We start from the raw sequence: 144,179 nt of genomic DNA, 5'->3' as shown, positions 1-144,179 counted from the left end.
TGTCCCAACCGTATAACAGCAGACACATAGCGCGCATAAAAATGATAGAAAAAGTTATAATTGTTATTGATTTATTATATGTAAAATAATTATATAATAAAGATAAAGGCGTAAATATTCATATTTGAATGACGCGCCTCAAATACAAAAACAACAAAACAACAACAAACAACATTCGACTCGGTTACAAGAATAAGGCGTCCCCCCCCCCCCCCCCACCGTCGCCCATTGTAGCAACAGAAATCTATATGTTCCATAAAATTGATTAAAAAGTGTTCATAAAATATTTCTCATTTCAATATGAACTTTCTTACATTTATAGGTCCAATGTACTCTTCATTAAAGCCTCAATTAACTTTCAATGTTGTGTGCATGGTATGGGGAGAGCGGGGTGAGTTGGGACGCGGGTCAAGTGGGACACGTTCTCTGAATCAAAAACTGTTCAACCAATCAGCGATTGGCTTATATCTACAATAAGCCCCTAGCAACCATACATCACACTAAGAAAGCCATGCAGCTCGGCAAATTCTAAGTATGTATAAATTGCTATTGAAAATTTTCCCCAAAATATGACATTTTTTTGAAATCAGGCTAATTAACCTGTTGTCTTTGTATTCATGATTTCAAGGACACAATTGAAGCTGGTGGTGAGCCTTATTGATATGCAACTAATATAACTTGTTTTTGACAAATGCCTGCGTGGTTACTGAGCAGTCGTACATATTCATGTATATGCCATGTGAGGGACAGTTGGGACAACGTGTCCCATTTGTCCCTAATAATAGTATTACATGTAAAACAGTTCAGATTTTCAAACATGTTGTTCAAACTTGTTTTGTTAAAATAAAGATCATTTTAAAGCATGTTTGACTGTTTTCATTACCAATGTTTCATTACGCCTTCCAACTTTGGCATTTCCGACATTTCTATAGGATGTCACACTTTACAAACAACGTCCCATTTCTCCCTTGCCGTTGTCCCACTTGACCCACGGGTGGGTCAACTTCTCCCCCAAAATAAGGTTTTTTCTTTTTATTAACTGCAGAAAATTGAAAACAGTGCCACCCCCAGTTTATAGCTCTTTATGTTACCTACCATATGAACCTTCATGCAAGCCCGAAAGGAAGTGTAATCATCTCTTCTATAAAAAGATATAAGAAGAAAATCGGCGAACTTGAAATAATGTCCCACTTCTCCCCGCTCTCCCCTATCATTGTACGTACTAAAACATATACGCCTTGTACGGTACTTGTGTAGGTTATCTTTCTCTCCCTCTCGATCTCCTTTGCTTGCTCTCACTCCCCCATCCTACTCCCCCCCCCCCCCCCCCCCCTCCCCTTCTCAAGCTCTCTTCCATGCATACAAATGCCATACAGGTTTTGGCAGCTCTGTCTTCTAGCTCCAACAGTTAGGAAGGCACAAAACCCAAAAAGGTACACAGCAAAAAGGATTGCTTAAATTATCATCCAATTTATTGTTTCGATCAACAATGATGAACACTGGCTTTGACTCACATGATCAACAATGGAAGGCAGACATGCCCATATGAAACAAAAATCATGCATCGATATCATTAAAAACAAAATCACATAATTGTGAAAATAATGGTTACATCACCGCAACATATACCACCGATAACAAGCCAACATCCACTGCTCTTAGGAGCTGTTTTCATTGGGCAGGCGAATGATTTCAAAGGACGCGATAATGTTGAAAAAAAAAAAATGGCAGAGTCCTACATTTGGAGAAGTTTTCCTCCAACTCTGTCCAGAAATTTTGTGAAATTCCCATCAAACTTAGAATGACACCCACAAACAATTGATACGCTTCCGAACTCCTGCGACGGTTTGGCAATCTTTTGCAGACTAAAATGCGAATGTTGGACTTTGACTGGATTTTTTGGGATTTTTTTGACATTCGCATCCTTTCATAAATTGTTCGCGTGCTCCATGAAAATGGCCCTTTAGATGAGGCTTACAAACCATCAAATGCAAAACTGCTACAAACTCTTGGATATTTTTTTTTACTCAAATCACAGCAAAATTGGCCACAGTGACTACTACTATCTTATCACCATTCATGCATATTCTTTCATTTCACATCCATGATTTCCTATTCACTCTATTTTGAGTAATACACATACCTTGCTGCTTTTTGTTGTCAGTTTGCAGTAGACTTCATGTACAACTGATGCGCACAAAAGCAGTTAAGAACATATCTTTATATTCAACTTAGACAAAATGGCAAGCATGTATCTTGTGAAGCCCCGTGTAGAGACGTATATCCACCACAAATGGCATGATTTGTTGTGATTTATATGCAGCCCAACTACACACATGGCATAATTTGTTTTTTGTTTTTTTTATTCAGGGATCAAACGTGGACCCAGTTTCTGCGTAAAAAAATACACACACAAAGGGGAAAAAGGGAGAGAGAATATGCAATGATGAACATAATACATAAACTGGCTGATCCACAACTTTTTGAAAGTTTGATGAATGAACCTATTTCCATATCAATGGAGCTGTGATCATCTTATCGCACTGAAACGAAAAAAAATGACACAATAGAGTTCGAATGTTTCATGTTTCTAAGGGTCTCCACAGAACTTGAGAAGTGACATAAAAAACTGTAATCGAGGATGAAATCTGCAAGTGGTGATTGCATATCCACTGCAAATTTGCTTCTGGGTGAATGAATGGTGAGAAGTACACCTCTTTGAGAGCTAATGTCCAGCACATAACGTAAGACATCTGTGTAAAATTGATGCTTAACTGTGTTAAGCACGACAAACAGTCCAGTACGATAGACAGCAGGTGTTTTCACTTTAACAGTATGTTGAGTTGAGCAGAAACATATGTGACACTACCTGCCAATTGTAAGTGACATCATTGTAATTACAAATAAAATATTTAAATGAGATGTTCTAAATGATGTTACTTTCATGAAATACCACAACTCATACAGTACTAGAAAGTGCAACTCTTCTAGCCTGCATACCAATGTGCATTCATTTGCACACGTAATGTCACATTTCACATTTTATACTGTTACACAATCTCTAATTAAATGAGTACGGCATAGGTGCAGTAAATATACCAACAGGAAATTAAAAAAAAGTTTCATTGGAAGACATGGCATTGGACAACTTTGCATGCTGGATGCTACAACTCTCGTAACAGAGCAAAATAGAGTTTTATCATTCCTACATCTCGTCTTCATCACCACGCAGGGTACAACCAGCACTATCATAGTCAACTGCATCTACAATATGATATTACAATTGTACAAACTTCATTGAAATATTGGTAAATTACAACATATCACATCTCTTCATTCAATCATTGATTGCACAATCAACATTCCAGTTATTGTAACATACGCTTACGTCAATACAAATCTATACATTACGTTTAGCAGTCCATTTCATTCACAATCAACAATAACAACAACAAAAGGATAAAGAAATGAATAAAGCTATAACATACAGCTCTACATGTAATAATCTTAGAAATAACAATACCATGGTCATAATTGCCCAAGATCAGGGGCCACTGAACATGTTTGGTGTTGGTGGTAACGTGGGGGGGGGGGGGGGGGGGGGGCAGTCATACTGCTCCTAGTGGGCAACAGGGTCCCCCCCCCCCCCTTTTATGTTTCTAATCTTTCTTTTTTTTTTTTTTTTACAGAGAATTCCCCCTAAATAAATTGTCAAGGGCCTAGAACTCAAGACTCTCAACTGAGAAGGGGTCATTGAACTATCCAACCTTTTTTCTCACTTGCAAATGACTGTACCACCCACATCAATTCCTGGAAATCAGAAATGCAAACACCTCACGGCAAATCAAGAATTTACTTTTAAAAGCCAATGGGGGAAACTGCACATCTTCTTCAGATCACTGCCATGTACACTTGTACTTCGCATCTGATCTCAGTAGAGTCTTGAAGTGAAATACAGACAAATATGATAAACAAACAAAAATATACTACCAAATGCCCATGAGGCCTACTCCATTTGCATATATCTTCAGTAGCACAATATGGAGCACGTGGATAGAATTTAATCACACATAAACAATGCAAGGGTCATCATAAATAAATCAGATGTTGCATAAGAGATAACATTACAGAAAACAGAAATATACAGCAGGTTTCGCAAAACAGTCTCAAACTGTAAGAAATACATGCTGGTAATTTCTAGCTCATCAGCCAAGAGTTTACAGTACAATCAACAGTTTTACCTCAAAGCAAGTTTTGTTCATTTAACAGTTGATAAATTCATTCAAAAGTCCTTCATCTCCCATTTTGTCTCAAGACTGTAAAGCAAGAAAATTTTGCAGCATGAAATTTTTGCGAATTGGAGCCGCCAGCCTTTTTCACAGCATGGAATTTTTGCAAATTGCTGCTGACATTCAATGCATACAGTGTAGACAAGAACTTTCACATGCACCTTTATTTCACGAATCTTGGCTCTCACGAAATTCACAAATCTAAAATGCACATGAAAATTTCTGGTTGTACAGGAGTTAACAATGGTATCACTTTGAGAGACAAGCAGTACTGAGTAGGTTTGACACCAAGAATCTTGCTCCGACATGAACATCACTTGAGCTTCCTGATGATGTAATGAAGTAAACGCACGCACACACACAGACACTCAGGAAATAGATGAAGAAATGTGCAACGAAAGGGTACAGAGCAAAATTGCTGAAGGTGGGCATCAAAGAAAGAAAAAGAGATAATTTCAGCACGACACTAAAAAGTGAAAGTGACAGAAAGACTACGAGAGACCAATATCACGATATAGCATGGTAATACAGCAGGGCTCGATACTAACTTTTTACTCAACTGGTCCGTTCACGCCACTGAAATCTTTAGATTTGAAATTTTGGTGGCCTGGAATAGAAATGTATTGGTCAGAAATAAAATGGAAAAATAAAATTTCACTTTGAATCTTAGTTGCCCCATTGGGCAACCAAAAGATAACCTTTATGAAAATTTGGTGGCCCGACATCAATTTCTAGTGGACCCGGGCCAACGGGCCATCGGGCCACTGGGCCACCTCTAATGTAGAGCCCTGAATACAGGACACGTTTAATGGAGAGGCCAAGAGAAGAGATATAATGGAATAAGACTGACAGAGGGAGAGAGAATGAAAAATGAAAATAGAAAATTATCTATATAATGAATATGAGACACATATATCAATAAATAAAAAGTAATGGTAGATTGGAGCAATCTACATTTGCAAATATTTCCTATATTGATCAAGTCATATGACTTATGACTTCCAAAAGTATCATATCGCAGGAACTGAAAAGACAAATGACCTTGCTTGCTCATAGTCAAGCTCTCACAGAATCCAGTCGGCCACGAGGAGAAAAAACAATCAAATCATCTGCTTCTGAAGGTTATACATGATGATATATCACTGAGTATCTTAAAAGCAATAGGAAATTTACACAAAACACATGAGTAACACCACAGTAAGGGTTATTCAAAAGCTCTAGTTCCTTTTTCCTTTCCCGATGGAAAAATGTTCTAGCTACACCAATTTTCATAGATGTGACTTGGTATGTGGTCATGACATAATACTGTAAAAGCTGTTATTTTCACAAAATTCGCAAATCACTGTTGGGTAGCGAATTTAACAGCATGCTACGGCATTAGTGCACATACAATACTTTTGGCATCAAATCGCGAATGTCTGTGACCTCCACATTCGCGAAAATTTCTGTATGCGAAAATAACAGCTTTTAGAGTAAGCTAGTATACGAATAATTTATGAGTTGTGAGTGCATAGGGCACGAATATCGCACGAGGCGCGAGATAAGCCACTGGTCTATTCAACAAGGCGCGTAGCGCCGCGTTGAATAGACCAGTGGCGAATCTCACGCCGAGTGCAGTATTACGTGCCCCAATGCACGAACAAAATCATAAATTATTCGTTTTATACAACACCTTGTCCACAATCACAATACTAAATTAGTGACCGCCAACTCAGGAAGGCCCAAAAATAAATGTAACAATTAGGCAGAGAATTGTAAACCACCCTGTGTACTGCTTTCAAACACTCGTCATGATTCGACCACACAGTCACAGGAATCACAAACTCCGCAGGGTCTATACCCATTCTACGCTAACGTTAGATCGAGTTAGGCCTGACTGTTAGGCCGATCTGAGATGTCGGTAGATCTATAGTAGGTCTAGACTTTGTCTATTTCCGAAAATGATTTTGTATAAAAACACAGAAAAATAATCAAATTACGGTTTCTCAACTTGAAATGAAGTCTTGATTTTGGGATCACTGTGGTCCACGTAGCAGATCAGAGTCAAAAGTAAAAACACAGCTTAGCAGTAGGTATAAAAGGCCGCGCAATACATGCAACTAGCTAGGTAAAGTAGCTGCGCGTACACACGTACACGTTAACGTTGCAGTACTCCGCCGCGCCTGGTCTGTGAGACTTACCGGCAGCGCAGCGCAGCCGGCCAGCACGTACAATGTAGTTTGCTGGGGCTTTGCTACGGGTGTGAGCCACAGAACTCTAGCTGTGAGCGGCCATGCATTAGTAGCCCCCCGCGAAGCCGTGCTATAGTACCTTCGAGCCGTGCAATAGGCCCATGCCAGGGGCCTATTGTATGGCTGTCACTCTCAATGAGTTTGATAGGTATTTTCTATTGAATGTCATGTGACATGTTCTTGGCCAATCACAATTCGACATCATTCTGAGGTGTTGTATAATATCCAATGGTGAAGGACATTTATTACTTCTACAAATTCTATTGATTTAAATACATATTCTTATTAGAAAAACACCTTAATAATTTGCCATTGAGAGCAACTCTCATTACATGGATAAATCAAGCATTTACACCGAATAGTGTTAGTCAGGAATCACAGAATGCAACATACATTTATAACATACAAAACACCTCCAAATGTATCCTGGTGGATATACCCTGTCAGATAGTATCAGAGTCAAGTACGCACAGGTCATGAATCAACAATACCAAGTTCAAGAAGATTTTCAAACTTCTTGTAAATATACACACACATCACTACAAAAAGACACAGAGACAGATATATGTGTACGTGCTGAAAAAATGACGCATCTGCCAAACAGTCAGTACAAATATTATTTCTGCATCAGGTTTTCTTCTGAATTTTGCTCTGTTGGACAGAAAATGTGCCACTTAATTTAGTAAATTGATTTCCGAACAAAGAACCAAAATAAGCTTGCTATGAAGACTCCTTCACCATACAATGAAACAGGTACATGTATATATCTAGCAAATAACTCCTGCTTGCAAATACACACAGTCACATCGTCACATGCTACTAATGCACACACATTGGTTTCCTGGCACATGAAAATACCTGCATTTGCTTTAGTGAAGTTAAGTGGCTCAGTGGGGGATGACATGCATAGGTTTCAAGAAGATTGAAAACATATATAAATTCAATCTCACACCATGCTCTAAGTACCATAGGATGGCAAGCAGAATCAATCAGAAACATATTGCTTGTTATCACTGGGTTTTGTCAATCTACATTATTCTGTAAAGCTCGTATAGGCCAAATCATTGTTCAGTACATAATGCATAAAGTGAAGTACACTGTATAAAAAACATTTCTCAACAAAATTTAAACCTTTCAGTACATTCTTGGTATGTACAGAGGTAAAATATAATTTGGTTAAATACAGATCTTTGAAAATTAGTGATGAGTGAATCATTGAAAAAACTCCTTTTTGGCCTTGAATGAAGAAACATGCACGTTCCTCAAAAGAATCAGCAAACTCTTATCCTATTTCCCATGAAACCCAAAAATGAATAAGATATCAAATTGTTTGGAAGACACACGAAGGACTACTAAATAATCTCATCTCAATGCATCACAGGTTAACTCATTCAAACCCGCTGTAGAGTATTCAATTTTGCACTAACACACAGTCTCCACTGACCTCAACCAGAGAGTGCTTGTTGCCAGCTGTTATGGGGTTAAAGACAGACACAAGAATCCTCATCTGGACATAATAAGACAGCAGTTAGCTCAGTCGGTAGCGCGTCTGCATCATGATCCAAAGGACCCCGGTTCGATTCCTGAGTCCCATTGAGCAATGTTGCGTGTAATCATGCCGTCCCCTCTGGTAAGAGGCAAAACACTCTGTCCCTAACATAAAATGGAGGTCCCATGTGTGAGAGATTCAAATCCCATGCACGTAAAAGATCCCGTTCATTCATTCATCGCAAAGCGCAGGGTGTTAATAACATGGTGAAGTGGTCCCGCCTAACATCCAACTGGACCCCATCATGGAAGACCAGCTATTGCAGCTGAATATGGGCTATCCAGCCATCTTCTCAAATGGAAATGAAGTAAACAAACACACAGAAACCCCACAAAGAGTTATCAAAGCATAATTTCAACTCAGGATCTTGTAAATCAAGTGCTACTAACACTGCTATTTCGCGGCAGTTAAACGCAGCTGCATGAACAAAATGATGACACAATCAATTCTGCAATCAAAGTAATCAGAGTTTCAGCTAACATCAACTGCTATATCCACAACAGGATGCAAATTTATCATTCATCTATGGCTGCAGCAATCACGCAGCAAAACTGATGGCAAGTAATATCACAGGATAGCATTGTCAAATATCACACAGGTAGCTCACAATAATCAAGAAACTACAACAACAAAAACCATTGTTGTGTTAACATTCACCATCACACACATAAACTAAAAGCTTGTCTGTGCAGTGAGAGTTACATGTACTTGCGATGCCTTGAATCAAACAGAGTACAGGCTTGAAAACTATACCAGTAGTGTATGCTTGTATCCCTTGTCTGGTACATTTGGCAAACATGGGTGATTTATAAAGGAGGCTTGGCCAAACAGTTATCTTGGCATCCCTAGGGTGTAATATGCAAATCATTTGCTTGGAAGAGCAATGAAATAGCACAAAATAATTTGAGTGGGAAGACGTTGTCAAGTGCAGGCAAGAATGCACCCCTTCATAATTGGTATTATCGCTTAAAAGAATAACTAATTAAGCACGTACAAATTAACATAAACAACAAATTATCAAGACAACTCAATTCAACCCACTAGCGTTTTTATCACAAGTGTTATGTTTCTACAATAACATTTTTCATACAATGCTTCAATTCATATGATAGTAATTCAAAAATGAATTTCCCATCAAAACATCACATACACCTGTGTGAGTGCCACGAGTGTGAAAATCCTGAAAAACTTACGAAAAGCATGATAAACGGTATGAATTACCATATAGCGAGTTGTTGCAGAGATCAAAACTGACCAAACCATTCAGTATATTGCAAGAAAACTCTTTTTGTCGTTGTTGTAAGCAGTTAACACAGACAGCTGTCACATACAGCTATGCGAGTTAACTTTTGCACAGCACATATCTCAAAGTAGTACACCAATCTATTGCACTGTGAACTTGCATACGTGCACGTTGCTTGATGATTCGACAAAATCTGCGCAGTGTTCCCAAAATCGTGGGTCAGACACTTAACAGCGGTAGTTACTGCACATCTGCGATAGAGTTTGCGGAAATTGCTGAATAAAATGTACACCTCCGCATCAGATATAATTCATTCATAGATCAGTGAACATCGGCGAAAAAAACGAAAGAAGAAGCTAAATATTGATATAACAGGAAGATAAGCATGCAGGTAGTGAACATACTGTATTGCAAATGTGACAAAAAATATGTCTTATTACACAACACAGCGAGGTATATGCAATCAAAAAGGTTGCCTAGCTTTGGGCTTAAACGGGTTAAGGTCACAAGAATTAAGACTGACCATACTAATGAATGAAACTAAGATGGTTCCAGAAAACCATGGAAAATGAAATTTTAGTTTCACATGCATAAAATAATACAGTTTACAGAGTTTATAAGCAAATATAAACAGCAGCAGCAGTAGCAAATCCCAATCAGATTAAAATAAATATAATTTCTTGGCCCCAAATAATACAGATGTAATAATTTGTAATGATGACTTTGATTGTATCAGTCAATGTATACCTGACTGCATATGACATAATTTCAAACTTCCTGTCACCTTCTATATATGTATGATACTAGGTCCAATATTGCAGTGACTGCAATATTCTCAACATTTGAGGCAAATGCCTAAAATGATAGAACGTTGTGATGTTTTCTCGAAGTATTTCAGAGCTTAAAAGAAAGAAAAGAAATGAATTTAAACCAACAGATTCTGAGTAGTATGGATATGGTGGGCATAGTTGCAGAAGTTTTGCAAATAACAAGAGAATTACACACAAATAAGCAGCTGCAAAGAACAAAGGAGCATGCGGTGTCCTGTACAAACTTAAACCACACACACTCACGAGCCACACACGTCCATAGTACCGATACAAGATCAACTCCTTTGGGAGGGCACACAAAACACACAGCGACAAACTTGTCGTGTACAGGGAAAAAGGTTTTACATTGTCTCAAAGAGCAGACATCTTGTCCTTGATGGATGAGAGATGAGCACATTATACATTATACACTACTTTATTCAGACACAAAACTCTTCCACTTGTTACCTACAATGTATGTACTGCATCATTTCTAATTCCTATACCAATGCTCTGTGTAGAAGGCCCGTCTCCTAGATAACATTAACTTCTGCCCCAAATCTTTGTAGTGTGAATGCAGGACTCCTGTCTCATGGTCATTAGATGGGATTCTTCGAAGCAGATGACAAAGTCCTGGACGAGACAGTCCATCCTTTCAGTTTCCACCGAGCAAGTTGACCAATCGATACAGACATGGCTGACCATCTCATTCTCAATATCACCTTCTTTAGAATAGTAATGTCACGCTTTGATTCCAAAACCCTTTCACTTTGCAGCATGCTAAACATTGACAGGCTGAGGTCCATGTCCACTCGCGGATTAGCCAATGTGATACACATTACCACTTGTAGTCCTACGGGGAGAGTTTTTACATCTGGAAGTCTGCAAAAAAAGGTCTCTAGGCCAGGGTCACCTTCTGAGAGGTCTTCAGGGACTGGTTCTGAGGGAAGTCCCCTCCCCTTGACTTCACAAAGGATTCATATCTGTAGATAGGATGTGAAAATGCACGGTATCACAATACGAAACATTACACATGACAGTACCAAAGAACAAAACTTGACTGAAGAGTGTGATATCCTACAGTGTTCCTCATGCAAGAGTATATTCTGGGTATTTTTTGACAACTATTATGATGGCAGCTCAAAGATAAACAGGGCAACTTTTTAGCCAACAAAGCAAAGAGTACCTGTCATTTATTAATGGCTAGCCATGGACAGCTTGCTCTTTATGAACTATGAGTGAACATCTTTGCAGAATAAGATTTGTGAAATACTAGAGATAATCAAATACTGAGAATCCATGTTACCACTTCATAAAACAAATGATAGTTACCATGCAATGAGATGGCTGTGCAATTTGTCAGAGGTATTCCCTACTAAGATTTTTAAGATACCATGGAAACATGCCTGAAAGTTATGCCTTGAAAGAACCTAGTTTAAAGAGACAAAATATTTACACACTCTTTAACAAACAAAATTATCTCCTTTTGCCCTAGCAAAGTATTTGTTTATAGTTATTGTTGTTAAAGTATAAATCCTATAATCATTTTGACAAAAAAATGCCTTATTATCTGCATCAATTGCCATCATTCTTTTCATTAATCAAACTTAGTGTAAAACTCACTACCATCTGGATCATTGTCACTGCCTGTGTCAAAATCATCACCATCATCGTCACCATCATCACCATCATCACCACCACCACCACTATCACCACCAGTGCCGTATATTAAGAGAGTCTGGCCAACTCGGTTTTTGCCTAACGTGTTTTGAAGCCTGTGATTGGTCAGAAGCTGGTCCCGTGATCTACAGGCGCCATGTCGTTACTGAAGTGCGCTCATACGCAATGCCCATTGTTAACTGCCCCTTATTTGGCTTGGTTATTTTGTTACGTCTGAGCGTACACGCTAATCCTGTGACGCGTAATACGCGCGGTAACGACATGGCGTCCAAATTAGCAGTTGGCCAGACTCTCTTAATATACGGCACTGATCACCACCAACACCACCACCACCACAATCACCACCATCATGGCCATCATCACTATCATTATTTCTATCATCATCACCATCATCACCACCACCACCACCACTATCACCACCATCACCATCACCATCACCATCACCATCACCATCACCATCACCATCACCATCACCATCACCATCACCATCACCATCACCATCACCATCACCATCACCATCACCATCACCATCACCATCACCATCACCATCACCATCACCATCACCATCACCATCACCATCACCATCACCATCACCATCACCATCATCATCATCATCTCTAATCATCATCTTACATGGACTGGTATCTCTGCCTCTCTGATGCAGTGACTGATGGCCTCATGCCCTGGGCTGCTCGCAGCAGGTGGGCCTGACTGACCCGGATGACCGACGTCTCATCATTAACTCCTCCGTCTAACTGACCGCCCTGAGTGGGAGAAAAATACCAGACACTACACAAGCTGCATTTCTGAAATATGCAAGTGGTCAGAGTCTCTTCTTCACAACTAGTACACTGGACAAAGATTACACAAATTTTTGGAATGATGTTTGGAATTAATATCCCTCAGTGCTTTGGCCTAATTTATCAGCCCAACTCACAGCATTTAACATTAATGTTTCTTTATTCAAATAACACTGGATGACATTGAATGAATTATAAAGTATGTATGTATGCCATGTAGTCAGTCTAGGCATATTAAAGGAAACCAAAACCCCAATATAAATTTGGATTGAGTGAAAGCAGCAATATCAGTAGAACGCATCCATGAAAGCTGGAGGAAATGCAACAGTTAATTCAAAAGTAATTAATTTTTTCAATGCGGTAATCGCTTGATAAGGAGACTATTAAGTACAGTTCAAGACATCACTGTCATAGATGTCAAGTTCAAAACATTTCTATGAGTGAGATTTTCATGACTCAGCATCTCGGCGCGCGCGCATGTGCGTGAGCAGGGGAGCGAAGCGACTAAGCGATGGGAGGGTGTGGGAGGGGGTGTCCGCCCTCCCATGTTAGGGAGCCTTTTTATTTTTTAGCTCTTAATGGTGCATAATTAAGTGACTATTTTTCACTTATTTTGAAAGACAAAAGGGAAATATGCCTTCAATTGCAACTCTCCCTTTAATCCTTTAAGCTATGCTCCCAATGCGTGAGAAAAATGGGTGTCATGCGTGAGATCGTGAGACAGACCCTAAATGCTTGAGTCTCACTCACAATGCGTGAGACTTGGTAGCTCTGCACTGTCGACAACATTATACAGAAAAAAACGAAGAAAATTCAACATATTGTCACTTTTCTAGCACAATGAAGAGCACTTGTAGGTGAATTGAATTGATTTGACTCAGCAGTTGTCCCTGAATCAAACAGCCAAACATGGCAGGCAAGAAAAGAAATAACAAAAACAACATTCTCAAACTTACCGTGTGATCACCATTCAACTTCCTCAGGTAATTCTCCACAATGACCTCAACCTAGATAAAACGAAAACAATTAGAAACAATTTGTAACAATATATCTACAACCTTCAAGTAGTTTTCACCAATACATAAACATACCTAGTATTTAAATTCGAACAAAATGTCAATCATCATATCAGTGATATATTATATGATCTTACCTCACCCCCCCCCCCCCAAAAAAAAAATGAAAACACAAATTTAACAATGATTCAAAAAATATTCAGAGCTTGATGACCAACAATAAGAAAAAAAATCAAAAACAACTAGAAATGTCGCTATGGCGACTGTTATGCCTCCGCCATAATGCATGATTCTCCTAATAGGTCTAGATAGTACATGTGGACAATGTGTGATTACATTTTCACAAAACTGGCAAAATATTGAAATGACAAGTTTGTCACAAATGTGTTGAATGTTCACCTTCCTTGACCTTGGTTTAATTGGATGAATAGGAGAGCATGTATTTGGGGATTTAAGGACTTTAACTTGACTTTGACCCATTCATACATTTATGCATTGAGTAATTTTCATGGTACCGGTATGGAGAAAAAGTGCCATTTCTGTACTGAATAGTAAATTGTTACCATGTTCATCTCGCCTTTGACCCTAAAATTCATAAGATAATCACTTTCAGGTAGAACATGCATAGATATGCAGTAAGTTTCATGATAAATTGAGCCACTTCCGAGATATGGAGGAAAAAGTTAGTTCAGCACTTTCACTTGATCTTTGACCTTTTGACCTTTGAGGCAATAAAAAAGAAAAAGAAAAAAAACTCTCCAGAGAATTTCTATGAGGTTACACATGCATACACCAAGTGTAAAAAAAAAAAATACTAATCCTGCTGGCATTGCATGAACATGAGGGAAATAGTAAAATTTTGAAGTGTTGCACTTGACCTTTGACCCCTGACCTTTGACCCCATGAACCCTACATTCTCTAGATAATCACTGCCAGTCAGTACATGTATATATACTATGTTCCATGAAGATACCTTGAACAATTTTCCAATTTACAGAGAAAAAAAAATTTTAATACTTTTACTTGACCTTTTGACCTTTGACCTTTGACCTCATGACCCAAACTTTCACCAGAGAATCTAAATTGGGTAATACATGCATACACTAAGTTTCAAGAAAATATCTTCAGGCATTGCATAGATATGGTGGAAATAGTGAAATTTTATGTATTTGACCTTGACCTTTTGACCTTTGACCTTGAGCGCGTGCACCCAAAAGTTGATAGGCACAACTTCACTCCCTAATACACATACATGCCAAGTTTCATTAGGATACCTCAACAGCTTTTGATAGTTACCTTGTCCACAAAATTCATTACGGACGGACGGACGGACGGACAACCCGAAAACATAATGCCTCCGGCACCACTTCGTGGCGGAGGCATAAAAACAGTATATTGACAATTTATGATACAAGAATTCTTGAGGGAAAAAAAAACCTAGAAAATAATTTACATTATATAACAATACTACCAGATCCTTTGGAGCCACACAGTCGTATTATCAAACATTAACATAATATGATAAGTATCTCATAAATTTAGTGTGCATGGTTTAATATAGAGTATATTCCAATGTATATATCATCTACAGTAATGAGGGTACTAACTTCATTCACATTGCAAAGTTTAAATCATTAACATATTTGTGGTTCTCCTGTCCTGTGCATTTTTAGCAACAACAACAAAAAAATGTAGCAAAACAAAAGCATTGAGTTCACAATTATTACCTCGCTGCCAATCATTTCTTTAGTCTCGGGGGTGGGGTCCACTACCCCGTCCCTCAGGCTTGGCATGAAGACGACACGCTGTTGAGTTGGGGGGATCGGTGGAGAGGGGAGCTGGGGCTGAGGGGTGGGATGGGAGCGCCCGGTTGGCTGAGATGGGGTTTGGCCGGCCGGAGGCATGCTGGCATCCCCCATGGCGCTACCCTCGGGTGGGGATGGCGTTTCGTTTTCAGTCGACTCTGAGTCTGTAAGAACAGAACAACACACACATTGTAAAGACATATGAAATGGACAAGTTAGTTGAAAGATGTGTTTGCAGTCCAATGGCAAACACAAATGCACACACTACTTTACAGATCTTTTTTTATTAATAAAAAGGTTAATCAACTGATTCATGTACTTACTTCATGAATTTTTGCACATGTCATATATTTTGGGAGTCTGATTTTTTGCGAATGAGGACTTCCCAACATAATTTCGCGAGTGGTTTAATTCGCAATCTTCAAGTATAAAGTAATGAACATTCATGTCTGGATCAGAGTTAAAGTTTTCCTGTGTTTTCAAATTTGCAAATAGCACCCACCCCCAAAAAGTTTGTGAAAAGAAAAACTTTGTGAAATATACCGCATTTACAGTAGCTCTCTAAGAAACACTTGTATAATGGCTTGAACATACAAGTAAAAGCGTAAAAGGTTAAGGTTATTGGTAATCACAATGTCATTCCATGACCAATCTGAATCTCTATGCACAGTCCACAATTAGTAACTCTTCCTGTTTCAGGGCATTTTTTTCGAGAGCTATTTCAAAACTACGTTTAAACTTCAAGAACCATATTTCCAACGAGACGGGCAGGGCACATCCATTCTTCCATCAGTATTTCACATCACTTGCCTTCTCGCATGAGTTCGGTCAGTAGAAGTCTGGACATGGCCCCTGCTGATGCCGGATTCCCATTGAGGTCTGAGTTGGTCAGGCCCCTGGGCAGGTCCAATCTGAGGTGGGACGGGTCCATGTACCTCCAGACCACGCCATCGTCGCGGTCAGTCCCGCCGTTTTCGATGTCGTCCTCATCAATGAGGTCATCCTCGACGGCCGTCAGCTTCATGGAGGTGGCCAGGGCTCGCTCGGCCTCGGACAGACTGGCCAGTCGCTGGTTGATGTTGCTCTCCTCCAAGTACTGGCCGTACTCGCTCTCGGACACCGACTCCAGGAAGGTAAGCTTCCACTCGTTCGCGTCCATGCTCCGCCTCTTGAGGGCGCTAAGCTGGGGCAGGCCCTCCGTGGAGTCGCGCCGCTCGCTCTGCATCAGCGTGCCGTGGATGGCCTCCAGCTGGGCGTTGTAGAGCAGGGCCTTCAGGTCGGCCCCGGTGAAGTGGTCCAGGCGCTGGGCCACCTGGACCAGGTCCACGTCACCGCCGAGGGTCATCTTTCGGGCCAGGGCCTGCAGAATCTCCACTCTCTCATTCTGTGCCAAACAAATGATGATCGACAGTAGAAACTAAAACTCTACTCAAAAAATCTGATGACGACATTTTGCGGTGATGTCATCACATGTCATACTTGTTTCACGCAAATTAGAACCGTTTCATCTTTCTTCTCTAATGTACACAACCAATGATAGCACATAAGATTTTCATAAACTTCTGTAACAACCCTTGGAAGTAACAAGTTGAATTTATCACTCAAAAACATGTGCAGCATTCATCTCGATGATCATTACTTGCGTCACATCTGGCTTTGATTTGATCATATGATCTTTGACTCTATGATCCCAAATCTTCAGTTTGATCTTTGTACGCACATACATATGTTTCTGAGTTTCCAAGAAGAGCTTCATCCTCATTTTCTAATTCTTTGCCTAACATGTTTAGTTATGTGAGACAATGATGCACAGACAAAAAAAAAAGACTGTCATCATCATATCACTGACACTATTCATGGCTACAGCAAAATGTAGTAATAAACTTTGATAAAAAAATTTGACAATGCCCAAGAATGAACATATACAACTAAAATGGTCAATGGCAGGACTGTGATCGACTTACAGCTGTTGGGATAGGGCAGTAAAGGCACTTGTCCAGTCGTCCAGGCCGGAGGAGGGCGGGGTCGATCATGTCCGGACGGCTGGTGGCACCGATCACATACACTCCTGGAAGAATTACGTATGATCAGTTGCAACATTGTCACAAGACAGTCCACATTTTTACCCAAACAGTTTAAGGAGAAACAGTCTCAAGGAGAGTATTGCCACAAAAAAAAACCAAAAACATCAAAGTCACAGAAATGGACCCCCCCCCCAAAAAAAAAAAAAAAAAAAAAAATCGTACTAATACCAGGGTTTATGAAATGTACAGTAGCATGGCAATGAGAACTCTCTATTCAACCCATGAAAAGTAACTTCATGAACATTTTGAAAGCTCACAATTGAGAACAGCTCATTATGTCTGATTTTATCCACAGCACAAGCGATCGATTGCTGTAAGTATTTCTGTAAGATATCTCTTCCTTGGTTGCATACTCCTTAAGAGTCTTATACCATAAACTGGGCTGACAATTCCGAGCATGATTTGACACTGAATACTTTCATCACACGTGCTATGTGCCAAACTGATGCGGCTAGAGCGCAAAGCAGCACGGCAGATGATACTGAGCCATGGCTTTGACTTCAGGGAAATCCACACTCATCACAAAAATAAAAGAGAAGGGAAACTCATATTTTGTGAGGCACTCCAAAACAGCAAATGACCTATATTTGTGATTTGACAGTTTTTACTCACCATTTACCGGCAAAAAAAATATGCTTCTGAAAATCTTCTGTTATCCCCCTCCCCCCCCCCCCCCCCAAAAAAAAAAAAAAAAAAAAATTCTTCTCTTTTTTTCTTTTTTTTTCCAACATCATTTGTCAGTCACCCTCTGAATGTTTTCTGCCCTTCAAAATCATATCTGGGTCCCTTTTCTTGATAAAGGTATACAATTATCGCTGGTTACAACAATCACAGTGAATCATGACTAGTTCTCTAACTACTGACATAGCTACAGTACTACAGATATTGTACAATGTCGATTGCAATTGCTATAAAAAGCTGTTTAATGAAATGACGTTATGGCTCTGCAGATTGAACGCACAAGTGTAATCGTAAGAGATTATAAGCAGCACTGAAAACAAAGAAAAGCTGGGGCTAGCCAATCAACACAATGTCGTCCCCAAATATGGCATGTGGACACAGTGTCCTTATTCTCACCGTCCAGCCCCTCCACACCGTCGAGCTGGGTCAGGAGTTGATTGACCACTCTGTCAGTAACCCCTGTGCTGTCATGACCTCTCCTGTGGGAAGAAATTGGATCAAAATATACAAATAAAACATAAAAATCTACTTGTAACACACTTATAACACAGCAATGTAATTTGGGAGGAGGCAGGGAAGACATAGAAAGACATAGTTTCTATGATTCACAACTCAGTCAAAACTGAACAAAAACAATTAAAAATGAACTAAAATAAAAGGTCAATAAAATTTTGCACTTCATGAATCTATTGTCTCATCAAAAGCAAAATAACAAAACAGAAAGAATGAATCACAACAGGAAGACATGTTGGATGACATGAGAAATTAATTCCTGTGTCAAGTTCAATCAATTTAGTGTGCAGTCAAAGTAACATGAAGGGGAAATTATTGTGTAATCCATCCGGATTTTTCTTCCCCTCAATCCCATCACCACAACTACCACTATCACCACCACCATCACTACCATCATCATATCAGCAAGCTCATTCTTACATTCATCCCATCATCACAACCATCACTACTACCATCATTACCACTATCACCACCACAACTACCATCATCATATCAGCAAGCTCATTCTTACATCCACCCCCCCCCCCCACCATCACAACCACCATCACTTGTCCACTTCCCTTCTCCCCAAAATCAACATCATCACCACCACCGCCATCACCAACATCCTCATCGTAACCACCATAAAAATCCTGTGCACCATCACCATCATAAGTCTCATCACATGCTAATCACTATCACTTCCACATAAAAGAACATCTAATCATCACATTCAGAGCTCAGAGGAAAGACCTCTCCTCTTTGATACTCACCTTGGTGCCAGGGAGTCGAATTCATCAAAAAACAGGATGCATGGCTTGGCACTCACTGCTCTCGTGAAGAGATCCCGCACGGCCTGCTCGCTGGCACCGATGTACTTACTCAGCAGCTCCGGTCCCTGCGAGACAGACATACAAATGATGCATTCCACATTAAAAATAATAATGAATAAAAAATCCTGTCCCTAGCGACAAAGAGGAGCGGGAAGACAACATGCATTTACATGAACAGTCTTGTATTTGCATCTGTTCCCTTTTGCCATTAACAACAGAGTACATAGCTTGACTGTAAAGTTGGCAGAGAGAGGGATCTCCTCATTTTACGTAAGAAGAAACACTAAACTGTTTCCTCTACAAAGATCTCTTGTGAATTCCTCTGTGCCGTATACAATTAAAAAATAAAATTGTATTTGCTTACTTTTCTATTTATCGAAATACAAAGTTGATATTACTATAATTGTATACGTTTTGTTGAAACTTGTGTGATTCAAAATTCCTTAAAATATTCTGTACTCATGTAAGTGTTATTAATATTACTTTGTATTACTTTATATAGAAATAAATAAAAAAATATTATATATATTTAAACTAATTTCACCAGTGAGTATACTTTCAATAAAAGAGCATATTAGTACCATGTACATATGCCTGAGTTAGGAAACACATTATACACTCGGAAGTTCATGAAACCACCAATCTTCCTATCATAAGATCTTAAAAAAAAAATTAAGCAAGAAAGGGATGCTTTATAATTAACTTCCCACACTCTACAAGTTACAGGAGTAGAAGGGAGAGCTATGACTAACTCACCTTGATGCTGATGAAGTTCAGACCACACTCTTTGGCTACAACGCTGCCCAAGAGGGTCTTGCCGGTGCCAGGGGGCCCGTAGAGGAGGAGGCCTGAGCGTAGACGCAGAGGGCAATTGGCAAACAGTTCAGGGTACTGTATGAGAGAGGGAAAAAAAAGCATACATACAAGGATGAAATATATATGTTTCAATTGCATCCAGACATTCTGTAGATATTTTGGTGCAAAGTAATCTCTACAGATACAGGGAGACGGCTTGCCAACACTCTGGGGACAAATCAACAAATATATTGTAAAACCAGAAACATTTGCGGGATGAAACTTTCGAGAATTGCTGCTGACGGCCTTTTTTGCCCCATGAAACTTTCATGAAATGCCACTGGAATTTAAAAGCATTGTGTGGACACAAAAAAAACTTTCAAGTGCATTTTACTTTTGTGTATCTTCGCTCCTCGCGAAATTTGTGAAAGTTTCACGCACACAAAAATTTCTGGTTGTACAGTACACTCATTTCAAACATTCACAGATGAATGGTTGACATCTTGGAATATATGGACTGATGGAGCATGGGAACACAATTTTCATCAGAACTGATGGCCTTATTCTTTAGAGGGGAATGAAAATTGGCAGAAAAGTTGACTTTGCATATTGCACTGCAGTAACAAAGACTTCGAAAAAAACAAAAAATAAGCACAAATTTGTGTACACTTGGACAATTATGTGGCTAATCATAACAGCTTGAATGTTGCAAGTCATCAAGGGCAAAGTTACCTTGAAATTAATTCCCTTTGTCATCTGACTCTGACCACGACATGTGCAATGATTCCAAGTTGTTTATCGCACGGAATTCATATTTCAGTTTCGTATTCAGTTTCATATTGCCTCAAGATTCGACCATTCCTACACTTTGCGCAGGAAGTATCCCGGAGATTACATCACCACACATCCTTGAAGACACAGGAAGTACACTTTACCACATCATGCCAATAGAAACCATATTAACAGTCTCTTGTGTACAACATTCTCACGTAAGGATTTATACACTGCCAAGCGAAGTCTCTGTTATATGTCCAATATATTTCCCACTTGCCTTGAAACATTTACCACAATAGCATTCCCGATGTGTGTCTTACTTCCCTCAAACAAACATTTGCTTATCTGATTTCTTTGATTTCCCAGATTTCATCTGAAACCACTTTCCCTTTGAGACGGATGTGGTTAACAATGTTGTTGTTCAGAATAGCTAGTCTTATGATCGGATGTATGATTCAGCTGACTATAAAAGCTGATGACACTGGTCAAAGTTGCAGTGATGCAATAGCCATACTTGTGTCTTTCATCAAATATTAATCGCATTCATTTCAGCCTAACAGAATCAACTGCACATACACATTTTTATTCTTGTTACAGTTTTAACCCTAACTTGGCCGCGCTATTTAGGTAGATCATAGAGCCGGGGGGGCCTCCCAGGCCCCCCCTCCAGATCTCGGCCGTCGACCGCGCGATCGCGACAAAAATTGGCACACACGTTGCCAATGATGTAATCTAAAGTACCACGAAGCTAAATTTTAAAAAAATTATCATTTATGCTAATTTATGCATAATGATGCATGAAATCAGACAATTTGGCATAAATCACTAAATAAAGCTCAAAATGGGCACATTTTTTGTATAAATATTCTTTTTAGTGTCCTGATCAAATATAAGACAAAAAAATTGTGCCATCAGAAAAAATTTCTTACATATTTTATTGTTTTTTGAATTTCTTATGTATTTCTTTGTTTTTCGACTTTATGTTTTTCATTGTTTTTTCAATGAAACTTGTCCGCGACATTGTTCCAAACAAGAAGATATATCATTCATTGATTTCAATTGATAAAACCCCAAAATAATCATGCTTTTATGAATTTGCCTGTAAGCACAGTTTGCATTGAAATTGTACACGAATTCACGTTTTTGAGCAACTTTTGGTCTGACATGCACGTACATATTTATGCGCAACTTCGGAAACCGCGCGCCCGGGCATCGCAAATTTGGTGTCAAAAGATGCGGGAGACTTGAAAGAAAAAAGTCATGAAATGTCGCGGTGATAGCTTTTCGCGTTAGCGATACATCGCGCGCAACGTCGAGGGGGGTCCCTCGGAGGCCCCCCCCCGGCCTAGTGAGGGTTAAAGGTATTCTTTGTTCATTGCAATTTGACAAGGCACTGCAGGATCCTGATGTGGTCTAAATCAAAGTCAATTCCAAAACATCACAGACACACGCACAAACAAACACTCATTCAAAACTTCAAACACACACACACACTTTTAGTTTTTGTCAATCTTTCATTTTTCTTTCTTTTTCACATAAACAATATAACAATTAGTTTATTACAAAATAATACAAGTTACAAAACGATACAAATAATACTACACACACACACACACACACATACACACCACATGCATTCATGTATGATGCAAGCCAAAAGAATTCACACTGCCAAATACACTCAGTCCTAGTATGGTTAATATGGAAGATGTTTGAAAATGCATCTTTTCAAATACACACACACACACACACACACACACACACATACCCACACAGACAAACACAGTTACTCCTAGTACATTTCAAATGAAAACTATTTGTACATACACACGCATACATACACAAGAATACCAAAACAGGCATTCCTAATAGGTGCTTTTAAAGGGGACCTCCGGATGATCTTCAAACTTTTACATTTAAACAACTATAAATCTGCTAAACTGAGTACAGAGTTTCAGAATTTATAGTGATTGGGATGAGGAATGAGAATGTTTTCAAAATTAATAACAAATTGCAATGAACAAAGATGATGACATGGCAGCCTCACCATAAGAATGCACAAGTTGGGGCTCACGGGAGCAGAACAAAAGAAGAAGGCATGCATAGATTCTTCACAGGTGAACTTGTTGAGCAAGTGGTATTGTAATGGAATTGCACTGCTACATTTCTGAAATATATGAGGCTCTGATGTCATCAACACTGTTCAGTGTAATTTGTTTAAGATTTTCAGTTTATTCGTTTCTCTGCTCAAGGACCACAACAAATTCCACGAATCTATACATGGAACTGTTGATTTATGTACTACATGATGTGAAATTATGAAAATCGTCCGGAATGTCCCTTTAATCAATGGCATACACACAACTAGAGAAGCACTCTGAATGCACAGACCTCTGCCAAGCAGCTCATTTCCACCACTGATCTCGTTCTTCCATAGAGATCAGTGATTTCCACCCATACATATGCATGCTGAAAATCGCCCGATTTCCCAATATAGAAGCCTTTGTTACATCATGAACCCTCAGCTGCAAGGCGCGCCTCGCCCTAGCAGAAACTAGAGTACGCACTTTAGTGCGCGTGTGAAAACCTCAACAAATGCACACCTCAAACTCCTAAGTTCATTGACCCCACCTGCCAAAACATCGAAAATCCTTCATAAAATCTATAAGAATTCCCAGATTGCTACCAAAATTTAATCATCTGTTCCTTGTGTCATCCTCAACCTTTCCCGTAAGTTTCATCCAAATCCGGTTGCAACTTTTTGAGTTATTTTGCACACAGACACACAAACAAATGCTGATGACAACATAACCTCCTCCCTTGGCAGAGGTAATAAACACACACAAATTCACACACAGATTATAAACTCACTTTGGTAGGAAGCTGCAGAGTCTCCACAAGGTCCTGCTTGACCTGCCCCAACCCTCCCACATCCTCCCATCCCAGCTCCCCCGCACTGTGCAATGGAACGTCCCTGAGGGCGGCCGGGGAGTAGTTGTTTAATGCAACCTCAAAGTCCTCTTGGCACAGGAGAATTTCCTTGGAGGGGGATTGACCATCTTGAGCTGAGGGGAATGGCAATAGTGATTTAATGAAATGGAGGTAGATGGTTCTGCACTCAACATAAATCTTCATATTTCTGCTCTTGAAATAGGAGCAGGGCTCTGTGTAACAAGGAGTATCATGTTCCTTTACTGCTTCAAATTAATGAATTCTTGTACCTTAGTAACTGGGAGTTATTGATTTTTAGTCAATCAGTAATTGTTAAAGTTTGTTTTATATTGAGGTAAGTGAATGACATACTGCCTGATATTCATCTCACAATCAACTTCATGTCTTTCCAAAGCCATTTTTTTTCTTTTTTGCAAGACACCCAAAATGAAAATGTAACAAAACTTTATAAGCTGTTTGTGACTGTTCTGTACTGGGTTGCTTGTTATTACAAATGTGTTCCTTCATAGCTGGTTAAATCCAGCTGGCTGTGAGAAAAGATAAAGCTAGTAGAGCATTCACAAATTAAGTTTTCACAGTGTAAGCTTTAAAAAACAAAACCTACACAAACAAACAAACAAAATAGAAATTTACTGCAGATGCCAGTATGTACACATGGAAAGAATTGTGTAGGACCCACACATTTACCTGCATCAGTTGTGACTGTAGTCTTTGTGAGTAAATAAAGGTTTTTTGAGTCTGTGCATGTGGGCAATATTTTAGCTCTCTTGCAAGTTCAAATGGAGATTTCATGAAGATTTCAAACACCTCACTGCTTCCACAATATCAAGATTTTGGCAGCACATACTATGGTAGAAGGTAACTGGTCCGCACCATAACAGCACATTCACTCACTCTACAGGACTAGTGAATGTCAAGAAAACTACAAACAACAAGAAAACAAAGCAAAGAGCGAACAATTTGCATGCTTTTATTGTCGCGCTGGTTTCATGTCTCGTGAAATGCACAAAAATGTCCACACCACAATTAGTTCCACTTTTACAGTAATGACAATGGCTGCGTTTATCTAACTTGAGAAAGAGAATCACGTTTCAAAACGCTTTTGAAACGGTGTTTGCAAACATGGTTTGAAACGCGATTCTCAGGGTGCCGTGTTTATCTAACCATCATACAATCGCGATTCGAGTGAAGTCATCGCACAGCTGCTTTGCGCCGTTTGACCCAGGAAGTAAAGGTCAACTGCATACCACCAAACATGCCTCATCTGTCACACACAAATAATGGGTAGAGAACATAACCTGAAACAGCTGGGATTGGACCTTGAGATACAAATGCGTTTCAAAATGGCATTGCGTTTATCTACTCACAGAACAGCGATCGTGGTCTCAAACGTGTTTCAAAACGCCCTTTGAAAGGCGTTTCAAAACGGCGTTTCCAAACGCATTTGAAAACATGGTTGCGTTTATCTAACCTCTGAAAATGCCTCAAACGCGTTTAGGATCGTGATTCTGCCTCGGAAATTTTGTAGATAAACGCAGCCTATGTCCAGTCACTTGAAAAATAATCTTAAGGTTCTGGAAGGAGACTAAAAAAATAAGGACACAAAAGAATTTTCTCAACTCACATGGTGTGACAGGCGCCGACCTCTGGCCCTGCGCGATCTCTCGTGCACTGCCCGCATGCACCGCTCGCTCTGTGATGGTCACGAGGTCGGCTGCCACGTACCCGTCCATCTGACCGGACAGCGCGTTGAGGTCAATCTGGTTCAAGGTCTGGAGGCTGACCTCCACTTTGGAGTGGATGACTGAGGACAGGATGGACACTCTGTCCATCTGGAAAACACAAACACAGAGATGCATTCCAATTTAAAATGTTCTAGTGTAATAGCCATGTCTTACAATCGACATGGCTTTTGATATGACATACCATTCCTTTGGAATCAACTCCCTGACAGTCTCAAACAATGCTCCAATCTTGATAATTTCAAGTCTAATCTTTCCACCTCACTATTTTGTAAACTTAGTGAATTTTGGTTGTTTTCCTTATGCATACTTTTTGACAGGTGTTTCAGTCTATACACTTTCTGTATTCATCAGTTTCACTTCTTTACAACACTTCCTCTCACACACAGCACTTTACATTGTATTTCTTTTGCACTTTACAGGAAAAACAAAACTGAATATTTGTGCAAGTTCGGAAATGACATGAAAACTAGTTGTGTTCAGCTGGCTTGTTACAAAGTCTGTCATGTGTGGATAATGTGCACCTAAAAGTATGCCTTATACACTCAGATACGTTGTACATAGTCAGCTCGGCCCTGTCACATAAAAAGATGCAATCAAACGTAAGTCCGAAAATAAAAAATAAGTCAGGTATCAGCCAATCAGAATAGAATATTCAGAGACCTATGTTTGATATCAGCTTTAATGCAACAGGGCCCAGAAGGTATTGGTTCAGATAAATTCATTCAGATGAATCCGTTCAAAAAAATTCTGTGCAGTGACAGGCAGCTTTCACAAATGACCACTATCACACTTTGCACAAACAAACAAATAACACAAACAAACAAACAAACAAACAAACAAACAGACAAACAAACAAACTATCAAAGCATCCTTGACTGACCTTGTCCAGCGGATTAATCTCGAGGCAGGCCTGGAAGAGATGGATGCCCCTGGAGGAGAGCAGGGACTGATGGATGGACTTCTTGGAGGAACAGGTAGCGATGACTCCGATGCGACTCTTTTCGCACACCTCGTTGGTCATCAGATCCTTCAGAACTGCAGGGGTGAAAGGTCAGGGAGAATTGTTTTCATGCACCGCATCTGACTTCATACAATGTACTGAAAAACCAGGAATGTTCGCATGCATATTAATTTTGTGATTTTTTTTCGTGAGAGCCAAGATTCGCAAAATTAAAAAGCACACAAAAATTCTTATCTACACTATATGCATTGAATTCCAGTGGCAATTCAAAAAAATTTGTGCCGCGAAAAAGGCTGTTGGCTCCAATTCGTGAAAATTTCATGCCGCAAAATTATCTTGCTTTACAGTATGCTATCCATGCACGTGCTACATAGATCACTGATCATTGCCCTTAAAGGAGACCTCCAGATGATTTTCAGATTTTTACATTTGAACAACTACAAAATTAGTTATACCAGGGAGGTGTAAGAAAAGGAGAGACAACTCCTGCTCTCCTTTGAAGGATGTGCGGCACCACCGAGAAGTTATACGCTTAACTACAGGTGGAAATCAGGTGCTTTGACAAAAGAGAGCATCAATAATTGGGACTAGTGCTCTCACATCTAGAAATACTTGCCCCTACTGCATTTCGCTCTGTCTCTTTCAATGTGATGGCAACAATGAATTTGTGTACCTTGAATTGGAGCAGCGAATCAAAATGCAGTGTAAAACTGACAATTTTAACAGCAAATAGTTTAAAAGCACGCTGGAGCACGCTTTAGTGGAGTACTTTATTTGAAAGATCAAAATATCCCAGATTAAAGGATAGAAAACTAACATGCAGAAATGTGCGCATTATAGAAAAATATTAGGTTTTTAAGAGGGCCTAATTTCTATTTCATTTCGATTTGCGCATTACAATGAAACTAGAAATACATGTTTATAATATTGAATTCTTTCCTAAACTACTTTTAATCAATTCGAGTATTTCATTTAAAATTTTACGGGGGAATAAAGCTTGTAATTCAACGAAAGGTGAAATGCGTTCTTCGTCTCCGAACTTCGTCTTGCAACTAGAGCGGTGCAGAGCATGACTTCAAAGCGTATAGTGGAATGCTAGACATACCATTGTAACGCTTTGAAACCAAACATGTATTTGCATGAATTACGAACGAGTTGTCTCTCCTTTTCTTACACCTCCCTGGTTATACTGAGGACAGAGTTTCAGAATTTATGATAATTGGGATGAAGAATAAGAATATTTTTGAAATTCATAACAAATTGCAATGAACAAGGATGATGACATGCCAGCCTCACCATAAGAATGCATGAGTTGGGGCTCAAGAACAAAAGAAGGTATGCATAGATTCCGTACAGGTGAACTTGTCAAGCAAGCGGTGTGTAATGGAATTACACTGCTACATTTCTGAAATATGTGACGATCCTACGTAATCAACACTGTTCAGTGTAATTTGTGTAAGATTTTTCAGAGCATTGGTTTCTCTGCTAAAGGACCAGAATAAACTCCAAAAATCTATACATGGAGCTGTCGATTTATGTAGTACATGATGTGAAATTATGAAATTATGAAATTATGAAATTATGAAATAATGAAAATCATCATCATCATTTGATGGGATAGTCCTAAAAATCATGCTTGGGTTATTAAAAGGGGTAGTGACTAATTAGTCTGTATGTGTCAATAGCAGTTCTATAAATGAGTAATGAAATAAGGCTGAAGCAGCACCAGTACCTTGAGCCAGGCGCTGATTGTAGACGGCTTCTGGACCCATTTCCTGCTCGGGCCCCAGTGGGGCTGCTGTCACATGATCCAAATCGTCCAATAGGACGATGGAGGGCTCCCTCCATGATGCTTCGTTAAACGCTTCCTCCCATATCTTCCGGATGGCATCAACTCCCTTTCCTGTATGCAACCAAGAGAAATGTGTAATATAAAGCATACTTTCTCGCATGCATCAAGACAGCAGTTGCTACGTCTAAAAGCAGTTGTTAAGTATAAATATAGATGACAATTTTGATATAGTTAAAGGTATTTTGCCACACACTCTAGGTACACAAGAGTTTAACACACATCTTAACTTTTATCAGACAAAGAGGGACAGAAAGCATAGCTCATAACATATGAAGGTGATATCTAGTTCACTCAATATAAGAAAGCGTTTTTCAATCAGCATCATAACATATGATTAACTATTTATGTGTTTGGAGTGCCAATTTGGTACAGAAAAACTCACAGTGTTGCACACACTGCCCAAAGTCTGCGGCACAGAATAGAAGAAGGTTTCACCTGGCTGTGGGATGACATGGAATTGCAAAAGAGGAAGAGCATTTCCAGCACCACACTAACCTTTCAGAGAATGACACTCCACGACCTTGATGAAGGCGAGCAGCGGCCACTCTGACGCCTCTTTGCAGACAGCCCTGGCCAGGGTGCTCTTCCCACTCCCCCGGGCCCCACACAGGAGCACGCCCCCGTGCCTCTGACCCGGGACTGAGGCGCACAGCTGGCGCCCCAGGGGCCGGGCGGTCAGGGAAGCTGTCAGGTGCTCCAGAGTCTCCTGACCAACTGCTGACATGATTCTTGAAATGAAAAAAAAAATAAAGAGTACAAGATTACTCAGATTGAGAAATGCATATAACAATGATATCATAAGAAATGAAAGTTTCATACTCAAAATTTTAGATTGAAGAAGTTATCATAATATGAACTAGCAGCACCCGTGGAAATCCACGGGTCTGAGGGGTTTTATTTTTTTTTTCTCATAATATGATTTTGCACATTTTTATTGAAGAAATAAAAAGAAAAGTCTTCTCATTCTTTCGTTAATTGTGCTGTCTTCTAAATGACCACCCTTCCCAGAAATTTTATAATACATTTTTGTAGTATATGACCGGCGATCCGGTCCATTGGTAGGGATCATTCCCGCCACTACTTGCTTTTATTATAGAACTCAGTTTCGAGGGGTTATTTGCACCCGTTGAAGTCCAACAGTTGTCTTGTTGCCCCTCACCCCTCCCCCCCCCCCCCCACGCACACACGCATTTCCACATCCGCAGGGCAAAAAACAAAAACATTCAGGGAAAAATTACCAAAAACGCAAATGAGATTCCCCGAAAGTTCTGCCCACAGGTTGTTCCCGTCAAAACGGGAAGATATTAACGCTATGACTTTGATTACCCCCTGCTCTTGCATCCACGCGGGCACCCGCGGGAATCCACGGCTGGTTTCAAGGCCTCGGTTTGTTTTTTTTTTTCATGTTTCTTTTCCCCACGTTATGAGAGAAAAATAAGATATTTTCGTCTTCATAATTTTGCTCCCTCCTTTTTGTTTTTAATCACCAAGACTTGGCTTGATATATCATATAGAACTACATCTGCTTAAGACTGTACATTATCATAATCAATATTAGGCCTACAATTATTGCTCCTATTATAGTTATTATTATATTATTATTATTATTATTATTATCCTTATTGTTATTATCATTATTATTGTTATTATTATTATTATCATTATTATTATTATTATTATTATTATTATTATTATCATTGTTATTATTTGGGGAGGGGGAGATCATAGTCATCAGGTTTAATAGGCACCCGTGGGAGTAGGGTCTCACGACCTCGTATTTTTTTTCTTTAATATTTTTCCCATGTTATGGAAGAAAGAAGAATATATACATCACTGCATTCGTCTTCATTTGCTCCCTCTTTTTTCTGTCACCAAAACTTGGTTTGATAGACCATAGAACCACACATTCTATTTCCACTTGCAATATATTTTAAAAATAGGCGGTCGGCAAAGCGAGGTTTTCCTCTACGTCCGCTCATCTTATGAATATGTATGATTACAGCAGCTCTGCAGTAAACGAATGGACACAGCTGCGCGTGTAATCTGATATGGAAGGGTACGATCGGCAAATATATTTAGCCGCGTCCTAAACAGTCTGCGTACAAATAATGACATCGGACTTGAGAGCAAACGGCGAGCAAACGGCGAGCAAACTAAATGACGTACCTGAGCTGCATATAGTATTCTGCAGTTGTGCAAAATACAATTATATAACAACGTTCGTTGTTTTCCTTTGGGGACGCCAATAATGGCGAACTGTACGTAAATGCCCTTGTAGTCCATATCACGCACACACAGATTCGTATAACCATCGTCAATACATTCAGTACACGTAACAGGCGGAGGCAAAGGTACATCACAGAACTATACACACAGTGTAGAGTGTGTAGAGTTCTGCGAGGTACATTGTGTGTGTGCGTGCGCGTCCGCCGGAAGATGTCAGAGATTTCGCTGCACCATCATCTTTAGTATCCCCCAGTGTCTCTGCAAGCTAAAAGATGGAAGATCGAGAAAGCAGGAGGCCAGCGCAGGTTCCGTGAATATTGAAACGCTCGGCTCTTTCGTCACGCACAAAAATGCATTATGCATGTTGCTAATTAATTTTTCTTTTTCGTCCTCGACGTCGACACGGAGGCGGAGAGGGGACGAAACCCGCGCCATTCGATGTAGGATACTCTCCTGCGGCCGACGGCACCGGTCGCAGCTGCCCGGAGCCGACGGCTCGGGAGGAGATAGACAAACCAGCAACGCCGAAATAAAACAGGAAATACATAAGGCCGCGACAACAACAACAACTTCGAGTATTATAGTATAGGAATCTTTTTTTCCCTGGTATTCATATCAAAAGTTTGCATACTTTTATCATTGTTTGTAAATGAATTTTGGAGATAGGTGCAGAAATTCCCCTGACAAAGAAAAAGAAGATCATGACTACGGAAGAATTAAATCCAAGCTCAAGACATTTTACTGATCTCAGAAACTCACCCCATCTCTCTCAATCTGTAACCCCTGACAACCGCATCCAGTTCATTCACATCCCGTGCAGGAAGTTGCCGTCTCCCATCATCGTTCGTCTTCTCCCTTTTGGGTGGTCTGGGGGTCACGTGCATCTTGGCATTCCGGATGACGAACGGGTGTAGCAGGTAGTATGGCTCAACCACAGACTCCTCCACTCCTTGATTCACGGATAGCAGGAACTCACCCGAAAATTCTGCATACCATGAGAAATCAGACACGCCACAAGAGAGGAAATCGCTTACAAATACCTGTAAGATGTGCATCACAAATATCATAGCAAGCATCGATGTAGCTAACCCAATGTCATTTCAAGAGAAAGGATGCAACTTGAAGATTCCAAAAGCCATATGTCTGATCTCTCATATCATACCAAAGATTTCAAATTATATGCTGCATTTTGATATTCTGTGTGATGGTCATGAGAGATACAGCCATTTTTGATGTCTTCACACAGAGCATTGTAAAATGGCTACCATTCACCCTACCTACACTTTACTTATACTTAAATGATTTCTTCAGCCTAGAAATCAACAAATTTCAATGTCGTCATTCAAACAAACATTCTACTTGATGCAATTCTCTTTATCTGACAAGACACTAAACTTCCAATGACATGTAAACGTTTTGTCAGCAGTATCAAAGAGCCCGATGCGAGAATGTCCTCTTTCTATCACTTCACTTCATTGCCTCCAGCACGCACGAATCCTACAATATCCACTGCCACATTAGCCACTCTGTTCATCTGTAAATAGTGCTGGGGTCAAAAGAATTTTGCTGTTGTTGTGGTGTTGGTGGTGGTGATGATTGTGGGTGTGGTGATATCGTGATGGTGATGGTGATGATGATGGAGGAGGTGATAGTGGTGTTTGTGTTGGTGGCGGTGGTGATATCGGTGGCGATGATGGTGATGATGACGATGATGGTGATGAAGGTGATGATGGCGGTGATGGCAGTGATGGTGGGGGGTAGTGGTGGTGGCAGTGACGATGGTGATGATGGTGATGATGATGGAAGTGATGATGATGGAAATGATGATGATGATGATGATGATGAAGATGATGGTGGTGATGGTGGTGATGATGGTGGTGGTAGTAGTGGCGGTGGTGATGGTGATGGTGGTGATAGTGGTGGTGACGACGGTAATGGTGATGGTGATGGTGACGGTGGTGATAGTGGTGGTGGTTGTGATGATGATGGTGATGATTGTGGTGGTGGTGGTGTTGGTGGTGATAGTGGTGGTGGTGGTGATGATGGTGATGATGGTGATGATGATGATGACGGCGATGACAGTGATGATGGTGGTGGCAGTGGTGATGGTGATGGTGGTGATAGTGGTGGTGATGATGGTAATGATGATGGTGATGATGATGGTAATAGTGGGGATAGTGGTGATGGCAGTGATGGTGGCGGTGGTGGTGGTGATAGTAGTGGAGGTGTTGGTGATGAATGTGATGACGATAATGATGATAGCGGTGGTGATGATGGTGATGATAATAATGGTGGTGATGGTGTTGGTGTTGGTGGTAGAGGAAGTATTGGTGATGGTGGTGATGACGATGGTGGTGATGATAGTGGCGGTATCTATACCACAACTCACCAGGTGTGATGGGAAAGCTGAGGAGGTTGCTGTATCGCATGATTGGTATTGGAGAAATCATGCAGCTGACACATGTCAGCCACTGAGAGAAGGCTCGGAGAATCCGTGTCTCATCCATGTTAACAGCCTGAAAGGAAATTACAATTGACATCAATTTTGAGGATATATGTATATGTCTACATGCATTTGCTCCAAGAAGAGCATTTGACATTTATAATATTAGGATATCACTGACATCAACATATCTGGCATCAACAGATTTGGCATCACAACATTAATAACACAACTACTGACCTTTAACTGCCAATTGATTTGTTCAAAAAAGGAATTACCCATCAAAATTCTGCACAACACTTCACATGAGAGCTTTACATGTAGACCTGGATAATAACTTTAGTGCTGTTCTCTTTTCCTTAAATGTGACCGAGCATCACAAAACGAACAAAAAGTCGCACGCACTGATTTTGTGTGAGGACTGAAAATAGGTGAAAAGGGTCAATTTGGTCAATCTTGACTTTTTTATAATTTCTGGAAGAGCAAGTCTTCTTCTACATTATGTAAAAACTTGGCATCATAAAATGTACAGGAAAGCGTGTTTTTTAGCAGTTTATCTATAACACTTTTTTAGAATAGTGTGATTAGGTGTGTCTTTAGAGTCCCCCTTTTATTTCTTTAAAAAACCCTTCACACACTCTTCACTTTCAACTGTAATAACTCTAGAAAGGATAATGCTACTGCTTTGGAAGTTGGAATTTATCATGGACAGAATGTGTTAATAGAACATGCTCAATTTCAGCTTAATCTGATAATCCCTTCATTGTGGTTAAACCGATTGTTTTCATCCTGTTTTTGTCCCATTCATTGCACAGTTAGCACGACTTGGTGAAGATTAAATGCTCAAATAGGCCCTGTGCTTCAGAGCCTCTTTTCTCAGTTCACACTTTTCTGAAGTGTCTGCTTTCTTTCCAATATTTAGATCCATTTGATATGAGTTATACATAATTTTAAAGCTTGAAGTCTGCTCTTTCAGAATCTGCTCTTAACTCAAAATCCATGTCTGCCGACTTTTCTGTGTTTTGTGGTGCAGGGTCACAAATATACTTTTCTCCAAAAACTTTCATGAAGTAAAGAATTTTCATGCAATCATACAATCATATGTAATCATATATTGGCAAAGTCCTTTACCATGCATTAGTAAAATCTTTGCACATTTTGTCAGTTGCCAAAGAGATTAGCTAAGTGAACATACAGCATTTATGACAATGACTGCACAGATTCCACTGATATCACAAACTAAGAGTTCCCTTTTGGAGGCTGTAGATGGCCTTACCAGGTCAAAGGCAGGAGACAAGGTCAGATCCTGGATGGGAAGGGGTGGATTGACAACCGGCTTGAGCTGGACCCGGGCGGAGAGCTCCAGTCCCATCTGTCTGCGCAAGAGGTTTGGGATCTGGATATACCACTCGGTGGGCTTCTCCTGGAAGACGGTGGAGGAGTAAGGGTTCCTGGAGTCCTTCTTGCAGTGGGACTTCAGCTCGTGGCAATGGACTATGATTCTGACGACACAAGATGTCAGTCCCTGCTGCTTCTCACTTTCTGCAGGGCTACTCGCATCACCCTCAGGGGGTTTCCCCTCGGTGTTTGCTCTGACACCAGTCCTGTTCCCGGCGCCCTGGGCAACCTCTCTCTTGGCCTCGGCCTCCTTCTTCGCCTCTTGAATCAGCTTCTTCTTGAGGTCCTCATTGATCTCTTTAGGGGATGGCTGCTTCGTCATCCTGGCAAGGAAGGTGACGTACTCCGATGAGGGTACGTTGTCATCGTCCATGTTGGCAGCGTACTGCCACAGGAACTTGGAGTCTCCCATTGAGCTGAGGTAGACAGTGGTGGGTTGCATGAGATGTGTCAACGAGTCGTCCGGGCTCATCACGGTGGAGCTATTCGAGGAGCCTCCTGCATCTCGAGGTTTTACCACGTGGGAGTTCAGGGACATCTGGCGGGTGAAGCGATTGCTGGTCTTTCGGTGCGTCGTCTCCGGAGATGCGCTCCGCTTCTGCAACATGTCGCTGGCCTCGCTGATGGAGCTGGACGACATATTGCGAGGTATTCCGGGTGCCTTCCGGCTCCTCCGGTGGTTGAACATGGGCTGGACCCGCGCCACGATGCGCACTTCCTTCCAGAACCTCGCTGCCATCTTGAGCCGGGCGTCTTCCTCGTTCGCGCAGTCCTCCCGGAGTCTCTTCACATCCTCCTCCTTGACGACAAGGGAAAGAAGCTTCCTCCACATCCTGTACGACCATGGAATGGCATCGTCCAGGACCAGGGGATCCACTTCCCAGGGCATGCTGGGAATGCTGCCGGCTTCCGCCTCACCGGTCACCTGACCCGTGTTGTGGCTCCACACGTGCTCAAAGCTGCTGGAGATGGAGTTCATCGAATCAAAGTCGCTGATGTAGCCTGACACAGAGGAGCTCCCGCTCCCGTCGGAAGATGAGCTGCAGGAACCGGAGTCTGACCGGGCTTTTGTCTGCAGCGCCCCCACACCTGGCCGGATGTCACCCCTGACGGGTGAAGCGGATCTGACTGAGGAGAGGCGATTCTTTGGTGTCACGATCATCTCTGTGTTCTGTTCCAGCCGCACACATGGTGCATCTGGTTCGATGGAAGCTGAAGGGGAATGATCATTAAAATATGATAGCATCACAGAAGAATAGCTCTTACAAGTGTACCTTATCTATGACAGTTTCCACATTTTAGGTTGTCCAACATGGTTTATTTGGCTCAAAAAAAAAATCTTCAACATAACACTTTGATTTAGGTACCAAATTTGCTGAATGTTTGATTAAAATTCAAAGTTGAAATTGAAGATTTCTTGCATATTATCCTACCTATCACTCTCAGGTACCACTGCATTTCTTATTTCACTATAATCCCCATATTTACAACACAACACTCTACCGTCTTTTACTGAAACTTGACAAAGGAAAAAATAACAACAACAAACCATTACACATGCAAATATAAAGAAAGTATGGTACATCATAATATTACCAAAGGTTAGGTATTTCTACAAAGACACATCTTCCAACAAATCTGTACCCAGCATCTGGTTAGATATGTTGCTAAATAGTGCACCACTGACTTTGGTAAGTCTTACCAACTTTGATGAATATGCACATCTTCTTGTCTATCCACACAGGAAGTACCTGCCCCGCCCACACAACTCTGACCTGATCCAATAAATGTGATTCTACATAAGAAGAATTCAGCTCCTGCAAGGAAAACAAAGGACATTCATAAACAAAATAAAATAATTCTCCTCAAAGGAAATGTATAATTCTGATGGACATGTCAAGAAAATCTATGCTGTTGTCATGACCAAAAAAAAAAAGTTTTAGTTCATGTCATCTCTCCCAAATGAAATGTGATGATTGATCCTATTTTAGTAATCACCAGACAGATGAAATCACAATGGAGAAGGCCAGGTGTTGAAAGAGAGAGGTTAGATTCAAACTGCTATTACGCTTCATGTTCAACAATAGAGTACCATGCGTTGGAAAAAACACACAAACAGAAGTTCCATTAAATTCAGACATTAAAAACTAAACAAAGTACAAAACTTTATGTTTTTGCCAAATAAATATGTTGGTCCACTGGCCTTTCCATTGTGCACCAATGAGAGAGAGTGTGACACATGTATTCTTTGGTTTCCAACAGATGAGACACCTTGCTTAGTTTGCAGCTTCTGAAGACGATGAAATCTGAATTGCTACTCATCGAGCATAAGCAGAACTTGACAGAGACACCTCAGTTTCGCAGTATAGTCACAGTTGGGTGATGATGCAAATGTATGTTTATACAAATTTCCAATCAACTGACTAAAGAAATAATTAAAATGGATATGATGATTACCTAATTGTAAACATACATCTAACAATCATACACATAAACAGACACAAAGAGTTCTCTTAGATAACACATTCATTAAGAGTTATGTGCAGCATACCAGTATTTCCCAGTCATCCACAGAGGCAGGTTCAACAGTCAACTTGTAGCAAGACCAAACTGAAGTTACAGGTTTCATCAGGACCTAACAAAAGAACAAACAAACAAACAAATTAACAAAAACAATAAACATTGGTATAATGCATATATGTGTCTGTAACCATCATGTGTGGTCTCAACCATGGACTTTACTGTGGCTTGGAGCAACACTTCTGACAACCAAATGGTTTAGAATCACAAGTAAAATGCTAAGGGTAAATTGGGGTTTGATGTAAATTCAAAATATATGTTGCAGAAATAAAAATGACAAATCTGAAAAGGTTTATTTCAGGTTCTAGGGTGTAGGTTGTTAGTATCTTTCACAATAAGCAACACGGAGGATACTATGCTAATCAAGTAAATTTGCAAATTTGTAGAGATTATATTCACTCACTCTAGCCAATGAGAGACTTTGAGTGACAGACAATGAGTGATGTAACTTAAAGGACAAGTTCACCTTCATAAACATAAGGATTGAGAGAAGGATTGAGAGAATGCAGCAATATTAGTAGAACACATCAGTGAATGTTTGAGGAAAATTGGACAATCGATGCAATAGTTATGAATTTTTAAAATTTTTGTGTTGGAACTGCTGGACGAGGAGACTACTACAGCTTGTGATGTCATATGAGTACAACAGTATAAAGAAAATGTAAAGAGAATTTAATATATTTTCATTTTTTTCGCATAATAAAAGAGCATTTGACTTGCCTCTTTTCAAAGGCAGGGGAAATAATATTACCCATAACATATGTCGGTAACGAGTCAAGGGAATGTGTACTTTTTTCAAAAGATGAAATTTTGTGAAATTCTCTTTATATTTTCCTTATATTGTTGTACGCATGTGACATCGTACACTGCAGTAGTCTTCTCATCCAGCGGTTACTGCACAAAAACTTCAAAAAATCATAACTTTTGAACGGATTGTACGATTTTCCTCAAACTTTCAATGATGTGATCTACTAATAATGCTACATTTTCTCAATCCTTATGTTTATGAAGGTGGACTTGTCCTTTAAAACACTTGTTTGGAAGACACAATGCATGTTCTCCAAAGTCCTATGCTATTCAGTTTAACATAGAAAAACCACAATAAAATCTTTACCAGTGTGCCTTATTTCAAACAGATAGACAAAAACGTTGACAAGATCAGTATCATAGACAATCAATCAGAAACTCAATATGACCAGGAGGAATCTTGTTACTTAGTCTCATTAATCATAGTAAACTCAAGATTTAAAAGAAAAAATGACAAGCCAGAATGAAAAAAATATATGTATAATTATATAATAATACTACTAATAATAAATACAGCATCTGTAATGCACCATCAATCTAGTGGCCTATTCTGAGGTGCAGAGGAACATACAGAGCAAATTATATACAGTTGTCCGTGTTAAAGTGAAAAGGAAAAGATAGAGATACGAATCGAAATATAAACAAATTTCTATGGAGTCTGCCGATCAGATCCTCGGTCGATTTGAGCATTCTAGAGAAGTGGGGTTGCAGTAATAAAAGCCTTTTCTCTGAGAGATATAGTTCTTTGGATTGTTCATTGTTCAATATTACAAGAGTGGAGATTTCTGACAGGAACATATTCGGAGACAAGGTTTTTTAAGTCCTGTGGAGCCAAACAATGTACTACTTTCCATGCATGGAGAAGAATTTCAATTTGTTTTCTATTAGATGCTGGTAGCCAGCGAAGACTCATAAGAACTGGGGTAGTGTTGGAAAAGCGAGACATTCCACTGGGGACCCATGCAGCAGAATTTCGAGGACAAAAATAAACACTAAAATTACCTCTTGTCCGTGTCTGAGACCAAGTTTGGCTCCCAGCAAGCCGTTTATCTGGATCGCGACATCGCCGTGGGATGCCCCTGGTGGGGAGCGGCTGACCTCTCCAGCCCAGCTCAGGTACCCCTTGCCGTTCTCCCCCCATTGGATCTCGAAGGTAGACACCTGTGAAGGCGGTTGATGGCAGTCACTTCGCTTTATGGTATATCTACCATTTATGAGCAACTAAACTTTACTAGTATAATTCCTAGGAAAACTGTAACATTATCAAAGTTACATCAAAATGACATTTTACCATCTCTCACTAGGAAATTGAAAAGGGCTCCTCACACTTTTTCTTCCTTTCTTTTTTGTATACTAAAATGTATAGCACATTGATTTAAAAGGAAAAGAACTTTAGGCAAGCTTCAAAAAAGAGGACAGAAAGGAACATGATTGAAAATAGACTGTCTCCAAAAAAAAAGAAAAAAAGAAAAAATGTTTCAATGTTTATACTAAAGATAATTTTATTCAATCCCTAATGCAATGATTTGATCTCTTTGCTAGGAATACATTGTTCTGCCTACCCCCTCCCCCATCAAAGCAAGAGAAAGAGAGACGGGAAGAGAGAAGACTCTAAATAAAGAAAGACTCATAATGACCAAACTATAAAAATGCACTTGCCTCTTTCCGTCTGTACTCGTGGGCCCATGAGCTGGGAAGACTCATAAAACAGTTCTTGGCAGAACCGAAGTCCACCGTTGCTATCTTCGTTGTGCCAAACATCTTTATCCCAGTCTGTCATGTACTGCATTTACACTGTCAGAGCATCATCATGTACCTACTGTAGATCATCCCTCACAGAACGGTCCCACAAGGACTGTGAGAATACATGCTCCAGTAATTGCTCTTCTCATCTCATGACGGGGTCTGGATGGTGAGGGTAACAACAGTAATGCAATGTCTTTATTATTCTTTTTTTAATTCATCAATACTTACTCTTTCTTTTGCACTTCAGTATTTTTCATAACATTACGGCTTATGGCATGCATGTGGCTGGATGGTAAAGACACACGCATGTGGCTGTATACACTGCCTAAAAACTTAAAATGATATAAACAAGTATAACAAAGTCTGACTCAATTGTTCATAATTTTGAAAGCTTTAATGAATGCCATACTATTACAAATGTTTAACAATTTTATCATAATGATATTATTATAGCACTTGCCTAGCCAAGGACAAACTAGGTCTAATGTACAAAAGGTACATTTAAAAACTAACAGTGCACTGAGTGACATTGCAGCCGATTACTATTTTTGCACGTGTCTATGGAGTATGGTAGCAGGACAAGATCTTCAGAGCTCTACCTGTCTAGACTGATAAAAATAATTTAATCTAACGTTCAACATCTCTGAAAACTCATCACAATGGCATATTTGTCATTAACCCATTGCCTTGACTGCTTACAATATCTGGCTAATGCTGTATGGGTATGGGTCCAAATCATCTTGAATGAAGCGCATTTACACAACAAAAACAACAACAACCGGTGAAAAACTCTAATACTAGAGTATATGTGTCAACACATCAACACTGCATAGAAACTGACCACCATCTATCTACGGCACTGCGCGTACAGAACGAAAATGTACGCATGGGACTATGTGCAATGGTGTTCCATTCTTCACTGGGCTACGCAACCAAGTGAAATGAGATGAAAACAAGTAAGTATTCACTCTAAATCACCTAAATTTACCTAATCGAATCACTTCTCTCGTGTATTATAACTACCTTTGCTGACTCGTTGTTAGATGTACAGTAACCTCTCGTAATAAATTTGACGGTTTTGACCGCAAAATTGTCATTACCCCGCTCTTTCATCCTTCGCCTCGTGCACACACATGACGTAATAATTTTGTTTGTCGGCCACTACAGATGTGCGGTCAAAAAAATTTCATACTAAACGAACTTGTAATGAAACTTATTTTCAAATTTTAAACAATTCAATTACCGACTCATTTAATTCATCTCAATTATGATGACAAGATTCCGAATAAAATTCAATTCAAATTCACCAAACAGTCCTTCAAAAGTAATATTGAAGGATTCAAATATATTCAAATATCATTGGGGAAAAAAATTATGGCTAGAAAATAGCAATGACAATGTCAGCTAGTTGTTGGAAAAACGCATTTACATGTGCTTTATACGTATTGTCAATAGAGGGCGAGGTGGTCGGTTTCAATGTACAGCTGTGGACAGGGCAACTGAGTGCGGAAAAAATAACACCCCACGCATTCAAAGCCGCCATCTTCACGTTACAGCAGCACATATAGTTTTTACCTCAGATCGCATTTTCAGTGCACGCTTGTGAATCCGGAGTATTTTCTCCACATGCGAGTAAATTTCAAGCAAATTGTGAGATTATTCACGTTTCTATTGATAAAAAACATTCGGGTGTCGATGTGTTGGACACCCAACCATACTAGTATTAATAGTAGTAGGTTTAGTAAAGTTGTCCAGGTCTTGTGGTTGTGCTTTTTTTTTTAAAGTTTAGTTCCTTTTAGTAACATCAACATAGAATCTACACACAACACTAACAGCAAATGAAGCATATCAGCTTACATACATCCGAGCGTGTGGGACTACACATGGAATTTCACAACATATAAAACAATCAGTGCTAGCACTAGTGTTTATCAATAAATGACCATGATAACACAAATTACCTGGATCATCTTCCAAGATCACATTTCCCAAACATATGTTTAATCTTTATAAATACTTCGATATGAAATAAAATATACAATAATACATACATTTCGGAGAAGGTGAATTTCAGTACGAGTTCTCTTGCAAAACAGTGGCATTAAACTCTATCCGGTTCAACAACCTTTTTCTTAGAGCTGGTACTAATTTTCTCGCACAGACTGTGTACGTGGTATTGGCTGCACAAAGACTGGTGAAGTGAGTTTATTCTCGCACGCGTTTCTGTACGTGACATACAATCGACATTTGACATGTCTTCCCAGAGTTCCGTACGTGCTGCCATATTGCGAGTGCACAGGTGAAACTTTGTGTTTGCAAAGTGATAAAAAGGTCCGAATCTTAAAACTTTCGTCGCAAATTCGACAATTTCAAGGTGATGCATGCCTCTCTCAAGCAAAGACAAGATTTCCTCATGCAAGACCACCCTGGAGACGAACACGCGAAAGCGTAGAGCGTCTGATAATAATCACCTTCATTCGAAGCGAGCCAGGGACGATCTGACTACCGGCGAAAACAGACAGACAGAGGGCAAAAACATGGGCGAAGCGACGCCCAAAAGACAAAACTTTTCTGCTCTAAACCCGTCAAATAACGGCTTCACAAGCAGGTCTTCTCCCCTTGTTAATAATAAACCGGGTGGTTCCAAAAAGCTTGTGATCAAGAATTTCAAAGGTATGGTTTTCCAACAATTAGTAAAAATGTTGCTATTGAAACTGCTGAGCTGTTTCATAATCACTGATAAGTGATAACTGATATTTCAATCACCCGCATGAGGCTGCTGAGGACAAGGTGCATGCTGCATGCCATGCTTACACACTCCACTCTTGATTTATCTCATGATCGTGTATGAACTGACATGCGGTTCAGCTCAGAGAGACCAAACAAATCATAGTCGAACCGGTTAATTCATTCAAAGCGCAGTAAATCTTGCAGTCGCAGTGTAATACTAATAGACTCTACAAATTAAAAATCTTACTTTCAAAGCAGTAGGGTAGGGGCCTATAAGTAGGAAGTTAATTAAGTATTTCTAGTAACGTTGTTAGGCCTAACTTAGTTAGACAGAAAAATCTGTTCGTCCAGAGGAGTCTTCTGACTCTTCTGTCATTTTTTTTACTTTATCGGCTCTCCTCCATGAAGCCAGACACAGCCTCTGCGGGACATATCCCGGACGACCAGATAGTGAGATACAGACCAATCTTTGATTCCTTGCTTTGATTCATTTTTGTCAGGACCGTTATCAGTTCACTCAATCACAGTGGGGACTTTTTAGAAGAGTGATGTCAAGCAGCAGCTTTTTTATGGATTATGACTTGCAGTAAACAGGGGTGGATCCAGGAATATAATAGATATTTTTATTAGCAGGGGTCTAAAGGGGGGTGCCTTTACAAAATTAAAGGGAGCACGGGCATCCCCCCATTTTTACTTTTTATTTCTTTTGTTTAAAAAAAAATGAAGGGGATGCACGCCAGGTGCACCCCCTCTTGGCTTCACCACTGGTAAATAAGCACAGTATTACTATTGATGTTATGTTATTGGCAATAATATTGCAGGTTTTAACTATGAAATTTAGGGTCATGAAAATATTGATAGAGATAATCTACCATTATTGGTGTATTTCTTTAGATTTTTTTTTTTTAAATTGTGATGCACTACTTTTAATCATTCTCTGTGTGTTTTTGCAGTCAAGCCAGAGCTCCCAGCCAACTACCAGCAGCAGACATGGGAGAGATTAAAGGAAGCCGTCCAAGCCATCCACAAAAGCCGCCCAATCAAATACAGCCAGGAGGAGCTCTACCAGGCCGTGGAGAACATGTGCTCGCACAAGATGTCTGCCTCCCTCTACGACCAGCTCAAAGAGGTCTGCGAGCGGCATGTAGAATCGCAAACTGGACAGTTCTCAAGATATCCTTATCATACTATCGTAGTACTACTACTAGTAGGTCGATCTGGAGGCCACAGTCTTGTGTGTTTCGATGTAGCTTTGTGTCACAGCTTCAGAGGCACTGCTGGATTGAGAATAGATGTTCAATGCCTTCCCACTTTATTTTGTGTGTCAGATGGGGTTTGTTTGTTTGTTTGTTTGTTTGTTTGTTTGTTTTTTGTTTTTTTTTGTTTTTTATGTGTGATGTCCAGACTATAAGACCCTCAGCTGTCCAAGTCAATGTTGTATACTTCTTAGCCTTCACTTGGTATCTTGTGGACTACTAAAGTTTGTGTAGACAACCAGGGTAGTCCACAAAGGATTTGAACATATAACTGCAACATGCTTGAATTCTTGTGCAACATCCTCAAAAGCTAGCAACATACCTTGCAACGTCCTCAACAATTGGCAAAATACTCGAAATGAGATGTATTCAAACATGTGAAAAAGATGTGCAAAATTTCAGAAATATCAAACTACTTTGAAAATTTGCATGCAAAACATGAGACAGAACATCAAACATACAGTAAGGAGCGCAATAAGGAATAAGTGACAAAATATTGAGGGCTACGTGTTCATGATGTGCGCTCTGTGCACATACAACTTCTGCAGTATTATCACATTCAGAGCTTGCAACATGCTCAATTTTCAAGTTGGGAACCACCCTGAGACCACATAGACCTTGTGGAAGTAAAGAGTTGAGTGAAACTGACTGGATAAACACTGTCTGACTTTGATTTTCGAAGACTGGTCTGTGTGTGTTGACATTTGAGAATTGTCTTGCAAATGAATAAAAGTGCAACCGTAACAGATGTTGATTCTTGCCTGGAGGTAGCCATTGGTCGTGATGGGTCATGATCTTTTTGACTGAGGTTGTCATGAATAGTGGCACATTGAACTTGATATTCTTGTAGCAGCTGTTGGGCTGATGGGAAAAGGAAAACTCACTTGATTTGTAGCATTGCTAGATGGCAAGCTTATAAACAATGTACCTGAGCTGCAGCTTTTTTGTGTGTTTTGGTGTTTGTAGAGCAGTGGTGTCCAGTTCTTACTTGAAGGGGAATTCCAGTCTGAAAGGAAGAGTAAAATTTTACCAGCACAAAAGTGAAAATTTGATTAAACTAAGATTAACCGTAAGGAAGTTAAGAAATCTTACAGATTTGTCAATTCTTGCCAAATTAAGAGACAGTTGATTGAATAAGCAATTGAGTGAGCAGATGATGTCATCAACTCACAATTTGTTAATACCCTGTAATTGTATACAACAAGAAAAAAAAAATGATGAAAATTAAATTCTTCTGCCATGAAAGTGTAAGATATGATGTAATTCCTGGCTGAATAACTTCAAATTTATGATCATCAGTCCTGTATATCATGATTTAACACTGGGGCATTATTGCATTTGAACAAAAAGAGTTGAAATTTTAAGTTTTTGTATAGCAGTTTTCACTGTTAGAGGGAGCCCGAAGGTGAGTAGAAGTAGTGTATGGATAGAGCTTTTCATTCATGTGTGTAGAATGATATCCACGTGTAGTTTCTTTATAATGATGTTGCAAAGTTCTGTTGCAAGGGATATCATTGAAGTGATTTGAAGAGTGAAAGCAACTGTGGGGTAGAAACTGTTTCCATCGACAACAAAGACATTGCAAAAAGTTGCACCAGTTCTGCCTTTTTCAAGTTGGTGATCAACAGCTTCATGCACAATGTTGTAACCTTGACTTCCCTGCACTGAAATGACAGACAGTCTGTCGTATCTGAAACAGCTGGACAGATGTTGGCAAGATCACTGTAGACAAATGGTAAGCAACTGTAACAAGACAACTTTTAGTAGAAGAGAGGGAGCAAAAACTGACGAGAGAGAGAGAGAAAAAAAAAAACCACAGAAGGCAGGGAGAAGAGAGAGAGAGAGAAGGGAAGAAGAGACAACTTTTTCATGATATCAATTTTTCATTCAATTGGAAATGATTGACACACTTAAGAAATGATGAATATCTTAATCAAGGCTCATTCACAATATAAATATTTAATGTTCTATCTTTGTGTAGAATTTTGTTACATTATAATTAATGGTGTTGATATCACATATGGCGGGTAAGATAAAGGTATAATTACAAGATAAAGTTTAAAAGAAAAAATTGAATAAAAAGATGTGTTCATTCCATGCAAAGAAAACATGTGGCAGTGATTTCAGATAATCATGAGTATTTGAGGTGTCTTATTTGACCAAAGATGTAAAAGTGACGTTCACTTGATTTGAAATTCCTCAAATGAGACATGCTGCTTCATTTTAGATTTTAATTCTCAAATTCTTATATTTTTGCATATTGCGTTGTGTTTTGTGAATTCTGTGGATCATCTAATCATCTGTTTTTGTTTGCTCACTCTCCTCTATTAACAGATAATGATTAGGAGTATATTCTTGTTTCTGGATAGGACGTACGTACTCCAGAATTCATTAGTTTCTTCACTATGGTAAGTATGGGTTTGGCAAAAATAAATGAATAAGTAGCATTCTCATGTGGAGAAAATAAATTGCTTTGAGTAGGTCATTTGTTTGCTGTGGCTGCTAACCAATTTGAGATTCAATTTTATAAATAGGTTTAGAGATAAGTAGTTTTTACATTGTTTGATTTTAATGATAACATGGGGATTACACCTCAAAGCACTTTGTATCCAGTAGAAAAGGGACCACTTAGATTATCAACAATTATGATTATAGATAGAAATGCTTAGGGGCATCACATATGACCTTTGTCAGAAATCAATCACTCGCAATAATTTTTTTTCAGAGCATTCACTTTTCCTTTGATTAATGTCTTGCATGATTTACATATAGTATAGAGATTTTAGTGAATGGTAATATGAATATGTGGTATTGACACCTTGGATTTGAATATAGACATACAAATATCCCATTTGTGCAGTGGAATTGTTGTTCGTTCATTTCGATGCCCAGTTCTCACATGTTGGCAGATGATGTAATAGACACTTGGGACACTCTGAAGAATTCTAAATCACTCATAATAATTTTAAGCATTTTTACACAATTCATTATTACTGGTCATTTTTCCCCCCTTTTCCCCCATTCTTTGTCTCCTGTAGGGACATGGGTCTCGACCTGTTTCGCTCGCACATCATCAGCAATAGGGTTGTCCAGAACCGAACGGTAGCGGGCTTGCTCACCCTCATCGAGATGGAGAGAACGGGAGACTTTGTGGAGCACAGTCTGCTGAAGAGTTTGCTACGGATGCTGTCTGATCTGCAGGTATAAGAGAAAAGAAGAAAAGAAAAGATGACAAGACATTGCTAAGTTCAACCTTTATGCCCCAGTCACAATAGACATCCCGGATCACCCCGGACCACTCCGGATCTGATCCGGGGTGATCCGGGGAGAGATCCGTGTTGACGCCTTGGACATTCTTGAACATCCGTGTATGTTCGTGTAGATTTGGGGACATCCGAAAGGCCAACACGGCAACTTTGGAAGACCAAAAACATCCAGCATCATCCGGGGATTGCCGTGTTGGCAGAGCAATCCAGGGTGGTCCGTGTGACTGCCGTGTAGCTGCCGTATTGATCCATGTAGATGCCGTGTAGATGCCGTGTAGACGCCGTGCTCTTCCGGCCGTATCCGTGTAGATGCCGTGTTGATACTGTGTGTACAGTCATACCAACGCTCATAGACCAGGGATGCCAGTTTTCCGGCAATAGCCGGAATTCCGGCTTTTTCTTATTTTGGTGTCCAATTTTCGGCTTCGTGATATTATTTCCGTCTGTGTGGGAAAGCCGGAAAACACGAGAAAGAAAGAAAGAAAGAAAGAAAGAAAAACGAAAAAATAGGACTTCTTTATTTTTGCTACAAATTCCTTTTTTTTTCTAGAATACGACCACATTATTGTCTGGAAAGCGTTATACCAGCACGTGCGATCGCGATCGAACAACGTGTGGTGTTTCTAGGCGATGTACTATATGTGCGGTGCATGGATCATGCTGCGCTCTCGCTATAGCTACAGCGCTGAGAGAGTATGGTGAGTCGATCGAGTCAGCTGAACGAAGCAAAATTACAGAGTTTACGGCACTAGGACTTCTTTATTTTTGCTACAAATTCATTTCTCTGGATTAGATTTGAGGGAAGAAGAGCCCTCAGAAATGCTCAGATTGCACCAGAGAACATCTAAGAACCCCAGAGCTTCCAGGGCCCTTGAGCGGGCCCTGGACCCCGGCCAAAGGGACTTCGCGCTTTGCGCACATCAATTTCGTTCACAAAAAAAATTTCCGGCCCAAGAGCAATTTGCCACTGGCATCCCTGATAGACACTGTCGAGGTCGAGACTATCCCGGATCTCCCTGGATCACCGTGTATATCCTTGAGCATCCGTGTTTATATGTGACTGGGGCACTAGAGAAAATTTTTCCTGTGGTGTAGCAGTTTTGCCATGTTGTGTGAGTGTTGATGGAAAAGGGGAGTTATGATGTACATGCTTGTGTTCAAATTATGATTTTTTTTCCCCCTATGAACATTTTAAAAGGCTTTTCAGTCCTGAATACATTTTGAAACATGAGATCCAGTTTTGCATGCATTGGTTGCTGCTATGTTTGGCAAGCCTTAGCAAGTTCTCCAGTTGTTGTGGTAATTATCATAAAGGTATGCATGGAATTTGAGCATATTGAACCAGTCTATTAGAAATGTTAAGGACGTCTTTACCTCATACTTATTATTATATAAATTATTGAATTGCACACAGTCTGCGTGGTATGCTTTTTTAATTCTTAAATGTGCTCGTCATACTTGTGGAGCATTACATGGAGATCGTCAAAGCAGCACACGTATTTTTACAACTGGATTGGTTCCATGGAATATTCAGTTTAGTTTCCCTTGGATGATATATCTGAATATTAGGTGTTTCATGCCGGAAAGAGAATATTGCCTTTGTAGAATTAATGTGAAAACTGGTGTGATATCACAGCCATGCTTTTGATTGTTTGTGATGTCAGATCTACGAGGAGGCATTTGAGAAGAAGTTCCTGGATGCAACAAAGAGTCTGTATGCGGCTGAAGGACAGAGACTAGTCCATGAAAGAGAGGTGAGTACTATACATGCATATTGAACAGCAGAGCTCCAGTTAGTCTTGATACTAGACCAACTGTACAGCCAGTACAAGAGTGGTTCTGTGTAATATGTTTGTGTGATGAAGCCGTAATGTGTGTGAAGGCTGTTTGTTCAAAGTGTTTCTGAATTAAGCTGCGGGAATGATCAGTTTGCTAGCTCTTGTAAAGAATAAACCAGCATACTTCCTTATTTTATAATTTTGTTTAATTTGAGGTTTGAGGGAAAGAGGAAATGAAAAAGATCATTATTCTGCATTGTGTGTTTCGGTAGTGGTATGTTATTTCTATGGGACTTCATATCCAGCAAATTTAAAGTTGTCAGTTTGGTTTGGATAGGCAGCATAATGATATCAGTACACCTGTGTGCATTTGTGCATGTGTAAATATGTGTGTTTGTGTGTGTGTTTATTTCTGACATACATTGGAACATCAGTTTTGGATTTGTGTTTGTAGTTGTTTGTTGTTGGTTTTGTGTGTGTGTGTGTGTTTTTGTTTTGTTTTGTTTGTGTTTTTACATCTGTATATGTACCTGTTATCCTGAAAGGTAACATTCAAGTGGAGTTAGCCATCATGTGATTCTATATTTTTTCTTTTAAAGTTCTATGAGTTTATTTTTACATTACAAGTGTCCTTTCTCGTGGTCAAGACTTGCTATCTTGTGTCTTGTGGTTGCAAGTTGGAAAACAGAAAGGAAAGCAATGGAAAGACTATGCACAGTATACTCTACATATTCCTCTTGTACAGTGCATGTCATGGTCTCTCGTACATTGTGTAACCATTGTATCTGTACATATGATCTGAAGTGTTTTTGTGTGCTGTAGCATGTCAAGGCCACATCACACTGTGTGATTACCATACACTTGCTTGCTGCCTATTCCTTTGGCTGCGGTGTAAAAGAAGGTCTTATCTGATTGGTCAGCACTGCCCCTTGTGCCCAGATGTGCTCACTGATGCGAAAACAAGTGCATTGTGTGTAGTGGACCCTGGAACGAAACAAATTTCCAGGCTACTGATTTCAAGTTTAGTGAAGGAGTGTAGGTGTTGCTGGCTCTGCCTGCCTCAACCATGTCTATTGAGTTTGCTACGTAGGTGTATCATCATTTCTTTTGTTTGTTTATTTGTTTGCTTGTGTGTTTTTGTTTGTTTGTATGTTTGTTTGTTGTTGTTGTTGTTGTTGTTTTTTTTTTTTTTTGGGGGGGGGGTCTTTTTGTAGGCTTTCTCCAATCAACATAAACCCAGCGTATACAGTTTACAATGTTATGCCATGTTCTGTGATAATGAATGAAAGATAAACTGCATTTTTTGTCTTTTGATTCTTTGTTTTTTGTGCCTGTAAATTGGTTTCTGGTTGTTATTTTTGCTGTAATATAGCAGATAAAATGAGAAGGAATGCACTTCATCACAGCTGTAAGGACCAGCAGTGTAGTGGTAAACTCCATGTGACCGCACAGCTCAGAACCCACTAAAAAGTTGCAGATTAGGATTTTCTGTGATGGACCAGAATATGTCATTAATGTTGACTGACTCAAATTTTTGAAGTTTGCCTTTCCTGGGAGAGTGATGATTTTGTTACCTGCTGTCAAAATTTTACGGCTTTAAACAAAACCAAAGAGCAAGATATTAGAAGTCGAAAGATAGAAATTCATTTTGACCTACTTTGTGTCGGTTTTGAGCTGGGCCGTCACATTTTGATACTTCACAAAAGATTTGGTGTGGTTGCCATGGTAATTCTTCCTATCATGCCAATCCCCCATCAGGTTCCTGAGTACCTTGTGCATGTTGACAAGCGGCTGGAGGAGGAATCACAGAGGATTTTGCACTACCTAGACCACACCACCCGCAAGTCGCTCATAGCGTGCGTTGAGAAGCAGCTGCTTGAGGTCCACATTGGCACTATACTACAGAAAGGTAAATGAACCAGTGTGCTCCATACTTTATCCTGTAATGAAACTTGAGCAATTATTATTTTCTTAACCTTTCTTTTGTTCAGTGAAGCCTGGTTCTCTGCTTTGTTTGTTTGTTTGTTTGTTTATTTGTATGTCTGTCTGTCTGTCTGTTTTGAAGCAGTAACTTTTGAAGATTTAGTTTCATCCAGTAGATTTGTGGAGGAAGCAATCTGATTTTAGATACTGTAAAAGTGGATATTTGTGCGCAAGTAATTTTTCGCACTCTGTTGAGTTAATGAATTTTGCATGTTTTTGATTCTGTGGAATCAAGACAATGATAGTGGTAGAATAACAAGCAAAAATATGCACATGCTTTTATTTTTGCTCTAGTTTCTGGTCGTGTGAAATGTGTGGACATTTCTACTTTCACAGTAGCTCCTTGAATAATGTGAACTGAGAGGCAGACAGGTGTCGTGTCTTGTTGATATTTACCTTGATCAGAATATAAGCAGATAATGCTGACCTTTAAATCATGTGGATCCTCACGGATCACACTGAAAGAAATGTTAAAGATATGCGGGGAAAACAGAATTAGCTCTTATCATCTCCCCAAGAGCATATTAGGTTACAGAGCACTTTGATGTGGCAGTCAAATTCAGAAAAGATCCTGAAAAGTCTGCAGTTTTTTCATCTGATGAATAGATGACTGCTTCATTTTCAGTCCAGACTAGGATCCTTTCTCGTGGTCAAGACTTTCTAGCTGTTCGTCCATGCTAGACAGTTGGAAAACAGAAAGGAGATTGAATCAAAGTGAACGCTACATACCTTCTCTGCTTCCATCTGTGAGAGAAGGCTTGTTATCACTCTTACATGCTGATATCATGCAGTAAAAGCTCATTTTAACCCTAAAAAGACTGGGCTATTTTGGTAGCTCGAAAGACTGGGGGGGCCCTAAAGGGCTCCCCCTTAAGATCTCGGCCGTGGATCGCGCGATCGCCGCGAAAATTTGCACAATGGTAGTGTGCGATATAATCTATAAGATCGTGTATTTAGATTTTCCAAAATAGTCTTCTTTTATTTTATTTTGATTAATTATGCTAATTTATGCGAGAAATCAGACTCTTTGATATAAATCAATAAATAAAGCTCCAAAAGTGCTCATTTTTGGTCTAATTATTCTTTGTGGCATTCTTAGCAAATGCACTTGAAAAAAATTCAGTATCAAAATTAATTTCTTATTTGTTTTATTGTTTCATGAATTTATTATGTATTTCTTTGTTTTTTCGACCTTTTGTTTTTGCCGTTTTTTAAACAAAATTTATGGCAGACACTTTTTGAAGCATAATACTCCTAAAACAAACTAATTTTAGCCATTGAGAGTAAAAATAAGCATATATGAACCATGTGAAAAAACCCAATTTGCATTGACTTTGTACGCAAAATCACATTTTTGAGCCATTTTCGGCCTCACATGCATGTACAAAATGTTATGTAACTTCAGAACCGTACCCCCGGGCGTCACAAATTTGGTGTCAAAATGTGCGGGAAACTTGAAAGAAAAAAGTCATAGAGCATCGCAGTGAGAGCATTGCGTGTTGCAGAGTAATAGCGCGCAATGTCGAGGGGGGCCTTTTAGGCCCCCCCCCCCCCCCCCAGTCTTTTTAGGGTTAAACTCTATTGAATTTGCCAAGATTTGCTACTTGTTGCCCCTTCCAGATGCAGTTCTCAGTCAGGATCAGAGTTGATAATTTTGCAAGTTGTTAAATTTGCTAAAAGCACCTGACACAAAAAATTCATGAAGATAGAAACCTTGCTAAATATATGGCTTATCCAGTAGTGGGTACTGTAAAATGAGGAATGTTCGCATGCATTTTGATTTTTTTTGCAAATTTCATGAGAGCCAAGATACGCGAAATTAAAATGCATGCGAAAGGTCTTGATTACACTATGTGCATTGAATGCCAGTGGCAATTAGTGACAATTTTATGCCATGAAAAAGGCTGTCGGCTCCAATTCACAAAAACTTCATGCTGCAAATATATCTTGCTTTACAGTATTAGTTGCTGTGGGCAAGTTGGCAAGCAGGCTCGTGGGTTTGCAGTATCCCCCATTCTGTTGATTGTCACAACCTATATCTTCTCTCTTTCCTATCAATGCTAGGCCTGGACAGTCTACTGGACGCCAACCGTGTGGATGATCTCTCCCTCCTATTCAAACTCCTGCAGAGAACCAAGAACGGACTCTCAGAACTATGTCAGTACTTCAGCGCGTACATCAAGGTGAGATAGTACCTCCACCCCCCCCCCCCCCTTGAGTCTCATGCATCACAGCTGTCTGCAGCATTTGGCCCCTTTTGAAAGATACTCCTATTCCTGTGCATAGGGTCTCACACAGTTAGTCAAATGACTATAGGACTTCTTACCGTAATGTAAAGTGTACGTCTAAACTTCTGTTCTTGCAGTCTTAAACCACCGCAAAGATTACCCATCCACATTGATGGTTCCTTCTTGTGTTTTGTGATGTACCTCATTTTCTCACAGCCTCCCGGCTGACATACAAGCATTCATCTTGACAATATACAGGAAAGATGATCCATCAAAATCTTCTTCTTCTGTCGTATGATGCAACACAACAGGGTGGGTGAGGGGTTGCAAATATGGACTCATAAGTTGATATCTAAGCTGTGGATTGACAGGTTCCTCCATGTGTTCAGTGATGCATTTCATCTTCTCACAATCTCCCGTCTTTACTGCATCTAGAAAACGGGCACCACCATCGTGATCGACTCCGAGAAGGATAAGACGATGGTGCAGGAGCTCCTGGACTTCAAGGACAAGCTTGACAACATCCTGGAGACGTGCTTCGGCAAGAAGCAGAAGTTCTCCATCGCCCTCAAGGACGCCTTCGAGAACTTCATCAACAAGCGCCTCAACAAGCCAGCAGAGCTTGTCGGTGAGTGGGGTTCTTGCATCTCCCTGGGGATGGGTGGCTACACTGTAAGATTAGTTGATGTGTGACTTAAAAACCAGCATAATTCATTGCCTGAATTATCCATGGCATGATAGAGCTGGTTTGGGCTGAGTAGTGTAAAACCAAAGTGATGTGATGTTGAAAAGAATTTCACATTGTTGTGTGCGTGCATGCCCACCTTTGTGAGTTCAGTCCAGAGTGTCTAACGGATATTGTGAATACCAGATATTGTGCTATTGCCAAATGTAACAACACACAAATTTATGAACTCTAGTCTCAATATGAATACGATGTATTTGGGGTTACATTCCTCTGTTCATTTACTGTACTCCATGATTGCGAATTTAACAACTCGCAAAATTTTTGTGAAGTCCCAATTCATGAAAAATAAATGTATGGTGTATACTGTTATTACCTCACTTTGTGTCGGTCTTTCTTCTACTCCAGCCAAATATGTCGACAACAAGCTAAGGGCGGGAAACAAAGAGGCTACGGAGGAGGAGCTGGAAAGGCTGCTGGACAAAATCATGGTTTTATTCAGATTCATTCATGGTGAGTTCCAGTAGTGAAAATACCGTGAAGTTACAAGGGCAGATATGGACCATAATGCCCCATTTAGTTTAACAAAAAAAAGGGATTTCCAGATATGCTGAGGAGATAATATCATCCACATGATTGTGTGGTCAATCTTGACACGTATTTGCATAGGATTCAATAGCTTGAGCATATTGAGATAAAACTGCAATAATCTGTGGATTATCTGTCTATTTTCAAGGTTACTGATATATCATATGCTATTCATAACAAAAACTGACTTTTGCATGAGCTGAAGCAACATATTTGTTTAGTTTGGTTTGGTTTTATTTCTGTGTCATATTTTTCATCCAGTAACAAATAAAATGCAAATTATGCTGACAAAGTAAGCGGTGGAATTGTCAATTACGTAACTTAATTAACCACAGTCAACATTTTCCCCAATAGGACATCATATAAGAAAGTTGCAGTATTGTATAACTGTAATCAACATTGATTATATTCTTAGCTTTCAATGAAGACTTGCCACTGTATACTTTGAAAAAGAAAGAAAACATTCCAATATATATAATTATTATATATATATTAAAAAAAGTCAACAAAAAGAATGCAGAGCAACTTACGCATGTCATATGACTTAAGCATTTCTCCAAGGTTCACTTTTAGTTATGCATCTGGGAATATTGAGGAAAGAGTTTAGCAAGTCTAGCAGTATTCATGCTTTCCACGTATCACCAACAGGCAAGGACGTGTTTGAGGCTTTCTACAAGAAGGACCTGGCGAAGAGACTACTGGTTGGCAAGAGTGCATCTGTCGATGCTGAGAAGTCGATGCTGTCCAAGCTCAAGCAAGGTAAGGAAGTCACATGACCTGTAGGCCATTTCGCAATTCTCCCCATTGTGTGTAAATGTAAACATTTTGTCACTAATGGTCGGGTCTGTATGCTATGTGCAAATAGTGAGGTGATCTCATGCACCCACGCACAACATGGGAAGGTACGTAGAAATATCTCTGGGTGTACATCTTTAACATTAATATATCCCAGCCTTTGGGGTTGCAGGAACTATTTGTTTTCTGAACTGAAAAATGAACTCAAATTATACAGCTTTTAAAGAGTGTACATGTGAATGAGATGCCGTTTGAAACACCTAACGTTCATTTTTTAAAAAGTCAAAGATGGTGCTTATTTACCTATCGTACCGTTGTAGCTTATCGGCGGATACATTCATGATAGCATTCAATGTTGTGGAACTGTTGTGGTGCCCAACCTCTCAGAATGGGCAAGATTGAGAGTGCAGCTTGTGTAGTAGAGAGCTACGATTTTATTGTGCTTTTGAGTTCATGCTGGAGTTTAAGGGCTCAACAAAGCAGAAATGTGAATGGGGCTTCGTTTTTGCATTGTCTCAAACACACAGAGTGTGGTGGTGCCTTCACATCCAAACTGGAGGGGATGTTCAAAGACATGGAACTATCCAAGGACATCATGGTAGCATTCAAGCAGGTGAGTTCCAGTTCCATTACCTGTCATAAGCACTTGAAACAAGAATATCAGTTCTCAGGCAAAAGCCTGAATTAGATGCTGGCAGTATCAAATGTCAGGCCCTGTCATGAACAAACCAGCTCCTTGAAGATGATTTTCAGGTCCTTTCTTTCATTCTAACTGGCATCCCTATTAAAAGGGAGAAGATCAAGTAATGCGTACAAAAAAGGAATAATTTTCATCTCCTCTTTACCAATCTTAGAGTGGTGTTAGTTTTTTTCATTTTGATGTGAATTACTATCAGTGAAATCTTAGGACTTGTTTCAGCTAATTATCCTTGACTATATACAAACTCGGAGAGTGCAGACCTTTGCCAAGCCAGCAATTCATTTCCACCCAAACAGACATGCAAATTTCCCAATATAGAAGCCTTTTATTTGTCATCAGCTTCCAGCTGCATGTCGCCTTGCCCAAGCAGATCATGCGCTTTAGTGTGCATATGTAAACCTCAAGCATGTGCAGCTTGAACTCCAAGTTCATTGACCTTTAAGTTATTTTGCAAACAGACAAACCAACGCCAGTGATCACTTACCCTCCTTCAGTGCACGTTCTTGTTATTCTCGACAGTTAGATTCAAAGCGCTCCCTTACAATTTATCATGACTAACACCAGAACCAGATGCCTGATATAAATATCATTTGAGAATCTTCTTTCGAATGATTTCACTTGATGAGGACATGCATGTGTTCTCCTTCCTCAACATTTTAAGATTTACTTGTTTTTCCCACACAATCTTGCACCTCTTCCAGCACATACAACATCAGAACAACGTCGGCCCGATGGACCTGACAGTCAACATTCTAACCATGGGTTACTGGCCCACCTACACTCCAGTTGAAATTCACCTACCGCCTGACGTAAGTAGGGCTCGTGGAGCAACTCTCGGCATTTGACCCAACGAAAACATATTGAGCCACTTAAATGTAAACCTATGTACAGTTTTCATATCTGCTAAACGTGGCAGTGGGTTGGCCAGTGACATTTGTGTGTGTGACTGCATTGCTGGTACTAAGTCATGAAATAGAAAATTTGCATATCTATCGCATATCTATATTGATGCAAAAAAACAAAAAACAAAAACAGAAGATACTTTATCTTGCAAGCTGCTGTGTGTTCTGCATGAATTTTATGTAATTGTCACTTACATTTTCCTCTCGTATAGAAAGAGAGTTCAAGGGGTGTAACAAATGACTTGATTTCAAAAGAAAAAGGACAGCTTTGGAAGCATGACATTGAGAGAAAATGTGGTGTTACATTGTTATCTTACATAATAGCAGTTCTTGATGTGCTGACTTATTTCTTATTTCCCCATAGATGGTGAACCTACAGGAGCAGTTCAAGCGATTCTATCTCAGCAAGCACAGCGGGAGGAAGTTACAATGGCAGCCTAGTCTAGGACACTGTCTGGTCAAGGCTCAGTTTAAGGAAGAGGTGAGTACCTCAGGGAAAGACCACTCCCCACTCCACTCCTCTCCCCACCCCAACTCCTCATCAACTTCTTCTGATACTGTAAAACCAGAAAATTTGTGTGTGCATGAAACTTTCACGAATGTTGCGAGGAGCCACGATTCGCGAAAATAAAATGTGCACTAAAATTTTAGCCTACACAATGCATTGAATACCAGTCGCCAGTTTTCAAAAGTTTCATGTCGCTAGCAAAGCTGTTGGCTCCAATTCGCGAAAATTTCATGCCGTGAATGTTTCTGGATTTACAGTTTCATGTAAATGATATTTAAAAATGAAAGTGTTTTGCTATAAAACACCTTTCCTCCATGCTGTAGTGGCATGTACTTGCAAAAACACTCAAATCTATTTCTTTTCCTCAAATACATTAAATCTTTTTCTTTTTTTTAAATTCATGTGCCTGTTTCCCCCAGCCTACCCCAACCTTGCACCCACTTCATATTTTTCCACACATAAATAATGAAGATAATGATGGTTATTTCTTTTAGTGAGCCCTTCCATCATAGAGTCAAGTATCTTACAAGTGTTTTTTTTTTTGGTTTTTTTTTTTTTTTTTTTTTTTTTGGGGGGGGGAGGTCCATTTCCTTAGACATCTGTTAAATCCAAACGCCTGCCTTCTTACTCCACCCCCAACCTCTTGCCCATGTGATATATATCCTTGAGTTAATTTTTTTTTTCCCCATAGATATCAATATTTTGTGTGTGTGTTTGTGTTTGTGTGTGTGTTGCTTTGCATGCACATTTGAGATAAGTTTCACTGTGTATTGATAATTCTTTTTCAAGCGTACTGTTATGTCCTTCAGTATGATGGACAATGAATGTGTGAATTTTTCACTCCTGTCCATCCCAGGGGTCATCGGTCAAGGAGCTCCAAGTCTCCCTCTACCAGACCCTTGTCCTCCTCATGTTCAACGAGGGCGACGTCTTCTCGCTGGAGGAAATCGCTCAGGCCACAAATATCGGTGAGTGAACTTTGACCCGGAAGTGGCATCAACTTCCTCTTTTAATTCAATAGTTAAATGTTGATTAGTCCAGTGAAATTATGACTGAGGTTTTTCTTTTTCAAAAAAGAAAAAAAAAATCTGTGTAATACGAAGATGAGTTGCTTGTAGTTAATTAATGTCAAATTTTAGAACCTTTTTTTGCTCTCTATGAGCAATTATGCTTGCATAGGTTGAGAGTTGAATAAGTTGAGAGTTACAGAAGATATCTGCATGGAATTTTTTGCCTTTCTTGTGGTCAAGACTTGCTGTGCTTTCCCAGTGTCAGTAAGTTGGAAAACGGAAAGGAAATCAAAAGACCTATTGTCATTGCAAGTGCAGCATACTCTTGCCAAAGCCTGTGCGAGGTGGTTTTGGCAGTGAAACTGTACTTGCAAACAATGTAGCACTTGAACGGTGATGATTAGTCCATTACTTGTGATTCTATAAACTGAGACGATGGTGATGGCAATGGTGATGATGATGATGATGATGATGATGATGATGATGATGATGATGATGATGATGATGATGATGGTGGTGGTGGTGATGATGGATGGTGGTGATGATGGTGATGATGGTGATGATGGATATTGATGATGATGATGATGATGATGATGATGATGATAACAGTTGCATTGTGTAACAGTGGGTAGGCATATCTCTTGCACCATATTTCAATATGATACATACATCACACTGAATTTTGAAATATGGCATACAACTAGAGGTTTCTGTGAAGCATGTCCCGGTTATTTGAAAAATAATAAGTATGAATTTTTGTTACAAAGTGTAGTAGTATTACAAATGTATGTGACGGAGTGTATAGGCTTTGAGAGAATAGGCGTGGCATTCCAACCATCTTCAATGGTCATAAAAAAGTCAAAAAGAGAGAGAGAGAGAGAGAGATTGGACTGCAGTGATGGTGTCTCTACTTTTTGGTCTGTCTTATTCTTGTCTTGCAGAGGACAGTGAACTGAAGAGGACACTACAGTCATTAGCATGTGGGAAAGCCAGGGTAGTGCACAAAGATCCAAAGGTAATCTTTTACTTATCTCTTGCATGATAATGATGATGATGATGATGACGATGACTCTGTATTATCAATATTGTTGTCGTTTATTGTGGTCCCCATCATTATTACTGCCGCTGTTTCTCCTGTTACCACTTCTTATTTATGCCTCTTTATAATACCCCCTCCAAACGAAGTTTGAAGGGGGTATATAGGAATCAGCGGACGGTCGGTCGGTCGGTCGGGCGGTCGGTCGGGTGGTCGGTCCGTTGCAAATCTTGCGTCGCGAATTACTTCCTCAGTTTTCAACCGATTCCCATAAAACTTGGCACAGATGTGTGCCTTGGGTTGTAGATGTGCAAGACGTATTTTTTGACAGTACCCAAAAGTACGTTGCCATGGTAACGGCATATTATGGGCAAAAATGGGTACAAATCTTGCGTCGCCAACTCCTCCCACAGTTTTTGATCAATTTTTATGAAATTAGGTACAGATGTTCATCTGAATATGTTAATGTGCAAGACACATATTTCCGCAGTGGCAAAAAGTGCGTTGCCATGGTAACGGCATGTTATCGGTAAAATATAGGGCAAAATGCTTCATGGCAAAACTGCTTCATCAGTGTTCTTCCAATTCTCATGGAATTCATATTGAATGTTTGTCTTAGGATATAGGTCAGCATGACACATTTCTTGACAGTGACAAAAAGTATGTTGCCATGGTAACAGCTCACATATTATGAGCCAAAATGATGGAAAATTTTTGTTGCAAACTACTTCCTCAGTTTTTGCCCAATTTCCATGAAATTTGGTACAGATGTGTGCCTTTGGTTGTAGATGTGCAAGATGCATTTTTCGACAGTACCCGAAAGTACGTTGCCATGGTAACGGCATATTAATGGCAGAAGATCAAGGAAAGATCTTGCGGATTTAACTACTTCCTCAGTTTTTTGACCAAAACTTATGAAATGTTGTTTGGCGGGGGTATAACCAGTCGCTGTAGCGACATTTCTAGTTGTTATTGTCTTTTTTTTTGGAAAGAAACATAGTAGGTAATCATGTCTGTTAGAAGTATATGTATATGTGAGAAGTGGAGTGTTGCCCCAAAATGTATGTTTTAATTCACTGCCTAGTGTATGTCAAGAACATTCGTTGCTACTTGCAATATATATCTATGTGTATAACGTATACACACACACACACATATTGTTTTCAATCGTCATTTCGTGTGACTCCTATTTTTCTGTCCTGCAGGGTCGTGACATTAATGAGGGTGACAAGTTTTCCTTCGCCAAGGACTTCAAGCATAAACTGTTCCGCATCAAAATCAACCAGGTCCAGATGAAAGAGACGGTAAGTGAAGGGAGACACCTCAAAGTCTGCTCATCTGCTGACTTGTAGTCAAATGTAATGGATAGCTACATAGATATATAGATCTATAGCAGTGGACAGGAGAACATGCTGTACAAATCAGTTCTTGTCTTATAAACCTCTCATGATTTTTTTTTAAATTTTTCATTCATCTAACCCGTTAGGGACGGTTTGACTTTTGCTACAACAAGCATTTCCCATAAACCCTTGCCCGAGTATACTTGGGACTTGTCCTCAACGGGTAATAGGAAGAAAATTTTATGAATCTTATTTTCAGTGCACAAGTGTAGAAAATAAAGAACTTCATGTAAGTATCCACACAAGAAAGGCTGGAAAAAAAACCTTCTTTTCTGACCTTAATTTTATCAAAAGATTGAGGTGATGAATGTCATAACCAAAATAATCATCCTTGTGCCAAATGGTCATGAAGCATCCATATCTCTTACGTTTAAATGGTCCTCAGCAAGCCCGTAGATTCTTCCTTTTGCACAGTCAAATTGAAAATATCTACATTTAGTGACAAATTTTGATAGCTAATAACATCCAACTTGAGGTAATCAGACTGAGACTGGACGATGTATTGTAAGTGTGGCGAGGCAGGCGACTATTGGCCAGTGTGATTACAGTAGCAGAGATGCCAGCTGTATACTTTTTGTGGTATTTTGTACTGCTTTTTGCCCAAAATATGGCAGGTTTCTTGGAAAATACTGTTTTTGCCAAATTATGTCACTACACATGTCTGCTGAAGAAAAGGTAAAGATATATATTTATTTTTTTTTCCATCAAAAATACGCCTTTCCTTATAATACTGCAATACAGTTTACAAGGTTGGTATCCCTGCAGTAGTACTTCTGTGAGAGCACGTCAGAGATGTGTGTGAATGCAATGTGTTAACGTTTCTTGTCATATTGTATCCATTGGCCAGGTGGAGGAGCAAGCCAACACACAGGAGAGGGTCTTCCAGGACCGTCAGTACCAGATCGACGCCGCCATCGTCCGCATCATGAAGATGCGCAAGACGCTCAGCCACAACCTACTCGTCTCCGAGCTGTACAACCAGATCCGTTTCCCCGTCAAGGTCAGTTTTACCAGCGGTCGCTTTTCCAGAGTTGGTCTTTGATCTGTTCCCCTTCCCCCCCCCCCCCCCCCCCCCCCTGCAATTTATAACAATGCACTCCCGTTAAAACGAATACAGTTATAACAAAATTCCAGTTACAATGAAATAAAAATTTAGGCCGCAACCTTACCTGATCTTTGTTTGTTCTGTTATAACAAATTTTTGATATAAGGAAAGAAAACTGCCGGTCCTGAGGATTTGTTATAATGGGAGTCCACTATATTATAGAGCAAAAAATTTTCATGTGAGTGAAACTTTCACAATTTTCACAGGTAACCAAGAATCGTTAAAGTAAAATGCATGCAAAAGCTTTTGTCTATACAACGCATTGAATGCCAGTCGCCAATTCGCAAATGTTTTATGCTGCGATAAAAGCCGTTGGCTCCATTCCACGAAAGACTCATGCCGCAAATGTTTCCGAGTTTACACTATATTTTTTTCCCCCATTCAGTTTATTGTTTATGTAGTTTGTGTTTTATTCTCATTTTATTTTCACTTCATTTATTTTACACAGCAGCCCCGATACAAATACCCTTACTGCAAATTTAGCTCATGACCTATGCAGAGAAACGATCATTGCATTATTGCATGTCTCATTGCAATTAGTGTAACTTATCTCCCTGTATAACCCTTCTCTCTTCCCCTCCCCACCCCCTTACCTCCAATAAACTCAACAGCCTTCAGATCTCAAGAAGAGGATAGAGAGCCTCATCGATCGAGATTACATGGAGCGGGACAAGGACAACCCGAACCAGTACCACTACGTCGCGTGAGCCTCGCTGTGGCTCGGACGTGGGACGATGTTAAGGACATCTTTCTGTAAATGGAAGAGGATTTTCAAAAAACAAACAAACAAGGAACAATGCGTACGGTTTGCAGAGGGTTTCTGCGAATGTTTGCTACCGCGTGGAAAGGAGAGAACGACTTGGGATGTCGGGTGGGGACCGTGGATGTCGAAAATCTCGTGCATAAACCCGCTCGCGTGTGTTTGCTGGTGCCTCGCGCCAAGAAAGTTAAAATTTAGAATAAAATCAATGCATAGACCGACCGCTCCGTTGAACGATGATGTCAAGCCGTCAGTGTAAGATCGATGGTTGGTATTTGTATTTGCACCACCGACCATCTCCCCTGCAGCTACCTGGAGAAGGGGTCCTACAACATGTGCTGTTATTTTTTTTTTCTTTCCTTTTTTTTTTTTGCAGAATTCTGACTGATCCTATTGTGTTCGTCTTTATTTTCTTGTATGCCTCACTTCATTTTGGTTTGTTTTACTAGTATGAAGCTCAATTGCATATAATACCAGAAACAGGAACATATTAATCACGGTGAACATAATACAAGTATAGGCATTCTCGTTTCTATGGCAACCTGCAAAGAGGGCAATGATAATGGATGTAAGCATGGGGGAGATACATGCATAGCTATCCCCCTTATATGCGTATATCTCCATACGACTAGTTGAAGATGTTTACCTTTCGGCCTCATACATACATACCGGTCCTGTTCTGGCTCATTTCCAAGCATATGAAAAAAGTGTGCAGATTGCAATATTAGGTTGATATACATACCAGTAGATATGTGAAAAAACGTGTACCACACAATTCATCAATTGCATCGTTGATCACTGGAAACTTCTACATCTCCTGGAACTTGTTGCACAAAGAGTTAGGTTCAGTTTCAACTCCCAAAATCAAATGTCAAGTCCTCTGAATTTAACATAACTTTGAGTTGTAACAAACGCAAACAGAAGAAGACTGACCAGAAATGAATATAATTTATTCGTGGAAAAATGAGCGAAGAATGGAATCCCATTTTCTTTGCTCATTTTTCCACTAATAACTTTGAGTTGATTACAAATCTGTTGCGTTGACGAGTTGGGTTTTGCACCAATCCTAATTTGCGATTGATATCAAACAGAGATGTGATGACAATCCCAGAGGTTGCTCAAAGTTTCTCTTTACTGTCCAGGTGAACATGTCGGTTTTCATTGTCGCAAGGAGGGCGTATGTTACCACCCTCATTCTGGCAATTTGCATATACAAAGTGGAACCTCATAAAGTGGTCGCATATCACAAAAGTGTGTCATAACAAGGTGAGATTTTGCTGGTCCCAGTTCTTTATATTTCTTTGTTTTGGTACCTTGATATAGTGAGAAGCCTGATATAGCAAGGTAGTTGTCATGGTTTATAGTTCCTCGTTACAATGATGTTTCCCTTTAATTAATCCAAGATGGGAGCCAACCAATTCCTTAGAGGGTCAGTATATTTAAAATAATCCAAAATGTTTGTTTGGGAGGCAATCTTTTTTGTATTTGATATAACTGCAATGACACTGAGCCCCTTTCTCCTTAAAACATTGACTGTAATTCTCACCGTACAGTTACTCATTTCATACATTATCATTGCTTTAACTACTTTGATTATCATAGTGATTGTTATCGTTATTTACTGTTATCAATATTTGCACCTGTGGAACCTACCTTAGTTCTACCTGATTCTATGGCAACCATCCACGGATGAGTCATTGATCATAAATCATATTTGATAGTACAAGCAACTCCCATTGTAACGAAGTCCTTGGGGCTGGCAGTTTTCTTTTATTACAGTCAACCTCGCCTAAGTCAAGTAATCGCCCAAGTCGAAGGTCTTTTCAAATCCTCTTCTCTTTATATTCTATTGATTTTAATCCCTCATTAGTCAAATTTTCTCGAAGTCAAAGCTACATGTATTTCTTCAGTCCAAATAGATTCAACTTAGGCAAGGTTTACTGTATCCAATATCAAAATTTAGTCATAACAGAAGGGAATTTTATGCCACAGACTTTAATGAGAATAATTTTTGGACCTGAAATTTTTCTTTGCAGTAACGATAGTTTGTTATAACCATGTTTATTGTAACAGAACTGCCGTGTATCAGGCAACCAGTATATCACTTTCGTGGATTATCAGGAGAAATGGTCGTAGAACTATGCGTAACCTCTGTCACTACACTAACTTTGCACCCTGGCTGCTGTTGGATGTGTGTATCAAGTTGCAATCAATCGCAACTCAAATTCTTATGCAATGGGCTAGGGGTTACACATTTTCTGATAAATAAATGAGAGATTAGCTTGCTATTTCAACAGATGTGCTTCAAATAATTGCTTCCATAATCGACCTTAATGCCAGGCTCGACAGTTTCACTTACTGCAGATTAGGAGAAAGATATTCAAAGGGCAGCTATACAGATAGTCCAGAGCAACCACCCAAACTCGGTCATTGACTTGACTTTGGTGTGTGTGATCAAGCGGTACTTGTAATCAAAATATTAATCCCACATACTCACATTGATATTGGTTGTTTTATAGCAGACGTGGTCTTCTAGCAGATATTCTGTGCTGAGTCTTAGAGATGGTAAACATGTTTCAAGATACATGGAATTCTTTGCAAAATGAAGAATATGTACATTGTATCTTTGACAGTTTCTTGGAAAGTGTATGTTTACAAAAGAAACGCCATGAGTCACGCATTGCAGTCTTGCTAAAGCATGTTGGGGTTCAGTAATCTACAAAGTATGATTGAAAAAAAATCAGTTCCTGCAGACTTGGGAAATATGCAGTTCGATAATGTGATCATATGACCTGTGCCTGCAGACGTCTTTACTAGCTGAAAAAGTGGAAAATGGCACAGAGGGTTGATCAGATGTGTCCAAAAAACTTTTAAAAGTCTTCATATTGCAATCTGTAATGTTGCTAAGTACGTCAAGGGTGGGTGGGAATGTTGATGATTTTCTCCTGTATATTTTATGTCAAGCTACCATTCTACATTCATACATTCTTATAATGATTTGGTGTAAGAAAGGAAAAAAAGATAAACAACAACAGGATCATTTCCTAGAGGGGTGAATTTGTGCATGCCATGTTACGTCAATATTCTGCATAAAACTTGTGTGTCCATGTGTGAGCAAGCAACTATGATATGCTCTTTATATCATGTGGATAAAAGGAAGGTTCCATGACATGTGCTCCTGCAACAATTGCTCCCATGAAATATCTGCACGATAAGCCAAGCATAAATTCTACCCACAAGCATAACCCTAACCCTAACTCTAATCCTCATAGTCATATCAAACTAAACATAAAACCCTGTCACAACCCTAACCCTGAGTCCTTGGGAGAAAATGAGACCAGAGCAATTGTCACAGAAGCAAAATGTTATGTCACCAAAAAGAAAGACTCATATGACCCTTCCCGTGGCCCCCCCCCCCCCCCCCAAAAAAAAAAAAAAAAAAAAAAAAAAAATTGAAGAAATGTATACTGTAAAACCAGAAAAATTCGCGATATGAAACTTTCACGATTCGGAGCTGACGGGCTTTTCCTTGGCATGAAACTTTGCAAGTTGCCAACAGTGAAAAAAAAAGGAAAAAAATATTACTACTTGTATGGTGTACAGCATTGTACTGGTATTCAATGAATTGTGGAGACAAAAATTTTCTCATGCACTTTACTTTTACGAATATTGGCTCACAAATTTCTTAAAAGTTTCATGCGCACAAAGAATTTCTGGTCTTGCAGAATATTTTTGTCTTTGACAAATATTATTGCAGTATTCACAAGGCATTATTCACAAGCCTGTACAAGTAATGCCGAAGCATATTGATCTATTTAAACATATAATACAAGGTCCTCCTTTGTCCTAGTTTGAGGGCAGTCTAGCCTGGTTATTTGCTCTACATGAAAACAGATACAATAGTTTTTTTGTAGATCAAACAGTTCGCTAATGTAGCACTTGTCGATAACGTTGCAAACTCCTTTCGTGATGTTTAGAAGGGAAACCAAGAATTTATTTTTGCCCAGTAAATTAACAAATATGGCCAGCAATATAAACATCTATACACACATATTTCTTATCCGTCATTGTCAACTAGGTAGATGCTTAACGGGTATGCCATTTCTAATGGATACGTACATGATTCTGAAGCACTTCTTAAAGGCACATCGCACATTCAAGGTGAATTTCTTTTGATTGTTCTGGTAGAGAACCCCTAGCCCGATCTGTAAATTATGAAACCATTTTAGACCTGTAAAAACAGCAGCGTGACAAGTTCTGCACCAGGAATGTTCTCATTTATCTTAGTTCCCTCTTCACTTCTTCATTTATGCTCAATATGAGTGCATGGACTTCATATCTGCTCTGTTTTTTGTCACATATAAACCCAAAGATATAACCCAAGCATCTTTGCATGTCTCAGTGGTAACAAGTATTCTGCGGAAACACTGGTCACTTTCAAAGAAAGATGAAGCCATCTTGTACAAATGACTTGTTAACGATGCTCTCTCTTTCTCGTCTGACAAATAGAAACCTGTGTGTGTTGAGGTGTTTGTGTATCCATGACCGAATGAATAAACATGCAATTGGAAATCAACACAAGTCTGTGTTCCTGCCCACAAGGCTTACGGATTGTGATATGATTGCCATTCTCAAAATTCTTATGCGCACTAAAGAGCGTGTTCTGCTCGGATGAGGTGCCGGGCAGCTGGAAGCTGATGACGTAAAAAAAAAAGGTTTCTATATTGGCAAATTGGGCAATTTTCAGCTTTTGTGTATGAGTGGAAATTAGTTGTTTGGCGGAGGTCTGCGCTCTCCGAGGGCTTTTTTAGTTTACATGATTTCTCAACTGACGAGCTCCCAGCAGCAAACTTTATACATCTCACTTTTGATACTCTGTGTAACACTTCCCTCACACAGCACAGACTTTGTGTAGCTGCTGTATTCACTCTGCCCTAGTCGCTGGGTGCCAAGAAACTTAAAGAATACCAAAGTGTGTCACATTGTGTCTGTAAAGAGGTGTGTTTTCTGCAAAAAGGCCTGAAGCTGCAGAACGCTGTTATGATGTCATGCTGTATGATGGTGATGCTGTGATCGTGGTGGTACACGATAGTAAAAATACTCTTTACCCCCTCAACAGGTGTCGTGTTATGGGGAGAACTTTTGCAACGATTGTTTTGGTCTTTTGGGTCATCGTGTGTTATCGGAAGCAAGGAAAAATACACATGTAAGAAGCAAACTGATATGTTATGATGATTGAAACCAAACTAGCCCTGTTGGCGTGTGGTTATATTGGCCATTGCTATCACCAATGTACCGAGCTCAAATTGTGAATTTAGTGGCCTTGGCACGGCAGAAATCTGTAACGTGGAAGTTGGGGTCCAGATAGCTGTCATATATTTTGTCGCCCTTTGAGCCGAAAGATGTTGTTATTTGTAACAAGTATGTGCAGTGCAAGAAAGGAGCAAATGACCAGAGATGACAAGGAATGTAAACTGCAACTTTAGATATCATAACTCTATTTACACTTTACCAGGCAAGCATCATAGCATGCTCCAGCAAACATATATATACATCTGTATGTAGCAACTTTGCCTCCCCCAACACACACAAACTATCTTGACAGTGATGTCATTGACTGTGCATACCTGAAGAAAAGCACCTCAAGTAGTCATTCCTTCATACATCATTATTCAGTATCTTCCCACAATAAAGGAGCTTATTATATTTACAGTTTTATAAGAGGAAACTGAAAAGCTGCAGCTGGAAAGACCTCCATGGATTTGTTACTCTTCTGCATGAAGTTCAACATATTAAGCCTACATGTATTTGATTGTCAAAAATTGAGGATGAAACAAGGCAAAACATACCTCTCTACATATGATGTGATTGTGCGTGGGTCTTAATCTGTGAAAAGCCTGTGGTGACTTCTCGAGTTACCAAGGTAATACGGTATATGGCAACGTTTGATTTATGGGCATGATGGTACACTGTACATGTACAAGATGATTTTGATGCCTGTACTGATGGAATCTTGGAAAACACTGTAAGCATCCGAGCGTAGTGAAGAGTAATCTGGCACAGCTCGATAGTACATGGAGGTTAAAACTGTTATATGACTTCAGTCTCACAATATCACCAAGGTTAGTTACGAGTCAAGCGTGGTTGATAACAATAGTTTCTGTGATAGATACACTGTATCAAGGCATTTGATCTGTGGTCACACTATTTTACACATGAATGGATGTTCAAATCGTAATGGTGCCATTGGGCATATTAACCATTTAAAAGGGACATTTGTTTATCGGACTCCCCCCCCCCCCCCCAGCTTAATGTGAAGGGGAATTTGAGCAAGAAGTTGACCCAGATTTTTCCAAATTGAAAGGTATTCAGAGAATGTAATTTTGTGCTGAGGGGTTATAGAAAAATGATATTCACATTTAAAAGGAATGGTATATTATTGACTGAGATGGGGATACAGGTTTGAACTTTTTGTGAGATAATTAGAAGCTATCTTCAAGTATATGAAATGCAAAGGAGCATACAATTCAAAGACACATTCAAAGTTTATTTGATGAAAATCGGTTTTGAGTGGGCCAAGATATCTAAAAATAAGATTAAACAAAATGGTCCTCTTCAGAACCTCTTTGTTTTTGGATATCTCCGCCATTTTTTTTTTCTGGATTGATGCGCTCAGAAACATCAATATTAAGTGCTATATAAATGTTATTCATTATCATTCATTATCATTATCATTATCATTATCATTAATACCAAATTTTATCAAATAAACTGTGAATTCCTCTTTGAATTGTATGCTCTTGTCATATTTCATAAAAGTGGTTTTTAACTGTCTCGCTAAATGATAAAATCTGAATCCCCATCTCGACTAGAACCAATCCATCCCTTTAAAGACGAGGAGCTGCTTAGTGTACATCATTTGTCTAGATGCCTAAAGGGCGGTTTGCCGCTCTTCTACTCACTAATGAGAGCCATTATGTAATACATAGGTACTATCATGCAACTTACTCAGTGCCCAAGGCATACCAGAGTAGTACAGTATCCTCGTAGATCAAGACCAGTTTTCGTATTTGTTGTTTTTGTTATGTGGATTTGCCAGGATCCCATGAGGGGGCATTTTATGTTTGCTGTAGATTCCACCAAACCAACACCGATTAATACGAGAAAGGCAGAATATGTGTACTATACCACATTTAACTCTCTCCCCAAAGTATCATAAACTACCGTTTTCTGTATGTACCATGCATTATTACTGTATAAATTGAAGAGAAAGAAGAAGAAGAAAAATACAAGATCTCTTGGCTTCAAGTTTGTATTAAAAGTAGTTGATGAAAAAAAAAAGTCTAAAATAAAAAACAATAAATGATAACTGTTTGCCACGGAGTCATTCCTACTGTTGGTTTTTTTTTTCTTTTATACTGTTTTAGAAGTTTTAGGATGAGTGTGTTGCAGGTGTAGGTCAGTATTTGATGATGAATGTGATTTTGTGGACCTACCTGAAAAGTGCTAAGATGTGTGAAGTACTATTTATAGAGGAGAACTCCGGATGATTTTCAGACTTTAACATTTTGAACAATTATGAATTGGTTATTGTGGGTAGAGCTTCACAATTTTAAGTGACTGCGATGAGGAATAAGGTTTCCAATCTGTATAACAAATCACAATGAACAAGGATGATGACATAGCAGCCTCATTGTAAGAATGCAGGAGTTGCGGCTCAAGGAAGCAGAACAAAAGAAGAAAGCATTCATAAATTCTATACAGGTAAAGTTGTTTAGCAAGTGGTGTTGTGATGGAAATACATTGCTACATTACTGGATTATGCGAGTCTTTATGTCGTCATCCTCGTTCAGTATAATTTGTTGGGGGGTTTTCAGAGTACATGTATTGGTTCATCTGCTCAAGCACCACAATAAATTCCACAAATCGATAGTATGGCACTATCGATCTACTGTAAGTGCTACATGATGTGAAATGAAAATCACCTGGAATTCCCCTTTTAGGCCAATGTCAGGAAGATGTTGTAAGGAAGCAAAGTGACCCCACCAGGGTATGTGTGTGTGTGTGTGTGTGGGGGGGGGGGGGGGGGGGGGGGGTTATGGGGGCTTCTGTACTCTTACACATTAAAGAGCAACTCGTACTGTATAATCTGTTATTTTTGCGAATTAGGTCAGACATTTTCAACATCGAAGCCATCATATATGCATTGCTACAATAGCGTGGTGTTAAATTCGTGATCCAATAGTGATCCGCAAAATTCACGAAAATTAAACCCTTGTGAAAATAACAGCTTATACAGTAATCGGACAACCTGTTCAAAAGTTCTGAATTTGGGGGTTTGGGAGCATAATCGCCGAGTAAAAAGACTACAACAATTTGTCACAGCACAGCAAATGTCACGGCAGGACAACAATATAAAGAAAATGTAGAGAATTCCACAAAATTTCACATCTCATGAAGAGTGCACATTCCTTCCACTCGATACTGGCATACTGCAAAACCAGAAATGTTTGCATGTATTTTGATTTTGAAGTCAAAATTCATGAAATTCAAATGCATACGAAAGTTCTTGTCTATACGACAAATATATGGACTGAATGCCAGTGGCAATTCACAAAAATGTTATGCCGCAAACAGGGCTGTTGGCTCCAATTCACAAAAATTTCATGCAACAAAATATCTGGCTTTAAACAGTATGTTGAATTAAATATTATTCCCCTGCCCTCTGAATGAGAGAAGGTAAATACTCTTATGTCAGAAAATGTAAAATATAAAATTTTCTGTATATTTTCCTCATATCGTTGTCCATGTGTGACATTACAATTAGAAAAGTTGTAGTCTTTTTGTCCAGTGACGGCTGTAACCAAAACTGTAAAAATTCATTCTTTTTGAACAGTTTGTCAGATTTTCCACAAAGTTCACTGATGTGATCTACTAATATTTCTGCATTCACTCAATCCACACATGCATGGTATATAGTATATAAGGTACATCCCCCTTCACGTGGAATAGGATCAGATTTTAAAAGTGGGTTTCGATGAAGTAATGTACTTCTGCGTCCATTTCAGACAGTTGTTACCACTACGATGAACTAGAACTAAAACGATCACACATGCGCAGCAAACACACAAGGTGCACAAACTAACAACTGCACAAGGACACACTTCTCTGAGACATCACAGAAAATATCAGGCTCGATACATCAAATTTGTACAATAACTATTTCTTCTTCTTTTTTTTTTCATATTTTCTTTTTTAATTGGAACTAGCAATCATATCGTGCTATGCAAATATACATGTGTATATGAACGCCACCAACACTGGCATTACGCAGTGGAACAGCTCTCCACGCATCTGAATAAAAATACCCTCCCGACATTCATCGCAGAACTACACACACACATGATTCCACAATGTCAACGACACAGTTATGAGAAAACGAAAACAAACACAACAACCACTGAAATTACAACAATAATAATAATGATAATAATAATAACAATAATAATAATAATAATAATAATAATAATAATAATAATGATAATAATAATAATAATAATAATAATAATAATAACGATAATAATAATTATAATAATAATAATGAAAACAATAAGAAGAATCTCAATAACAATAATGCATCTGCACAGACCTCTGACAAAAAACATGTATTTACATACATTGCAAAGCTGGCTCATGACAAACAATGACTGAAAGTTAAGTCTCTCTCAAAATATTGTGCCATTTCTGAAAAAGAAACAACATCGTAACATCATGCAGCCAGTTTTGTTTCCTCTAGTGTACGTTATGAAGCCACGTTGCAAAAAATGATGGAAAGCGATTGTTGGACTGTATAGATTCTCTGAGCCTTCTCTCTCATTAATCATTTATTAAAAGCAGCATTTAAAAACAAAAATGGATTCATTTGAAAAATACAACAATTCTGACCACTTCTTAATAATCTTCCCATATGAAATCGACAACTATGAGGCCCACAACTGCGGTTCCGAGAAAGGAGGCATTGCATGTGCAGTTCGCCTTGTACGGAACTAAAGAGGCAATTATGACAACAGTCATACGGAATGATGTCTCTTTATTCACGAATGTCTGCAAATGATTCAAAATTCTTGTGATTTTCAGCACAACATTTAACAAAGAGTGGAGGGGGGAAAAATGCCTTCAGACAGATAAAACAAAAACCCCCTTCATGTCACATAAAGCATGATTCAATGTTTTAACTTACTGGCACTAAGTAATTTCCATTTTTGTATAATGTATCATAGTGCTTCTATGCTCGCAAGAGTGATTTCTTGAAGATTTTGCGAACACTCAACAAACATCAGAAAATAATCTGTGAGGTTTATGTTTTAACCCATCATCCACGGTACAAATTTCAGACGGGAAAACCCTATTATAACATTCTCGTTCTAATAAAGGTGACGCTTGTTAATGGGCTGAACTTCGCGGACCTGCTTGCCCATTTTCTGTTATTAGCTGGTACCGGTTTTAACTCTTTATGTGCCATGGTGTAAACCGACTGTGTGCCACACTATTCTAAGACAGCAACGTAGTCATGCTTTGGGGAATCATTCTGCTTTTCAAATCTACATAAGTTCAATAGCTTTCAGTTCCCCTGTCATGTAATGAGCAAAGGCGTAGAGAATATGTCAAACTTTCCTTTGATGTAAATTGTATGGCAAGTCTATGATCCTTCTTCTTTTGAATGAGAAGTAGCTACATTATTGTAAACGCATGACTTTTGCACACAAACAGTGCCGGAAACTTAATAGAATTTACTCACAAATCCAGTTGGGAACAGCACTTGAAAACCAATCATCACATAAAATGCAAGCTACATGTGACAGGGATGGAATCTCGACAAACGCTTTCATTGTACTGCGGCATTTGGCGATTTATCGATCGGTTTGGGCGGGTTTGTGGGTTTGAGCAGAATATGCGAAGTTGGCACGCCGTTGACTGAGTCGGACGTGCGAACGTGGCACATAAAGAGTTAATGAGGTAAAATCTGTGGTTCCAGCAACCGCATTATGATGCGGTTTGCCTGTACCATCATCATAAGATCACATAATAATTTCCTTGGTGTTGTCATACACAATTAGCAACGGTTGAAGTTTAAAAACATCAGTGATATAAATAAAAAAAATATGCTTCATCATGAAATCACGACACACAAACACACACATATAATATTCAAGTTGTAATAAACACCATGCAATCATTTGAAGTCCAAGATTAAAATGATGTAACAAAAAATCCTTCCTCTCTGATGCACAAAACCGATATCTTTGTCTGCCGATCACGAGTTATTTTGTCAAATCTCTTCAAGATTGCCAATTTGGGAGAGCGCAAAAGGCCAATACTGGTAAAAAGACATGAAAAAGAGTGACACAAAGGATGTTATGAAGATGAAGATGAAGAGGAAGAGACGGACAGACAGAAAGAGAGAAAGCCCTGGAGGTAATTTTATGCGCCATCAAGGTGGAAAGCTGACAGATCTTATTGAAGTCAGTCGAATCTGTGAAAAATCTAAAGCTGACTGACACGTTTTGCAACCAACACTAGCTCATTGCCATGGCAACAAATACCTGCTCTTACCGCCCCCCCCCCCCCCCCCCCCCCCCGCCCACCATTTGACTCATTTGCTGTACAACACATTTTTCTGTAAACCCGACTCCACTTGACAGTATTCTTCGCCACGATAAAAAGGCAAAATTTGAGCAAAAAGGAGCGAACGTAAAATCAAGTTCCTCAATGCTTACGCTCTCTACTTACAAGACATGAAATAAAAATGAAGTTATTTTCTGTGACAGAAAAACAATCATTTCAAACAAAACTGCATGATTACTCTTCTTCTGCAGCATCAATAATGTATTTTCTCTCTTCATGCAATACATCTCAAAAAAAATTCATCGTGAATACACAAGCAATGGCATATCAATGTAAATTGTATATTTATTCTCTCTCTTTGTACAAGACGATTTGGAACGCATACACATATTTCATTCAATCACTTTCTGTACAGAAACAATTTGGATTTCATCTTCCCCCAGAAAATAGATAGTACTTCCACAGGCATAAAGACAGCATCTTCTCCATTCGCTCATGGCACGAGTCCTCTGACTGCGCCCAGGGATGAGGGAATGAGAAGCCGAAGCGACTCACTGGTCAAGACGGAACTTGGGCGGAATGAGGCACCACAGGGCAGTGTCGTTTGCCCTGAAAACTACCAGCACAAAGGAGCGGACTTTCATCTTTGGTTTAGTAAGAGTCTGCATCTGAATCTAATATCCTTCGGGGTTTTCATTCTTGTCTACAAACACAAAGAAAAGCTCTGTGCTCCCCCTTCTAGCTTTGGTATGTTCCACCGCACCTGGCCTAACGCAACTAAGCGTACCAACTGTATGCCACAATGACCAATTTTCTACAAATCGATCACATCGTCTATCTCCTCACGCTCAAAACTTTCACCCATTCACATATTCATTCTTGCCTCACACAGCACTGCACTGCTTGTGAGTAGTCACATAATTGCCTAATCTTCTGCAGGGGTGCACCCTGTGAGGACTTTTCCATTTGGACAGTTTCCGCCTGTATTAGAATGAGGCCAGATATTGTTATGCAATGTTTCAGCAGTTCATCGGCTGTGACTGACAAAGAACAGGCATTGGCAATCTTTACCACAGGAGCATGTATTTTGAAAGTAGACGGTACCTACATATAAAGAGTCACGCAATGAGACAATTTGTTCCACATTAGTCCCACACATTCCAAACGGTGCATAGCAGTGATGTAGAAGACCTTATTTATCCTCGTTATTGATGGAAAGGTTATCTCCCCCAATCCCAGCAGATCCTGAAGTATGAAAAGAAGGCTAACAATGGCGCGCATGAGAAGATACTGTGACAAGGAATCCGACGCCCTTCTCAGTAAACTTTGGTTTCGACCTCTACGTACATTGATATTTGTCTGCATAATGATAGGAAGCATTCTTGAATTCTAGTCAATGAAGGAGTGAACAATCCGCCCTGATGCTGTTCACACAAATTAACCACTACCAGAGCGTGAAGTTGCAAATAACTCACCATGGGTTGATATTAAGATCTACTTTGAGTTTCTGAATCCTCCATTGCAGCAATAACATAGACTTGCAGCTGGGGTAAAGACTACTTTTTCTTTTTTTTTAACCCGTTTAGGACGAGTCCCGAGTATACTCGGGCAGGTGTCTATGGGAAATGCGTGTTGTAGCAAAATCAGTCCGTCCTCAACGGGTTAAGTATGGTGCAATTAAGAAGTTGTGTGCTATTGACACAATTGCCCAACATATGTGCAACAGTAGAACAAACACTGGTATGAAACAATGTGAAAACTATGCCCTTTCACTATCCCCAGAGACTACAAAATTGCTGAAAATCTAAAACAAGTACTAATGATGGCAACAATTTGTGTGGATACACAAAAGACCTTTTCCCCTATTTCATTAAGTGATATTCCTTCAGCTTGGACTTACAGTCATATCAATGATTTTTGAAATCACACTTGCTCTGTAATTTCACGCATACGGTCATTTCTACTCAGAGAGTATAGATGTAAAGGTAATACATTGCTTTAATTGCACCATCTATTGACTCTACACATTGTTTATTGAGGACTAGAAACAAGTTCACTCCAGAAGACTCTTTAAGTTTGAACAGTGCCGATGACCCCATAGTGTAAGATCCTCACTGCAGATATTCATTGTTGCTATGGTAAAATGATCAAACCGAGAGAAAGAATTATCCCTGTGCTTATCCGTGCTTCATCTCTTTATTCCATTCCCCCCCCCCCAAGAAATACAATCCCAAACATTCACTGCGAAACAGAAATCAATGTAAGATAGTGGTCATGGTAGCTGTTTGCTGGAAAAAGGAAATGTGCAGGCTACAGTAAGCCCATCAGTACTGTCGTCTTTGTACAAGGGTATGTGACTTCAAACACTTGCATTGTGATGCAGTTTAAGTTTTTGGAGGTTGGTTGTTTGTCTGTATTGTGGCAGTAAGACATCGATAATACATCTTGACACTAGAGCCAGATTCTGGGCGGACACCGAAAGGAGAAAAGTGCCACTAGAATACAGCTGGAGGTGTGGGGAACTACCAGACACACCCAGACACACCCAAACAGGCAGCCACAGTTCACCGATTACGTGGCTCAACTACACACAGCTGAAGCTGACTTGTAGTGTACGGTGGTTTCCGCTGACCACGAGCTGTCCAGCGCTGCAACGAATTGCAGACTTGAAGAGTTGGCTGGGAGGGATCCGGCAGAGGCGATAGCTTTCAAACAGCTGGCTGATTGGTGCGTGAGGGCGAGGTTGGAGGGAAGGAAGTCAAAGAGAAGAAGAAGAAGAGGGGAAGGGGTAAGGGTAGGGAAAGGGTGAGGTGGGGTGGGGTGGGGGAAGAGGGTGGGGCTTATCATCATGACTGATCTCCTGGTGGATTCTTAATCTCCTCTTGGATTATCTCCTCCACCTGCTGCTGAAGCTGGACGGGATTCTGAAGGACGGAGGTCCGCGTGCTCACTTGCCTGACGATGGTGTACACCACTGAAACAAAACAATATGTGGTTTTACGAAACAAAAATTAATTTCCATGAGAGACTAGCCTCTGGTTAAACATGTCTGCTTCATTTCCTTTGCTCCATTCTCTCTTTTCATATAATAATCTAACTCACGGAAAAATTGATTGTCACAAATGAAGGCAGCAATTCTTCAAGACCTCACAAAATATCTGATTACACTTTCAGCATTTCAACATTGCCCTTTATTCTACCGATGTTTGCAAAAAAATTTCAATTTATCTCCTCCAGTTTCTCTAATTTTATCTGAAGTTACCATCTACTTAGTGAAAGAACTTCCCCCTGATAGAAATGCAGTGATATGACAGCTTCAAACACATACCACAAAGCAAGAAATTTTCGGGGCATGAAATATTCGCGGCATAAAATTTCCACGAATTGCCACTGGCATTCAATGCATATATAATGCAGACAAGAACTTTTGAGTTGCAATTTCAATTTTGGAAAATTTGGCTCTCACGAAAGTTGAACAATCAAAATGCACACGAAAATGTCTGGTTTTTCAGTAACTGATGATTTTTTTTTATTTGGGGGGGGGGTTCATTAATTTGCACATGTTATTCTTATGAGTTTGACAGGACAAATTGAGAAGACCAAATGACTACTGTAAAAGTGGTTTCTTTCGCGGTGGTTTTATTTTCGCGCTTTTCGCACTTTGAGGTTGAACCGCGAATTTAACATCACGCGAAAATGTTTTGAACTTGTCGCTTGTTACAACGGTATCATTACTGACCGCGAACTTAAACACACGCAAAAAAGTTGGCACCGAAAGAAACCGCAAAAGTTTCTGTACGCGAAAGAAACCACTTTTACGGTATTTGAAGAAGGAAACGATCATGAGTGTTGGGGTCACTCACACTTTCTGAGAGGCTTGAGTCTACAGCTCTCTTCCACCCAGTCGATGACCTCCTCGTCAAAGTTAGCACCGGGATTTGTGCACACCGCGGCCACGTACGACTTGAAAAGCGGCCGGACCAGCATGCTGAACTGAAGTGGTGGCGGGGCTCAGGAAGACAGTGCAATCGTGGTCACAAACACATTCACAGCACAATGATAGCTTAGAACAAAAAGCTACCAATCATCACTGAGACACCTTTTATGATAGTTCTGTTTCATTTTGGTCTGTCAAATTTTATTCCAAACTTGAAGAGAATTATTTGCCACAAGATGACAGGATCAAGATGAAATGACCAATTATGACACCATTAGGTATCAAATTACTGATATCATCAGATGAAAATGAGATGGGCATTAAGGTGCCTCAAACACTATGGCTTTATTGGCAATATAACGCCCTTCTCTTTCTCAACCAATGATGAAATCTGTGTGCTGATTTTTATACAAACTTTTACCGCTGTACCCATTTATAACCCGCATCCCCCTTTTTCACGATTTTCATAAACAGAAAAAAATGTACTGGTTATACGTCGAAAAATATGGTAGTTGGGTTTTTGTACCTCACAAGCTCCATGAAACCAAACCCATCATGCTGTATCGTTTCCTGTACCCAACATGGTAGACTGTGTACAGACACAGACAAATACATAGACACGCACACACATGCACAGACACACAAACTAGCAATAGGTACTTGTGGGAGTATCCCATTGTTTTCTCCCATAGACAAATACTCCCACAATGTCATTTATACCCCCACAGTGCCTGACTGAATAAAGTGAAACATAATACCCCAACAACGTACCCCTTGCTCATCCCCAAATACAGACTGCACACACCACACACACATACTAGACACACACAGACACAAACACACACTACACACACACTACACACACACTACACGCACACACAGACACAAACACACAAACACACACTACACACACACTACACACACACTACACGCACACACAGATATACACATGCACACAAAAGTGAAGGATACAATCCAATATTTCCAATTTTCCCTCATCTGCTGACTGATGTAATCATTGCACATTTGTTGAAGCTGTCTCTCGCTCTGAGAATTGACTGGTGCTCCCGTGTCTGGCAAACTGTCCTGGCAATCACTGTGTGCGAAAAAGAGAGAAAAGGTAACAGTCTCAAGTCAACAGCCTCTGCTCCATATTACATCACAAGAGGATCAAACCAAAATACAGGTCAGAAGCCAATGCTCATCTGTTTGACACTTGTTGCAAATTCAGCAAAGTCATTTTGTGGGAAAACAGCTCAAATTCGCAGAGAGAAATGAAAAACGGAAGATTTTTTTTTTTAAATCCTCCTCAGAGACTACCTGGGTATAAAGACCAGCTGTCTACAAAAGCCACATAGTTCAACCTTCACTCAGAACAGTTTATCTCGTCTTATATGTATAGGCCAGCAGCATTGCGATAGATATTTCTTTCTTCTCCCCCCCCCCCCCACCCCCTTTTGTGAACCGATGTAAAAAAACACAACACAAATATGGGTGCATGGGACCACTGTACTTTCACTAAGGGCATACAAATTCATCATCTCAGAAATATGATTGGCAATTTTGCTATTGCTGGAACTTGACTTGACCACATGTTTCTTTATGTCTCCCTTTATACTAAGATATACACTGTACAAATATATTTATCATACAAACATATTTCTTGTTTGAAATAGTGCCCAAATTGTGCAAGGGTTTCAAGATAATACACTTACCATATTTCATCGTTGAGGTTTTGAACTTCTTGCTTTGTGCTTTCGACCTCATTCCTCAATGAATTAGTTTCTTCCTTCAAGTGAATGATGTATTCATGGGCTGGCAACAAACGGATCAACAGAATAAAATGATTTAAAACATCAAGAAATCAATGAAATAAAGATAGGAGTTGATAAAGTACTTATATCGATTTACAAGTGCATTTTTACCAAACAACAATATCATTTCATTTTGGCATTGATGGCCCCTATGAGAAATTTTGTTTCTACTACTCAAGTAGAAAATTCATCTGAAACATAACTTCTGAATTGGTTTGGTTTTCCTTTTTAAACAATGTATCTTTTCTGACTTAAGAATTGATATACAACTTTCCACGGAAAACAGACAATGAAACATACAAATAATTTTTTTAATAGCTCTTCTGGGGTGTGGATCTTCACACACAAGACAAAATCTCTGAAAAATCCTTTAGTAATGGTTACGACATTATGTTATTTGCGCAAACTACAAACGGTTCTGTAAGCTGGCAAAACTTTCATCTTTTCACAGTTTTCTTCAACAGGTCTCCTGCGCTTCCTTCAGATACAAATCCTACAAGGCAAGTTTCAATCCAAGAAAAATCAAACAATAAAGAAAGAAATAATTTTGCACTACATGACTCATATCATCAGGACTAGCTGTATTTTTGTCATTTCCGCAGTTGACATGGCACTCATGTGACCAGGGGGGGCATTTCATGAAGCATTTTGTCCAACAACTTTGTCGGACAAATTTGCTGTCAGCCAATCAGATGCAAGGATTTCTATAGCTTTTAACAGTTTGTCAGATGAAACATCTGACAAAAGGTTTCATGAAATGCCCCCCTGGCCTCAAATTATTACCTATGCAAAAAAGGAAGGAGGAGGTTAATTGATCATCGGCATTGGTTTGTCTGTTTGCCAAATAACTCAAAAAGTCGTATATGGATTAAAGTGAAACTTGCATAAAAAGTTGATATTGACACAGGGAACACCTCGTTCAGTTTTGGTAGTGATCTGGGAATTATTATGGCTTTTTGAAGGATATTTTTAAATCTTTTGGCATATATGGTCAATGACCTTGGGAGTTCAAGCTGCATGTACTGGAGGTTAACATATGTGCACCAAAGCATGCTCTCTGCTCGGGCAAGGCGACATGCAGCTGGAAGCTGATGACACAAAACAAAAGGCTTCTATTTTGGGAAATTGCATGCATGTATGATTGGAAATGAGTTGCTGGCTTGGCGGAGGTCTGCGCTCTCCAAGTGCTTTTCTAGTTTCTGTACATTTTCAATCAGTCACTGCTCTGAACACACCCGCTACTTTTTTCCGTTTCCACGACAACCCGCATCTCACCTTTCTGCAGCATCATGGCCGTGCTGACCTTGGAGGAGCCATCTCCCACCGGCATCATGCCGGGAATCATGCCTTGGAGCTCGTCCAGGCCTGACTGTATGTGGAACCGCCGCTTGTGCTCCGAGTGAAGGTGTTTCAGTCTCCTCCGCGCGTCCTACCGGTGGTCAAAAACAAAAGAAAAAAAAAAAAGCACTGCCTCATATGGTCAGCTGACTGGCTAAACCCATTGAAGACTTAGTTCCCAGCATACTCGGGTTGGTGTCTATGGGAAATGTGTGTTGTAGCAAAATCAGCACGTCTTCAACAGGTTAACGCCATCTTAATCAAAATAGCTTGCTTTCTGTCTACACGCCATTCCATAATGGTCAGTTGACCTCCTAAACGGTCATCTCGGAATGGTCAGTTTATCAACAAAATGCTGTCTTAGCATAGTTTGCTTTACATCTACATTCATGTCATGTCAGTGGTCAGTAGATTCCAAGAATGGTCAGCTTACCAAAAAGACACTACATTTCAATGAATGGTTAACATCTGCCCTCATATCACCTTCTCTCCAGTAAAAGTGGGGTAATACGTTTGTTTGTGTTCATGTTTTGTCGTTGGGCGTTTGTCGCTGTTATTGTTGGGTTTTGTTGGTTGTTTAGTTTGTTCTTTCCTTTTTTTTACTTTATGTGTTTCTTTGACAGATCAGGACATATATTGTCGCCCAAGAACCAGAAGGGCTTTACCAAAATTTGGGGGCGTATTGAGATATTGGTATCACGTAGAGCTTGATCTTCTCTACATTATGGAAGCAATTTTAAATTATTTTTGTTTTCAGTAAAATGTTAAAAATCAAAAGCTAAGGGTGCCATTTAATACCCTATACTTGCAACAATGCTTATAAAAATCTACCCACTTCGATTAAAGATAATATAAAGTTTTGGTACCTCAAAAGTTTCCCTGAATTTCCTTGTCTTAGTTTGTGTTTCAGGTTAAAGTACCTTTCATATAACTAACACTGTGAGACTTACTCGCCCCAAAGTGCTCTCATGTCTTAGTACTCATGCAATAATGGTTTCGTACCAGAGCCGTCAGGCGGCGAGGTAGTACACATATTGTACGAAACCATTATTGCATGATAACTGCGACCAGCAGTGTGCAGCCCCATACGCATAGCTAACTGCGACCAGCAGCCCCATACACATAGCTAAATGGGGCTTCGCATTGTAGCTTACAGGATCATGACAGATTTAGTATCGCGGGTAAATATCAACTTAAAATCCAAAAATTTCTTCAATTTGAAGACTTACCAGTTAAGTTGAAGTATTGAAAACAGGCTTCGGGCAACGTTTGGTTTTGCCAATATTCCCTTTCTGTTCGAATTGATAACTGAATGTGACTCGGTCGAGAGGACCTTGGGAGAGCTACACTGAATTGACGGCCAGCGCATGCGCACACAAACATCTTATCCGTTCATGGATTTGAAATTTGTTCGCATGTGATGTGTGCGTATGCGCTGGCCGTAGTAATCAGTGTATGTAGCTCTCCCAAGGTCCTCTCGACCGAGTCACATTCAGTCATCAATTCGAACAGAAAGGGACTATTGGCAGAACCAAACGTTGCCCGAAGCCTGTTTTCAATACTTCAACTTAATTGGTAAGTCTTCAAATTGAAGAATGTTTTGGATTTTAAGTTGATATCTACCCGGGATACTAAATCTGTCATGATCCTGAATGCTACAATGCGAAGCCCCATTATGCTATGCGTATGGGGCTGCTGGTCGCAGTTAATTGCATGATTACTAAGAAATGAGAGTTCTTTGGGGCGAGTAAGTCTCACAGTGTTAGTTATATGAAAGGTACTTTAACCTGAAATTCAGGGAAACTTTTGAGGTACCAAAACTTTTTATTATCTTTAAATATTAAAGAAACCTTTTTTTTTTCATGGAAATTGACTGCTTCGTTTTTATTTACGCTCAAATGTAAGAACGCTATAGCGCCCTTTTGGTTCTCAGCTTTCATACATTACGACATTCTGGCAAATCACCAGACTTGCTCGGTGGTAATGGCACTCCACGACTCGCTCACCTTTTCTTTCGTGTTGGAATCTGGTGTCTTCTGCCTCTTTGGTCTCGGAGTGTGGAACTGCAAGCGTGAAAGGAAGGAAAGAAATAATAGAGAGAGATGGAGGATGTGACCAAAATCAGAGATGCTCACACACATCAAAGACAGATGAGAATAAAACAGGGGAATGAACAGGTATCAATAATAATGAATGAATGCCAGAAAAGAACAAGACACTCAACAAGTGAACACCTCTACTGCCAAACTGCATTCAAGATGACAATGCTGAGAAGACAAAGACAATGTGTAATGGACAGTTTAAAAAATAAATAAATAAAAAATGGTGCACTCAATCATCAAACTCTAGGGCACTATTCATGCATTTGGAATATCTGTTTGACCATCATTCTCCTGGACTTTAAACCATATTCTCTTACGATATATGCCATGTTTGAAGAACCAGTGATGAGATTGAGTTTACAATAGTGGATGACGGCTAGCATCAACTACACTGCGACCAGATATAACATGGTGATCACCATAGGGATAAATGACCTACTGCAGCATTCTGGGATCACAGAACCAAACATGATCAAAGTCTTGTAGCAAAACACTAAACACAATGTCACTTACAAACGGCTGCTACGGAAACTCCATATCAACTGAGTTTTCAGAGTTGAAGGGGACGGTAAAGTTCAAATTTCCTTCAGCCTATCCATTCCTTCTTAATCAGCCGGACAGATCCTGTGAACAAACTTCCCCTGGTAAAGTTACTTTTTGTATCAGTTTATCAAGAAGCTACGTCTGCATGACTTCAGCACAGCAAGAACAGATAGAACTTTCAATAAGGGGGTCATCTGGTCTGAAACAACACTTGCAAGATAGGAGGCCTTTAGTTTTTGCGGTTGCTATATGACAAGAGAAGAGGGTCATACACCTACTGCACAAAGGTTGCGGTTTGACCACTGCATGACCCAAATGAGAACAAACAGTGCCAGATAAACAAGGATAATGATAAAAACATTGTCATAGACACTGTCAAACTTTATGGGAAATGGAGTTTCAGAATGACAAACACTCTTCAGTAAAAAGAAAAAAATAAATAGAAACAAGGAAAAGTAGAAATTACGCGGTGCGTAATATATGTCCCCGCCGGAAGTAGCATTTAGTAGCAAAATGTACAATATAGGTAAAAAGATCAAGGTCAAAGGTCAAAGAAGTCAAAGGTCAAAATTCTACGTAGAAATTTTGAAGCCCTCACCTAGTGCCATCACATAAAGCAAACGGAATCGAAATCAGGTTAGAAATGGCAAAGGAGTAGCATTTTGTAGCCAATGTACAATATAGGTAAAAAATCAAGGTCAAAGGTCACAGAAGTCAAAGGTCAAAATTCTGTGTAGAAGTTTTGAAGCCCTCACCTAGTGCCATCACATAAAGCAAACGGAATCGAAATCGGGTTAGAAATGGCGAAGGAGTAGCATTTGGTAGCAAAATGTACAATACAGGTCAAAAATCAAGGTCAGAGGTCAAAGAAGTCCAAGGTCAAAATTCTGTGTAGGAGTTTTGAAGCCCTCACCTAGTGCCATCACTTAAAGCAAACGGAATTGAAATCGGGTTACAAATGGCGAAGGAGTAGCATTTTGTAGCAAAATGTACAATATAGGTCAAAAATCAAGGTCAAAGGTCAAAGAAGTCAAAGGTCAAAATTCTGTGTAGAAGTTTTGAAGCCCTCACCTAGTGCCATCACATAAAGCAAACGGAATCAAAATCGGGTTAGAAATGGCGAAGGAGTAGCATTTTGTAGGCAATGTACAATATAGGTCAAAAATCAAGGTCAAAGGTCAAAGAAGTCAAAGGTCAAAATTCTGTGTAGAAGTTTTGAAGCCCTCACCTAGTGCCATCATATAAAGCAAACGGAATCAAAATCGGGTTAGAAATGGCGAAGGAGTAGCATTTTGAAGCAAAATGTACAATATAGGTCAACGGTCAAGGTCAAAGGTCACAACTGAAATTCTGTATAGAAGTTTCAAAGCTCCCATGTAGTGCTATCATATAAAGCAAACAGAATCAAAATCGGGTTAGAAATGGCGAAGGAGTAGCATTTTGAACATTTTGATCACACACGGGCGCACAGACGGACAGACGGACGGACGGACGACCTTACGGTGATATACTTGTGTGTCTACCCCTTTGTTCTCCCTTTTGTTAAAATAGACACACAAGTAAAAATTTTAGCCACACAAGCCTGACGGAATAAAGGCCATCTATTGTGCACCATTGTTCTCCTAGCCACACAAGCATACTCTCGTTAGCACGGACACAGACGGACAGACGGACACACACACGTACGGAGCCCGTTTCATAGTCCCCTGCTCGAACTCGTTCGGCGGGGACAATAAAAGATCTTTCTCAAAACACTCTATAGAAGACTTCTATACACCAGACCAAGTTTGATGTCCTCCACAGCAGATAAAATTCTTCCCTTTCCAACATTCATCCTGACTCGTCCTCAGAGCCTTGGGACCAATCTCTCGTTGAAAGTCTGCGCGCTCGCGTTCAGACAGATAAGTGGCTTCAAAGCGAGCCGCGGAGGGAAGTCCACTCAGCGCAGGCTTCCTGGTGCTAATTTAATCTCATTTCCCTCCAAAACAAGACACAAACAAGAATCATTCACACCCATGTCTCTCACTCTAGGTGACTCTCAGACCTGCCAGGGCCCCGGATGTCAAACTATCTCTAGCATTTGTCCACTTGAGAGAGAAAAAGCTGGACCTTGGCCTGACAGAGACAGGACACAATACATCCACCTGAGGGAAGATAGTGCGAGCCATAAACACGACCAGCTGTCGGGTCATGTCACAACCCGTGCATTTCTGCGTAGCCAGATTGTCAACAGATTGTCACGAGGTCGGCACAGGAAGAGTTAATGGGACGATAACACGTGGCCCGGACTCGGCAAATCTGGCAGGGACCGACGGTCAGCATGAACATAACAAACATAGAGAGAGAGAGAAAGAGGAAGGAATCGGTCAAGCCAGACCGCGTAGCAATGTTCCATGTGATGGCCTTCATGTGAACTTATGAACCTGCCCATACCTCGAGGCTCTAAGCTGGCACTCAGGACGCTCTCACAGAATAGTTTTCAAACTTTGGTGTGGTTATGAAAAAACACGGTCCCCTTCCCCTTAAGGGAAAAGAACCAGGTTTGTTCAAAACCACACTGGAGCTGTTGTTTGTTTGTTTGTTTTTGTTGTGGTTTGTTTCTGTTGTTGTTGTTTTGTGTTTGTTTGTTGTTTTTTTTTGGGGGGGGGGGCTTTTTGCTTTATGGCTCACACTATCTTCCCTCATGTGGGACTATGATAAAAATTAGGTCTGTTTAATTTGCAATGGCATTCACCATCACTGAAACACTGCCAGCGTACCAGGATATATATTCTTAGGAGAAATCTGCCTCACGCGGTGCTCAAAATTCATGACTCTTTTTCTCACCTCGTATTCTCGGATGCTCGTCGGTGTTTCCGGGAAATCGATCTGGCTTCCAGGAGATGACGCTGCACCTAGTTCACATATTTTTCAGGGGAAAATTGGGCAGTGGGAGGACCGACAAAAAAAAAAAAAAGAGGAGGTGGGGGAAAGAGGAAACAGACGAAAAAAACGTTATCAAAGTGGGTCACGTTGTAACGATACTGAAACTCCAAAACTCAGTGGATGCAAGTAAGGATTACACAAATTTTTAAGAGATGTGGCTTTTCACACTAGCTAGATTCCCGATCGATGAAAGAGGAGAGGAGAGAGTGTAAAGGTTCTGGAAGGTCATTTTGATTGGTGCGGTGTGGTATGGAGTAAGTTAAGGGTGGGGATCATTCCCTTTAAGTCGGTGTTTCAGTGTCTACTACATATGTCATTCCTTACAGATAGAAGAAGAAGATTTTTATGTGAATGAAAATTTATCACACAAGATCAAATCATGAGTGTTCAAAAGAAAAGCTGCTTTCAGATTCCTAAAAGACAAATCAAAGAAGGGCTTTAAAGTTTTTTTTTGCCTGTTTTTAGAGAGAAACAAACTTCCTGTTGGATGCAAAGAGATATTTGGTTAGTCAGATTTACACCTGCAAAATGGAACATTAGACAGGTGACAACACAACAGATTATTGTACAAGCACAGCAAACTAAAATCATAATGGTGGGAGAGCCTTGTACAACGTGTCCATGTCATGCTTTGAATATATCCCTGTAAGTGTGTGGGATAGTTGATGTTGTTTAAAAGGAAAAAAATTAAATATCAGTGCTAAAGGTCACAATATGCATCAAATATTCTGCAAACATCCCTCGCACTTTTTGGTGGACGCAATGTGATCAGCAATTCAAAACGATTGAGATGGTGCATTTTCATTTTTAAGTCTTTGAATCTCTGAATCTACAACTGACCAAAACATTCCACATTTGACTGTAGGAGGTGTGTTGGCATAGAATGCAACGCCCGAGTGATGCATGGCTTACGATCAAGATCTCCCACCATAGAATGACGATTTCTTTTTTTCTGTGTTTGAAAACAAGTGAGCACCACGGCGTCGACACTACGCCGCAGCTATACTTGCCGCATTGCGAACGTATCATATTGAACTTAAGATCTCTTTAATTAAGCGAGGGTGGACGGGGGAATTCGGAAGGGGTTTTGGCGGAGTGGAAAACCCCTCCTCCCCTGCGGTGGGCTCGAGCGACGCAGTGAGAACGCGAGCTGGCGAGTCCAACTTTAACCTGTGCCTTGCTCCGTGGGCGTGACCTTCCTCTCGCAAATTCGCCCCCTGACCACGGCAGCGGTGCAAAAAGGGGGGACGAGGGGGCACCGTCTCTTTATTTTTTCTCGTTTTTTACTCACTAGATGCCGTCGAGGCCTGGCAGGATGACGGTACTGATATCGTCAGGTCACGATCGGCCGTGGGACTACGCAAGCCAAGGTCTTTCGCATCAGACTAGAGAGCGTAAAACACATATCACAGTAGAGGAAGGGGAAGGACAATACCTAACGTTAGTCAAAAAAAAAAGAGGGGGTGAGGGAGTGGTCCGAGGACCATGGCCAGCAAAAATCACAACCTCGACCAAGTAACACAAGCAATCAAGAGAAACCCGCACCTGCCTTTCTATCTGACTGAAAATCAGGCAGGGCTATGTTTGGCCTTCATTCCCATATTTGGAAATGCCAAATTCCTCCCAAGGAGAGGTAAGAATTTCTTAGAAGGTCGGGGAAGGGGGGGCTAGGGGGATAAAGGGGCGGGTATTAGCGCACCCTAATGAAGTCAGGCCATGGTCCTCGCTTTGTATGTACTTACCTAGATACATTACCGGGAGGTGAATTCACATCCCATCCTTTCTGTGCCATTAAATACAGACTCAACCATTTCATGCTTTTCTCCCTCAATTTCTGCCCTTGTCTTAACAAGGAAAATACAAAGGCTCTAAGAAATAAACACGAAACAAAAAAGGTCACTCTTATCCAACACAATACATTAGACAGTGACATATATCGAGAGTATCATATCTTGCATTTACGAAGGTTCCAGAAGATATTCTAGCGAAATAATACAACTGCTCTTTCTCGATTCTCTTTCAGAATCTCCCCAAACCAAATGATGCCCTTTTAACTTACCAGTTTCAACAGTTCTCTATGAAACTCTAGCACTGTAATGTGATCTTGTACTTTGGGAACAAATTAAAGGGAAACTCCACCCCAATGCATGATAACATACTGGAGTTTGAAATTCATTTAGAAACTGCTTAAATGAAACACATTTTTAATTACTGCCTGATGTAAATATAATTCTTGTTCTTCCGTTTGTTTTAATCTTACTCTGTTGATGAAAACCATATTGGTCATGGGGTGAATTTTCCCTCTGTGTTTGCTTAAAGCTACAGAAAATAGCTTAAAGTACACTATCACTTCAAAAAAAGAGAAAAGTAATGCAGTAATGCATATCAGAATAATTCTCTGCAGAATTAGTTTCAATTGTCACACGGTTGTTGTATCCATTGACCATAAAACCAAAGCCTTTGGAGGCTGCAACTGCAACTGCCTTTGGAGAAATCTTGTTGTAATGACCAGAAGACAAAAAAAAGGTAATAATAATAACTTCTATTCAACCAAAAAAAAAAACTGTTTTCAAAAGAGCATTAGGGAATTTCAGTCTTTTTCTTCTTTTCCAATATCTTGACTCTTTTGGCTGATCAAGAGTAGAAAAGAAAGAGGGTAAGCAACTCATTCAAATCTTTGGAGTATACATTAGGTTTGGATCTTGTCCTTCATTTAGTCGTGGTGAAAATTGTTGAGCAAGTGTAATGAAAAAATTTGTATCGTAATAATAATTTCGTTGATGAGTGAAATTGCATAGATTCTGGATATTGCCTCACTTTTCTCTTTCTGTCTCTTTGCCTTGTTTTCTTTCTATAGGAAAGAGAGAATTCAAATTGTGTTGTTTCGAGCTACCTAACCCCTACTTTTCTTAAAACTGTACTTAAGTTAAACTTCTCTTCTACCTTCTCTTTGCTATTAAACCCACTTCGCCACCTACCTTTCCCTGAAGAGCTGCCTGCAGAGAGTCCTGGAAGGGTTGGCCCGGCAGGCCGGCGTAGCTGGCCCGGGGGCTGTTGGCCCGGCTGCCCGCCCGGCTATTGGCGCGGCTGTTGGCCCGGCTGCTGGGGCGGCTGCTGGGGCGGCTGCTGGGTCGACTGTTCGCCCGGCTACTGGCCTTGCTGTTGCTCTGGCTGCTATACGAGACCTCTGTTGGGGGGGAGGGGATTTGTTTCGAGAGTGGAACGCTCATAAGCAATGGCATATGATTCGGGTAGATTCCTTTCTGTAGCCACCATGCTAATTACCTCCACATTTCTGATATACTCAAAAGGACAAAACTACCACTTTTTCTCAAAATGTACAAATGGGATCACTTTCCTTTCAACTATGTGAAGTGTGCTACAAATAAAATCCATTCATCAAAGGGCATGACACAATCACATGTCCAGATGACGTTTTCAAACGAACGCTTTCCAAAAAAAAAAAAGAAGAAAGTGAAATATGAGTCATTGCCAACCTTTTACTAATCAAAGACTAGTAAACAGGAAATGGTAATTTAACAATAAACTTTCTTAATGGTGCAGTCAAGCTTTCTTAATGTCTTTGAATTTCATTTAGATTTGGAGATAACTTGCATGTGCTTAACTTTCTTTGTGCACTGTAATGTTCTCCTTGCAGTAAGGTGAAATCTTTCCCCACAATACAGTCACTTTTCTCCAAACAGTATAGTCACTTTCGACTGAATCACAGACAGTATCACAGAAAATAGCCAATCAAATTTAAATGGGGCACATGAGAACCTAGTGGTCTTGTCTGTAAATTTTACAAAAATGTCAGTTTACTCCTCATAAGGCAAACTTTTTATCAAAAAAGAATGGTTCCCATATTCTAGTGTCCATCTATACTTTCTACATAATTATAATCCTTGTACCCCACTCTTTCTCATATCGAATGTGCATTTGACAAACACTTTTCTTTAAAACACATACAGCTACTGTAAAGAAAATCAAGAACAACAAAATGCAAATTTGCCAACTCTGATGGACTTCTCCAATCAAACCTCGTTTGGGTTGTTTGTATGCTGTCATCCCCGATGCTCCGGTTGCCATGGCGATGCTGGGAAACTGCTGTTCAAAGTCCATGAGCTCCTCTGAACCCTGTTGCATGCCATCCACTTCCCTCATGGACCCAGCCACCTCTAGCCCCATTCCCTGCTGGTGCAGCTGCTGTTGCTGGCGCGGTTGCCTGGGAGACACGTCGGCGCCATACGGCCCCCGGTGGCCGAGCACCGTGCTCTGGTCCATGGGACCCATCGGGTCGAGTCCATAGCTGAGCTCCTGCATGAACGTTGTGCTGGCCGCAGATGTCTTCGGCTGGGTACCAGGATCTACGACGTTTGGCACTCCACGGGGGCTGGACGCACCGCCAACCACCTGCGGTGCCCAGCTGGCGCCCCTCTGGGTGGCTATTGGTTGGTTCCACTCTGACATCATCTTCGAAGGGGAGGAAGGGATGTGGCAGGATAGGAGGTCTATGGCCTCCGAGATGACACCCATGGTAGTAGGGCTGGTGCTCATCGGTGCCCCCTGGATACAAGCCGGTGGTGACGTTGGGCCAGGGCTGTGGACACCAAGCTTTGAGTGCACTATGGTGTAACCCTGTGAAGTAACAAAAGAATCCCCCTTTCATGGCGGCATAACAGCTTCTTACAATTCCTTAGATGAATTGGTGCATCTTTTAAAAAGTGAACCAAATATAACTCATGTAGAGGATAAGTAACCTCTCAAGTTTTCTCAAAAAAAAAAAAAAAAAATGTGTCAATAGCAGAGCACTAACTGCATTACAGAAAGTGAACCCCACCAGCCACTAATGGTAAATTTCACAATTTTGGAGAGAAAAAAAAGCATAAAAGCCAAAACTTTGAAGGCATTCCAAACCTTTATTGAGCATTTATTTTAACCAGTGGTGAAATTTGACTGAGACGCAAAGCATTTAATCACAACAATGCAGTGATGTGGCAGCATACCCATCAAAATACTCAGGACTGTTATTTGGAAATACTTAGAAGTGCTTCAATTCTTACCTGGCTTCCACCTGCCTGACTAGATGAGCTGAGGGGACTGGTAGGTGCTGAGGACTGGTACGAAGTGGTCACCATTGGCACCGGCTGCTGTGGGGAATGTCTTCTGTTACCACTGGCACTGCCTGTTGCACCACTTGCACCACCAACAGAGCCAGTGCCACCTGCAGAGTTGCTATTCAGGACATGTATCAGGTTGGGTGCCTGGCCCGTGCCGCCAAACTGCATGTTTGTGGTACCTCTGGTACCGGCTACAAACATGCCGGGTGCATTCGGTGTCGTGGACAGTTGCGGAATTATGATGCCGGTACCGCTGCCGCTGCCAACGTTGCTGAAAATGGAAGCTGCTGTTGAGAAGTTGGGCATGAATGTGCCTCCACCACTGACCATCGGGTCGTAATGGCTCGAGACAACCTTGGTGGGGGTGGCAGCAAAAGTGACCTGGCGCTGGCTGACCACCGACTTGGAACCCATGTTGGCAATGATTGCAGTGGGATAATTGGTAGTGGTGGTTTGAGGAATATTCTACACAAGCAGACCCAGCAACAATGAAAGAGAAAAAAGAGTGAGAGTTAAAAATATTTCTTTAGTTTTGCAGACACAAAATTTCTGGTAACTGGCACTAACAAGCAGAGTCTTACAATTACTAAACTGACATCAACCCATGAGGGCAGTGTTTTCTGTATCATTAGATATATCTCGCAAGTTTCACCTCCAGACTTCCTCGACAGTTGCAACCACACTCTCCAATGACTCTTTAAGAAACAACAGGAAAGAAGCTTCCACCTCAAGACAAACATTGGTCAGAGAAGTTTGGAGGTACACGTTGCAAAATCTCATTTTTACTGTCAAAACTGCAGAATTTGTCTTTGTTTCCCTTACTTTGCCTGCATCTGCTATCTCCATGGCTTCGCTGAAGGCCCCCAGCGGAGTGTCGGCCAGGAAGTTTGGCGGAAGGTTGTAGTTCATTCCCATACTCTCTGTGTCGTTCTTGGTTGGGGTCTTGGACAAGATGTCTGCAGGGAGTGGAATTTCAAAATACAAGTGACTCTATTTCTCGGTATTGCTTTTTAAACCCTCCCCCCCCCCCCCAAAAAAAAAAAAAAAAAAAAAAAACACTTTTAAACAAACATGTTGTTTATGTGTGAGCATTGTTGAACATTGTAACTGTTGGAAGCTATTCCTGTTCATATGTCTTCAGATGGCAACTGTCAGTGTACATACACACACACATACACACATCCACACACATAGATAGGAAAACATACATGAGCCCTCATTTCAAGCAACATGATCACTCTTCGGTGACTTCCAGCAATTTTCAGCACACTTCCTTGTTGCATTGTTAAATCTCTGGACAGTTCCACATCAAGATTTGAATCCTACTTTTCTGAGACCAAATACCATCATCAGGTGATTCCAAATGAAAAGTGAAAGTGAAGCACTGGCAGATTTATTCTGCAATTGAAGTGCCCCTTGCCCTTGTTTCTGTTTCCGTAGAATTCTTTGACATGGGCCCTTACCTTGCAAGGAGTCCAGGGTGTCCATAAAATCCTGGTCCAAGTCCGGCTCGAGCTGCATGAGACCCGGCTGGATGATGTCGCTGTTATAGACGTGGCGAGCTGCGGAAAGAAATGAGAAGCGAAGAACAGATTTACAATTTTAATAGACTAACAGGAATGAACGACCAATTGTCAGCAGTTTCCAGCATTCTCCAAATGTCACAGATGATCTTTGGAATCATATCCACATTTTTGGACTTCTCTGCCATGACAAGAATTGATGTAAAAGCTGCATTCTACACAATGAAATATGTTTTAAGTTTGTAGCAGGGTTACCAGTTTCCTTGTCTACATAACCACCTTGTATGCTATGCTAAAAAAACAACAACTCTGCTTCCATTTAATTTTTTTTTTTTCATCAATACACACATCATGAAAACATGCATCGTATCAATTTTGTTCCACAACACGAGTGGAGACCATTCACTATCTGTTTTATACAACACCTCGGACATCAGTCCTGTAGTCCACACAGATTGCTGAACGTGGTACAGAAAATAGTAATCATTGAATTTTTCATGAAAGGTGAATGTCTACATGTTATGGCGCAGTTGTAGCCGGAAGCAGTGGGTTTTCAATTGTACAAACTACATATAAGTGATAGAGCACCGGCTGCAAAAGTATGTACATTGTGACATCAGAGGGCAATAATACAAAACTGAAAGGGAGTGGTGTAAGAGTGCAATATCTTATACTATTTTACAAATATTGCACACGCAACATCAACAGGGTCCAAGCCACTTCTCAGCAAATGTCACACATTGAGCAATCAATCCACCAATGGGATATCCAGAATCTATTGATAAGGGTGTCGTATGAAAAAGGCCTGCTCATGAATGTCTTACTGATCTTCTTTGGCGCCGGGACGGTGAAGTTCTTCCTCTCTGTGCTGATGAACAAGGTGTCGGAGAAGTCCTTGAGGGTGTCATCGTTCATCAGCTTCTGGGCGGACATCGGGGAGAGGGGCGGGTGGGACACGTCCAGGTTGATGGCATTGTCCTCTGCACTCTTGGTGGCCACATCCCCCTGTAGAGGCAAGCAAAACAAAGACTCTTCATGCAAACAGCATACAAGTAAAAATAAAAAGAGAGAGGGAGAGGCCTCTTTAAATGCATTTACTCAAAATCATGTATAGTGACATTTCATTAATTTGAAAGAGAAAGCATGGCCCTTAAAAGTTGTTCAAAGGCTATTCCTTTTTTTTTTTTCCAACTTTTTTCCCCAATTCACATGTCGCTTCTTACAACAAAAACACACATAAAAATTGAGATGTACACTACGGAAAAAAGAAGAAGAAATCTTTATGGCTATTCCTGGCTTTTTATGTCATAAATTGCGAGGATAAAAAGCTGGGTTAACTTGGATGTCGCTGTCATGAGGTTGAAAATCAACTTTTCACGATGGGCTGAATGCAATATAGTATACATCTGTCTACACATGTGCACACTCCCAACTGGTCTTTAATGGAACCTACTGCATTTAGAAGAATGCTGCTGAAGAAAGATGCCAGAGAAGTTTGCAAATTGGGCAATACTGTAAAAGTGGATATTTTCGCGCAACTAATTTTTCACGCTTGGCCAGGAAAGAAGAGTTTCGCATGTTTTTAATTGCGTAGAATCAAGACATCAGCTACTGAAACATATGGCATGCAAAAATATTTGCGTGCTTTTATTTTCGTTCTAGCTTCTGGTTGCGCGAAATGCGCAAAAATTTCAACACTGCGAAAATTTCCACTTTTACAGTAGGTAGATATTTCAGTAAAAAACATCGACAGACTGCCACCACTCGACAAAAAGTCCAAACATGGAGATAGAGACTACATGTTGGTAGTCCATAAGAAGGTACATAGGAATGTGCACAAGTTCAACAAACTTTTGGAAGTTTGGGACTTTGGAGTTATATACATCACTTGGCCCAACAAGACAGCCATGACAGCATCCCTTTGTATCACCTTTGAATGTTCTATTTCACATGCAGTGGATCTCTGTTTGATTAAAAAAAATGTTTGTTACACCACCCTACAAGTGTCCCTAATGTGTTAAGCATACTCCAATGTCTGCATTTCGCCCCATGTCAAGGATGGGAACCTCTCCGTAAAAAGTCTTGGATGTAATGTGCAGTAACACCGCAAGCCTACTCAGACAGTGTTTCAGAAGCCATTCTGCATAGCTATTGTGCACTTCCTGCTCATTGTGCTAATTTGCAAGGTATTTGATATTTGAATAGATGTATTCGACAACAATTTGATATTCCCAGCATTGTACTCACTGCTGTAATTTCTTTCCCCCCACTCAAGCATGAACACTAGACTCTTTTCACAGACGATCCAAGGGGCGCAGTCCTTCCACACATTTATAAACATGAGTGATAAACAACTCTCTACGCCTTCTCTCATAATGCTTCATTTTCATATCACCACAACAAAGCAGAATCCAAAGGCAACATATGAACTATGGTGGCATTTTGTCAGGGGGGGGGGGGGGGGGGGAAGCATGCTTTGTATGAGTTGCAGCTCTCAGTTGCGTGACATGACTTTGAGCAGAACGAAACAAGAGTTGCCTTGGTTACAACAGCTTATACCGGTATTCATTTCATGCAGTTTGGTGCAGATTAAGTTCTGGATGACGACGCACATTTTGAACAGCTGACCCAGAAAGAAGTTGAGTTTAGATGAGGAGTGCTCTAAGGTAAATTTTTGAGTGGGTTTGTTTCTCTTTTTGTATACGTTTGGGAGGGGAGGGGGTAAAACAGGGGTTAGAATCCAGTCTTTATGCCAAGTGGCCAATCTGGGCTATTCAGTATTCATACAGTTTATGAGACAAGAGGATTTCAAGGCCTTCATTCAGAAAACCTTACATACATGTTAGCAAGAACAGTTTTTCTTCATTGTAATAATCATCATCTATGATGCTTTATACATCATACTTCTGGAATGCTGCCTGGAAATGTAGCCTTTTGTCATAGAAATCCTTTCAGAATAGGAACATTAAAGTGAACATATTGTCATGCTAATACACCATATTCCGAACAGCAACAATCAGGTAGAATTTTCAGGGTTGTTGGCAGAACTTTACACAATAGAAGAACATATCACCCGTAGAAAAGCTTTTCTTTTTCTAGGCCTTTCAATTTTAAAGAAAAAAAAAATCTAGCTGAGGCTCGGTTTTAAGCTCATGATTGTATGTTAACATAAAGCTCATATTCAACACTGTGATTGCAGTATGACTCTCATTAATTTCTTCATTAGAAAAAAAAAGTCTTAGTATAACAGGGTAAGAGTTATGGTATACAATTTGATAGGGTTAAGATTTAAAAACTCGCTCACTGTTGAATGTGGTTAAACATTTCACCTCTTACTTATCAGGGTACTTTGGTTAATTGGTTTATATGCTTTTGCCAATATATTCGACAAATGCTAAGAGCACTGTATTTTAAGAATAATGTCACAATGTACGCCATTGTGCATATAAAGCGAGAGAACTGGATGGGAAGGGGAATGTGGGAAACAGCATTTTATAAAATACCAGTTTGAAAATATATTTCAGAAAATGTGCTGAGACTTATTGGAACTGATTGGCAAATTGCTCCTCATTATCATAAATGAATTGAATACACTGCATAATCAGAATTTATACATCAATGAAGAATAATTTGTCAATCAATTCAACGAAAGAATCATTCATTTGGGTGTGCTTGAACGAGTGAAAATGTTTACTGCACAAACACATAAAGGCCACAAAGACAATGGTGAGGTTTTGGAAACAAGCGAATATCTTTAAACAAAAATTGTTACTTGTTTTCCCCTCTTTCCAACCTACAATGTACTCCAAACGTGTTGTACATTTCTCCTCATATCATGACATGTCAGTGCCTGAAACAATATCTGCTATCAACAACGCTTCCTTCCTTCGCAGTAATTGCTTTTTTCTTCAAACAAATATATCCTGCATTAATCTGGCGCGATCCGGGCTAGGCTGACACCCAGGGGTGTCACACCACCAAAACGCTTTGACACAAGCTAACCATATGTTTCATAACTTTTCACAAATGAACTGAATCCTCTACCATATTGTAGCTTGTACTCAGTGCATGGTGACTGAAAAGCACAATTCCAAACTAAGTATGATTTTATATGCATTTTTCAGGTAAAATTCAATTTTCTCTTGAAGTTGTGTCATCACAACGTTATGCCTCCCAGACCTACTGTATTTGCCATTGTATATTTCGCGAGACTAAATTTTTCGTGACTATTGTAAAATTTTTCGCGAATCAGGAATTTCTGACAATTTTGCGAGTGGTTGAACTCGCGATAGTGGAGTCTAGTACTGAACAGAGAAGTGTAAACACATCCATTACATTCACATCAGGATAAGAGTCAATATTTCGTGTGTCTTTAATTTCACGAACAGCACCTGACTCGCGAAATTCACGAAAATAAACACCTCACGAAATATTCGGTGTATACAGTATTCATGAAAGTACAATGTATAATGTGCAATCTTGACAAGTACATTTTGCAGTCTGCCTTTGAGGTTAATGTTTTGAATAATGGCAATTTGTGAGTAAAATAGCCATAGCTCTGTCATAAAATTTGCATCAGAGCAAAGCTTGCAATTTTCTCTACAACTTTGCTGCACTGCAATTCCAGCATAAATTCTTCAAGAAAAAAAAAAATTACATGGCTGTGAAAACCAGAATGTTTTTGAAAAGGTGCACAAGCATTGCGGTCTTCAGAATCATGTTGCACACAGGGGGTTTACAACCGTAGCATACAAAGGGTTAAACTTGCATTCCTCTTCACACCCTGCCCCCCCCCCCCCCACTTTATCTGACCACATCATAAACACATCACTCAATGCACATGCGAAGTGCTATGTATTCATACCAATCATTCCTTACAGTGTGCACCATGAAGATTTCTACTATCTGCATCCATGAGCGAGAGTCGGATCATGAACCAGAAAAATTCTGTATGTCAACAAACTTGACATGACGGAGTTAACCTACACCACTACAGAAAACTTTAAAACCAATCATCTCCCCCTCCATCTCTCTCTTCTGTCTTCATCTATCTATCTAGCTATCTATCTACATTGCATCTATCTATGTATCTCTCTATGAAAACTCTACTTTTTATCTATCTCTGTATGTATGTATGTATGGATCTATCTATATTGTATCTCTCTATCTATCTTATCTATCTATCTATCTATCTATCTCTTTCTCTCTATAATACAGAGACAATTGATACATTATTTTCTCATGCCCTATTCTCATGATTTCACTGCACACGCATCATTTCATTCTGTGTGATAGTTACATGTACTGTTATATTGATACCAATATACCCTTTCATATATTTCTTCCCATATCAAGATAGACATTCTTCAAACCACAATAATTTATGACATTAATTCCCGATATCTTATTTGTCTGGAAATCACCAATTCACTAAAAGTAAAACAATATTCAAAATGTTTATAAAAAAATTGAAAAGTTTGAACCTATTAATGTTGTGGCTGAGTGTCATTTCAGTGTGGGTCCTCCCATTTTCCCTTCTCTTTCAACATGCTATTTTGATGGTCCTTTTTTTTTGGGGGGGGGGGGGGGTTGAGGGGGGATGGGGGGAAAAGGGGGAAGGGGTGGCTGTGTTAGGAACTCTTTGCCTCACCATAAAAATGTCCCGGCTGAAGACTCGCCATTTGTGGTAGTCCCGGATGGCAGAGCTGATCTGCGTGGGATTCCACTGTTTGTTGATAGGCCTTCCCTGGATGACGTCCGCCTGGATGTTGAGAGACAAGGAAGGGGGGAAAGTATGAGAAGAGGATGAGGAGGAGTATGTCATCTCGTGTTCACCAATGGACTACTGGTGCTCAAAGGTTAGAGCGCTCAATAGCGAGCCCCATCCCCTAAACCTTTCCGATAATCTTCCCACTCTTATATTACATACTGTCCTGAGATGCGTTGTCAATATAAGACAAATTGAATTTCAGCGACAACTACTACTCTCAGATTGGTTCACCACATCATCGTACCTGCTCCTAAAAATTGTCTTCAAAACGAAAGGGTCCACCATATTTCAAGCGGTCACTACTTAAACACATTGTCAGTATGCTTCCACAATCATAGCTACACAATATATGAAACTCAACCAAAGTTACTTACCTCATAACTCCATAATAATGGATTTGATAATGTCAGCGTAATCTTTAAATGGTAGCAGTCTCAATATACCCATGGTACAGAGTAATAAAAATGCAACAATTGGGAGGGGGTATGGGGATCAAACATCTATAGAAAATGGTAATGGAATGATGTGTGTCAAACCTCCGAAGCCAGTTGCCATAGCTCAGGGAGTTTAATATTACAGAAACATGAGGGCAAAAGAAACTGGTAGCCATGCTCAGTGTTGTAACAGACCTGCCAAACATCCAAAAGACACAGTCCATACTTATTCTTATATATTGTAAAATTCTTAATGACTGCCTGTAGCTCAGATCACTGCCTATTGGCAATCTGTGAACTCCAGATGACCCCAGGTATTTTCTTAAAGGGAAGATAAACCCCAAGAACAATGTGGATTGAGTGAAAGCAGCAACATTAGTAGAACACATCAGTGAAAGTTTGAAGAAAATCGGACAATCGGTGCAAATGTTATGAATTTTTAAAGTTTTGGTGTTGGAACCGCTGGATGAGGAGACTACTAGAGGTTATGACGTATGAGTGGACAACAATACCAAGAAAATATAAAGAAAATACTACAAAAATCCATTTTTCATGAAAAGTACAAATTCCATCAATTTGATATTGACATATGTTAAGGGTAGCAATTATTCCCCCTGCTTTTTGAAAGCGGTTGGTCCACTGCTCTTTCATAATTCTAGAAAAGTGAATTTTTGTTGAATTTCCTTTATATTTTCTTTGTATTGTTGTCCACTCATACGTCATATCCTCTAGTAGTCTCCTCATCCAGCGGTTCCAACACCAAAACTTTAAAAATTCATAACTTTTGCATCGATTGTCCGATTTTCCTCAAACTTTCATTTATGTGTTCTACTAATGTTGCTGCTTTCACTCAATCCACATTGCTCTTTGGGTTTACCTTCCCTTTAAGTTTGCAATAAGACATTAAATGACCCAGGTAATGCGTTTTATTTTCCTGACTATGCAAGGACCGGAGAAGTTGCAATATTTAGTTTAGTGAACCACTTCCAACAGAAGAAAGCCTTCATAGAGAGATTTAAGTTTTATTCTAAAAGTACTGTGAATATGAACAATTTCATGGCGCAAAAGTTTTTGCAAATTTCATGCTCTGCTAAACTTGCTCAAAATAGGAACATGCAAAAATACATATCAGGGGAAATATTTAAAGGTTTCCAGAAATATTCATTTCTGAAATCGTACGTAAGAGAAACCAAGAGTATCCCTAACTTCCATGTTTATAAGACATGCATATCAATGTGTAAAAATAATTCCTGAATCAGGGAGATTTCGATACTTTCCTTGATAGTCACAAAGAGATGCTGAAATTTTCAGGAAGTCTCTAGTTGAATGAGGGTGATCCGGCAGCTCTACATTCATATGTTACAATAGTTTCTTTCAGACATGATCCTTAACCGCAAGGATAAGCTCTATAGAACACCAAGTGTCGCATGATCATTTTGCCGACAATATGGCCATTTTGTTGTATACGAAATCAATCATTTCATAGATGAAATGATCCATTTCGCTACAAAATCAGTCATTGTATCAACGAAATCAGTCATTTCATTGATTGAATGATCATTTTTGTGGACAAAATGACTGATTTCATGAACAAAATAACTAATTTCGTAAATAAAAAATCGACAATGCAACATTTGGCGCCCCATAGAGCTCGCCCTCGAGGTTAAAGATCACCGTCTGAACATAACTATTGTGCTCCACACACACAACCAACAAAGAATATTGTACAAGCACTGCTTTACATGCATTACAGAGATTATATAAGCCCTGTGATTGTTGTTTACATCACTGAATAATTTGAGGTTGGGCTTTGTTATGTTTCTTTCATCATCTTCTATCTTTACTTCGACACTGCCTCTGTTCAAATTATGCATTCAGGCAAACCTGCATAAAATTTCCTTGGCTACACAAAGTCCTGTAATAGAAACATGAGGGCCGGGCTATTGTCCAAAGTCTACACAGTTTATCATCCCCTACGCTTCCAAACTATGGCAAAGGGAACCAGAAATGTTGACACTGTCAGGAATCCAAAATAAATTCACGTGTGTTTGCACCACTATAAAATTCTTGATTGACGTATGCATATCAGGTGAAGCAATTCAAAAAAAGTTCTGCTTGTTTTCTTTGTGCAGATATGGGTTTGTTAAGTGTGTTTTTTTTTTCTTTTTCTTTCTGTCAAACAAAATAAACCAGCATCTTGTAGGAATCCCAAACAACTGTTCCAAGTGAAATGGTTGTACTGCTAGGCAGCATTTCAAAGCTAATGAACACCAATGGGGTCCATCATGACCAACTTCGTTGCGCTAACGTTGATACCACATTTGCTTTCTCAAAAGTACATGTACATGTGTACATACATGATACAGAATCCGAGCGTGCACTCAAGAAAACTACAAAACAATCATGTTCTCATCTATGTTATGAAAATAAGAGAGCATTCACCTCTTTGAGTAGGTGACAAAGTGCACTGTGTAAGAGTTATATAAACATCACAAATATTGTTCCAAAGGTACATGTAACAGTCCAATCAAACAGTTATTTATTTTGCTCTGCATACTAAGCACCAGCTTCCTACGTGATTGAAAGATTATGATAGAGAGGGGTCTGCATTGCTGCTACAGCATGAGCAATAAACATTGAACAATCTCTCATGTCATCAAATATACAGACCAAAATTCCTTTAAGTAATGAATGAAATCACCAGGTATCACTTTAATGAAGTGATATTTGGTGATTTTATGCTTGGACATAGTTTGTATACCCCTGCATTTGCATTGCATTTCACACAGCCTATAATGAAATGTACAGATAGATTCAAACCTATTTGTGAAAGATTACGTAAATATAATGAAAATTCTGTAAGTCAACAAGTTTATTATGCAATCAATTTGCACAGCAGCAATGCAAAAAGTTTGGAAGCATTGTATTATGGCAAACAAGTACAATGTCTTTGAACAATACATCTGAATCCTGTTTATAAAGAATGAAAACACTTGAGAACAAGAAACATTTGGCATAAAAATGTCATCCTTTCCAGTATTGTTAACCAACTTGTTGTATCAACTTACTCGTAAATATAAATCTTGGCAAATAAGAACATGTCAAAACACAGCACATCCTTACTGAAAATGATCTTGAAGTCTTTATCAATTGAGCAGAAGTATCAACCTTTCTGACTGAAAACTACCTGGATGATTTGGCTCAAAAGTAGGAAATCTGAAAAAGTCATTCCAGTAGGAACGGATATAATCATCGAGAAAAATAGCACACTTCTATTAAAACAAGAGCTGGGAATGGTCAAAATGCATATTCTGTCCTTCAAATTCAGAATGGTTCCAGGAGGTCTGATTGAGTCATATTTCAAAGCCCGCTGAATAAAACGACTCCCTCCGAGACCTGTAAACACATCACTGGAACAATGGAAAGCCAAGTTATCATTCAAGATGTCAAGGAGGAATTGCATGTGGCAAGTGTGGGAATCAAATGTCTTGTAATTCTAAGCAAGGATAATGGCGAAGTCTTACCTGAGGAGTACAGTTGTATGAAAACCCAGATAAAGAAATTTATAGTACAGTATGGCTGTTTAAAGCGTTGGTATAGTAATGGTTGAGATGAGGATTGGGCTTTCAACTTTTTGCGAGATACCACACAACCACTTATGGAATAATGCAGAGCATACCATTCTAAGAGGAATTCATAGTTTATTAGATGAAAATTGGTTCTGGAATGGCTGAGAAATCCGAAAACAAAGTAAAACAAAGCAATCATAATAAAAGATGGGTCCAATCTTTTATTAGGATCACTTTGTTTTGGATATCTCAGTCATTTAAAACCAATTTTAATCAAATAAACTTTGAATTCCTCTAAGAATTACATGCTCTCTCATATTTCATGATATGTTTCTAATTCTACCAAAGAATTATCATCACAAGACGTTGGAAACCTGAAGCCCCATCTCAACCAAAAACTGCACCATCCCTTTGACAAAGGTTTGAAAATTTCTCCTCGAAGACTAAAATACATCCCCTAGTCACCTGCATCGACACAGACCGCACGGAATCCTGCAACCGCACACAGTAAGGCAGACAAAAATCAGGCATGATCCATCCACTATCCACTACCTCTTGACGACTGACCGCCAAAGACAAACTCGGGCACAAGCAGATACCTGTAGCTGGTGAGCTGGCTATTAAAAGCTGGTTGCAATCCAGGCCCTGCACGGAAAGGCTGGACCAAGCGGCGCCCACCAGCACAGAAATGTGATCTATTTCCTCTCGACTAGGGAACACGTTTCCTCTCTCCGTCACCAGCAGGGAGGATCTTGGGATTTCAACATAAACCCCTTTCACAGCTCACAGAATACTTTGAAGATGGTGTGGAATCCTTTTGAGTTAATTTCAGTCCACCATTGGGCACTGTGCAATCGCTAGAGCCTTTTTAAGCTACACTTTGAAGAGTAACGCTTGATTTGACATCTTTGATAGGAATAAGTCTATCATGAAATAATCCCATTTCATTTTCTTTTAATACCACAACTTTATTACGCCATTTGGATTTACTTTCCAATCATGATAAAGTTTTTTTTTTTTTTTTTTCAAAGTAATGAGCACAGATTAAATGCCATTGAAACTGTTCTGGTGATGAAACTTATACAGGGGAGGTGGGAACTACCTCATCCCAGCTCCCTGTTTACATAATGGTGCCACTAGATCCATGCAGCACAGTTCCATAGTACTACAGTGCCCTCCCATTAATACAATGAACATGGCTATAACAAAATTCTGGTTACAACGAAGTAAAAATTCAGGCCGCAACATTATCCACACCACTCTACATGTATGTATTTTCATTGTTTATTTGTTCGGTTATAATGACATTTCGATATAACGAAAGAAAACTGCCGGTCCCAAGGACTTGTTATAATGGGAGTCCACTGTATATCACAATACAGTGAATACCCTATTAACCAAAACAGTACAAATGTGTGTAGGCCAAATTCTTTATGGACTGGAGCAGCCGTCACACTTCTTCGTATGAATAAAAAGAGGGGACTGTTCAAGCAATACGAACAAACTTTTTGTGAACTCTTTGCTTTTTTTTTAATAGCAATGGCATAAACAAACTTGCAGTAAACTCTTTGCTTTTCTTGTTTTGTTTATCATTTGAGAAGCATTAATATTCAGTTCACCCAGTGAAAAAAACAAAAAATGATAATTTACAGTCTTTGTAAAGTGCTTCTGGGCCTGTATTGCGGCAGTCATGATAATGCTTGCATGGCCACTCATTCACAGCTTAAATACACTTTCAAGAGCTGCGAGTTGTGACCCACTTTGATATTTTTTCATACTAGATAACGATCAGGTGTTTGATCAGGCCAACAGAGAACCTAAACGCTGATATTGACCTCAGACTGGTCTAATCTTTCTAAGCAATGTCTAAACAAGAGACTTTCCCCGTTCCATGAGATGGGTCTACCATGCCATTGAGACATTTGCCCTACTTTAGCGCAAGAAAGCAAGTAACGACAGTGTTTCCTCTCATACATGAACTGTGTGCACGTGCAAATCATACAGTGTAATTAGCGAAATATTCATAATTTTTCCAACTTTGATATCTCTCTTATCATTGATGACTGTTTCTGCTCAAAACTTGGCAAATGCCTGCAAGTTCGGCAAGACCAAACATACTGGTCAAGAATAGTGGAAAAATGTATGGACACTCAGTCACCTACGATATGTACAATGCAGCTATGGACCCCATCATTTTGTTCGTAAGACACCGTAAACAACGAAAATTACTGAGGGACAGTCTGAATAATAATAGAATGCAAGTTATAATCACATATGTATCAACTGCTGGTAATCAATGAGAGAAGTCATGCACTACTGTAAGATTTTCAAAAGTATTAACCAAGTATCAGAAGCATAATACAAGTGTGCAGAACAAATTGTACTTTAATGACCTGTAATATAGCCTTTGCGTTTTTCCTTTTTTGTTTCACTTGCATTTTGCAGGTACACTGAATGTACACTTTCTAGCTGGTAAGTGTGATTTTACATGGACCCTGCTTCCTGAATCTTCCACAAGCCAAGGCTGAAAATAAAATTTCAGCTGAGGGCACATTCACATTTGAATTACACGGTAATTTGTTGGTATTATCATTCTCATCAGCAAACTAACATGGTAATAGACATCGGGGTAGTTCACTTGGTCGTGTTCTCACTTGCAAAGTGCAAGTACCATTGTATTTCTGACTAAATTTTACTCCTCTCCTTGGAGTGTTTGTGCGATACACCTTCACATCATGCGCCCAAAAATAGTGCGGGGGTAAAGACAGGAAGTGTGTCGGGTTAAGTGAGGAACACACAGCTGTATGATCGGTGCCATTACGTCATGCGATTCACACTCAAAATCTTGCACACGAATTTCGGGCGAAGTATGAACTGCCATCCTCCATGCCAAGGTATTTTGCAATGTATTACATAGTGTACTGTATACGCTGTTTATTTCCACGTACAGTCACGAAATTTACAGATTGTACAGTATTCCATGGGCGTATTTGCACTCATGTTGATGAATGAACATGCGAAATACCACGATATGTCACCATAAATGTGAATGCACCTAGAGATGAGTTGTTGACCTCATTCCGATCAGCTGAAGCCGTGACATTATCACACGGTAGCAAATCCAGCACGCACCACTCCGCGGACATATCAATCGACGAGGCCCTGACTAATCATTTGGCTCTTTGGATCACGCTTCATGGGCTAGAGATATGTTGTTTTTGTTTTTGTCTTGTTTTGCTCTTTTTTTTTTCACAGGGTACGTTTGACCTCGAGGGCTCTGCTCCTCATCAGAGTACATGTAGGAAGCAAATCGGGAGCAGCGTTCTAAATTTGGCTGTAAGTGTAATCACTCTGGCACAGGTACCAGAGACACAGAAGGGGGAAGACGAACATTAACCCTTACACAGCATCCCTATGCTTGAATGCGCATGCCACTATTGGTATTATCGTTGCGATCAACATTTTTTATCCTCCCCCTCCTTCTCTTCATTCTTCTTCTTTTTCTTTGCATCTCCTTCACTTTCTTCTTTTTCTCTTCTTTCCTTTCTTCTTCTTCTTCTTCTTCTTCTGCTTATCATATTCCATACCAGAGATAGTGTTGGAATTTCAGTCAGTCATGAGCAAGCCATCTTTCATCAATGCCGATAAAGTGTCGTCCATCAAAAGACCGTGCTGAAATCAACAACGCCTGAATCGAATCCTTTTCACAGGGACCTTGGCAATCGGGAAATGAAATCTATAAAGGTGGCACGCAACTGCATGATCCACCTTGAATCTATATAACTGGAGCAAAATCTAAGCAGAATGCTGAGTGTTCATTCTGGGTAATTCTATTTGACAGATTGTCTTGTTTTGTTTGTTTTGGTTATTGTTGTTGTTGTCTTTTTTTTTTTTTGCTTTAAAGTAGACACACACAGGCATAACAAAACAGCTAGCTTTCAATGCGAAGTCAGAGCCACTTACAAATTACAAAATATCACCAGAGTTGATTGATCACGCTTATTTTTGATAATGCACAATATTCTGCTTAGGCTGGGGAAGTTTTGCTTTGTTTTTGTTTGTTTGTTTTGCTTTTGTATCAGGCACACAAGAACAAAAAACAGTCAACCTTCAACACTACTTCAGGCTAAGAACCGCTTCCAGATTATTATCATTATCGGTTTAACCCCACCTTAACAATGTTCACAGGAGCATAGTATATATCCTAATGAGGCCTTTTTTGTTTTGTGTGGTTTTAATGTTGTTCTTGCCTTTAAATGAGACATTAACAGGTACACATTATATCCAGTCATATCATCGGCCACGGCAGGTTAAGAACCACTTACACAGCCATCAGGCCCTACGCTGGAATTTCACCGCTAGCTACCGTATTTGACACTCGATACTCGTACACCTCCCAACAGCTGTAACTGATCCTGGAGGCCGTGTGCTCTCGCTGATCCCAAACACTCGTCCATACATCCATCACAATCTACCATCACCATTATGCCAGGGATACCAGCGAAACAGAGGCATATCGAGTGTTCCTATTCACAAACGTAATGTAATATCTTTCTTCTTTTCTTCTTTTGTCATTGTTTGTTGTTATTTTTGAGGGTACAAAATAGGAAGATGACATCATTTCCAAGAAATTTACTCATACAGCATCTCAGCATCACACAGCCAAACATCTTACTGGCTTCATGGCTGTAAAATCTCAGCTGTGAAGTTCTCAGCTGTGAAGTTTGTATTCCTTATCGGTGATCAAGCTATCAGATTAAAGGGCATTCACGAAGCACTGATATGGGAGAATCAAATTTTGGCTGAAGAATTTAATTTTGCAGAGGATGTGTGCACATTCTTAAGTTCAACCTGATGCCCAAGAATCTTATGGTGTACACAAAAATGCATACTTTTGTAGCTTATAGCAAATTATCATATCAAAGAAGAAATGTGCTGAAATTTTCAGAGTACATTGTATGTGAGCACCGATGCATCTTCTGAAAGTGTCACAAATGAAACTCATCAAGTCGAAATTTAAACAAGAAAACTTTTCCACTGTCAATTGTCAAAGCTATTAAGTATTAATATGCAGAAGGGAAGTAAGGGGTACATAATTTACAGTTACACAATGCAAGATGGATCACGAGGCTGTATTTACTGCATGTGTTTATGATGTGTCTCCATGCGAAGGCACTTTGACAGCGGGTGAAGACATATGACACTGCTTTCCAGACGTCAATCAGATGACATTTTGCTGGGGGTCTCCGATAGGGGAGGGTTGAGAAGGAACTCAGAGAATGTTTTTATTCATGGAGACTTGTTTTGTTCTTTGTAGTCAAACCATACACTTGTAAGACTTGCAAATCAAAGAACATTCACAGCAGGATCGGACAGAATTTTAGAGCAAGTCCAGAAATTAGAAATTGACATCATGTAAAATGTGGATCCTAAAAAAGACCTAAAGAAAATGTCTTGCAGAATAGATCAAAGACCCCTATTTAACCAAGAAAGTTGCAGGTACTGAAACCAACCTGTTCTCTTGTTTAACTCTACACTGTAAAAGTTGAATTTTTTGCACAAGCACTGTAATTCTTTGCACTCGGGCAAGTCAGATGAATTTTGCATATCTTTTTTTTTATCTTGACGGTCTATTATTGCGAGATTTTTGTGAGTAGCAAGTTTTGTGATACACCTGAACTATACATTAAACAATTCTAACATCTTTTTTTTTTTAATTCATCGGACTCCCAATGGCAAATAGTCGCTTTAAAAGCAGAGACAAGAGGAATGCCTTTATGCCGCTGACTTCTCTTTTTTGTGCATTATATTAATAGTATGTGTCATTGCATTGGTTTATTCTGTGCAGACTGGCTATTTGCCAAGAAGGCCACATTCGAGGTTGATTCATCTCTGTTCGTTTGCTGTGATTAGCGAGTGCTGGGGGAAAAATAGAAACAATAGAGGCTGGTCTGAAACCGAAAATAGCCTCGCAATTCACCTGCTCCAAAAGTCGCTGTGGAAACTGCAACTTGCACTCAAGATGAAAAGTTGTCCCGACTTTCCGGGGTCGGTGAGTTTTATTGCAAACTACATAAATGTCGACTGTCTCAAACAGCATACGAACCAGGAATCCGCATAAAATCACATTTGAAACAAATAATTCATGAGCACCCGGTAACAAGAGCAGTTTTCTTTAAACAATAGAATCAACCATAGCAACAGCCAATCTCCTTTCTTTCTTTATGTAGTGAAATTTGATCTTACTTCCTATTTATGTAATCATCTATTCTAAACAACAACATTAGCGAGAATGTATGATGTGACAACTGTAAACATGACAATACTCAAGGCACGATGAGGAATTCTCTGTACACACCTCAAAACTAAAGAGAGAGATATTCCAGACAGGGGGAATAAGCCTCAGATCTAAAAGCGAGACTGATCAACAATATCTTTGGGCAGATCTCAGAAGATTCAACAGGCACAATAATTCTATCAATCATTCATCGTGTTAATCTACCTACCAATCTATTTCATCATCCATACAAATCCATCTCATCAGCTACATATCTGGTCTTGGCTTGGAATCTGTGCGCCATAACTATGAATATAATATTGCACACAGCAGACAAAGACCAATGTTCCCATATGAAAAGCCAATATAAATGCATATTGTGACGCACGTGGGGGCAACAATGGGTAATAAACCACAATAAAAAAGCTTTTAGGATTCCTACTCATCACAGAAGTTGCTATTATTGTGGTTTTTATACTATAAGGACATATCTTTTCTCAGATACTCTCCTGTGCTAAGATGCCATGTCAACAATACGAAGAAAGAAGGTCCATTATTCTCTGTTTGCAAGGCACACACAGTATCATGCCAAATAGTCAATGGCCCTTGAGTAAAGGCCACTTTTGATAATGAATTAAATAGTATAAATGTACCCTTCTTATTAATGCTGTTGATCTTGTAAAAAAAAACCACACACACAATAAAGGGGCAAGGGCAGAACCAATGAACATTCACATTTAGAGAATTGTTTGCATGCACATTATACTCATGTTGGGATCAGATTTAATATTTTTGCATGTTGTTAAATTTACAAATAGCTTGTGAAATTCACGAAAGTAAAAACTTGGAAAAATACGGTATAGATCGTCAACATGTAAAGGCTCGGAAGACCCTCCCTTTTTTGTTGCCCCATCCCCCCCCCCCCCCCCCCCCCTCCTCTCCCTTCCCTCCTGTAACATTTATACAGAATGGATATTCCTGGGCAGGGCAGTTAAAACTGATATGAAATCTGCATGTGCACTGAGTGTATGAGGCATGCAAGACAAAAGGGAAAGGGGAATTTCAATACAAAAAAAAAAAAAATTCCCTATAAACTTTAAAGTTAGCTCTAGTGCCTGTGTAGTCATACATGGAAACTTTGCACACAAAAAAAAAGAAAAGAAAAAGAAAGAGAAATGTGGCCCTCGTGTGGCCACTGAGTTCCAGTTGTATGTGTACATGGTAATGCCCAGTTGTTCTTGCATCAGGTAGCATATTAAATGCAGCGAGGGAAGTTGCACATGATTCCGACATGCCTACACACTAGTACATGTTCTGAGTTCTGACTAAACTTTTAGCGTAAAAACTATTGTTGATTTTTTTTTCCTTGTTCTTATTTTTGTCTTTGTTATTATTGTTGTAACTGACCTATTGGGGTGATGGTCAGGATTTATACAAAGGTGTAAGCAGTCCCTGGGTCACACAAAGACTACATGTTTTCCTTGAATACTGTACTATATTGAATCCTAAGAAGACAGTAAAATAGGGTGCATACGTAAGTTATTCCACTGTAAGCTCGGTCTCAAAATTGTCTTCAAGAGGTCGACCTGCGGCCAGATCCTGGCGTGGTGTAAACAAACCAATGAGTACATAGACGCTATGAGAAAGCTGGTAGACACCTAAAAGCTCGCCCCACAGCTTGTATCCATCCTTCTAAAGGCTGGGTGTGAGGCTGGCTGGGAGGGCTCGGCCTAAATAAGAAGCAGTCTTCAGCCTGGATATCCTCAACGGTACACCGCAGCACTCTCAACAACACCCACTTCTCCCAGGATGCTGATGAAGAGCTTTCCAAGAACTCTGCTTTCCCTAAGGTCAGCTCATGTCTACGTTTATATGCTACACATATGTATGCATACATACATGAATACATAGTTAGTCGTGTTCAACTTCACATTAATGCAGGCCCTACATATTGAGATGGATGACACAGTCCCACCCACAGGGTTGGCTTTTATTCACGACACGGCTTGAACCCAAGTCATTATGATTGTATCACATTGACATTTACCTGAAGCCTCTGCCTTGCATCAGGTGTAGGCGCAGAAAACTGGCAGATGACCGGCCTCTTTCCCTTCACATCTGAATGGGGTAAAGACACATATTAAAACACAAATCATTTCATCATGACTAAAGTGCAGATTAAAACATACTGAAATACTGTAAAGGTGGAAATTTTCAGGCATTTCTCACAACATAGAAATAGCACAAAAATAAAAAGCATGCAACTTTTTTTTTTTGCTTCTTACATCTAGTAATCTAGATATATTTTGATTCCATGGAATTAAAAACATGCAGAATCAATCTTACCCAGCTGAGCATGAAAAATAACTCAATCGAAAATGTCCACTTTTACAGTATTACAGTAACGGTGACAGAAATCCAATATACGATGGTAGTCAAGCTGTTAACACAAATATGACCAAGCCTATGGCATGAATGTAACGCTGACATGTTTTGTTATGTTTTGTATTTTGTGAACTGAAATACTGTAAAAGTGGTTTCTTTCGCGGTGGTTTTATTTTCGCGCTTTTCGCGCTTTGAGGTTGAACCGCGAATTTAACATCACGCGAAAATGTTTTGAACTCGTCGCTTGTACAACGCTATCATTACCGACCGCGAATTTAAACACACGCGAAAAAGTCCGCACCGATGGAAACCGTGAAAGTTTCTGTACGCGAAAGAAACCACTTATACAGTACTGCAGTTTAATTAGTTACCCCATGGCTTGTTCACGGAATACGGGATCTACAGTCTGGCAGCACATTCCAAGCAGTCAAAGGCTGAATGGAATATGGCACCAGATCCAAGATATTTCCCGTATTTTGTGAACAAGCAGGGGGCAACAATCTTTATCCTTCAGTGTAATATTACTGGTAAATTTTCAATGAAAACATAGGCCCCTAATTCATATGTATTTCAGAAACTTTGGTCTACCCATTACTTATGCTTTCTTGTGTTTCTTCCATTGTACTAACTGCTGCATTGCTTCTAGCTAGTGGTAAATCTTATCAGTTCAAGTGCATGCAGCTGAGATGGGCACGAATAAAGAACATAAACAATACAAAACACACACACGAAAAACAAGGAAAAGTAGAAATTACGCGGTGCGTAATATATGTCCCCGCCGGAAGTAGCATTTAGTAGTAAAATGTACAATATAGGTAAAAAGATCAAGGTCAAAGGTCAAAGAAGTCAAAGGTCAAAATTCTATGTAGAAGTTTTGAAGCCCTCACCTAGTGCCATCACATAAAGCAAACGGAATCGAAATCGGGTTAGAAATGGCGAAGGAGTAGCATTTTGTAGCCAATGTACAATATAGGTAAAAAATCAAGGTCAAAGGTCAAAGAAGGCAAAGGTCAAAATTCTGTGTAGAAGTTTTGAAGCCCTCACCTAGTGCCATCACATAAAGCAAACGGAATCGAAATCGGGTTAGAAATGGCGAAGGAGTAGCATTTGGTAGCAAAATGTACGATACAGGTCAAAAATCAAGGTCAGAGGTCAAAGAAGTCAAAGGTCAAAATTCTGTGTAGAAGTTTTGAAGCCCTCACCTAGTGCCATCACTTAAAGCAAACGGAATTGAAATCGGGTTACAAATGGCGAAGGAGTAGCATTTTGTAGCAAAATGTACAATATAGGTCAAAAATCAAGGTCAAAGGTCAAAGAAGTCAAAGGTCAAAATTCTGCGTAGAAGTTTTGAAGCCCTCACCTAGTGCCATCACATAAAGCAAACGGAATCGAAATCGGGTTAGAAATGGCGGAGTAGCATTTTGTAGGCAATGTACAATATAGGTCAAAAATCAAGGTCAAAGGTAAAAGAAGTCAAAGGTCAAAATTCTGTGTAGAAGTTTTGAAGCCCTCACCTAGTTCCATCATATAAAGCAAACGGAATCAAAATCGGGTTAGAAATGGCGAAGGAGTAGCATTTTGAAGCAAAATGTACAATATAGGTCAAAGGTCAGGGTCAAAGGTCACAACTGAAATTCTGCATAGAAGTTTCAAAGCTCCCATGTAGTGCTATCATATAAAGCAAACAGAATCAAAATCGGGTTAGAAATGGCGAAGGAGTAGCATTTTGAATATTTTGATCACACACGGACGCACGGACGGACAGACGGACACACGGACACACACACGTACGGAGCCCGTTTCATAGTCCCCTGCTCGAACTCGTTCGGCGGGGACAAAAAATGGGAGCAATGACTTCATTCACAAAATAGAAGAAGTAAAATGTGGATGACTGACCAAGCACATTACAGAATTCACCATCACAAAAGAGAATTACTGTGGTACAGTGTATTTCGCTAAATCGTACTGAGAAAGGTGAAAAAAATTGTGATGCCACATTAATTCTTATGTAAATGCACCTACTATTATATCACATCGGCCTTTGTCTATGACTGTTGCACTGCTACAAGTACGTCCGGGTGGTGTCGTCTGGCATGTAAATTGTGCCAAAGTTCGGGGGGGGGGGGGGATTCAATCAAATGTCAACATTAATAGCTTGACAGAATAAAGCCATGTGTGCAGGTATGTTAGATCCCTTTCCATAGGAGGGACTTGGCCAAATCTGCATAAATTAATGACTTCAAACAGAATTTGACTATCATGACAAATTGCTTCCTTACATACATCCTTATGAATCTCAGGATATAGCATGATGGTAAAACAATTCCTTCTGGATATATCCTTAAATGACCAGGGGGGGAGGGATCATTCCTAAAAACCAAAGTGTATGAAAATGACTCATATCTTACACTGCATGTGCCAGCTCCGCCACACGGCATGGTTGACTCGAACACGCTCCTGCCAGCTCCATTTGGGATGCCGAAGAGGGCGGGGCTTGGGTGAAAACAGCTGAATACCTTGACCTTCACTTCTGCAAAAACAAAGAAAAGATTCATTGAGAGATTGAGCATGGATTATAAAAGTCATCATTCAGAGGATTAGAGTGTTAGAAGGATTAGATTAATGAAGAAAATATGGTCTTTTAAGATGGAGTATCATTCATTAAAATTGCTTCCGATAAATATTGTAAACTTTGTTAGTCTTTCATTATGGTCCAAAAGACACCAATATCATGGTGAAAGTAAAAGTATATGTATGAATAAAGTAGACAATTGCATTGCTGGCAATAGCTTTTTCTCTTTTTTTTTTTTCTTTGAAAGAATGACACTTGATACCAAACAAGATACCGTAAAGTTCCGTGTATAAGACGCACCCGTGTATAAGACGCACCCCTACTTTCGGACCTAAAATTTAAAAAAAAAAAATTTCCACGCAAATATTGCGTGTCTCATACATATTATTTCAGCTCAAATTTCCCTAGAATGCAGCATGTATTTGCTCTATTTTTCGTTTCCTTTCATACTTTCTTTTAACGGTATTCATCGGACATCGGCAAAATATGGAAAACGCAAAATGCGAGACTTGTCTCGGTACTCACTTGCTATTGTTTCGCCTTTCAATCGTGGTACATGTGTCATGCATATCGTACTCATGAGTGTACAGTACGATCTTTGCTGTCATACATAGCAGAGGGTACGTGTCTCGCATATTGACGCATGTCAGACTGGAAGGTTCATTACGAAAAATAAGAAAAACATCAACAAGTGTAGCAGAGGGATCATACGGCGAGACGTACAGTGCGTACGGTAATTACACTCACTGTTGTTTCGCCCGGAGGGATTGCCAGTAAAATGTGTGTCTCTTGTGCCATGCTTGTATGCACAGTGCTAGCCTTTTGCAAAAGGCAGCTCGCTATAATTTCAGCACACGCACACAGAGAGCAATGGACTTGCACACACAGCGCGCAACGGGCAAGCGCGCTACGATCCGATCGCTGTGTGCACGCGAGTCCATTGCAAAAGCCTCTCTGCTCTGCAGCTGCTACCTTTGCCAAAGGTTTGCTAGCTAGCTAGCTAGCTACATACAACAGTGTAGCTATACAGTACAGTATCCTAGCTGGCATCGTGAAATGAAGAGCAAACGCATGCTTCACACATCGTTCATATTTACGGTGACATAGTGTCGATCCTACTCAGTATTTTACAGCTTTTGTCTATGGCCATATTGATACTAGTACATTGATAAGTTTTACGGTATCGGTAATTTAGTAATGATACCTGTACATCGCGTATTCCAGCTACTAGGTTGGCTGTTGGTAGCTTGGTAGACTGACATCGGTAGCATACAGCAGTGCTGTTACAGCTGTTGTCTATGGCCAGATTGATACATCGTTACTGCACAAGGCCGATCGTAAGTTTATCTCGTATTTGCAGCTTTTGTGTGTGTCCAGATTGAAGGATCGCCCATTTATCCGTAAGTTTTAGTGATTGCTTACCTTCCAAACGTCGATGGGCATACATGGCCCCAAGTTGGCCTTATAAAATTGGGTGTACATGACAGATTTTTTTCCGTGATTCGACTGTACCCGTGTATACGACGCACCCCCGATTTTCAATGTTTTCCGACGAAAAAATAGTGCGTCTTATACACGGAACTTTACGGTATTTACATTGGTATATTTTTTTAAAGATATGAATCTCTTCTTCTGGCGAAGAAATGATTTTCTTGTTTTAAGGCATTAATGATTCATAATGTTAAAGTTCTAGCTGTCTAGAGTAATTTATTAACTGTTTAGAACAAATTTTACCAGTAAATCTGACATCATTCAACAGAGACAGCACTACAGATATAAAATTTACAATGTATAGTACATTACTGTTTTGCAATTTTTACAACTACTGAACAGGGAAAACCTGTAACCTATAATCTCAGTAATCATTACTTTCATTTCTGATGAGGTACAAAAGTAAAACAACAACACAATAATATCACTGTCATCTTGAAAAACAATTCCTTTTGTCTCTGAAAAAGGCACAAACAACAGGAACCTACTGCAATGTATTTCATCACCACGGCCACATACTCTTCCTGAAACATCATCCACCTTGCACGCAAGAACATTACCCTTTAGCTTCAAGATTAATCTCTAGAACGTAAATACAGGACATGTGCGTGCAGTACAGTCTTGCAGCATTGCATTTTGCATAATCGCTAGCACTACATGAATAAACAGTGCATTCCTTCCAGTTCCGTGGTTTAATCATCACGTAGGGACTTTCGTTAGATAAGGGGTCATGCTGATGATCATCGTACAAGAGTAAGCTCTTATCATTGAAGATTAGAAATCATAGACCATTAGCCTCCACACTGAATGTACCTGATGTACTGTAAAAGTGGTTTCTTTTGCGGTGGTTTTATTTTTGCGCTTTCCGCGCTTTGAGGTTGAACCGCGAATTTAACATCACGTGAAAATGTTTTGAACTCGCCGCTTGTTATACAACGCTATTGCGCACATGCACTCACGAAGATTCCGCGCATTGAGTGTATTGATGGTCAACACACACACGCCGATACCGCGCAATGTAGGCAGCTGGTAGGTACATGTACAAGCATGTTATAAAGTACTCGAGAGAAGGGATTTCACGTAAACCAGCCTTTAATTCTAATTTCTATCTAATAAATAAAAGAATAATTGGATTATAGTTTGGGGCTTCATGTGCAAAATAAAACAGTTTTTGTCGACTGTGAATTCACAGATTTTGCCGACCGCGAATTTAAACACACGCGAAAAAATCGGCACCGATGGAAACCGCGAAAGTATCTGTACGCGAAAGAAACCACTTTTACACTATCTGAAATGCATTTTTAAACATGCTTATAATGTCCAGGTACCAAAAGGGGTCTCCTGGTTGACTGTTGACTATCAATAACATGAGTCTAACCCCCCTTTCAGACGAGAGAGTTCTCGTATGGATATATGACGTATGGATATAGCACATTTTTGTGTGTCTGAATGCTCTTATATTGAAATGTTGCATCAATATACATCGTATATCAAAACGATGGTTTACGCATCATTTCAAATCATTATCCTATATCCATTATACGACGTATTTGTGTCTAAATGCTCTCATATCCATACGTCGTATGAGTAAGCGGGGCTTCTTCGCAGCGCGCACTGAGCTCACGTATTCCGCGGTGCGGACTTATAACGGGCGGCTGACAGATTGATTGTGACGTAATAATGATCTGGCGCAACTAGCGAACTACTGGATGAATCCAAGGCTGAGTATAAACACTACGTGTATGTGCAAAGCCTGCATAAATCATGTACTGCTCATGGAAGAGATTCACGTCTACTCAAGAAATATCGCTTGTGTGCTAGGTCTGAATGCTCCAATACGATTACCTATCATATAATGGGGTGCTGTGTCTGAATGCTCTCATATCGAAACGTCGTATATCCATACGTCGTATGAATATACGATAACTCTGTGTGTCTGAAAGCGCCACATATCACAGCTGTATCACCACCTCCACACGACCTGTCAGTCATCCATGCAACTCTCAAAACTAGTGAGAAAGCATACAGTCCCATCAAAACGTAAAAGTAATTGTCAAATTCTATGGCTTCTGCTCGACAAAAAGTTACGACGGTTACTTTCTACACATTGTCCAACACGAGGGAAGTCAAATCATTTGAAATAAATTGAAAGTTCTTTAGATTTTCATGTAGGGTTTGTTTGTGGGTTTTTGTTGTTTTGTTTTTTCGACGGAAATATGGAGTACAAGGCATTTGCGTCACATGATCATAACTACAGACAGCAATTTTGAGGAATTCACTTTATCTTGTGATGGATATCACTCTTCTTTTCATCTGAAATTCTCAGTTACTACCAATTGGAAAGGTTAAGTCTGACACGACCACTACTGTTTGTCGAGAAAAGAAAGTCGAAAAGCAATCTACTGCAGTATTTCTTATTATTATCTTTGTCAGCAAAATGCTGACTTCATTATAGAAAGGGATTGTCACTTCTCTATGCATATCTTTATGACACTAGTATTTTGCATACTGCCTCTCTAAAATGAGTATTCATCCCAATACATGCATATCACACACTACCCCACCATCATCTATCTTCAGACCTCTGCACTGTACATGTGCAATACCTTGCAAGCTAATGGATGCAAGATGTGTACTGGTAATAAACCTAATTAAAAGACAAGGGCAAGGACAAAAAATGAAATTCAAAGGCAACTTGAAATCCTTGCATTTAGACTGTTAACACGTAGCAGGACATACAGAAACACACACACACACACACACACACAATTTAGACTGTTAACACGTAGCAGGACATACAGAAACACACACACACACACACACACACACACACACACACACACACATACAGTATGTATACACAGCCTCGCTTTCCAGATATTGTGTTTACTGCCCTGATAACACAAAAACAATGCACAGCAGTCATCTCAATAAATAATACAACCAGCCAAATTTTCAACAGTTTCTGTAGCTTTTGGCACTTTTGTGTCATCCAATGAATTTCACCTTTTCATCCAATTCGTCCACATTTTAAAAACAAATGAAGGAACACCAGCCCTTTGCCTGAGAACCTCTCAATCCTCTCAATTGATCACATATCATATATAATTTATAAATAACATACTTTATATGTGTATGATATGCTGATACAGACGGCAAAAGCATAACAACAAAACAAGAAAGGGTGCTTCGGCAGTCCAGGGAGGTGTGAGAGAGACCTCACACCTCCCTGGGCAGTCGAAGACCAAATGGGCAGTGACCACTGGGCAGTGTCCACAGGGTGGAGTTCACAAGTCCAACTGGACAGCTATCAGTAGTGCGGTCTCTCACCTGGCCTTCTCCACCTGAACCAACAAAGTCAGATTCTTCTTCTTCCATCTCGCTTGTTCATCTTGTCTGCGAGTGACGCAGCGCACCCATTCTTTCACCACCATGTTTCACCATAGGAGCACGCTTTAACGATCAATCATATGATAATCATGAGTTCGGGATTCTCCACCTGCAGCAGGGCGAGGCAAAGTCGTCTTGCCAAGAAAAACATCTAAAGTACGTCGTACGCCAGCAACCGCAGAATTTCCAATGTCAAGCATCTCCGAGGAGATGAGAGCTCTCTGTCCCAGGACGAAAAAACTGCGCCTGGACAGGTCAACGATCTCTATCAACCCCACTACGGAAATCAAAGATATGCTTCAAATTGCCACTGGACACAAAAGTCCAATATTTGACATTTCCACCACCATTCATCTCTGTATTTGCTTGAAATACCGAGTTTTTATGGGTATACACATCCACTTGTTCCAATAGAAATACTTGGGAACATTCTCTAATCTTAACACAGAGTACAAACAATGCAGTTGGCTATTTTTGACCGTCTCCATGAACCACCCTCTCTCCATCAATATGTGGGACTGTTTAACATATCCTGGAGTCTTTCGGCCAGCAAACACAGAAATCTTTTCCTCACACCCCTCCAGGACAACAACAGAACAACATCTGGGCTGGACTCATTGAGGGCATCCTCTCTCAAGTAATGAGGCAAAATACTGATTTGCTCCTTTGCTCCCGTTCACTCACTGTGCATGTGAAGAACTCTACAACAATGATAGTCTACCATCACAGACCCTTGATTATGTCATCACAAAATACTCATAAGCCATGACTTGAAAATGCAATGCGAGAGGGCAAGCCATTCCTGTTAACTCCTTTCAAAGGGATAAAAGCCTCATGAGTGCAGTAATGAAGGCATTTTAGGAGAGATGTGGTGCGATTGAACGGGTATTTAACACCAACACCTAATGCTGGGTCTGTTTTTACAGACTAACCAGGTCCACACATGGGCTAGTCCACATTGTCTCACTCTATGGATATTCTGCATTATGCAATCTACACAGGCACGGCTTCGGGGAGCAGACACCACACTCGGTGAACGCACCGTGCATTTGACAGGCGTCCTCGAGCATGTGCCTCCCATGTGAGCGGGAGGAAAATCAGCGTGACCTGATCAGTTGTGATCGTGATGATAAAGAAATTGAGTAGGGGTGATGTTGGGGGGGGGGGGGTTGTGGGTGGAGTAAAGCCCATAAAAGATTTCTCACTTCATTCATTAGTAGTAAGGGTGCAAATAAACTTGTCTGAGTTTGAGGGAAGACAAAGCCACGCTTATCCTGATTTTCATGTTTTTCTCGTTACTAGGCACTTCAAGAAATATTTCTTCCACCTGCCCAAATGTGCAATCATAGGCATACGAGAGCACTGGCAGCAACAGTTTGTATCCCACAGTGGTGAGACACTTTATACTCATTTCATATTTCTCCAGAGGGGGTCTTAAAGCCAATGATTCCAACAAGATTCCTCTTAAGCATTTAAGTGCTCCAACTTAGTAGGCACATGAAATAAATCATAACACTCAATGTAAAATACAATTCAAATAGTCGGGAGTATAAATTGAATACAAGGTTTCATTATTTTGTGAAGCAACATTCGCACATGCCAGTATGTAAGCTTTACATTAGGCCCGTTCACAAGAACAAAGTGTTAAAGAATTACCGAAAAATGTACATGCATTCACATCACATTCATGTCAGGATCAGAGTAAATATCTTTGTGTGTTTTTAAGTTTGCAAATAGCAGCCGACTCATGACATTCCTAAAAATAATAACCTAACAAAGTAATTCAATGTACGGTGGACTCCCATTATAACGAAGTCCTCGGAACCGGCCATTTTCTTTCGTTACATAACGATTCTTTTTTTTTATAACTGAACAAATAAACAACAGAAATACATGAAGTGGATAATGTTGCGGCCTGAATTTTTACTTCGTTGTAACCGGAATTTAGCTATAACCGTGTTCGATATAACGGGAGTGCACTGTACTACAATTGTAAATATAGTTGTTGTTGTTGTGTTTTTTTTTGGGGGGGTACACATTTTTGTAGATCTATACTAAATATAGTGTTTTTTTCACTAAACCTAATATTTTCTTGGGCAGAGTTGGCTTTTGTCAAGGCCCTCTCGCTGTATGGTGAAGAGAGCCTACAAACAGTACATGTAGCCGAGTGGGGTTGCACGAGGGCCTTTTGAGATCTGCTTCGCATCCTTTTGTTAGCCCTTTGAACTGACTTTTGTTCCCTGACTGCGGGAGCAAAAGTCGACCAATCCGCATTTTTTGCCTGCCCGAGCCCGATGTGCATACGGTGAGTGCATGCCACATACCTCCACTGGTTGTCATTGATGAAGGCCGGACAACTCTGAGACGAAGGATGTGGGGAGCGTGCCATTCCATTTGTCCACCTGAACCCATAAAATGACTACCGTAAAGTTCCGTGGATAAGACGCACCCGTATATAAGACGCACCCCTAATTTCGGACCTAAAATTAAAAAAAAAAAAACACACGAAAATGTCCACGCAAATATTGCGTGTGTCATACATATTATTTCAGCTCAATATTTCCCTAGAATGCAGCATGTATTTGCTCTATTTTTCGTTTCCTTTTATATTTTCTTTTAACGGTATTCATCGGGTATCAACAAAATATGGAAGACGCAAAATGCGAGACTTGTCTCGGTACTCACTTGCTATTGTTTCGCCTTTCAATCGTGGTACATGTGTCATGCATATCGTACTCATGAGTATACAGTACGATCTTTGCTGTCATACATAGCAGAGGGTGTCTCGCATATTGACGCATGTCAGACTGGAAGGTTCATCACGAAAAATAAGAAAAACATCAGCAAGTGTAGCAGAGGGATCATACGGCAAGACGTACGGTGCGTACGGTAATTACACTCATGCACTGTTACCAGTAACATGTGTGTCTATTGTACCATGCTTGTATGCACAGTGCTAGCCTTTTGCAAAAGGCAGCTCGCTATAATTTCAGCACACGCACACAGAGAGCAATGGACTTGCACACACAGCGCGCAACGGGTTAGCGCGCTTCGATCCGATCGCTGTGTGCACGCGAGTCCATTGCAAAAGCCTCTCTGCAGCTGCTGCCTTTGCCAAAGGCTTGCTACTAGCTAGCTACAGCACAGTGTAGCTATGCTATCCTAGCTGGTCTCGCACTCGTGAAATGAAGAGCAAACGAACGACATGGATATGCGTGCATGCTTCACACATCGTTCATATTTACGGTGACATAGTGTCGATCCTACTCCGTATTTTACAGCTTTTGTCTATGGTCATATTGATACTAGTACATTGATAAGTTTTACAGTATCGGTAATTTAGTAATGATACCTGTATATCGCGTATTCCAGCTACTAGGTTGGCTGTTGGTAGCTTGGTAGACTGACATCGGTAGCATACAGCAGTGCTGTTACAGCTGTTGTCTATGGCCAGATTGATACATCGTTACTGCACAAGGCCGATGTAAGTGTATCTCGTATTTGCAGCTTTTGTGGGTGTCCAGATTGAAAGATCGCTCTTTTATCCGTAAGTTCTAGTGATTGCTTACCTTCCAAACGTTGATGGGCATACATGGCCCCAAGTTGGCCTTATAAAATTGGGTGTACATGACGGATTTTTTTCCTCGATTCGACTGTACCCGTGTATACGACGCACCCCCGATTTTCAACGTTTTCCGACGAAAAAATAGTGCGTCTTATACACGGAACTTTACGGTATTCAGTAGGGTACATGTGTCATGAATTATAAAACGTGTGCAGCAGATCTCAAAAGGCCATCACACTGTCACGCATGCCCGTTATAGCCATCACACAGCAAGAGGGCCTTGACAAAAGGCTAAGACAGAGTTGGACGTGTCATGCATACCAGGATGTAGTGGTACCCTTGTCAACCCAATTCAGCTTGTTGATGACATTATACCGTACTTCTTCAAAAATTTCCTTCAGCCTTTAATTATTAATTGGATGACATTATGAACAGTATATCAACAACCATAAAACAATGATATCTTACATTCAGATTTGACTGATTATCAAAATCATTTACCCTACAGTCTGTACGCGGTAGACAATAAGACCTTGCATTCACATATACCGACAGTGCTTAATTTGAAACATGATTGCAATGACGAATTGCTAAAACTGTGTTTCAAATTCAAAATTCTTGCGGTGCAAATGAAAACTGGAATCACAGAGAGTAATTAGAATTTCGAATCATGTTTCAAATGACAGTTCAGAGGCATTTTCAGAACACGTTTCGCCAGAATTAAGCAACGAAATAATCAAGTGAACGTAACTGAACTCTATGCGTGCTTTGGGGGCGGAGATTACGGTGACCTTCCAATCACTCCTGCAGAAAGAAGGCTCAAGAGTGACTGATGGGAACTTGAAGAGAAGCCAAACCTTCCCTCCTTGCTCTGAAATTCAAAACCACAGAATCCGTGAAGCCTCGTGTGAACGAACTATGATTCAAATCATAATTGCAATCGTGCTTGTAATTCAGTATTCAAATTAAGCACTCTCCTATGTAAAAGCAAGGTGAGATAGTACCCCTCACCATCAAAGCCTTACTAAATTGCCAAACATCATCATCCTGATGTTGGATTTTCTTGATATTGGCCCCTTTTTGTTTTTAATTTCCAGACTCTTAGTATTCCAATTCAAACATATCACATGCCTTTACTATATTTCCAATCAATACCTCCCCACAGAAAACCATAAATAAGCAATGAGATTTAGAGAAAACCAAAACACATTAGGCTAACTACAACAAAAGAAAAACAAAACATGCTTCATGACCACCAAAAGTTTTAACTTGGAAAAACATTACAGAAGTTTCTGAATAGATATTCAAAAGATAAAAAGCGTTGTTGAGATATTGAATGTTGTAGCAGACTCTTTCATTGCAAATCAAATTTCTTATTTTACAATTTTTCTTGGCTTCCATGCATTAAAAGATCATACATCATACTTCAAACACTAAAATATCTACTTCCAATACTTATATCACAACTTTATCAAGAAGCCAAATACATGATCGAATGAATTGACAGCAATTTCACACATTTTGGGGGAAAGTACTTGTACAATTGTAAATAAAGATACGCAAAGGGCATAGAGCACGATAAAAGCGCTCATTTCCACGACCCTGATTTCGACTCTCTCTAGGCAGCGAAATGTGCCACAGCGTCACATGGGCTTCACATGATCATCGTGCAAAAAGATGTTCTTCCAGTTTACATTCATCAGTAATAAATCAACTTTGCTAACAATGGGACTTTGGACTCCACCATGTTGCAAGGTGGAAATGGTGGGGAATGGAGGAGTATGGGGGGGGGGGGGGAAGGAATGAGGCGGGGTTCCTATATTTTGAAATATTTCACGTAACATGTGAGCAAACAACACAGAGGTGGGAACATCACTGCGAGTATTCTCCACCTTGCATTAAAAACAAAACACTGATGTTGGGCACATGTGTAAATGCCAAACTTGGGCGGAACTGATGCAGATGCAAACTGTACTGCTTGTCTCACCTTTTCTACAAAAAAAATTCTTCTCTTCATAAAATTTCAATGCCATGTCTCTAACTTGCTAAGAAAAGACATAATAGTACACTTATTTTCATTCCGAAATATATCCATACTGCATTAAATACTCCTTCAAATTCAAATGGCAATTAGAATATGAACAAGATATTCCTCTATAAATGCATCTTGAAAAGTGAGTACTGTAAAAGTGGAAATTTTCGCGCATTTCGCGCAACCAGAACCTAGCGCGAAAAAAAAAGCACGCAAATATTTTTGCTTTCCATATGTTCCTGTGCGTGATGTCACGATTCCGCGGAATTAAAAACACGCGAAACTCTTCTGACAAAGCCAAGCGCGAAAAATTAGTCGCGCGAAAATATCCACTTTACAGTAACTATTCTTTTCTCTCTCTTTTGCTGGGGGCTGGAAGAGGCAATCAGAGACAAAAGGAGGAGACATGAGGTTCCCATGAGATAGAACTGCGTACTTGTATGCTTACCAGTGATGCACGTTCCAATTTTTGTTGTATTACTACACATTTTAATGGGGTCGTACAGTTTTCGTTGAGACCTAATTTCAGGTTTCTAACATTTTTTTTGGCGAGATAATGAGAAACCTCTTATGAAATATGAAAGAGCATGTAATTCTATGAGGAATTCAATGTTTATTTGATGAAAATTGGTTTTGAAATGGCTGAGATATCCAACAAAGAGGGATTCCAATAAAGTGTGGGACCCACACTTTATAACGATTGCTTTGTTTTTCTTTGTTTTTGGATGTTTCAGTCATTCCAAACCCGATTTTCATCAAATAAACTTTCAATTCCTCTTAAAATGGTATGCTCTATACTATATCATATGTGTTTTCTTGGTATCTCGCAAAAAAGTTAAAAGCCCAATTCTCATCTCCACCAATACTGTACAATCCCTCTAAGTAGATGAGTGTGCAGTAAGTTTTGTTGTGTGTCTTATGTACCAGCAGTATGTGTTCAACAAATCCCTGCACACTAGTAAATGTACAGGACTGATAAATTTCCCCCCCCCCCCAAAAAAAAAAAAAAAAAAAAAATCATACAGCAAATGTTTCTGGTTTTACAGTAATTCCTAAATTACAAATACCACATGTGACGAATCTATTTAAAGATAATATAAAGTTTTGGTACCTCAAAAGTGTCCCTGAGTTCCCTTGTCTTAGTTTGCGTTTCAGGTTAAAGTACCTTTCATATAACTAACACTGTGAGACTTACTCGCCCCAAAGTGCTCTCATGTCTTAGTAATCATGCAATAATGGTTTTGTACAATACATGTATATATTGATTGTCGCGGTACCGCGTCGAGTCGAACTAACGGCTCGTTCAAATCTTTTAGAGCCCGCTCTGCTCTGGTACAAAACCATTATTGCATGATTACTAAGACATGAGAGCACTTTGGGGCGAGTAAGTCTCACAGTGTTAGTTATATGAAACTTTTTTAGGTACTTTAACCTGAAACACAAACTAAGACAAGGAAACTCAGGGAAACTTTTGAGGTACCAAAACTTTTATATTATCTTTAATTCAACTGTACATAGTGACAGACACACCTATTTAAGATGTCTGTTTGCATAGATATATCTGACCCTCACCAAAAATAGCCCTAGAAATAAAGAGGGGAAGGTGTGGCATATTTGTAATTAACAGCTGCCTCATTCTCACGGGTCAACACGAGCTAGAAATTTAATCCATGGCTCCTGCAAGAGGTCAAACGAGGACTGTACTCAGAACTGGTCTCTAGTTCCAGCACCACTATTTACATACATACGTCGCACGTCAGCACTGCTGTCATTCACACACATCACAAATGTTTTGGGACAGCTCTACAGAGCAAGTAGTTAGAAGCCTGTGTGTAGTCCTATAATGTGCATCTCAATTGACTAAAATAATTCCAATATTGAGGATGCTTTAATCTTAATATCAGGACAGCCCCCCCCCCCTAAAAAAAAAAAAATGGATTTAAACTTAGAAATGGATCAAGAAATTTGAAATGTGAAAGCTATATTAGAGAAGGGAGGAGAAGGAAGAAAATTTGACTTTCAAAAAAAAAAACACCAAAGAAACAAACAGAAAAAAAATTGTGGAAATTACAATATCCAAGTTGAATTGATCCACACATACCTTCAATTCATGATTTGGTTGGTGGGAAAATACTATGATGTAAACATACTATTCATAATTTCAGTTGTACATAAGGTCACAGTAACCACTAATAATCAGGGGTAATGGAGGGGTTTGGTAGGGGGTTGTTCACGTAAATGAATCTCTATAGTTTCCTATTCTATTATGCAGTATTGTGATCATACAATGTATATGGCTCTTGAAGATACCTACAATTATATTAAAGCAAAAAAAAAAGACCTCTGCATCAAAGTTGTCTATAAAGACAACCCATCTCTCACGACAAAATTTTGTGTTTCCCTTGAGTGGTCTTTGCAGACAGGGTTCTCTCCTTAGTCTGAAACCTCTCTTGCCTGCCGCCTTTATAGGGACTGTACAGTACTAGTTGAGGTGGGGATTCATGTTTTGAACATTCCTAAGTGAGATAATGAGAAACCTCTTATGAAATATGAAAGAGCATGCAATTTTAAGAAGGATTCAACGTTTATTTGATGAAAATCGGCTTTCAAATGGCTGAGATATCCAAAAAATTAGGATATCTTTGTTTCACCTTGTTTTTGGATATCTCAGCTATTTCAAAACCGATTTTCATCAAATAAACTTTTGATACCCCTCAGAATTGCAAGCTCTTTGACATCTCATAGAGTGGTTTCTGAATATCTCGCAAAAAGTTAAAAGCTAAATCCTCACCTCGACAAGAACTGTACACACCCTTTAAAGCTCCTGTCATCAATCGCCTAGACCACAACACTTCCTTTCAGATCACTTATCTCATTACTGACAATCGACTGACAGAATGCAAGGCAAATCACTGGGATGTGCTGCAGTCCAGGAATGGGATTAAGTCTTGAAAGGATTTTAATTAGCAGGGGAACCACCATTTAAGTACACTGAATTGGCCCACGGCACAGAAGAATTAACCAGACCACTTCATGCAGCAGACCGTGGGTATGATGCACATGTACACAAATCAATCTCAATCAATGTAAATCTATGTTGAGAATTGAACGTGATGAATATTGCAAATTGTCTGGCACAGTGATATGTGCAACAGATTCCACTAGTTCCTCCAGCTGACTAAAAGCAAGGTTCCATTCAATGCAATCCACAGAAATGTATGCTTCAGCTTTGAACCACAGATATAATTACAGGCATGTTGCCAGGCAGACGAGACAGTTTAATGAAAGAATAAAATAGGTATATACAAGAAAAACGTCACAAAAATTACAACAAAGACATGCATGCAATGTATATTTCCACACACACAGAACAATTACATTGAAAATCAAAACATCGTTGTAGGTCAGACAATATGAAATTGTCTGCGAAGAGCACACAACCTACTTAATTATTTTGCTTTGTTTGGGTTTTGAGTTTGTTTTTCTGTTGTTGTTTTTTCAGGCAGGGGTCATTAGCTTTGTTTGTTTTTGTTATTGTCATTGTTGTTGTCATTGTTGTTGTCACTGTTGGGTTTTTTCTTATACTCTGCCATGAGATGGTGTATTTAACTAGAGAATGCCACATAACTTCTGACAATGCAACCCCCCCCCCCAACATCACAAGACATCTAGACTATTGAAGGGATGGCAATCTTTTCATAGCACATTGTAAATTTCTTTATAATCGAAGGTAGCTTTATCATTATGGCATAAAGAATTACATTCCATGAGTCCTTTTCTACATACAAAGTTGTATCTCACCAACACAAGCAGAGATAGCCCCTGCAGCATTACTGAAAACATGAACATTCTCATCATCATCCCACACCCCTTTCACACGAAATTCATCAACTGGTTACCTTCTGGACAATTGCTGCTGCTATATAGGCAGAATTTGTGTCTCATTCACCGAGCACTGCATCACTCAATGCAATTTTCCGGCTGAAAGGCGATGGTGCTGAGCGAAAATCACTAATGCAAAAACACAAATGATATCAGCAAGCTCTGTGCATGTATTTCCTCACTGTAGAGAGGGCACTAGCGCATGCCTTGCCACTGGGCGGCATGAATAATTCATTTACTGGCTACTATTTCAGCGGTGTGATTCACCAGAAGACTCAGACCAGAATCTCCTTTTGAATTACCACCATTTCACAATCAGAATTTGCCCAGGGGGTGAGGAGGGACAAACTGTGCTTCAGTTAAGACAATATTTTCCTCTTTTTTTTACAAGAGTTCAATTTGGAAGCTAAATAATCAACAGAATGTTTCACACAGAACTAATTCAACTGGCTGTTCTGTATTACACTTTTTAACCTGTTCCATACTGAATTCTGAAATGCCAATAGACTTAATACGCAGGCCACCAGGTTCCCGTACAGAACAAGTTAAATGCCCAGTCTGAAAATGGGCGTAACAACTGACCAAGATCCTTCATCTAGCAAAGACATCAAACCATGAAGTTGCACAAAAAATATGTGCTTAAGAAGAATATTGAAAAGAAAAAACACAAAAATAAAAGCATACGATATAGCATTGCACCATTGTATCACCTTTAGCCTTTATGGCACAAGACAGTCCTGAGCACGTAAAAATCATATTACAAAGCATACGTATAATAGAATGCCTGGGACTAAGCATGTCTGCTGGGTGTCCTACAATGTTTTGGCAGCTGTCTCTTATCTATCAATCCCCTTTCCTGACAACTTAAAGTGGTGGCTATGTTTGGCATAGGGGCACAGGGGTTGAATACTGTATGTGCCGAATATTTCGCGAGGTTTTTATTTTCGCGAATTTCGAAAGTCACATGCTATTGACGAATATAAAGACAAGCAAAAATATTGACTTTGATCCCGATATGAATGTGAGGTGCAGGTATACATCTATTTCTCCGTTCAGTACCGTACTCCACAATCGCAAATTTAACCACCCGCAAATTTGCCGGACAGTCCCGATTCTCAAAAATCTAGACTCGCCAAATATATGTCGTATACAGTAATTTACCACACTGAAATTATATAACTTCTCATACAAAAGACTCATTTATACATTCTCAAAATAAAGAGGTTTTAAAATATCCATTTTGCAAAACATGATGCAAAAATCAACTCTAGTGCGTACACAATAAGATTCACTCATCATCTGTAATCAGTATCGCTAGGCAAAATATTGATGAATCATGGGTTTTTGTTTTACACCTGTGCGATTATGCCTTGAGCACAAATTGCAAGTAAAGGGAATGCAGATTAAAAGTTGATTTGATTAATCCCATGATCACCATCAGGGACACCAATCCTATAAACAGCATTTGCAAAATTCTGAGGGCTGAAAATGCATATTCTTAAAGAAAAACTGTTATTTTTCATTTTTCCTGCGATGATCATGTGTAATACAATAAGGAAATAACAACATTTTCCATTAAAAAAACCACACACACACTACAAAATACTGCAAAAAGTAACAGATGGCATAACCCTCTGCACCACCACTTAGCCAAGGGCGAGGATGCCCAAGGTCATGCTCCAATCAAAGTTGATGCGTGAGTAGTTCAACGATTTAAATGCTTAATTTCCATCTCAGTGAGTTTGTTTGGTGATGTGTAAACTGTGGTGAATAAAAGTGATTTTTTGCAAAAACCACAAATTGATCATTCTTTAACATGTGGATGGACCTGCTAGAGAGGAAAGGGATAAAATTCACAATGAATGGGTCTGCCTTCACCGGGCCTCGCTTCTTTGTTCTCAACCTCTTCTCTCCAGGCCTGTTCACACGGACACCCTAAATTCAAAATTTTACAATTTAATTTTTTTTTTGTAACATGATATGAAAACCTTTAATTCTTGTGTGGGACATGGCAAAAAATTGTAAAAAAACACACACACAAAAAAAACACTACGGTGATCTGCATTCTGATGCAAACATTGGTCTATCTTGACCTTTTCTGGAAACCTTCACAATAATTTGCCTGTCAAGTTTTCTAATCCCATGATGTACAATGTATTACTTGCCACACATTGTTTTAATAGGCATCTATGAACAAGTGGGAGATTAAAGGGATAGAACAGTATTGGTGGAGATGAGAATTGGGCTTTTAACTTTTTGCAAGATACCAAGAAGACACTTATGAAATAGTACACAGTATACCATTTTAAGAGGAATCCAAAGTTTATTTGATGAAAATCGGCTTTAGAATTACTGAAACATGCAAAAACAAAGTAAAACAAAGCGATAATAAAATGTGAGTCCCACACTTTATTAGAATTGCTCCGTTTTGGATATCTCAGCCATTTCAAAACCAATTTTCATTAAATAAATGTTGAATTCCTCATGGAATTACATGCTCTTTCATATTTCATAAGAGATTTCTCATTATCGCATCAAAAAAAATGTTAGAAACCTGAAATTAGGTCTCAACAAAAACTATACGATCCCTTTAACAAGCTTCACAGGGGAACAAACCACAAGGTGTCACTTCCATCTTTCATCCAGTTCCCAGAATGTGTGTGAAATGGGCCACTAAACCACTGCACTTAAGTATCTCTCCCCCCCCCCCCCCATTCCTTGGCTTGATTGATTGTAGATTTTAATAAACTCAAATATAATCAATATAACAACATGAATTATTAAAGATCTGACATTTTTCACTTCACGCAGCTGGATGATACAATAAATATTGGATGAGAGTCATCAGAAATTTAGCATCTATGGCTCCAAGTCCATTTCACGATATGCGCACATGATCAAGCTCAATTAAATTTCAGGCGTTACCTCTCTGAAAGAAATGCCACTATCAGTATATCACGTTTGGTAGTAACAGGAGAAACATGTTTTATTAGGCTGCTGCCCACGATAGACACAACACGATTCTCCTACTAGTATTGTTTTCTTAACCCTAATTGGGTAGGTAAATTTGTACCACAACTATCTTCATACCAAGTATCCAAATATCTTAGGAGGGAAATCTTAAGCCCTTTTTACACTTGTGTTTCTTAACCCCGGACTTTCTCTGACCCAGGACTATCGTTAGTCCCGTACCAATTTTTTCAGCTTTTTACACTGGCCAATTAGTCCCGTACTATCTCTTGTCTGGGGCTAAGGAGAAAACTGACCTTTTTACACTCGTATTTCTTAGCCCCGGACTTTCCAACCACATGAATATTCATGATTACGCTGTGCACTGTACACGTACACGCACGCACCGGCAGCACTTGATGACCTCATTTCTGATTAGTCAGTGGGGGGTCGGACTTCGTCTCTGTCGCTTAGCCCCAGATTATTTTTTCGTTCTGTTTACACTCACTTGCTTGGCACCGCAATTGCGGTGCTAACCCTGCTATTTTGCAGGGCCAGATAGTACGGTACGGTATGGTACGGTAAGCCCCCCCTTAGCCCTACCGTTGGTACGGGACTAAGCAAAAATTTACAAGTGTAAAAAGCCCTTTATAGAGACAACAGAAACAAAACAAAACAAAAAATACTGTTGTGTCATTTGACTCATAACTTGTGTCCAACACACTTCAATCTGTTTTGCATTGGCGAAGAATATCATTACAACTTCATACTTTTCCTTCGTGTTATTTTTTTTTTTTCAAAAGTATTGGATTACACTTACAGTTCCAGGCATTTTGTTAGAAATCTCTTGCCAAGAATCCACAGAGAAGTTGAATCAATTCATGGAATTCTACTCATTGTAATATCATGGACAGAAGGCATTTATTGTATATGCCATATATTTAGCGACTCTTATTTTTTCGCGAATCGGGACTTCCTGACGATTTTGCCTGTGGTCAATTTCGCGATCGTGGAGTAGAGTAATGAATGAAGAAATGTATATGTACACGTCACATTGATGGAGGAATTAAAGTCAATATTTTGTGTGTCTTTAAATTCGCGAATAGCACCTGTCTTACAAAATTCACAAAAATAAAAACCTTGTGAAATATTCAGCATATACAGTAACCATTGAGAAATCTCTTTTACATGAAATACGTGTACATTGGCTGTGTTAGTAGTGTTTCAGCATATCAATATGCTAAACTACACGCATGATTTGCATTATGCATATATTTGTGTCATGTTTTGCATAACCTAGAATATAATGAATAGAAAAGAAAAGTGTAATATCAAATCACAATCAAAAGTAAAGAACTGAACTAGAGCTAGAATAAATGACCTCCTTATTATGTACATAAATGGTTAACAAGAAAGACCAAGCCATTGGAATTCATTTTTTCTGGCACTGTGACCATGATTTAATGAATGGCATGGTACTTCCATTGCATCACAGGGAATAATTTTCCAACTCAAATTTGATTAGCACTTTCAGCTGATGAACAATATTTCACACGGTATCCTGTACATTTCTATGGAAGAAAACTGCTACACAAAAGATAGTTTGTGTAGCAGTGGTGTAAAAGTGCATAGCAAATTGCAATGCGATACCAGGAAAATTATTCCCTGCATCAATAGCTCAGTTATTTATCCATTTCTGTGTCAATCTAGTCTTGAAGAACGATCAGATAAAGAGGTTATAAGAAGAAATTTGAGTTCTCTTAAAAGAATGACTACCATTTGAAATAAAAGTCAATGACATACACGTAGGCCTATGGTATGAAGAACATGTTTCCAACACCTCAACTTCTGGATTAGAGTAAATTAGTTCATATGGTCATCACAGAGAGCTATCCATAATTTTCAAGCATCTTCCCATTTAACTTATCAACATTAACTTCTTTTTGTATTGATCATATCTGTAATTATCAAGACATCCTTTTCATACAAAATTGAAACCTAGTAGACTGATATAGGGCATACCATGTGGTATCAGCAAAACAGTGTACTGACATTACTTAAAGGTTCGCATGAAATTTAGTCCACAGAGCAAGCACTTGCATGCACAACATGCATACCATATCATACAGCATATGAGTTTTAATTTTGATATTGGGAGGGAAGATCAAACATAATGTAAATACGGACAAACATGTAAGACACTCTGAGCAAAATTGATATAGTCAGGTTTATTACATTCAGGATTGTTTGTCTGTTTGCTGGCTTTGCTTCAAACTTGGTTACTGCTGTGCCTTCTTGATTGCTGCACCATTGTTTATTCCCCTGCCTTCAGCCAATGAAGCGGGGGGGGGGGGGGGGGGGGAGGGGGGATGTGTTACCTTTACAAAATACTCTGGTCTAGCCAACAGGGCTAGCAGTAGGATTAGATTTTTACCAATGGCTTTGAATCAACCCTGCTCTGAATATAATTAACCCATTGAGGACGAGTCCTATGTATGCTCAGGCAAGTGTCTATGGGAAATGCCTGTGGACAGCATAATCAGCCCATCCTCAATGGGTTAAACACCCAGTTGACAATCACCTTCATCCCACGGCTGAAGGATTCATCATAGTCCCAGTATAATTCCCCACATTCAATCCTTCCTGGGAGGTTGACAAACAATAGGAAGCAACACTATAAGCCTTTAAACTTTACTCCCTTTGACTAGTGACACAAAGGGCATTTTCACTCCACCAAAGGTTCACCCTGATCTTTGTGCTACCAGCAGCCAACAATGGAAGCCTGGGCCATGGTGAACTTGGGTCACAGGTAGGGGGTCAACGGAGCGTAGCCAAGCTCATTACTGGGAAGCATTCCTTGATGCAGACATGCTTTCATGGACATGGTGCATTCATACTGGTTGTAATTGTCCTGTGGTTTCCGGGTTTCTTGCTCACAAACACAAACTCCATTCTTGTTCATACATTTTCATTATCGGTTGCCTATAGTATCACACAGCTTGTATATTCAACATTTAATACACATGCTAGAACTGGAAGGAAATGGTCAGTGTCTTCAGACATGCGAGACTGTATGATTCATTCACTTCCCTTCATCATTACACAATGCATGTTTGTAATCTGCAAAATGACAGGATGTATTGTACACAGGATTTTGCAGTATCTTCATTATTCACAAAATTTTGCATGTCAACTACAATGTACCTAATACCTGGTACCAATATTTGTGAAAACACCAAGCTGTGTAAATATTGCCTTCTATATTAAAAAGAAAAAAAATGTGTCGTTTATCATCTTCAGTTCAGAGTGGAATATTTTGATTTCTTATTCCGTAAATGAAGGTCTTCATCACAATTCTCAATGGCCAAATATTAATTCAATAGATAAAGTTTAAAAACAAATTTCTTGAGTCATTTGAATTCCCAAACTATGCAAATGATAAATATGGATTATAAGCATGATATACATTGTAAAAACACACTACACAGAAACTTGAAAGTCATAAATGTCACTAGACAGGCAAAAGAATTCAAATATATCTGCAGTTGCTTTCGACACTGTCAAAATCAAAAATATTTAACAACTGCTGAAACACTACTATCACTTCTGCTCCTATTGTACCTGTGCCATTTCGTCAACTAAACCCTTTAAGGACAAGTTCATCCTCATAGACTCGTTGGTTCTGTCAATGCAGCAATATTAGTAGAACTCATCAGTGAGAGTTTGAGCAAAATCGGACAATCCGTTCAAAAGTTATGAATTTTTTAAGCTTCTGCTCAGTCACGACTGGATGAAAAGACACTATAGCTTGTGATGTCACATGAGTACAACAATATAAAGAAGGAATAAAGAAAATTCAACATATTTTCATTTTTCTCGCATTTAACAAAAGAACACTCGACTTCTCTCTTTCAGAAGGCAGGAGGAATAATATTACCCTTAACATACGTCAGTAGCAAGTCGAAGAAATGTGCACTTTATTCAAAAAGTTAAAAGTTTTGTGAAATTCTCTTTTTATGTTTCTTATGTAGTTGTACGCATGTGACATCATACACTGTAGTAGTCTTCTCTTCCAGCAGTGACTGCGCAGATACTCAAAATGTTCGTAACTATCGAATGGATTGTCCAGTTTTCCTCAAACTTTCACTGATGTGTTCTACTAATATTGCTGCATTCTCTCAATCCTTATGTATATGAAGGTGGACTTGTCCTTTAAAGCACTACTGATACTATCATTGATGAACTGTACCATTACTTCTCCTGCTTCTGCTACAGCTACTGGTACCATTGCAAGCATGACTTGTTTCACAAAACCAGTGAACTTTGAAACTCTCAGCAACATCACGTAAAAGGGCAATCACCTTGGGAAATGTTTATTGGCAGCCTGATTAAATTCTTCAATGTAAATGCTGCACAATATTTCTAAACAGCATAATATACCAACCCCCACCCCCACCCCACCGAGTAATCAGGAGTACAATGTACTTTCCATTGTTCAGCTATGGTACATGCAAAATAGAACTGATCTGTAGTGTTTATAAATGTAAACACTTCATATGAATACATGCCATAAATATTAAATGCTGAATTGATAAATGCCACAAAACACACAGTGACATTTCAAATGAACTATGATCACACCCCAGAATAAAACAATACCCTCATAACCAAACAACAGACAGATAGAGGGTGCTGATGTACACATATGCTGACTGATAAATGTTTCATTTGTCACTATCAATCGATATTTGTCAATATGTCAATTTGTCATTATTAGAGTGGTGTAAGATTAAAGGACAAATTCACCCTCATTGTACATGTGAATTGAGAGGATGCAGCAATATTGATAGAACTCATGCATGAAAGTTTGAGAAAAATTAGACAATCCCTTAAAAAGTTATAAAATCTGGCGGTTTCAGTGCTGCCATCACTGGATGAGAAGACTACTACAGTTTGTGACATCACATGTGTAGAACGATATAAAGAAAATATAAAGAAAATTCAACTCAATTTCTCACAGGATAAAAGAGCACTTGACTTGCCTCTTACAGAAGGCACAACCCTTCGTACATCAGTGACAAGTGAAGGGAATGTGTACTTTTTTTTTTTAATGAAATTTTGTGAAATTCTTTTTTCCTTACACTGTTCTATGCATGTGACATCATAAACTGTAGTAGTCTTCTCATCCAGCAGTGATTGCACAGAAACTTTGCGCACTCAATTCTCATTGTCTTTGCTTTTACAAAATGGATTTGAAATCAACAGCAAAGTTTCAATCGATTGAGGAACTTCTGATTGACTGGGATTAATCACAATGCTACGATGTGATGGAGTCTTGGTACTCGGACTTCTCACACTGTGCACTGCATGTACAAATAAATGCACACATGTGCAAAAAAAAAAAATGGGAGGAAAAGACGATAAGAATGAATTTGAAACCATTTAAAGAAAATAGAGCTGTTTAGAATATGTATTTAAAGAAAAAAATAGGTTACCGGTATTTCATCGTGATTAGAGTGTAAATGATTGTACACTTATTGCATTGTGCGTCGATGTGTGGGCTGTATTAACTGGCCGCTCTCACATGCATGTGGCTTGATGGTAAAGACACACATGTGTGCCACAGTGGGCAGCGAGCAAAGATTGATCTAATGAAAGAACCATAAACTTTAGAATTAATATCTGACTGACTCCTTTTAAAATAGCTTTAATATTTCCAACCCCTTACATAAATTTGACCCAATTTTATTTGGTTATCATGAAGCATTGATATAATTTCCAATAACTTAAATTTGAACCAAATCAGTTATCGGGAGGTATTGATAAAAATTATGATAACCTATCATCATCCCATGCTTCCCCAAAATCGACTTGGTCAAATTTACACAAGTGATTGGAACAGGGTATGCCCATGGATGATATCGGATTATCATCATCATGTATTTCCTGTGAATTTACTGCAATCTTATTTAGTAACAGGGGTGCCAACTCTCACGCATTGAGCGTGAGACTCACGCATTTTGGTCCTTTCTCACTCCAAAACTTTATTTCATTTGCATGCATTTCTATTGATCTCACTCATTTTGACTCCCAAATTATAGCATTGGCCTATATGGGAGTCTCACTCTCAACTAGAGTAACTGCGTCAGTAAGCGGCCGTGCAGCCGTTCGCGGCAGGTACAACATACAGGGTAATATACCGCTAAACACAGCACTGCACTGTTACATGCACACTACACATATACTAACACACTAGCAATCAACAAAAACCAACCGATAAAATGGGCACAATCTCTGACGAAAGTGAAATTTTCTCACCGAAATGACAACATATCGCATCCAAAATGAAATTTTCGGTACTTCTTAACATAACAGTTAAGAAACAATGGTCCAAGAAACTGGATTTTATGTCGTTTTCTCGATGTTCATGGATTTTGAAAACACATCCTCACGTAAAATAGAACTTTCGCGAGCCGATTTGGGCCGCCATTTTTTTTGGAAGGTGGATGTTACCGTCGAAAAATAACGGGAAAAACACGAGAAAGACATCAACAACACTGCCAGAATTGCGATCTTGTTTGCGGCCAATGCATGTGCGCACGCTATTTTCACGTGCTTTCGCAATGGGAATTGGCGCTTATGCAATGTTTGCGAGACATGTGAAGGCGTTTCAGCTAAAGATCGCGGAGCACGCACGTATTGCATAGAGATTGTACATCGTGCCGCAAGCAGAAATACTACGTCGCATATCGCCCTTATCGGCGAAAATTGTGCCGGGTTTTGCCCTGGTAAATCATGAAAACTGCGTTGGTCAATGGTTAATTTCTTTTACGAAAACAATTGCGTTAATGAATAATCTTGTCTATGATATATGAAATGGTTGAAAATAATTTGCCTGATTTGTTTACAAGTTGGAAAAACCCTTAACAATGCTTAAACTGCCGCAAACGGGATATTTTACTCTAGTTCCCAGTGTTGGCAGCCCTGTAGTAAGATATCAAACATTTAAAATAGTTCTACATGGATACAGAAGTACATATGCGCCCAACTTTTCAGGTTGCCTGCAGAACCTACGGTATAAGACAGCTAGCAGTTACATTCATTCAATGCAGGAATCAGCTGAGCTGAGCTGCTGTGCAGCTGTGAGTGAAGACAAAATAATTTCTCCATCCTTCACTATCGATTACACATATTTACACAACATCGATCATTACAGTGCGTTAAACTTCAGTATCTACATGTGCAACGAACATCATTTACACAGCCACACATATCACAGATAGCATATCAATTGACTTCCGCTAACTTACAACTGCTGACCGAGCTGCAATGACATCGAATCGAAGAGGTCAATGATGGATTCCTGGCTGTTCGATCTCGAGGGTAGGAGGGATCCCGGCGTGGAACCACATCTCGATCCGGGCAGAGAGCTGGGGGCAGAACGGGGAGAGTCGCGAAAACTGCTGGCTGAGAACTCGCTGAAACTGCCACTACTCGATTGTCGCGAGTTCTTGCCGGGGCTGTGTACATCCGAAGAGCCGGCAAAATTAGGGGCGTTTTCTGTCCTACTTGGCGACTTTTTCCAGCTATTCTCGACCTGATCCATTTTGGTCATCTTGTCGATCAGATCACCATCACGCTTCGTCATAATGGTGAAATTTTGCTGAAAAATTTCACGAAAATGTGCGAGTGCACATGTGGAGGAGTTTTTCTACATCTGTTGTCCGCCATGAACTAAGTTATGACATCATCACAACCAGTAATGCCGGGGGCAAGTTGATATAAGTACGGGGATAAGATAGGCACCAAGGTTATTATCCAAAAATTTATATCGTCATATTCATACTTAAATCATTCTGTCATGACGTATGATACCTTTTCATTATCATTACTTGTATTGACTGGAAAATTGACATTTTGATAGTACAAAGAGCATATGTTTTGTATAAATTCCTACCTATCTAAAATGGACGAATCCAAATGGTAATACATATGTATTGATTCGTAGACCGACCCAGTGTGTGCACGCGGCATGTGTATGTGTACGTCAATGATACGAGCGCAACCAAGGGTGAAGTTCTGAAAAAGGGAAATCGATGAACTCGGCCCGGGAAAAAGTCAGAGAGCGCGCGAGTTGCAAGTGCGGAACGCCATGTGTCACAAAAGTCTGGAGTGAGTCTTTCTTTCTTTCTTTCTTTTTCTTCCTTTTTTTCTTCCTTCCTTTCTTTTTCTTCCCTCCTTTCTTTCTTTCTTTCTTTTTCTTTCTTTCTTTCTTTTTCTTTCTTTCTTTCTTTCTTTCTTTTTTTCTTTCTTTATTTTTTTCAAGTAATCAGCAGTTTACTCTGCAACAGCAACATAAAAACTACCGATCAGAAGTTTGCACGAGCAACACAATAACTCCTGATCAGAGGTTTACTCCACTAGTTTATTTCTGCACGCACAGCACAAAACTACTGACCATTCATGTGGTAAAAAACAAACTAACAAACACCTCTGATCAGCATAGATTTATCTCTGCGAGCAAAGCGCTAAACCTTTGTTCACGCCGATTAACATATTAAAGGGATGGTACAGTATTGGTGGAGATGAGAATTAGGCTTTTAACTTTTTGCGAGATACCAAGAAAACATTTATGATATAGTACAGAGCATACCAATTTAAGAGGAATTCAAAGTTTATTTGATGAAAATCGGGTTTGCAATGGCTGAAACATCCCAAAACAAAGTAAAACAAAGCGATCGTAATAAAGTGTGGGTCCCACACTTAATTAGAATCGCTCTTTTTTGGATATCTCAGCCATTTCAAAACCAATTTTCATCAAATAAATGTTGAATTCCTCATAGAATTACATGCTCTTTCATATTTCATAAGAGGTTTCTCATTATCTCACCAAAAAACGTTAGAAACCTGAAATTAGGTCTCAACCAAAACTACACGATCCCTTTAAGAAGCACTAGCTAGCAAGGGAAGAACCTCTAAAGGTCCGAGAGGTTCTATAAGAACCTCTTTGGTAGAAACCTCATTTTTATCTCTGTGCGCACATAAAGTGCGACGGGTTCACTCTGCTCGAGCAGTTAAAAAAAGAAAGGATCAGTGGTTTCATCTCTCAGCGCACACTCGGCGAATCCTCTGATAAACGGTTTTACTTCTGCACGAGCAATTAAAAAAACTCTGATCAGTAGTTTTCTCTCAGGAAGAGCTAGGAAACATGTCAGCAATTAGGTTAGTTTCTCGACAGGAGCAAAGAAATACCTCTCAATAGTTTTTCTAGCTCAATGGTTCGAGCAGAGAAAACCTCAGATCAGTTACGTGTAGTACATGATTGTATGCTCTGCGCGCATGCTCAACGCAAAACCTCAATCAGCGGTTTCATCTTAGTGCACAAGCACTACCTCAGATCAGAGTTTTTGTTTCGTGCACTCTCGTGCCGCACTATAATTTTTGTCTGAGAAAATACAGAAATCACAACAGCTGCTGCATGACTAGGTACACAAAATATGGCTATCACATCCTTGCAGTAAACAGTACATTTTCTGTTGTAGTATACGTGCATAATCAAAGATTCAGCGTTCTGATCAGCTCGCGCTGATAAGAGATTTGCAGAGATTAGGCCTAATGGGCCTGACCACTGATCAGAGGTTTATTAACCTAATCGTGCAAAGTCAGCTGGCTATAGGAATAGTACAATAGTCCATAAGTTTATGAAACTTAAAAGGATTCTTGAACAGTAAATATAAACCTTCAAAATATGAGTGAAATGATGATGTCTTCTCAAAAATTGAAGCATATAGTTTGTACACCCAAAAAAAAAAAATAAATATTGAAATTTCCTCAAGTTTTTTTTTTCTGAATAAACTCATCTTCCCCAGTCTCAAGTCCAGATATATCTGCAAGATCATTATTTTGAAGATATTCAGCCAACAATTACATTACATTATACGTTTTATGGCAGAAAAAAATACATATTCGTCAGTCTTCGTTATACACAGGATCAATTTAGAATTATGAGGTGATCAATATAGAATCAGCTCACTCATTTGTATATATCAGTCACCACGGTCTATCACCTGTTCGGGAACTGTTTCGCAAAAACGCAAACATTTACAATTTCATAACTTCCCTAATTTTTGTCAAATTTTCATATACTTTTTTGCTCTTGTTGTTATAACATTTCACTCTTTCTTTCGAACTATTTTTTTAATGGTTCGGAATTTCCCTTGTAAACCTCTGATCAATGGAATCCACACTTTTGCAACACAAGGCGTTCCATACTCCTGCCTTCGCTACTCGTATCAAAGCTATCGGACATCTCGTGTTTCCATCACGAGTGAAGCATAATTATGATAGGGATGATTATTTCAAAGTATAAATGTGAAAATAGTGATCACTTGAAACTTCCGTCTTATACTTCATTGTTCCATTTCCCCCACTGAATGCAGACAACATTAGATTTTTTTTTTCTGTAAAAAGCACCTACGAGCTGTTGGAGAGAGTTCACCAAGTAGCATGATGTATGCAACAAGAGAGAGAGGGAGAGAGAGAGAAAAGAAATCCATGGAAACGATGACGTCATTCTGTAAACTTGCTCAGAATCATTCTCTCCTCCATCCGCCCCCCCCCCCCCCCCCCCCCGCTAGTAGGCTGTTCCCTCTTCCCATTCTAGGCCTATTGGTACCTCCGCCAAGGGAGGAGGTTATGTTTTCATATGATTTCGTTTGTTTGTTGGTTTGTCCATATGCAAAATAGCTCAAAAAATTATGAATGGATTTGGATGAAACTTATGAAGGATTTTCGATATTTTGACAGGTATATAGGTCAATGAACTTGGGAGTTTATGCTGCGCGTATTTTGAGGTTTGCATGCGCGCACTAGGGCGAGGTGCGCCTTGTATCGTTGCTGAAAGTTGATGACGTCACAAAAGGCTTCTGTTGGAAATCGGACGACTGATCTCAATGGAAGAACAAGATCAGTGGTGGAAATGAGCTACTAGTACTTGGCGGCTTGGCGGAGGTCTGCGCTTATAATAAACTCGATATTATGTGCTTCTCTAGTTACGTTTATGTTTTCCCCCATTTATTCAATCAAACCAGTTTTTATCTGACTCGTTTTAGGTTCTATACATGTGTCAGAAGTGAATATATTTTATAGATGATGGTGTCGATGCCCTTTATCATAATTGACTACGCCATGTTTATCGTTAGTTATTATACAAAATACCAAAATTGTAACAGCCGGTAAGCAAACTAGATGTGCGCTGTCATACCGGTATACTTGTGATGGAGGGACAGAAACAGGCCTATGATACGCTCTACAGGCCTGCAGAAATTGATATGCGGGCATGTGATTAGATGAATGTTTGACATGCAGGATCGTATTTTACAATACATGGCTAGCAAATTTGTATATGCCTTATTGCAATTAGTGCAATTTACTGCAATTTACCCGACCTGAATGTTTGTCATGAACATTATCATCGTATCAACCAACTCTATTGAACATTATAATAATGCTGGTAGGCAAAGAACCAAAGGTGAATAGATATGTTATAAGTTCAGTTCCGGGCCAGTAATATCATGAAGGGCTGAGGCTAGATATGGAAACGCAAGTTCTGACGCACTCCCGTTATTACACGGTACGGTATTCGTTACACTATAAAATGTCTGATCCCAACACTATCATCCCGTTCTAGACTATTCTCTTTTTTTTTTCCTGCGTTCGGCTCTAAAGAAATTTCGATATAACGAAATAAAACTGCCCGTCTCGGTCATATAATAGATGATAATCATGAGCTTCCCATTAAGAGACCGTCAATTTGTTATGATTTCTATGAAGACTCTGGTGACAACATCATAACTTTGTTTTAAAAAAATTCATATGCATATTTTATGATAATAAGTTCTGTGTGTGACGGCTCCCGAGAGTGAGGTTTTCAATGAGGAGTGGGCTATCCGTCTTAAACCAAAAGATGGCGCTGTTGCATTAGTCATGTCAGACCCGTCCGATTGTCCGTTCTAAAACTGATGGGAAGACATCTAATGTGAATCCGTTCGGCCCGTAAAACACGTAGGGCCTATAATATTAACACGTGGATGGTGGACTGCTGCAAGTACTGAGCAAAAGAAAAAAAGGGAAATAGACCCAACAACTTGATTTTATAATGATTATTTTTCGATGTAGGTAATACAGATGAAACCAATCACAAAACACGAAAATTCGGCTCACCTGGAAATTATTACACATGACTTTCTACTTGAAATATACATACCCACATGCAGGCGTGTAGCTTCGGGATATTATACGGTTCAGTGATATGATTCTGCGACTCCTGCATACCCCCCCCCCCCCACCCCCCCCCCCCACACACACACACGCACACTCACACACACAAGAAAAAGAAAGGGGGTGTGTGGAAGGT

At 39.6% G+C, this 144,179-nt stretch overlaps 3 protein-coding genes across 3 annotated transcripts; 1 reads left to right on the top strand and 2 right to left on the bottom strand.

Annotated features, from left to right (window-relative positions):
* Positions 1 to 10,626: 10,626 nt before the first annotated feature.
* LOC139742985 (peroxisomal ATPase PEX1-like) lies at positions 10,627 to 41,896 on the bottom strand. Its single transcript, XM_071653491.1, has 22 exons — positions 41,843 to 41,896; positions 39,705 to 39,950; positions 39,048 to 39,206; positions 37,210 to 37,293; positions 36,361 to 36,475; positions 34,537 to 35,870; positions 33,207 to 33,333; positions 31,577 to 31,802; positions 29,087 to 29,319; positions 28,472 to 28,642; positions 26,659 to 26,813; positions 25,658 to 25,865; positions 23,953 to 24,146; positions 20,269 to 20,403; positions 19,453 to 19,577; positions 18,584 to 18,666; positions 17,387 to 17,490; positions 16,233 to 16,806; positions 15,345 to 15,586; positions 13,558 to 13,608; positions 12,435 to 12,565; positions 10,627 to 11,104 (listed from the first exon to the last, which is right to left on the bottom strand). The coding sequence occupies exons 2-22, from the start codon at positions 39,804 to 39,806 to the stop codon at positions 11,020 to 11,022; spliced, it is 4,638 nt and encodes a 1,545-aa protein (XP_071509592.1). The 5' UTR covers positions 39,807 to 39,950; positions 41,843 to 41,896; the 3' UTR covers positions 10,627 to 11,019.
* A 200-nt stretch (positions 41,897 to 42,096) lies between these two features.
* Positions 42,097 to 63,488, top strand: LOC139742986 (cullin-4A-like). Its single transcript, XM_071653492.1, has 19 exons — positions 42,097 to 42,464; positions 43,475 to 43,694; positions 45,443 to 45,512; positions 46,112 to 46,185; positions 46,816 to 46,978; positions 48,708 to 48,797; positions 50,580 to 50,730; positions 52,869 to 52,987; positions 53,468 to 53,660; positions 54,126 to 54,230; positions 54,954 to 55,064; positions 55,628 to 55,713; positions 56,502 to 56,609; positions 57,067 to 57,183; positions 58,067 to 58,178; positions 59,162 to 59,235; positions 60,462 to 60,560; positions 61,504 to 61,656; positions 62,373 to 63,488. The coding sequence occupies exons 1-19, from the start codon at positions 42,173 to 42,175 to the stop codon at positions 62,466 to 62,468; spliced, it is 2,433 nt and encodes an 810-aa protein (XP_071509593.1). The 5' UTR covers positions 42,097 to 42,172; the 3' UTR covers positions 62,469 to 63,488.
* A 12,894-nt stretch (positions 63,489 to 76,382) lies between these two features.
* LOC139742984 (MLX-interacting protein-like) lies at positions 76,383 to 139,478 on the bottom strand. The gene is made up of 18 exons (XM_071653490.1): positions 139,075 to 139,478; positions 114,292 to 114,413; positions 111,546 to 111,616; positions 99,099 to 99,209; positions 94,273 to 94,453; positions 93,389 to 93,487; positions 92,748 to 92,881; positions 91,869 to 92,390; positions 90,846 to 91,443; positions 89,784 to 89,992; positions 88,097 to 88,190; positions 86,707 to 86,774; positions 83,242 to 83,298; positions 81,173 to 81,326; positions 79,799 to 79,898; positions 79,056 to 79,179; positions 78,010 to 78,139; positions 76,383 to 77,120 (listed from the first exon to the last, which is right to left on the bottom strand). The coding sequence occupies exons 1-18, from the start codon at positions 139,410 to 139,412 to the stop codon at positions 76,993 to 76,995; spliced, it is 3,240 nt and encodes a 1,079-aa protein (XP_071509591.1). The 5' UTR covers positions 139,413 to 139,478; the 3' UTR covers positions 76,383 to 76,992.
* Between the last annotated feature and the right edge of the window lie 4,701 nt (positions 139,479 to 144,179).

The sequence above is a fragment of the Diadema antillarum genome, unplaced genomic scaffold (genome assembly GCF_040938485.1).
Source record: "Diadema antillarum isolate AM-2024a unplaced genomic scaffold, OU_Dant_1.0 seq00001041_RagTag, whole genome shotgun sequence".
In the NCBI taxonomy this organism is placed as follows: domain Eukaryota; kingdom Metazoa; phylum Echinodermata; class Echinoidea; order Diadematoida; family Diadematidae; genus Diadema; species Diadema antillarum.
The sequence above is the reverse complement of the archived record's forward strand: the minus strand, read 5'-3'. Positions and strand labels throughout refer to the sequence as shown.

Coding starts and splice junctions, on each gene's coding strand:
- LOC139742985 (XM_071653491.1), bottom strand. CDS start 39,806: ATGTTTGGCACAACGAAGATAGCAACGGTGGACTTCGGTTCTGCCAAG. Junction 36,476..37,209: donor TGGATGACTGGGAAATACTG/GTATGCTGCACA, acceptor TTTTCCTTGCAG/GAGCTGAATTCTTCTTATGT. Junction 28,643..29,086: donor GGAGTGTCATTCTCTGAAAG/GTTAGTGTGGTG, acceptor GGTTGCATACAG/GAAAGGGAGTTGATGCCATC.
- LOC139742986 (XM_071653492.1), top strand. CDS start 42,173: ATGCCTCTCTCAAGCAAAGACAAGATTTCCTCATGCAAGACCACCCTG. Junction 50,731..52,868: donor TGGCACTATACTACAGAAAG/GTAAATGAACCA, acceptor TATCAATGCTAG/GCCTGGACAGTCTACTGGAC. Junction 55,065..55,627: donor GCTGTCCAAGCTCAAGCAAG/GTAAGGAAGTCA, acceptor TCAAACACACAG/AGTGTGGTGGTGCCTTCACA.
- LOC139742984 (XM_071653490.1), bottom strand. CDS start 139,412: ATGACGAAGCGTGATGGTGATCTGATCGACAAGATGACCAAAATGGAT. Junction 99,210..111,545: donor ATGCAAGGCAGAGGCTTCAG/GTAAATGTCAAT, acceptor CTCAACATCCAG/GCGGACGTCATCCAGGGAAG. Junction 94,454..99,098: donor TCAGCCGGGACATTTTTATG/GTGAGGCAAAGA, acceptor TTGCCTCTACAG/GGGGATGTGGCCACCAAGAG.